The sequence below is a fragment of the Eutrigla gurnardus genome (assembly GCF_963514095.1).
Source record: "Eutrigla gurnardus genome assembly, chromosome: 13".
Classification (NCBI taxonomy): Eukaryota; Metazoa; Chordata; class Actinopteri; order Perciformes; family Triglidae; genus Eutrigla; species Eutrigla gurnardus.
The window spans coordinates 9,596,696-9,718,591 of NC_139936.1; the positions used below are offsets into that span (position 1 = coordinate 9,596,696).

The window sequence follows — 121,896 nt, forward strand, 5'->3', positions numbered from 1 at the left end:
AGTTGACTGAAGAGGGGAGTTTTGATACGAGGAGAGCAAACGTTAGACTCGCAGTAGGTGATCCTTCGAGATGTGATAATGAAGAAAGTAGTGTTAAGATATCAAAGTATGTAAAAAGTATTTTGTATCCACAATATGTACAGTTGTGTACTGTCAGCTATATTTGGCAAATTTGAGAATATAAAAAGAGAAGTACAGTTAGATACTAGTTTGTATGTTTCAAGTTTTTTTTATTTATGTTTCTTTCCTTTTTTGTAAAAGCAGTGTCCACTATGCAAACTTGGCATTGGTTATCATGATAGAAGTCTATAACTAGAGCTGTGCTTGTCGGTGCATTCTTATTTTACTATTGGGGGTGGTTTCATTTGGTTACTGTGGGATAGTGTCCATTTTTGCTAATTCTGGCACGCTTCATGAATCTTGCTCAATCTTGCTGAATGCTCGCCTCTCTATCTCCTCTAATTGTTTTCTGTACAAAGTGTAAGAAAGAATTTTTAAGACAATTAATAAATTATATTTATAAGCAACGCTGAAATTGTGCAGTGCCTATGGTGGCTGATTTCTACAGGACATTTCAGGAAGGGGGGGGGGGGGGGGGTCATGAAAATAAATCACAAACATATCGGTTGGCATGTATAGGGTTGTTAAAGTAATATTTCCAGCTTTAATATGAAATATTTTAATTCATTTATTTAAATGAATTCATCAACTAGAGCATAAAAGCTTCATACTATTGTAGGTCAGATAAGGGTCATGGAAACAAGGACCAGGCTATACAGCTTCATACCAGTGGGGATATGTGTTGATGAATTAGGATTAATGTAACTATCTGTGAATCGTCTGTTGAACGCAGCAGTACTGTTTGCATGCACTTTATGACTTCACACCTTTGATCACTTTGACTATGCCAATAAATAGGAAGGAAAACTGTCCAGGGTTTATAATGGTTTCATTCTAGGGTTTTCCTGTGACTCTGTGGATGGATCTACATAGTCCAGCTGTGTTTAATGTTTTCATATTTTAGACTACAAGGAGAAAAAGTTTGTGCCCTAATATTGAAACATTGATTGCAAAGCATTTACTGGTTAAAATGCCAAATTGAATTGGATCTGATGAAAGAAAGTTATGCTATTATATATACATTATAATGGAGAAAAAAAAGTTATATATATAGCATGGCAAAATTTCTAAAAAGTCAGTCAGAAATATTCATAAAATATTGTGAAAATATGATTAAAAGGTCATAGAAACCCATTTTATCGTACGTCAAGTCTAAGTGTAGTATGTCTAAAACAGGTGTAAAAAACAGTTAATTTTTTTTTAAAAGATCATACTATAACATGTAAAAATGTCACAAAAAAGTAAGTCGGAAATATTCATAAAATATTAGGAAAATATATTTAAAATGTCTTAAATGTCTGAGTGTAGTATGTCTAAAACAGGTTAAAAGCCATAGTTAAATAAAAAAAAGTCATACAATAGTGTCAATTTGTTACAAAAAAGTTATTCATAAAATATGATTAAAAAGTCATAGAAACACATTGTATTGTATGCCAAGCAAAGTCTGAGTGTAATATGTCTAAACAGTTTTTCAGAACAAAAAACAGCTTATTGTGCCCGTTTTTTAGCGTGATCCTGACAGACGGAATATAATCCTGACATATAGTACTGTCAATAAAAATAATAGTATAGTATGTCATAAGATGGTAATTCAAATACAGTCATAGAATGTCATTTAAAAATGGTGATAATAATAGATTAGTACTTCATAAAAGTCACAATTTGGTATTTCAAAATCATAGGAAAGTATAGTAAATCATAATAAAAGGCAGCTGTTGCTCGGTGGGTGGAGAGGGATGGGATAGGACGGGTTCAATAAATCAAGAAACATGTTGAGGATCAGCTATGGCATCAGGAGAGAGCCTCCCTGGTAAAGAAACACCTGATAGATGGGTAGAGCATCGCCGTGGCTGCTATGGCGAAGGCCGAGCAGCAGCTCATCGAGTTGCAGGAGGACAAGTCATCACTCCTTCAGGCCATCGAGAGCCTCAAACAGACTCTCCAGGAAAAGGAAGAGGAGATGGAGACCACTGAGAGCTCCAGCTGGATGACCTTCAGAGCCAGAGCCCTGTAAAGAAGGAAAAGAAGAACACACACACAAAATTGATTAAATCAAAATTGGATGTAATATATAAAATATATAAATATTACATATAAAATTGGTTAAATAGAATTGGAAAATAAATCAAAATTGGAAAATAACTGAAAATAAATGTAATATATAAAATATATAAATATTACATACAAATAGGAATAAATATTGTAATAAATATAACATATAAATAAAAACTCCTCGTGAATCGACACCTTAACGTGGTGGAGGAGTTTGTGTGCCCCTGTGATCCTGGGAGCTATGTCGCGAATTGGTGATCAGGGGAGGGGCCAGACAAAAATTGAATCAAAAACCCTGATAACGATGCAGCAACCTTTGGATTCCAGTACCTCGCCTAGGACTGTCGCAATAAGCAATAAATCAATTAATCGCATGATAACTTTGAATGAGCTCGACTTTGCCAGCCGCGATAATTTACATTTTTCCTTGCGTCTCTCCACCAGAGATTTTTCACTCCGGTGCATCACCGTCTAGCCCTCGTCACATGTTGTATCAGTTACCTGTCAGCGCACAGTCTCTGTGTGGGGAGACGGACCCCTGGTGTAGCATGTAGCATCGGAGCCCCGCTAGTAGCAAACACAATAGTTGAGATTTGGAGTTTTAAAAAGATGGAACTGGTTTCAAAGCCAAACACGACAGCTGGCCTATATTTAAAAAAAAGCATTTAGTTGCTTTTGTGTTGGTTTACATGTTTTTGTTTATGATTGCCATGGCTACGGTTGCTATGGTAACGGTTGCCATGGTTACGGTTGCTATGGTAACCATTACCATGACAATCGTAACCATAGCAGCCGTAAACAGAAACGCGTAAACCAACACAATAGCAATAAAATGCGTCTCAAAACGCCAATATTATCGCTTATCGCAATCATTTCTGGGACAATTAATCGCCCAGCAAAATTTGTAATCGTGGCGGGCCTAACCTCGCCCAGATCAGGGAAACCAGGGCCCCCCTCCTGAAGCCAGACTTGGAGGAGCAAGGGTGTGCGGATACACACAAGGCCCAGGCTGAGCGCCGCAGTGTTGGAGTTCAACAAGAGGGTCGGCCTCATGCGACCTTTAATGTTGCTGAAGGGAATCCTCTGACTGTTGTGTGCTTATGCACCTTACAGCAGTTCTGGGTATCCGGCCTTCTTGGAGTCTCTGGGTGGGATCCTGGAAAGGGTATATCAACATTTAAAGTAACAACATTTTAAGGGTATATAAACATATATCAGAGTTCTCTTTTGCACCCTAATAATAATAATATGAATGAAAATAAATATATAAAAATGATGTTGATTGTTTTTTTTTTTTAAATCCTTAGCTGTTTCAATCTGAAACACCTTCACAGAGTCCCTCCTCTCAGGAGAGTGTGGCTTCTCCTCCACCTCTGCAGGGTTTAGACCAGCAGGATAGTCCAGACTCACCTCTTTCTGAGGTCAGGGACACTGCTGAAAACCAGATGAAGGAACTTTAAGTCACATGTGAGGTGAAACCACTTATTTTCAGTCGTCTGGAGTAGGGACCTCTCTGCTTCCCTCTGTGGACTTGGTGCTCGCTGTTCCCCTCTCTCCCTGCAGGGAGCATCGGGGCTCCTTGGTCACGGCACGACTGTGGAGCATGGACTGTCCTCCGTCTGCAGAAGTGTCGTCAAACACCGACCCCCGTCTCCTTCATCATGCTTTGTGGATGTGACCTAATTGCAGCGTCATCACCTTTCACCGTGTGTTCTTCATTGTTCTTTATTTTGCTCTCAACTTTACAGAATGTTCTTACCCAATAATAGTTCTGCAGCTCATTCAGCCACCACAAACCGTGCATCAGCCATGTGGATGAGTGAAACACTTTATTGGGGGAATGTTCAACCTTTTTACTGAATTAAAAACACCACTTTCTCTCACAGACAACTACAGTAGGTACAGATTAAATAAGGCACAACACCCAAGAGGAAAGAAAGGGCAAGTATAACACAACAAATCAGCTACAACGTCTGACAGTTGATAGAGCATCCCATTTTTTTTTAAAGTTGGCAGAAAAAAAAAAACCCCACTATGACCTGAAGGAAAACGGATCAAGGATTTTACAAATGGACAAAAATAAAAAGCTGCTGGTCTGCTAACTGTGATGATGAAAGGTGTGCAGATTTACCTTGAGAACCATCTCATACTGAGGCAGTAGGGCCGTCTAAGCTTCCCAATAATTCACTGCTACCATGTGATAACTAGAAACAATGGAGAGACTCACCTGATGGAAGATAGATGACGGATTTCTAGTTACTCAATTTCCATTTGATTTAACAACAATAATAATAATACATTTTATTTGAGGTCGCCTTTCAGGACACCCAAGGTCGCCTTACAATGCAGAGATTTCAGTGTGACAGCTGTGTACTTTAATGTACATGCACGAGGAAGCCTGGCGGTCTGGAAAAAGTGACCTTGTGATGTCAACTTCGTTTTGGTGATAGTTTGGGGATGGCTGGGGGTGTTTTCTAGGGTCCAGTCAATCAATACTGTGTGTTTGACTGCTATATCTAAAGTGAAGGATTCTGGTTCAGCTGCCTAAAACCCGCACATCCATCATCAGCCTATGATATATCTATGGGAGCCACTCAGTATTACTGGGAGTCTGAATGATAGCAGTCCCCTGTCACAAACCACTTGTGATACCCCCTAAACTAACACAGGCACAATTCCACACATTTACAATAGATCACTACATCGTCAAGCATTAAGTCACCACTACAGTTAGTGTACAACAGTTTCCGATTGGCTTGGCCTTCCTGCTTCAGTCCCTCCGTTACTCTTAAGCCCCTTTCCTGCAAGGAAACGCAGAGGCGCGTACAGCCTCAATCCAGAATTCATTTGGACATATAAACTTTATTTTTCTTGAAGAGTTTGAGTTTTACATGGAAAATAAGCTTTTGCAACTTGTGCATCCCTTCAGGGCTTAAAAATACAGGTGTGCCTTTTCTTCAGTGTCTACAAACGTCACCAGCGTAAACAAAACTTGTAAAGCCTGAACACTTTTTGTTTCCTTTCTGCCACATAGTGTCAGTCATTGTCACCAAAAGCAGTCAATTTAAGAGTGACAAACGCGTGTTCAATCCAATTACCGTATAACACAAAGGCAGTAGTGGGTTGACAGTGTTTTTGAGAGGAGGTGTCTTGCGGCAATAACAGATTGCCTTAAAGCACGTCCTTTTATATCAATCAGACCTTCATCTACAAGGTAGGGGATGCTTTCACAGAAAGCACTGATAGTATTCCACTCACTGGTCAGTAGCTTGTTTGCATGTCTCTGCAGCTACAGTGCCAAGTTAAACTCAATCTCTTTTTCCGGGTCTTTTTGGAGCACATTAACAGGAACTTGGTTTCATGAATTCTCACACTAGTCTGAAACGAAAACTGTCTCATCTTCTCTGATGGACAGAACGGAGCCCACACAAGGCCAGAACGTTTTTGCATTTTAGTTTTAGTTAACCATCGTAGTCCTTTTTTTGTTGTTTTCAAGGGGGGTTGTAGAGTTCTGGGCATCTGGACTCAAAGTTTGTGATCCTGCATTCTCCAAGTGATGATCTTGCTTCCTGTCCCAGGAAAAAAAAAAGATTGCGTGGCCTGGACCAGAGCCACTGTGACTGTTAGTGCCCTCTTTATGTGTGTGAACACACACACACCTGGCGGTGCCCGCTCAAAGCTTGATGTCCTGCGATTCTGACATCTTGGCAAGTGTCTTTTTGACTCGTAGGGCTGTGAGACGGGAGGCCGGGTTGTGGGCCCAGCATTCTGTCATCAGCTTCCCCATCTGTCTCAAACACTGAGGAGATACAGGTTGGTGTTAGGAATGTCATTCGTTTGCTAATGCATGTGTGTTTATGTAGCGTATTTTGATATATTTCACCTCATCACTGGTCCACCGATTAGGAAAGGATGGTCGTAGTCTCTTGATGCAGACCACCTCTCTCATGTCTTCATATGAAGGGTCTGTAGGAACTAACTCGTGGTACGGCAACTGGTACTCTTCAAGGATCCCTACAAATACAATACAGAAGAACTTTCAAAATCCATACTGCACATAACAAAAATGTATTTTTATGGCAGTCTGGGTCTTTATGGGTTTGTGTCAAAAAAAGAAGTAAAAAAAAAAAAAGTATATTTCTTGCCTTTACCTCCTGAAACACAACGCCGAGCTATCTCCCAAAGAATGAGCCCAAAGCTGTACATGTCAGCCATGATGTACGATTGAAAATGACTTCTGTTCAGAGTCTCGTCCAGAACCTCTGGAGGCATGTAGCGCTTTGTACCGACTCTCGTGTTAGGAGGGATGTCTACCTCGTTGGTGTCACTGAAGAGATCAAAGGAACAATTTCACATTAAAAATGAATGAGCTCCAACATTACTGAATCCTCTAGTTCATAATACTTTGACATGTGAACATTTCCGACCCTCTACCACAGCTTAAACTCAGCAAAATACCAAAAGAAGTATTTAATCGAACCACGCTTAATAGCAACTGTTGTGATGGATTAACTCACCTGATAAACTTGACTGCCAGTCCGAGGTCAGCTATACAGCAAGTCCCATTCCTTTTCACCAGTATGTTCTTACTCTTCAGATCCCTGTGGGCAATGGCAGGTTTGCCCTGCGTGCCAAAGATCTCAGTGTGGAGGTGACAAAGGCCTGACACAGAGGAGTAGGCCAGTCGCAGCATGGCTTTATTGTCTAGTGTCGTTGATTTGAGGTAGTCATACAAAGAGCCATTTTCATGGTAGTCAGTGATTAGGTAGAGTTGGGTCCAGGAGCCAGTTCCTTTAATATCAGCAGCTATAAAACCTGCGAATGGAGGGAGCGTGAAGAAGAGTTAAAGGGGAATTTTATGTTTATTTTAATGACAAAAACTACTAATGACAAAAGCAAAACCACAAAATCATGCAAAGTCATTACAAATTGGCCATTTTCTGATTCGGTGGATTGATGAGGTCGACGTTACAGATCCTAGTGCTCTATTTAAACCAAAAGCTGAGTGTGGAAGACAACATTATGCACCGTCTGCCTATAGTCTCTCTGTACTGGCAGGTGATCTTTTGCCCCAGGACGTAATTGCGATGCAACTTGTGGTGTTTAATTATGCAAGCATTGGTTTGCAGTCTGTTGCTGTCTTCTTTATAATTTGTTGTGGTGTACAGTCTCTTGACTATAATTGATCTGTTTTGGCAGTGAGTGCAGTGTGGTGCTGCATAGTTAACAATGGAGTCAGTCCACCAACTATGGCGTGTTTTTATTGTCAGATCTTTTTCCGTTCACCTATCAATCTACCAATTCATCCATCCATTAGTCCATCATTTAGGATCGTTTAGGATTACCGATACTGCATTTAGAAAGACTTATCTGTCCCTTTAAATCCCTGTCTGTTGTATTGATTTTAAAGACAAGAGAAAATTGAAGAGACAGACAAATAGATTGGCATACAGACAAAGAAAATAGAGACAGAGAACTGAAAACTAGAAATCAGTAAGAAGGGGTGCAGTATTGGAAGATGTAACACATCCACAGATCTTACCCAGGATGTTCTCATGTCGCATTAGGATGGTCTGGTAAATCTCAGTCTCTCTGAACCAACTGGCCTCCTCGGTGGTGAAGAAAACCTTAACGGCAACTTTTTCCCCCCTCCATCTGCCCATCCACACCTCGCCATACCTCCCCTTGCCTATCTGCTTCACCATCTGGATCTGCTTGGCTATTGTTCGCTGCACCTGAAGAGGAGCACGAGAGGAAAAAAAGGGTTAGTTTCAGCACATTTAGCTCCTTTTATTTTAGAATGGACACCTTAAATGGAGAGTAGTGAGCCTTAGACCCATGCTTCAAGAATAGTACTTTCATTATGTCATGGCACGCTCAAATTTAGAATATAAAACGAACGCCTCCAATCCTATGATACGATTCAAATCCAACCTTATATCCTCCCATAAAATACATGAGACAAAAATCCATATGTGTGCATATAATGGATCCGTGGAGCATCATTTCATTCCAACAGGTGTTTAACTGCAATAGGAGTATCTCACCAATAGAGGGAGCCCTGAGCCTGAGCCGGAGCTTTGAGACTGCTCTATCAGATCCCTCAGAGATTCTCCAGGAGGAATGTAGGTCTCATCCTGCTCCAGACCAATACTGTACCGAGGACGAGAATCCTGACGCTTATACCTGTGACAAACAACAAAATATTCAGCACGCCTTCTAGCAAAACTAGCAATATGCACTGTAATAAACAATATGTGCATTACAATTTTAGGATCTTTAGGAAGTGTTGCTGCAAACAAGCATGAAGGACTTTAGATTTGTGTGCGTTTGATGGTCAAACATAATTACCTGAAGTAGCAGAAGACAATGATGACAGCCAGTATGATGCTGCACACAGTGACAGAGATCAACAGGGCCATGTGGTGGATCTTTCCATCTACATAGACTGGAAAGGTGACGAGAGAAGAAAAAGTAAGACTCAATAGAAGAGAGGAGACGGATAAAGTTATGAACTCACATGAAACAACATCAAAAATCACATTAGTCTTTTCCCTGTCAAAGTCTATGACATTCTTTAGAGAAATGGTTAGAATTAAGCTGAACCCCCCAAAAATTCTAATAAAAACCTGTACAGCCGTGTACAGTAAATCAAGAACAAATCATATTTCACTCATCAATTTTTCATTTTCTTCTGGCACACACACAGTTTTCCCTCAAGGCTCCAGTCAACAGCGAAAGGAAGCCCTCAGCCTAGTCGATGAATTCTCTTCCTGATCCCCTATGATAGGGTTTCAGATTGATGACTGCCCCCAGTGTCCGCTGGGGCTTGTGATTTCCCTGGGAATCTAGGCTTACTGTCCCTCAAACACACAAAAAGACTCTCACGTTTGCATGCGGAGTATAGTGTTGGTCGCGGTGGACCTCGTGTTCTCTCGACACCTGCCAGCTTTGGCGAGCTCCAGGACAGTTTGACGGGAACTCCCGTTGTCTAACCCACTTAAGCCGTCTTTGACTGCCTGACAATGTCACGGTATCTCTATCTCTGAACAGCGCGTGCTGTAACACAGCCCTGTCTGTATCATGGCCACACTTGTCGCTGTCACCTGCCAACTGGAGAAACGCTTTCAAAAATCTTCCTTGTGTTTCATGGATAAGAGAGGATTGTGCGGAGAGGAGAGAGATAGATAAACTCACGAGGTGGTTTGAGTGGTGGCAGCGTCGGATGCAGGTTTTTGTTACAGTAATCTTGATCTGTACAGCACTCCAGTGATCTCCTCTGACGTGAGTTCCCGGTTTCCTGGAAGACAGAAAACAGATTTTGTTTCCTTTCGATCATTTCTGTGTTCAGTTGTTGATAAATGCAGCGCTTAAAAAATACCCTGAATTGTCGATCGGCAGATATATGCAGATATATAACAACTTTGACAAATGATTAATCATTGAATTTGACTTTGTCTGCTTTGTATTATATGATATCTATATGTACACATATACACGTAAATAAACACATAATAACCAATGAAAAGAGTTGTTACATTTCCTCACAAATATGTCATATAAGGTGTCTGACAAATAGTGCATACTGTGTATAGTCCTGTCAGAATGGTCTGCTTTATGCACTTACCCTCATGTGATTTGTTCCATCTAAATTAAGTTGTTAAGATTAAGATCCGAGACAAGGCATGCTGAGTTAAATGGTTACAAATGGGAGCAGTTATGTGGACTGTAAGGTAACAGTCACCAACTCACCCTACACTGAAATTCTGACCCTCGGAGCCCGAGGCAGCCTGCGGTCTGGACCGGTACCCCTGCCTCCTCCTCCACCATGGTGAAACAGTAGCCATCCGTCCTGGAAAACAAGTAACGCTTAATAAAGCAACCTTTGTGGAAAATAATGAAATAATGAATATGCACGTGTGTTAACATTTGCTGCTCCACTCTTTCCAGTACCTGCATGTATTATTTGTGGAATCTTCAGGGCAGTGGTGATTACAGTGACACCACAGTAGTCTTTGGGAGGATGAAGCAGGAGCCGTGCTGCCACTCGTCTCCTTCCCACTCTCCACTGCCTCCTTGCTGGATGCTTTTAGCAGCATACTGTCCAATATATTGCCTATAAAAACAGGCAAAATGAGAAAATAGGAGAGATTTACTTGGGAGAGAGACAGGAAAAACAAGTTGAAATCACAGGCATGAATCATAGATTCAAAATACATTTTTACAGAGGAAAAAGCAGTAAAACTGCCAGGGTCAGGCATTGCGTTATTAATGCCACCAAATGTTTGGGCTCCGGCTACAAGACGGTGTTTAGACTAAGGAATACCTGCAAAATACAAACATATTTGCAGGTATTAGCACTTCAACACATTCAGCATTTCATGAGCAGGTTTAAACAAGTTTTTCTTTAAACTGTAAAAAATAATCGTGGTGTTTCCACCTCTGGCTTCTTATGTTCCTCTGTGGGAGAAGTTTCATATGTTTAATCTCCCAGTCTCAACGAGGTCAGAGCCAAGACAGCAAATATCAACTCTGTGCATACTTCACTGTATTCACATCATATATCCAAATTTCCACACGAGCCGGGAGACGGAACAGAAACATAACCTTGTGAATCCACCAAGAAAAGTAAATAAATAACACATAAAATCAATGAGAGAAACTTTCAGTATGAGCTGTGAGCTTGAACACCCGATACTGTGTCACAGCAGTTTTTTTCTTTCTGATGCAGCTCCTAAGAACTAGAGTAAAGCTGTTGTATTCCCTACTTATCCTATTTCAAAAGGGCACCTGTTTGTCACTTGAGGGGGGAAAAAGGATCACGGAAGTGTCTTTCCTTCGTGGCTTTTCAGATTTTCAGTCATTTCAGCGTGATCATTGAGACCAGATGCTTAACAGCTGCAAGCGTAGATAGTCCAAAATAAGCACGAGTCCTTCCTCTCTAAAATAAACTACTAGCAGATACTGAACCGAATCCGCCCCCTACTCATTGAACTACTCGTTCTCGGGTTTTCTTTTTTTTTTAAAGCAGATGCTTCAGACAAACAATGAGAATCAATGAACAGGCTCTATGTGTCGCAGTCACAATGTACTCTCTGCCAATGTTAACATACAGTACATTATTAGTGGTTGAAGTATCCTTCTTAAAAAATGTAAAGCACAAAAACTGACTCTAGATTCATACAGGTCAGAAACTGGAACATTGTTTAAGTTAAGAAAATAAAGAATACTTTTTTTGTACTCAAAATGACTGTGTTGAGGTTGTTCAGCTTACAGCCTAAAAACCCTTCAAGGACCCAGGACTGGTGTCCTTTCTTCTAAATCTTCTAAAACTAGAATTTCCTGGGCTTTTAATTGCCCATCTTTTTACACTCCATTCTCTATTTTTTATCACATGTGCTCAATCACTGCAACAGCTTTTGGTACGACAGCTTTAATGTCTGAACACTTGTCTAAAGCATAATAGTTCCATTATGAAACAAAGCTCAGAGGCAGGACATTTATATCGTGAATTTTTTTCTTTTTTATTACCTGAAATACCCAGAGTTTCAGTTTCGGCTCTATAGTAATAACTTTTATCTTTTTGAATTAGTGTTAATCCTGAGCAACTCCTCCTGGAAGCACACACTGAAGTGCAATTACTTCAAGATCTATAATTGTGTTGGAAAATGATAATGAAGGGGCTGTGCACTTAGAAATTAATGAATGGTTCTGTGTCGGTCTGATATCCTCCGTTTTAAATATAATGAATATATAAGTGCTGCCTCGTGAAGCTGTGGTGTTCATTAGCTAGCATAAGCCTTGTTTGATGGTATCTCCAGTGGGGTTTATATACAGAACGTAAAGCGATACGGGTGAAAAGCGTTCGATAGGAAGACAATCTACACAGAGCCTCGCCTCTGAAAAACAAGTTGGATTAGATGCAGACTTGGAAATGTGCTGTTCATGTTCAGGGTGGTCAGTCAAACGTCAGATAGTGGGCGTGGCATCGTCTCTTTCATCTGAGCTCAGCTGTCTTTCACAAAACATCAAACAACTTCCTCTCGGGATGAACGCTTAAAGCTCCCCAATGGACTGAAACGTACATCGTACAATGGATACGCACACACGCATTACGACACACAAGCCTTCAAACGTATGCACATGTGCTTCACAAATGTCTGTTTCTCTTTATACATGTCACTGTCACATAACTCCGTCTGTGCTTAGTTGTTTGTGTGCTGCACTGTTTGATATGCCTGAATCTGTATTCACGAAAAGGTAACACAACTTCACTTTGATTAAGTTTATATTCAACTTTATTCAAGACACAGGAGGGTCCATAAAAAAGAGTCACATCTAACGTTTGAAAGTTAAAATGCTGCTGATTTTCCTCCTTTGTGTTACGATCAAGGCGATCCATGTGATCAATGTGAGTATACACATCTAACCCACAGCTTTCATCGCTGGTACAAAGTTTTGTTTGCCTTTCTTCCACCACTGAGGACGCGTGTAGTGTTAAAATGACATCTCATGTAAAGCAGTCCTCGACAGAAACATAAAACACAGTAATTCACTACTGTGGCTTCACAGCGTGCTGTTTACTAGTTTCCACATTTGCACAAGGGAAACCTTCAAAACAAAAAAACAGCTTCAGCAGTTACTTTCAAAACGAGCATATTTGTCACCGGGCGCTGGAAAATGTACTCTCTTGTACACACCGATAATGCGCGGACAATACTGCAAGAGAGGGACGGTGGGGTTTAAAGGGGTCACACTAACAATTGACCGATTGGAGAGAAAGGGAGCGAGGAAGAGTAGGAGGGGGAGAAGAAAGGGGGATTAACAAACGAGAAGTGACAGAGCTGCGGGGAACTGGTGGGCAGTTTAGCAGCACACAGAGGGGACCGAGCAGAGGCCACTGGCCTTTTCTACCCTTTCTCTCACTCTGCCCCTCTCCCTCCCATCACTTACTCCATCCTGCTCCCCAGTACTCACTCACTCTGTGTCTCACCCCTTTCCTACTTTGTCCCGTATCTCTTTCTTTAGCCCTTCTTCTGCCTCTCCCTCTCCTGCATGTGCTCTTTTTCTTCCATGGGTTTAAGATACTCACATTGTTTTCACGTTTTATCCCCCCTCTCCTCCACTTTATTCTCAAATCTCCCACACGGCCTCCCTATCACTTTATACCCCACCTCTTTTTTTCCCCTCTTCTCATCTTCCACTTTCTTTGCCCTGTCCTCCCGTTGTGAGTTCACTGGACAGTCATGTGAGGTGCTGCTGTGCTGTTGACAAAACACAAAGCCTTTCACATCCATCCTGCACCTGGGATCCCTGGCTACTACTGCGTGTGTGTGTGTGCATGTGTGTGCGTGCATGCATGTGTGTGTGCACAAGGAAGACAGTGGCAGAGAGATAAAAAAGGAGAGAGACAAAAAGAAAAGCTCCAGTCGAGCTGAATGTTTCATTAATAAATGCTCCTTATAGGTGTACAATGATTATTTGATTTAAATCCAGCAAATAACACAGGAATCCACGTAACAAAATGTAGCTCAAATGATGAGCTAGTCTTTATGTGCATCTGTGATCACATTATTAATGTGGCTGAGTAGCAGAAGCTCCACAATCCATTCTAGTAATGTATGTTGGAATACTTCACCATTACCTATCTTCTTAGGAAATGTCAGGCATGTGAGTGAGTCAAGTGAGGTAATCTATCGTAATCCAGTATCATACTACAACATCTTAATGGGTTTTTGCTCTTGATTCCCTAATGTTTTGTTGTCTTTGTCTTCTACCTCGAACCGTGAATTCCTTTGGATCCAGAGACTCCTGATCCTGAGGTAATCATGGGGTTTCTATGAGTCTGTTCCATCTGTCTGTGGGAGGGTGAGTGACCAAGGTCAAATCTTTGGCTGTTTTAGAAGGCTCTGTCCTCAAATCTTATCTTCAAGAAGAAGAAAAAAGGCCTCCATGGAGGCGAAAATAAAAAATAAATCTTATGTCAAATTTCATAGATTATATCTGACCCAGCAGTATAGACACTGTTACGAACTGCTTTATGGAGAGATAAGGCAGCTTTTCATAATAGTATATTTTTCTTGGAAAACATTGCCCCTGTTTTCTGGTTCAACCCTTGTAAAAACCTGCACTGACCAATGGAGCTCCCGTCCAAACCTCTCTAAGTAGCACCGATGTCAAAACACGCTGCAAGTCAAACGACTTGCGCTCTGAAACTGGATGCATTTCCCATCACTTCACTTCACCATAATTGTTTCAAGCTCTTTCACTAAAATGGCCTTTCGGATGCCAGTGTGAGCTTTCAGGTCTCCCCTATAGGCTTTTTTTCAGGCTTGATGGCAGGATATAGGGGGCCACTGTAAACACACAATTAACAACCGTGGCCCCACAAACCAACCAAAAAGGCCCCTTTTCAGCAGATGCCGCTTTGTACAAAACACAAAAAGAAAAGAGGAAGACAGATATTTAGTGAGACGGAGGGGATGGAGGTGAGGGAGAGGGATATTGTGCATGAGATGGCAAGATGAAGATAGGACGTCTGAGAGGACGTAACGGACGAATAGAAACAGAACAGACAGAGCGAGAACATATTCATTAGTTATCCTGGCCATGTCAAACAAGGCCTTCCAGAAAAGCCCTTTCACCAAGCCCATGTAAACACTACCCTCCTCCCCCTTCCACTTAAGACACACTCATTTGACAACACTGCTCCCTTCCTGCCCCCCTTCTTCCCTCTCAGTAGTAGTTCATCTTGTTGGTGTTTGACAGTGCCGTCGGCACAGCGAAAGAAACATGGAAGGTGAAAGGTTTCTACTCCTGCACTCTCTGCCTCTCTCTCCCTCTAGACTTCCACGTACTTTTAGTGCCTGGTCTTATCTCCGCGTTCCTCTTCCTGTCAGTGTTGAGGTGAGTCGAGCCATCCCACATGTGCTGGAATGTCTTAATGAACCCCACTTTGTGGTCCGGCTGATGGGAAGATGAGGTCGTCTCTCTGGCTGGTTTGGCTAAACTAAATAAATATGATATTTGTCTCGTGACAAAGCTCCATCTTCGGTAATTACTGAAGTTTGATTAAGAGGCTGTGCTCATTGACACCAGTATCAAAGCAAGAAGTGTTATTTAACTTTTATAGCTCGCAGACAAATAATCTAGCATCTGTTCTATATTTTCAACCACCTGTCTTTCTTCTCCCACATTTTAACACCTCTTTATTCATCTATTCTCCTAAAACGCCGATAATCTTGGTGCTTACCCACTAAGCTCTGCATCCAGAATTGAGACCGACCACCGAGTAGCCAATCAAAAAAAAAGACAGAAGTGATGTCATGTGGCTCGAACATAATGCAGCTTTTTAAGACGTTTTCTTGTGCAAAAAACAGCCAGTGAGAGGAGGGAATGAGGGAAGCAGTTGGATTGCATTCAGCCCTTCTTTTTCTCCAACACAACAACATCATCAACAGCTCTTCAAACATTCCTTCATTATGTCACACTGATGAATGATGCAGTAATGAGCCAGTGCCAGTCTCTGGTTATACAGCTGTCATCTGCCAGTTTTAATGCCGCGACCAGTTGGGTGTGTGTGTGTGTGTGTGTGTGTGTGCGCGCCCCCTTTCATGGGGATGAGTGACAGGTACATAAGGATTCCGGAACTCTGAGTTCATTCCAGAAGGGCCTCAGCATTCCCGTTGGAATACAAGGAAATGATGAAACGGTCCTTGAAGGAGGTGTGAGAGCGGAGCAATGAAAAGGGGAGAAAGGATACCAGCTGGTCTCTTCATCAAAAGCTCCTTCTCATGGCCATCTGTGGGCTCCTCTTCATCACAAAACAGCTCGTCTCAATTCAAAGACTCCGGGGGCATCCGGCTGGATCTGTGGGCTACGGCTGTGTAATTCTGATACCATTGGTTCAGATCTGGTTTTGTTCTGATTTGACTACACGCTACCAGCAAAACTGATTTGTCATACGACAAAAAAAGAAAGCCACAGACACTAGATTTGGGCAAAGTGTAGAGATTTCACCCTGACTATTATTACTACTCAGTGAATATACGATGGCAGCAATAGTTTTATAGGATCCAGATATTTCCATCTGCTTATTTCATTTATAAAGCGTATTATTGAATTTCTTGTCGATGTTTTTGAAGTTTTTTTGGGGCGTTTTCACTTTATTTTGACAGATTACATGCAGGGCAACTAATCAAACACAGACACAGGACTTTGGTCCAAAAGACAGCTGTTCGTGTCCCGTGCAAAACTAAAAGTCGACATTTTGTCATGGGAGTCGTTAGTCGCCCACTAATCACATGAACCGTTAGTCAGTCACTTTTTTTTTGCTAAACCTCACCAAGTGGTTTTGAACTGAAACCATACTTCCTGTGTTTATTTTGAAATAACACAATGTAATAAGTTTATATTGAAATGGCGTCAATGAAACTGATGCTAGAGGGGTAAGTAGGGCCCCATAGTTTAAAACTTAGAAGAATTTACCATATCGTGGCTCATAAAAAATATTTACCTCAAAGATGAAATGTTTAAGTTAACCGCAGTTGATGCATCTCAAAATATGTGCAAAACGATCAGAAATGTCCTCCTACGTCTCTTTCCAAACAATTCCTATGGAAGACAAATTAAACTACGAGAAGCACTGGTGAGCTCCTACAGACCCCAGTTCTGGTCTAGCACCAGACAAATGTGTATGTCACAAAGGAATGCTTTACCATAAGCAACAACGTACAGATAAAAGCAGCACTTACAGCGCCTGACACAATATGAATGCATCAGCATAGTCTTTCTGCAACACAAAATGCTTCATTTATGGCCAACTTACGGAAATCTACTTTAACATAAGACTACATATAATCTATAAAGAAAAATAGATGAAGAAAAGTGTCCTTCAGAAACAGGTTGCTTTGATAGGAAGCATTCTTGTCTACAATACCAATGTAAAGCAGGTTTTAATAAACTTTAATAATTATTTCTTCGTTTCCCTCTGCATTCATTACAGTTAAATGACCAAAACTGGTGTCATGGATCTCTCCAATTTCCACGAACACAAATCACTCAACATCTGCGTGAACCGCAGTGACCACTTACTGATATCAAATGAACTGTGAATGAACTTTTACCAATTAAATCCACTGGTGGTTTCTTTGGGAGGTGGTTTCTCATCCTCCCTCTTACGGGGGACTGTCTGAAAACCTCTCGTAAATGCACAAACATGTTCTACTGCGATTTCCAAACAATTTTTATCCTAACCACAAATCAGATATCAGATCCAGAGAACTTCAATGTGTGGTTTCTAACGCAGGCGGGAATTGGCAGTTAACCCTGCACTCTTATTAAAATGGATACTAGTTGTATCATCATATTCTGTATAATCAAAATCTGGTTTTGTGACCGAATAAAGCATACTTTGACAATGATGCACACCCATTATACAGTAATAAGTAGCATTAGGTTACAATACACACACCCTCACAGTCCATTCAAACTTGGCAGCTATTTTTACCATATTGAATATGCTATTCCCATGATATCATCATGTGACTCATTGTTCCATCATCGGGGTATGCAAAAATCACGTCTATAAACTGATAAACAATAGCCACACACCCGCCAAGTCGATGGCCATGGCAAACATAACAGCCCAAGTTTAGAATTCCACACTGTGGATATAACGGAGCAATTAAAACATACAGACACACTCTCACGAGCTGGAGGTGGTTTTGGGAAATGGAGAATGACAGCATAGTAAGAGGTACTTTGCATTTTTGGGAGATGCAGTTCCTACTGCTAGAAACAGGGTACCACCCTGAAGTCTAGTCATGATGTCACTTTTTGGCGTGAGCACATGTGTCCATTTGAGACATTAGAAAAGAAAGGCAGAAACAAGACAAAGAAGAATGAATTACTAAATCTATCGACACTAAAACAACACGCAGGAGACACAAAATCACATGAGCGAGATTCTAAAAGTTAGAAACAAGAAGCAAATATAACATCGCTCAGTTCTAGGATTAGAAAACCACCATGAAGCTCTCATTTCATTAAACTTCCTCAATTAAATACCGATGATAAGCAGTTACTCATCTCATGGTCAACACAACATGAAGGAACACAAATACACACTTTTTCTTCCTGGCAGGCTGAGAAATTACCCCACTTGAAACAAACATCAACTGTATGGCTTTCTTAAATAAATACTCCAAGTGACACGAACTTTAACAGTACACCAACACTATGAGAAGGAAGTAATTCATGAATAGAGGGAGACATGAAGAGGGGGGTCTGTAGAGGTGCAGGAATAAGTCATGTAAAAACATGTAGACTACATTGAATTCAATGAAATGCTCATTCAAAGGTCAGATGGGCAAATTACAGGTTCCAAATATAAATTTTTTCAAATGGTTCCCCCACAAATTCTTTGATCACAGTGAACGCTCTGATCAAGATTCCAGTTTGATGAACCAAGCATCCACAGTAACCCAAGTCAAGCTGTTATTTCTGTAATGCAAACAGGCCGATATGGGACAGGAAGACACATGAAAGGATGTTGTGTTATCTGTTTCTGACCTTTACGGAGCATCTTGACAAAAGCTGTTTAAGATTTTAGTTGAAAGACTTTTCTCTGTTGGTCACAAATAGTTTATTTTCCAATTATCAGTTTAAATGAAGAAACATCTGTCAGGGCAAATAACAAGTACAGTTATACATTCTATGACGGATGGTTTTTTACTTTTTAAAAAACGAATGTGCATCTTTTTGCAAACAGAAGAGTCGCCCCGTGCTGTCTAATGCACGTCCGCATTGACTTCACTTTTCAGAACTGGATGTTGCCGCCTGGTTCGAGTCAAGTCTGAGTCAATATTTGTTCTGGAGCATCACCAGACGAGAGCAACAACGCCAAAGACAAACATGTATTATTGTTACTATGAATGGTTTAAACCTCAACGAGGCAATCCACTGGTGGTTCTGACACGCAATAGGCTTATCAAAAAGTGGTACAGGAGCTCCTCTGAACACACACACACACACACACACACACACACACACAAACAACTACACACCAGGAGTGTATATTACCAGACTAAATGATCATATCTCTTTCAGGACACATCTAGCCTGCCCTTGAGAGTGGCAACCAAAACACCCCTTGTTACTTAACACAACCTCTCTCACACACAAACACACACACACACACACATATAATCATTGTCATGCAGAACTCATAGCCACCAGCAATGATTGCTTGGGCTGACTGATAAATGAAGGAAAAATATGATTGCAAGAGGTCCGCCACTGAGAATGAGAACAAATCTGTGTGTAGGTGAGTGCCTGTGGGAGTTTAGAGAGTGTCTGTGTGTGCGTGGGCTTTTGTGTGTGTGTGTCTGTGTGTGTGTGTGTGTGTGTGTGTGTGAGCGAGTTTGTGTGTAGAGGCAGGGCTGATGGTGTTAACATTACAGCTGCCATGTGTTTATTTCCCAGAGTTCTGGTCTGTGGCGTCTCAGTCATCTCCACAGGCTTAAACAGTCACTTTCCATCCATTTCCAGCCTGTATGTGTGTGTGTGTGTGTGTGTGTGTGTGTGTGTGTGTGTGTGTGTGTGTATACAGTATGTGTGTATGTATATAGTGTTCGTGTGTGTGTCTGTGGGAGGATAATAACGCACCTCCTATTAATGTATGGATAATGTGTGGAATGTGAACATAAGCGTGTATTCGTTAAACATCCATGACGAGAGCACCTCTCTACATGTATCAGTGTGTTTGTGTGTGTGTGTGTGTGTGTGTGTTAGTCCCTGGTGTGTTTTTACAATGTGTTTACAGTTGTATGCGTCCCACTGTCTCCTCCATGTGATTAGCTTCCCATTAACTAAGACACATATCACCCATCAGTGGCTCCAGGCCTCCTCTGTACTATCTCACTGGACAAACATGCTGTCGGCTACTCACACACACACACACACACACACACACACACACACACACACACACACACACACTCAACATCCACTCCCGTCTGGACAGCCATTAAGCTACCTATCATAGCGTATGATGATTGTCTGTATTGCTAAGCCATTTGGTTAAAAATGGGCATCCTGACAGCCACAAATGACCCTAAATTACAGCTTGATTTATTTCTTTTTCACTGCCACGTTTAAAGCACCTAGTACCTTTGGAAAGCTCATGGGTTCCGAGGTGATGCATTTTAGGTTCACCCAAAACATGAAAGCAATTTTTTTCTAAATAAATAAAAATGCTGTTTAGCTCAGATTTGACAGAATCTCCAAAATTAAAAAGGGAAGAAGAATAATTTATACATTGACTGAATAACCCATGTCAAACTTTCACATGCAGTAAATGTGAAATATAAACTTCCTCCGATTCCTAACATGGATCCCTTCCATCCGTTCAAACCCCAACAACTTCACCTCTTTCATCTACATCACCTGTCTTACAGGCCAAAAGCAATGTGCAGTTACTCTCTCCCTCCCTCTCTCTGCCCCAATCACCCTTCACCATCCAAAAGAATTGTTCCAGGCGGCTGAGAGCGGGTGGAGGGGTGGGTATTATGGTGGGGGAGTGTGTGCATGGAAAACCCTAAGCCCTTATAGTCCCAGTGCACTGTGGCCGTGACAGCCAGCGCTGCTCTGCTCCGCCTCACCTGTTATCTGTCCATCACTGTATTGTGTTGTACTGTAGAGCTCTCGGCTCACACAGGAAGATCAGGACTGTACGTCACAACAATATCCACAGCGACTTCAAGAAGAGTGCGACTACGGCTCATAAACTTAATCTTAATGCCAAATATCCCAACAGCCACTGGACAACAGCTATGAATGAACACAGTAAAAGAACTGCAAACTGAAACAAACAGGAGAAGTGACAACAACTCTTTCATTGATTGATGGTCATTGATGTGAGCTGAATTTCTCTCATATCAAGTAAAGGTTTTCAACTTAGGTTAAGGGTTCAGATAATAAAACGAAATAATGTTAACTTTACTCTGATAACGTTTTAAAAACATGACAATCACAAATACAGACTTATTCATTGTATGAAGAAAAACTCTCTCTATATATATACTCTATATTCACCTCAACACACATCACATCGCAGTGGAAAAAGGGGCGAAAATTGGAACGTCCAACCTGGTGTCATGTTTCCATCACTGCCGATCCAAATTTGATATATAAATACCTGCGACTACTGCAAAGTCATTTGTCCTGGGAATGAATGCCGATTGTAACCTTTCCCACTGAAGACAAAACCCAGATGTTAGTGGGTGTTAGTGGGTTTTTTGTCCAGTGTGGAACGGGCACAGACTGACACACACACACACACACACACACACACACACACACACACACACACACACTTCCCCTGCTCCAGCTGTGTCTTAAGAAGTCAGGGCCAGACCGGTAATCTGACTGGGATAGAAGTTACTGGATCTGTATCCATTACAGGATGTAATACCCCTCAGTCCCAAACTCTCCTCACTTCCCCTTACCTTCAACCTTTTGGAGGTCATTTCGAGATCACATTTTTTTCTCAAACACAACATTAGAGTTGTGTCAAATATTTCATATCAGGGACTCATATTTATGCCATTGTTATTGCCATTTTCCTGCACTCCTGCCACCACATTATCCTTTTGGGTACCACCGTGTTAACCCTCACCCGTCCAGACGCTCCCAGCTGAGTTGGAGAAAATATTTCAGACATTACAAGGGGAAAATAAAAAAAAGGCAAAATCTAAGGTGGGAGTTTACTTCAGGACACCGATTTGTTTGCAACACCGGCAGCAACATCTTACCTCTGCGTTTCAGCTTTACAGCCAGCCGATCAGTAGTTTTAATGAGGTATCAGTTTGCAGCGAGGGATCTCAAGACATCCTGTCGGGAAGCTTTGAGGCAGAGGAGCATATAGTACCACTAGCAGTTTGGTACAGTGAGTCAGCTCTCGCATATTCTGATTCTCTTTTCTCAAAACTGCTTTTTCTTTTTCGGAAATGTCTGAATCAGCTTTCACCGAGGACGTTAGTTGTCTCAATGACTTCCTGAGAGTACCAGTGTGAATCCTCACCGCTTGTGTCTCTGAATCAACAGAACTCTTTTGAAGAGGACCAATTTCATTGTGGGTGACATTAATGCAAATAGAGCATGCATTCTGTCCATCTTCTCAGGGAAAAAGTATTTTTAAACTCTTCTTTACACCTTTGGGAACTAAGTTTTGAGTAAATCTGTCCTTTAGTGAAGAGAACAACAACTGAAAGCCTCAAGCAGGTGTTCACTGACACACACAGAGAGAGAGAAAAGGATGCAGCGCACAGATTGTGCCAGCAACTTTATGAAAACTAAAAACAGATCGCTGTGTGATGCAAGTTGAAGAGCGGCCCGGCACATTCTCGGTACTCGGAGAGCACAGTGTCAAACAACAACATGTGCGAAGCGATTATTTTGGCTCAAAACCAAGCGGGTGTTTTATATTTCGTTAAAACAAAAAAAAAACTGAAATTCTGCAGAGAGCAACGGAGTCTCATTAGCGGGCAGTGACAAAAGCAAAGCAACTGGCAGAGCTTTGACTGTGAAAACCGATACAGCGGTGCTTATTTCCACCAAGGACAATGAAATGTAAGCTATCACGCTCACTCCTCACTTCCCAGAACTCACATTGAAGGCTGCAGCCTGGCGTAGGTGGAAGGTCACAGAAGATCTGTGTGTGTGTGTGTGAGTGTGTGATTTATAAAGTGTGCACATTCCCTATGCTGTCATTTCTCCTTGAAGAATAAAGAACACACCGTCCTTTATTTGTTTGAGACAATGGCCTAGACATGCTGTAGGGCCAACTGTGACCTTCTTGCAGACACAACACCGTCTACTGCCTGTGTAAAACATGCATCGACTCCAGTTCACCTGTGGCTATAGGGCCAGAAAACACTCGCTGACCATTCACTCAACCAAGCATCCATAAGTTGCAGTTTTAGAGCAGGAAAGTGCACGAAGAAACAGTTAGACTACAGCAAGGACAAGGCATGCCGAGAAGGGGAAAGTGCGGTATAGATAGTCCCAATAAATAAAAAACTCTCCCTCTCCCTTTATCTTTTTTTTCCATACATGTTTTTCAGAAAACAAATATTTGCCCGTTGAGTCACAGTTGAATCTATTGCCAGGACAATCACTCATCCGTGTGTCAACCAATGAATGAGCATGTTGCCAGTCCAATCAATCAACTTTGTGTCAACTAATGAATGAGGCTGTTGCTAACAGGCCTTGGGCAAAATGCTATTTGAATACAGTTCCACCCATTTGGAAACTGCTTGAGCACACCTGATGCAACTTTAACGACCTGGGAGCATTTAGGGTGAGAAATAAAATGGTTCATTCACTCTGTTTGTTCAAATTCCACTTAGCATGGAAACAGAGAGCATCCGAGCGGAAAATGATCTGCTATATGCTCTTTTTGTAAATTCACTATCTGGGAGTTTTTGGGGAACGCTGTAGGCAAGTGCAAAATATAGCAATATTCTAACAGTTTAAAAACAATCTGGCTTTTTGAATTATTGATTAATACTAGACATCTAGAAGTAATTTGGATCAAATAGGTGTGAAGGCTGAAGAAATGTGTCCTCAGAAGAACAAATTCATGTTTTTCAGCATTCAACTCAGATCTGATGGATATCAGGAGGATTTTTCTCACTCCATAGTGGCGCATTAATCTTATAATGGTAATTACATTGAATTAATACATAACGCAAACCCGACCCAAACACGTCTCACACACACAAGATTTGAAGTGGTGCTTCTATGTGATTTATTGTGGAGAAACTCAGTTTTACACATTAAATAAAGTAATCGCTTAGTGGACTAAATTGTATGAGAATGTTTTTGGTGGAGGACAGCCCTAATATGAACTCAATATTAAATTTAGACATTCTTGATGTTAAAACGTTCTGGGAATATTTCACAAACAAGAAAAAACAAGGACTTGGTCGACGTCCAACTTGCTGTCAGATTTCACATACGTCTTCTTCTTTGGCAGCTGTTCCGCAGCTTCTTGGACAGAGCGGTCAGTGTTACCATGAGTCTGAAACACTCAGGCAACTTATATGTTTGTGTGTCCATGTGTACTTGTGTGCTCGAATGTTCACGGCATTCAAAAGACCCCGTTATTCCTCCCAGGGATAGGTTTCAATGATTAAACAGCCTCTGCGAGCAAAGAAAGTAATTGAAAAGAAAAGACTAACACAGCATGGCCTCCATAGAAAAGCCGACTCAGCCTGCGACAATGACAGGAAAGATGGACGAGAAAGAGGGGGTGACGTGCAGCCAGAGGTCGCAGGATGACCTCAGCACATAGCACACCAAGTATGAGGTATGAGCCTTTCCTGGCTTAACTTCAGGGTTCCCAACTGAATCGCCAACGACTTTAAATAGACCAACAATAAACATGCACTATTGCTCATAACAAACACAATACAAACTTGCATTCTGAACCAGCAACACACACACACACAATTATTTGTATTCCATCAATAATGACTTTATAATAATGATAAACAATACTGTGAATCAAGCTAACCTGCCGTGCGATGGTTACAATGACAGTATACGCTAGAAAAAAACAGCAGAGGCAGAATGTCAAACCTTAATGACACACATCATGGCACTAAACAAAACAGACTATTAAATCTGACATGTTCTCCCTCCAACACCTCGCCAATCACACTCCAGATACCAAACATGGTCACAGACAAAGCGGCTGATGCAGACGATGGTAACAATGTTGGTCCGTGACAATATATCTTTCCGTCTGTAGGAAACAGCTAACACCCTGCGAGTGAAGATATGCAAACGGCATGTCACAGCAACTACAGAACTTCTAACTGAGCATGGCATTGGAAGTGATAATCAATAAATTACCCCACTTGAACTCGTAATAACTCCATTTATTTTTTTGCATCGTCAGTGAGAGCTTGTTGATTTGCCATGTCGATCGTAGATGAAAGGAGATGTTTGTGCTATGATGTGTTTTTCAAACGATAATTTGACAATAAATGGAAAATAAAAGGAAAAATATTTGATCTCAGCTACTGGTCACGACTGCAAACGACTCCCTTAATCAACCAAATACCTGCCTTATGTTCAGGATCATGTCAACATCAGTGGCTACGTTTTGAAACCATTGTGAGTTGCTTACAGACTACAGACACTGCAGAGCACAGATTTACGCTGCAACTTTTTCTAAAGTAACGCACGTGTATCTGAAGAACTCACAACACAAGTTTACAACGTGCAAAAAGGAAATTTAACGCATTATTGACGCAGCAGAGCCAAGTGCAAACGGCAACACTGTTGAGGAGTTGAGAAAGTTTTTTTTGCAGTAACTCACCGTGCGCTTGAGCGTGAAGAGAGAACAGTCCGAGCAGCAGCAGAGGACTCTGGCTCCAGAGAGAGAGAGAGAGACAGCGCTTCAGCCTTTCTCCCTGCACTGGCATGGTAGAGTCTGTTGCTCCGCTCCTCTCTTCTCCTCTCTTCAATAGAGTCCACACGACAGGGTCCGCCACTTACACACTGCCTCTCCCTCAAGAGTGTGTGTGCCAGAGAGAGAGAGAGAGAGAGAGAGAGAGAGAGAGAGAGAGAGAGATGGGAGGGGGAGTACTGGGCATGCAAGCTCCTGTATGTGTGTGTATCCACCACAACGTGAGAAAGTCCACACCTCACAAAAACACACCAGCAGCGGCAACAGCAGTTGCAGTTGATTGTCCTCCAACCCCGTCTGACAGTAGCAGCCCAGCTGAGAGAGAGAGAGAGAGAGAGAGAGAGAGAGAGAGAGAGAGAGAGAGAGAGACAGAGAGAGGGGGAGCAAAAAAAGGGGGAGTTTACTTCACTTTGCTAGTAGGGAGGGCTGACCCGGCTCACACACACACGCACGCACACAGTGAGGGAGCACATGAGTGGAAAGAAAACGGGGGCAGGGAGCAGACAGGAGCATGATCGGGTTTAGTAAAGAAGGAGGAGGAGGAGGAGGAGGAGGAGGAGGGTGAGGAGGATATAGAAAACAAGCAGCAGGATCTGTGGGATTCAGCGCCTCTCAACAAATTACAGATAACCATTTCCACTTTTCATTTTCTGCGTGAAATTCTTTGAAAGCAGTGAAAGTGGCATGAATTGTTATTCTCAGACTAATATAGTGATTAGAGATGACTGACTGAAAAACTAATGGAGAAAATGTAAACAAAGAAAAATGCGCCAAAATATGACATGGAATAAAATCCACCACTCATCACGAAAAAAAACAAAAACAAATCGTCTTTCTTTACGTTATTACATTGGGTCCAGAAGTCTAATGTTCAGCAAAAGTATCCAGAGTTACAGCCGCCTACTACACTCTGCATGCCCTCACCAGCAAGTGGCAAAGTAATTACAGCAAGGACCTACTTTGAAGGTGCTAAAACAGAGTGGAGTTCAATTGTTTGTTTTGATACACGAGAAGGCTAAATTTCTCGCGTGCTCAATACGTGCTTATGTCTGAGAGCAGACTGGTACAAGCCCGTGCAAAATAGTAAACCCTACCATTGTTTGTCTGATTGAATTCTCCAGTCTGTGTTTTGTGTCTGTTTTTGTATTTTTTTTTATCCACTACCCAGATTTGTTTAAGACATGCGATAATGGTGTTTTCACAAAATAAAATGAATTAATTTCATAATAGGACACCTGGATTCCAGGAAAAAAACCCTCTGACAAAGCTCCTTTTCACTCAGTGGTGTGCTGTTAACAAATCAGGGGGCTGGAAAAGACACTTTAAAGGAGCTGTTAGAGATTGCATCACCCTTGCCTGGAGCTTTTATACTAATAAATAAATGGGCTGAGACACTCTAATAGACCATTTCCTTTTCAGAGCTATCCTCTTGCCTGTAAGGCATTTACTGAAGACAAAACTGTGTGTGTCTGTGTGTGTGTCTGCATGTGTGTGTATTTATGTGCTTGCAACACTTTGCTTTTAGCAACAACATAAAAAAGGATCATAGACCTGAAACAGCACTAAATGAGCTGCTATGTTTTTCTCCCCCTAAACTAAAATGCTGATTTCAAAGTATTGAGGTTAAATACACGGGGCAAACACTTTTTGTTTTCATGTTAATCTGTGCCGTTTGTAGCCGCCGCTGTTCTTTGCACTTCTTTTCTTTCTCACACTCATTTATGTTGTTCATTAGTGGCAAACAATAGGTGGCCTGGCTCCCTCGCTCCTCGATGAGAGGAGAAAATCACTTCAAAAATAAACAGTCCTACCATATTCTTCTTCTGTCTCCCCCTCGTCCGCTACTCTCTGAAGCCCCTTTTCCCACACCAACCCTCAACACAGTAACTGACGTTTCTGTCAGTCCCATGTCGGGTGGAAATGAAATCCAGATGCAGTTTTCAGAGCAATATGTCCTGGTCGTTTTTCAGCTAAGCAGCTAGTGACATATAGCACATTAGGTTTTTTTTATTACGATGGTTATAAGTAGCCACCAAAGCAATTTGATCCAGCCGTGTAGACAATGACAACAAATTTGTAAATATCAAGCACTGTTTATCCATTCTTGCAATTTAGCTTCTCTCGTGACTCTTTGATTCTGGCGGTGTCCATATTTTCCCAACTTACCACTTCCTCTGGCCGTATAACACCTAATGCTGTCACACTGTTGAATAAGAACAGACTGGACCACTAATGCCGTGTTTAGGGAGACCGGCTGTACACTGTGTCGCTCTGAACACGGCTATCTCCTTTATCAATCCTGCATCTGTTCATTTTGTTTTTGGAACTCACAAACTCAGCTGCCCTCCCCCTCCACCTCCGTCTTTCTCTCCTTTTCCTTCTCCCCCAACTCCAGTGAAAACATAATGTCATTTCAAGCATGTCTAACCGCGGGAAGCCTTTTAAAAACTGTGACAGCATTTGCCCCCAATCCCCACAAGCTGTGAAGCTGTGTGTGTGTGTGTGTGTGTGTGTGTGTGTGTGTGTGTGTGTGTGTGTGTGTGTGTGTGTGTGTGTGTGAGAGAGAGAGTGAGTAATGAATGTCTGCAGTGATTTGCTGAAGGACATGATATCATATGCAGATTGAGGAATGACCCCTTTAGGTTACTTTAAGAAACGGTAGGCTGGTGCCATAGAAACACACACATTTACCCCCCTCACACACACACACACACACACACACACACTATTCTACCATAGTGTCACCCTCATGCTGGGCCTATGATGAATGGCTGAGACCGTCACAAGCGAAGGATGAGCAGTAAAACTGAAAGAGAAAGAAGAGTAAAGAAAAGAGTGCTGACAGGAAAAACAAAAGAGAAGATCAGAGAAGGATGATGGTTGTCGGAGGGAAATATTTCTGTAGGACTGAGATAATAAATGGAGGATGGTGACCTTTTGGGGAGAAGCGAAGGAGAGGAGGGGAGAGGTGTATGGGGAGAGGAGGACAGGGTGATGGACAGTAGGCGGCGGTAAAAGGAGGAATAAAAATGCAACACATTTCTCGGTTAGGTCAAAATGAAAATTGCTCATACATTTGAATCTGATAACACTTGTTTGTCATATGCTAATGTTAGTCGGGCTTCCTTTACACATTTAGATGATGCGTCTCAGCTGGAGCCGGGGGTCAATATGCTCCTTATTGAGCAGTCACTGTCGCATCATTTTGACAGCCTGTCATAACACACCTCACTTCACATGTCAGTAGCTTTTAGTGTCAACACGTAAGGGAAAGTGGAGTTTGCTTTCAGAATGCTGAATGTTGCTGAGGCTGGAGAAAATCGACAGCAAATACTTTATGATCTCAGAAATGAGGATCAGACTGGTCATCATGAATCAGAGTGGCGTTTACTCCTGGTAGATATTTTGGATTCGCAGTTATTCCCCCATGTTAAAAATGTATCTTTCTTGTGAATTTTAAAGGAATGTGTAAATGAGTGTTTTGTTCTCCATGCTGGACATCACCATCACAGTGGAGAGCAGTAACACGCTGTATGCTAAAGAGACGCTTCTACAGTGTATCAGGGTATAATTCCACCACAGCTGAGCCCACTGGGAACAGTGCTATAATACTCCAAATGCCTGATGATAAGTTTTTCTCCTCTCGTGTTCACTAGGATCTGCTGCAGATCCCAGACCACAACATTTTCACAGAATTGTAAGTGAAAGCAGTGGCTGCGTGACTTTAACCATTTGTTAGGTTCCAGTCACATGCTTCTGACGCTGTCCAGTGAAAACCATGCATCTGCAAATGTTTCAAATAAATGGAATAAATTATAGCTATTTTATTGGTTAAGATAATGTTCATGAGAAAAATAACCCCTTCTAAAATGTTAGTCTTAGTCAAGATGTAAAATATTCAAGAAGTGAGTTTACCAGACCTTTGTACCAAAGTGTCGGATCAAGGTTACAGTTCTGCTACCAGCATAACACATGCAAATCTGCCTGAACTGTCGGGTTGCATTGTGGGTAATGTGAGCACCAGATTTTGGCAAGGAAAATATCCATTTCTGCCGCATCAATTTGGATAAATTTATTCTCAAACTGCCAGACACTGCTAAAGAAGGGTTATGTGATTGTTGGGTTACACTTTTAAATCAACATTTTGGGGATACATGGATTTCACAGGACAGCGACACTTTCATACAATATGAGACACAAAGGTCAGCAACTCAAAATGTAACAAATAACGAGCACACTTTTGCATTTGTTGGGAAAACCACACATCAGCTCTTTCTGGTTACATGGCCTCAGCATTGCCAAAAGTGTATACATGGACGTGGCATATTTGTGCCTTAACCCACAGCCATGTTTGTCATTCAAATATATTATCTCCACTTTGGGATTTACATCTGTGCCAGAGGATTTAAAGACAACCTTACCTTTTCCTGGTTCACTTTTAGACACATTTATCCCTTTATTTGATGTGTGAATTGGCTAACAGACAGGGGATTAAGTGCATTTTAGAGAAACACCTCTGTGGCACAGCAGCACATCTGCTAATCCCCAGTCATTCACTACACCATGTCTTTAAACTAACAAGCCGTTTTAACATAATCTGCTTTAAGCCTGTCCATTCACTCCTATTCACTGTTGCATTTACATAGCAATCCTTTCTGCCTGAATGGTCCGTGGAGAGAGACACACAATGAAGGAAATGTGTTGGTTGTAGATGTGTGTGAGAGTATACGGGTTCTCTTCCTATTACAGTCCATCCGTTTTGTTTTGGTTCAGCCACAGTTGAGCCCAAAAAAAATAAATAAATATGCATTGTCAAAATCAGCACGTGCAAAATCAGTTCTGTCAGCAAAAAAATTTAAAATGTTGGAAAGTTGTTTGGTTGGTAGCTGGAGGGGGTTGGGGTTAAAGATTTATTGATGGAGGCAAGTAGGGTTAGTGCGGTAGATTCAGGAGAGGCGTGATGTTGAAGCTGCAAAAGAGAAGAAGTCAGTCAGGTCCACCTCTGACCTCAACACTGATTTGTTCGTGATTGACCTTTCACCTTTGGAGAAGATCCCTCCACACCACTGACAGACAATCACAGACGAGTCAGGATGAATGTCAATGGCGAAAAACAGGACTCAAAAGATGAATCCTCAAAACATAAGAAGGAAGTTAGAAGCAGAAGACTCTCTTCTTCCTGTCAACTTATTAAACATGCTGCAAGCATAACAACTAAGGATGCATTTCATGCAATAACCACAAAATGAAGTTATACATCTGTGATGTGGTGGCTAAGACTGACAACACCTTAGATCAGTGAAGCAAAACAATAAGTTTCATTTAAAAAAAACTGTAGTTTGCACAAATAGAAAATGGTTCTGCTCAAATGAACTAATAATTCAAGTTATTCATTACTTCAACATTTGAAAAATCACACATGACTTTTGGGGACATTACGTTGACTTAGATAACGCTAACCTCTACCAGCCTAATCCTAACCCTTAGCCTAACCTTAACGTAACCCTAAAATGTAATGATTTATGTTATGGGGACATAGAATTTGGCCCCATTTTGGCCCCAAAAGGAAGGCTGGGTTCCCAAATTGTGATCAGATTTATGTCTCCTCATTTATATGTGTGGGTAAATCACATACAGAGAGAGAGAGAGAGAGAGCGAGAGAGAGAGGGAGAGGGAGAGAGAGAGAGAGAGAGAGAGAGAGAGAGAGAGAGAGAGAGAGAAAGAGAGAGAGAGAGAGAGAGAGAGAGAGGTGTCAAGCCATTTAAACTTAATGAAGGTCTAATTATAGACTAGGACTGGCTTTTACAGCTTGTTATTGTCATTGTGAAACCACTCACTATCATTTTACAACACCCATAAAATCATTAACAGGGTGTGGTAAGGGGGCGAGGTGCTACAAAACTCAGCATGAGTATCAGACATTCACCTTTGTAATCATGATATCATAAACCTTTCAAGGATTCATAATTGTTTTACTGTACATCTGAAAGGAATTGACTGAGTTTTCCCCAAAGCCATCTGGCAAATATATTTTTTTTCTAAAGGATTTCAATAGGTTTGCTATCCTGTTACTTTGTTCAGAGACAGTAAAGGAAGACCACAAATTAAAGTCTCAAATTCATTGTGTTTGTAGTGTCATTAATGAATTATGAGGTGGCGTGCATCAAATCAAACGCAGTCGTTTGAAGAGCTTTGTGGTTAAATGAGGGGAAATACTTTGTGTATCTTGGGAAAAACAGAAAGCGACTGCGGGTGATTTTCGAGTCCGGAAGAAGCCAAATCAACTTGGCCCCCCGGTGAAGAGCAGAGGGGTTACGGTCGTTAGAGGAGGACACGAATAGCCAAAAGGGTGGAATGTTAAAAATGTCCCGTTAAGGTAACAGAATAGTGCGCAGAAGACAAGAGTCGTGTGGCAGCGACTTCTCACGTGGGAGAGAGAGAGCAAGCTCTGTTCTGTGGGATCTTTGTCTGCCTACTTTTCTGATTCATGAATCTGCAATAGCTCACCAAATAACCGAGGATCACGATCTGCAGCCCCCCACTAGTGTTTCCATCTGTCGCAGAAAATATCCCAGACAGCTCTGGCTGGAATGGTGTTTATCTAGTTGTATGTCATGCACAACATCTTGAACAGTGATGAGGAGATTCTTAACATTACTGAAAAGCATCCCAGTGCTTCATTCAGGCATTTTAAAACAATGCATGGAATGGTGGAATAAAGTATACCTTGATAAATTGCTGGTGGTGACTTCAATACAAATATTTATCCAAAACGGGACTGATCTAACATCACTACATGTCCCAGACTGTGGCAATTATCTAAAACAGTTGAACAATGTATGACTGGCTTTGGTCTTGGTGGAAAATCCCTAACAAGCGACAACATACAACCTATCGCATCACATCTGTTTCACTTCCTCACAACAACCTGTTCATGTCAATGACACAACAATCATGTTCCCAAACAATAAAACTGCATTGTGAATTACATTTTAAGGGAAACATATTTTGTTGTGGAGTACGTTTGCTTTTGATAAAGTTTCATAAAACACAGGGCCTTTACCCAGGAGACTGCTGTTTTATGCCCCATGTGAACCAAGTACTTCTGCATAAACATAATCAAGTAGTTTTGTTGCATTTAGGGATGACACCATATAGGATTTTATCATGAACCGGGATTTAAAAAAACAACAACCTCACACGTAGATTGTGGTGAATTATTAGAATACTTCAGGATAATTAGTATTAGTATTTATTAAGATAAAGGAAAAGTGAAAAGTGGCTTGAAAAAGCTGTCTAGTTCGTTATGAAGGTAGAGAAGTGAAAAATGAGCTTTATTTAAAAAATATGTTATCTTGTATCAAGTATCGATTAAAGAAGTTTTTATTGATTTAATGATTTATGCAGAGACTTTATGATTTATTATTATCCTATTTAAGATGGTTTATTAGTTTTCACTAAAAAAAGGATGTTCACTAAAAAAAATAAGTTTCCTCTCTGTGATGCATTAACAAAAATGTGTGTTTCTTAACAAAATATAAGGTAAAGTGATTCCAGTATGTGGAAGTGCCAAGGGTTTTAAGCATATTTTGTAAAGTGGACGTTTTTATTTGCAACAATAGATTGACTCCATCAGTGCCAGTCTCCCTCCCTTAGCTGTAGTGATTTACTGCTGATACACAACCTAGCTTTCCCGCTGTTGCCGCTTCACATTGAATATTTTCAACTGGCGAACTGTCAGTATGCAAATGTTCAAAAGCAAGAGTTGAACGAGCGTTCAACTAACTATCAAACAGTTCGCTATCAAACAGTGGAAGCACGAAGTCAACGGCATCAAAAAGTTCAACAGGAGTTCAATCAGCTGCAGAGGAGGAGGAGGAGGAGGAGGCACATGCCTGTCATGAGGCAAAATAATTGCAGAATCCCGGAGTTGTTTTTGGTGAGCTGTCACTGCAACATTTCTGGGCAACAGCCTTTTACAAAGATCGTCAACTAGCAGCTACATATTAGCTATCAAATGGAGGAAAAGCTGTGTGTGAGAATGTGTATCAAATCTAAATCACTTTCCTATGTTTATCTCATTCTCTGTGATGCCATCAGACACATTTACAAGCATGGGGGGTCTGGTAGTCGTAATTAACCATTCAAAACTAACTTTGGTTTTGCCCCGAAAAGGTGACGAGGACCACCTAAAGTGGGAGGTTACGCTAATAAAAGAGCTACACATGTTCCCATGGCCAATGACAACTGTTCTCCCAGCCAAGAATAGCGAAGCCCAATAAAACCTTTCTGTCTCTATTGCAGGTCCTATTCACTGGTGCTTTCTCCCACTCTCCCTCTCACACACACACACACACACACACACACACACACACACACACACACACACACACACACACACACACACACACACACACACACACACACACACACACACACACACACACACACACACACACACCTGCCAAACACAATGCCTCTTTCAGTTGATTTATAATTCCTACGCATGCCTGCGGAGCCTTGTGTGTTTTGGAGATTTAGTAATATCATTTTAAATTTTTATGACTTTTAAAACAAAACGCAGCCGTTCCTAATGAAAGAAAAACAAGCGAGGTGTTAAATTAACTGACTGTGCTGAGTTTGACGGAATAACCAGCAAATGATCTGCAAACATGATTTTTCAGAAGGATAACTATTTGAGTTGAATGCAATAATTACTATTATTATTATCATCAGTGGATGGATAGAAGATGACAGAGGATTAGGGAAGAAAGACAAAAGAACGAGAGACTGAAAAGAAGAGAAGAGGCCCTGTTATGGTGGCTGTTTAGGGCCAAACAGAGCAAGGTGACACCGGGGGCAGGGGGCTGACCTACAAACCGCCGGTAAACCTCACACCTGCACGAACACATGGACACACATGGACACACACGGACACACACGGACACAAAGACACGTACGCCGACCCAGACACGCAAACACCAAGTCAGACACTAACTCATTCACACATCGTTGCCCACGACACCAGCTCCTCAAAACCTGCCAAAAGGCCACCAGTTGACCAACCGATAATACCATCTGTTAGGAAAAACACTAGTGCTTTGTAATTCCTCTTTCTCATAGACTTTACCAAACAATCGGATACGTAGTGCCAAGGCAGCGTTTTTACTGAAGACTTCAAAGGAGAGCTATGTGAGAGAGGTTAAAGGTGAGGGCCAGAATGGAGGGGAGAGGAAAAGTATTTCATTAAAACAGGCACTCCGGAGCAAAGACGGGAAGACAAAATAAGGCAGAGAGAGAGAGAGAAAGACCATGAGAGCAACATGTTTTTCTTATTGATGTGAGTATAATGAATCTAAATGAAGAATACTGAAAAAAAACATTATGAAAACCAGAATTCAGTTATGAAACTTCCACTTTTAACCCACATTCAATCATCTTTTGTGGTGATTTGTGATGAATATTATTAATTCAGCAAATTCATAATTAAATTCAGTAGCTGAAAACGAGCATGACCAATTTAAAATGGATTGGATTTAAATATAATTCCCGCTGGCACTGATCTCTTGGCATGTAATGGGCAGCAACAAATTAGCCTGCTTAGTAACATGTTTGAGTAATGTGATGACTTTTTATTTTATTTTTAGAATCGCTACTTATCCCAGGAAAACATTTGAGAGTGGAGATGTTTGCTGTCTCGGGACTTTATCAGAGCTGGGTTATGTTTGGTCTCACTCACACAGACTCATCCAGGATATGCTAGCTTGGTGCAGCAGCTTGAGGTGGAGTGGGGCAGTTAGTCATCACCAAAAATGGAGAAATGACCAGTCACTCCAAAGTTGTCCTACCCACACGTTGCATGTTCTCAGCTGGCCTGCTGACAGGTACACCTACACTAAGGAACCAAGGCTAAACTAGCTGCTGCTGGATGGTCAATAAATCCCTTCAAATTGCTCTCTGCTTGTTAATGACTTTTTTTTTCTCCGATGTGTGTTGCGGAATGTGTATCCAAGTAAAATAATGCCCTACATTAAAGTTAGGTGCATATTTGATGACCTCTTGCAGAATGTACAGCTTAAGTTCTGATGGTAACGCAGCGAGACAGGAAGGAGGGACAACGGGACGCAGGGAGGGGAGGACAGAGTTAGGCAGGAATTGAGTCGGATGGGGGAGGTGATGGGAGCAAAGTGGGGTGTCGGAAGGGTGGCGGGGGGGCATGAGGGTCTACTAGGGGTGAGTGGCGCAGTGGGATAAGAGCGTGGGGAGTTCATGCCCCCGCCAGGCCCTTTTCGCACTGCATAAACAAAGAGATTACAGTGAGAAGGGGCTCCGCACCGCTAACAAGCAGGGGCACCACACACACACACACACACAAACCGGCACACACACACAACACAGTCACGTGCATACCGAAATCATAAGCCGCACACACACGTAGGTTCACGCACTCGTGCACATTAGACATTAAAGGCACACACAAATACGGCAAAACTCATGAAAGCCAACGTGCACACGCAAACACAACATGAACACAATACACTGACACACACAACTAACAAGTAGCATCACAACATAGTGGCGCCACCTGTCTCCTCTTCACCAATTAATGAGCTCCCCGCTCCCGGGATGCTACAACGAGTTGGCAATTAGCGGGGAAAAAGAAAGGGGGAGGCATGAAACGAGGGAGAAAAACAGACGACAGGAGGGGGGAGAGGGGTAAGGGGAAGAGAGAGATGAACAAGAGGAGGAGAGAAGATAGAAAACAGAGAGTTGGGATAAATATAGAGAAGTAAAGGGAGGTTTAAATCTAATATTTGAACAGACAGAAAGAAAATACACAGAGAGCCTGACAGAGCCGCAAAGGATTTGCACCGGGCATTTGAAATCTCTGTACACTTTTACCACTGCCGTTGTCTTCTGTCTCTTATATAAGTTGCAGCCATTACTCCATTTGTACAAATACCGAAAAGCAAAACTTTTCTTTGCACAAAAGTTGAGGTGAGTACCCATTATTTATAGTCCATAGAACTACTGCGCTTACAGGCCAGCCATTTTCATTTTTAGACAAAACATTTGGGAGGGAGTGCTTATTTGTCCTCAAACAGAATATCACAAACCAGTTTTTATTCTTTTTTTTTAATTTAATCATTAAATGGGTTGTTAAACCAATCAATTTGTAGACAGCCTCTAGTGGATGTGGAGTGTGGAGGGAATATGAAGTAAGACCGGATGGTGAGGATTAAATGGATAAAGGATCCTGGTAGGAAAAAAAGTTTGAAAATAATAAACAGACAAGAGCTGTTGTGGTTGTTGCTGATGCAAGGTCAGCATATCGCCCCATTGTAGTGCAGCTCTTTGTTTTAAATTCTTTGGCCTGTATGTTTCTGTCTCCTGTTTGTGTTTATGTTTCCATCCATCACAATCCCTCTGACTGCATCTCTTTCCTCCCGTCATTCAGTCAGTCTTTGTTTCCTGTTTCTCGCTCTTAAATACATGCACGTGCACCCTCGCAAACACACACAGTCGTTTGTTTGCCACCTGATAACAGGCAGTCAATCGTATCACCTCTTGACCCCCCATGACCCCTGAACCCTGAGACCTAAATACGGAAACAGAGCGGCTGGTCGGAAGCACTACCTTTTCAAACTTTTAGTAAATCTAATACTTCACTGTTCTAAAATGAAAAGGCTTTATTGCAGACCCTTCAGGAAATGGAAGGAAAGGTCAATAAGGACATCTGCCATTCAAACGGCCTCGCATTGAAGTTTCAATAAAGTTGCAGGTTTGGACGTCTGAGGTTCCACTTGAGAGGGTGGTAACTGTTGCACAAGTACCACACTGTAAAAGTGGAGCATCATTATGTGAGTGGTTCATATTTACAGTAGGTAATGGAGTAAGTGACTAGTTATTTTGGCCTGAGACAATAAAGAAAGGCCACACACACACACACACACACACATATATCACACACACTCATTTGCGTGTGCCCTCTCTATCCAACCACTACCATGTCCACACACACACACAGACACAGGGCAGGTGTGGGGTCAGTGTTAGGGTCAGTGGCCTCGGTCCGGCTCCCAAATATAGAGCATCCACTATTCGCGGATCCTTAAGTTCACCACAGGTTCTCATATGACCACCATGGATCCTTTATGTACTGAGAGAAACAGACATACCTAACACACAAAACACGCATTCATTCATGCAAACACTCTCAGCGCTCCAGTACAAGTATTTACACTCGAGCACTGCACTCGTACATGTATGTAAATGGATGCACGTGGACAAAATACCAGAAACACATTCACAGACACACACGGCCTCGCACACTCTGTTACCCCAACACGCCATTAACATTTTTATCATGTTGCTATCTGGAAAACATGAATGCCTCACCCCCCCAAAGAAAGACTGTTCACCCACCCAAACCAACTTTTCTTCGGGTTTCTCATCGTCTGTTTCTCCTTTATTCCTGAATCACACCATACCCCCCCCCCCCCCTCTCTCTCTCTCTCTTGGAAGACACTATTCAGTGTCCATTCAGTGTGCAACAGAAGACCTCTTCTATAGCTGAAACATAAGACTGACACTCTGACCCCTCAGGATGACCTTTGCACTCCAAGCTAACGGCTCTGACACGCAGAAACATGCCTATATGCACGAGAGTGTCTGTGTGTGTGTGTGTGTGTGTGTGTGTGTGTATTTGTTTTGCTGGAAGCTGCAAACGGATCGTCTTTACATCTGCTAGATGTGCGGTCGACATTGTTAGTCTGCATTGCCATGGCAAAAAAAAAAAAAAGAATATTACTAACTTACTAATATTAATAACTAACTAACACAACTCAAAATTTAATTGCAATGCAATTAAAAAGGATGAAAGACGCACCAAATGGGAGCGAGGAATCCTACTGAGAAGAAAATGACTGCAGAAAACCATCTGATCTGAACATCAATCGCACGTCTGTTTAACAAATGGCAGAGAGAAAGAGAGTGCTCTAAGTCACGCATGTATGAATAACACTGTCTAAGCTTCCCGGATCTCGATTAGCACAGCATGCTCCATTGTTATACTGGAAATGGCATTGTGAAATCGAAGTTTCAGTCCGACTCCACTGAACATCGGTCGATCCCTCTTACTCACTTTCTGTGCACGCATGAAACACTAAAAACATTAGAAACCACAAATTTAGTTTGCACATGCATGTGCAAAATCATTGCAACACACAACCTAATATTGTGTGTACACTTTATTTAGGAGGGACACACTGAGATACACACAGATATACTCACATCTCTTTATATTATCGTAGCACCAGCGCTTTAATGGATAAAGCAGCAATATTTGCTTTGTTGTGGGCTTTGGCGGTGTGATATTTGTTTTAAAAAGGTGTTGACTGTTGCTGTCTGCGTCTCGGTGTTCACACGTCTGCTTTTCATCATCTCATTTCATGACACGGGTGGTCTATTATACATTCCTGCAGCTGCAGCCTTTTTCGCAGGAGCTGTTAAAGTATGGCGCATTCAGTCGCTATAGTAATAAAATCATGCATGTGGCATTGCCAGGCTTATGATAGAAGATGATATAACGTGTGACATCATTCAATCTACACAATTTACTGAAAACAGTCTAGCTTAACTAGTAATGTGGGTTTATGATGCAGCTTTCTGGGGTTGAAATTTTAAATTCCACATTAATGAATAAACTAAAAAGCAGTGGCTAGCTTTATTCCTTATGTGTCATGTTCAGCTTATTTTTCTAAATCATGTTCACGCTAAAGCTGTTTTTACATTTTTAAAAATAAATAATTGTGAAACCTGTTGAATAAACAAAACACTTCATGTTTCTTTCACAGCTGTTTCATTGCTCTTCTTGAAATGCTCCTCGAGTTAATCAAGGTCAGAGTATAGGTGAGGGGAACACGCAGTTCAATTAGTTAAGGTATCAACAACAGCTCAATTGTGTCAATGTAACTCAATCTTGTGATCATTCCCTGAAGAGCACAAAATGACCCTTGACGTGCTTGTGTGTGCTAAAGATAAATGAATGCATCTGTTCCGATTTGGATTGATGAAGTTTGTCCTTCAAGTACAGCTGCAAGACCGTTGGCCTTGCACCACTAATTTACAGAATGCTAATGCAGACAGCAGCATTATCGAAACCTTTTGCTCCAACCCATATGAAGGCTGGGAGCAAACTTAAAAAAAATACACAAATCAGATCAAGTATTTAATTAATAATACATAATGATCATTTATTTAATAATAATTTAATTGTGTTTGTATGCAAATATCCATTATAGATTTCAATAAGAAGGGTGGATTCAATTATTTTTCAGGATAGCTCCGGGAACAGTGGTGGAAAAGACTGAAGCCTTGAAACCCAGAATGTAATATGGCATTTAAATGGGTTTATTTAAAAAAAATAATATGATAATATTATATGAAAATTTAAGCAATAAAAATGTTGATTTTTCTAAAAGGGAAACCAATTAGTTGTTCTGTCTTATTTTTTTGTCAATTTATCTAAATATGTCGTCAATATAATTATATATTGTCATGTTGCTTCAGTAAACTATGTATAATTTCTTCCTGCTATAATTACATGCACTTCAGCGGTTCACGTATACAAAGTCTGCATGGCAATGTGTGTGTGTGTGTGAGTGTGTGTGTGTGTGTGTGTGTGTGAGAGAGTGAGTGTGTGTGTGTGTGTGTGTGTGTGTGTGTGTGTGTGTGTGTGTGTGTGTGTGTGTGTGTGTGTGTGTGTGTGTGTGTGTGTGTGTATAGAGGCAGAAGCAGTCGTTGGAACATTATTGGTTATTCTAGAAGATTGGCCTGTGACATTTAATAACAAGCTCATGTAAAATACCTGAAGCTCTCCAGGTACATTGGTCCAGCTCAGTATCAGGTGCACAGAATAGATGAAGCCCTGAACTAGTAAAGCACAGCTTCTCGCACACACATGTGCACAAACACACACACACGTGCACACACACACTCTCACACACACACACACACACACACACACACACACACACACACACACACACACACACACACACACAGAGGCGCTAGCTCAGCCTTTAACAATGCCACATTTGTTGAACAGCGGATCTCCACATGATAAGAGATAAAAGTATATTAGGCAGGACACCCACCCACACACCAACCCACCACACAATCATGTCTTCAGATGGTTATCGTATTTACATAATCATTAGTTGTGGGTGAGACTCTGTCACGATCTGTGTGGTGTTTCCGGTGGTATTAGAAGCAATTACTGTCTGAAAGATAGGCCTGCGTGGACACACACACACACACACACACACACACACACACACACACACACACACAACCCCACTACCCCTCCCCATGGCTTAGAGAAATTACTGCCACCTGAAGCGGAACCCTGTCCATCATGCAGAGGCCCCTCGAAAGCCCCACAGGTGTCCTTTAACATGTCCAAAGGTCCCTTCCTCCCTCCCTCGGCACTCCATGTGGCTATTCATCTGGCTGGAGTGGAGGACATCAAAACAAAACACATCCCCAGGGGGAAAACCTCACAGCTAACCATGCACAGGAATTACTTTGCGGTGAGGACACAGCTTGGTATCAAGACAATCAGGCTATTAAATGTAGATCTCACATTGTGGATTTTAAGAGTGCTTCTTTGGCAAGAACAGCGCTGTTCCTCACAGAACACAAACTTTATTATCCATGTTGCATTTCATCATCAATTTCTTTTCATCATATGCCGCCCAGATTTACTCCTGTAGCCCACATGCCCTATTGTTGTGCTTCTCATCTCCCCTTATTCTTTTTTTACAAGTTGGTCCGTAGCCAGGAAAAAAAGGACCCATCACTTCATCCTGACCAGACTTACAGTGTGAAGATGAAGACAAAAAGGGTTAAGAGACAGGTGGAAAACACTCCACCGTATTTCAGCTGGCTGATGTGTTTGCTAAATAAAACAGCATTTGTTTAAAATGGAGAGAAGCGGTGCAATCACCAATTTTCGCTAAATGGCATTCAAGTGAAAAGCACTCAAGAACCGGCCAAATCCAGTCACTCGACATTAACAGGCAGTGGGCTGAAAACGTCATTTGCGTGGCAACAAATAAATGCTCTTCCATTGTAGCCCAGATTCCCTCTTTCTCTATGGTAAAAGCACACAGAGTGATTTATTATTGCCAAGGCTGAACAAAATAAAACCAAAAAGTGTCCCGACGTAGTCCTATATGGAAATATAAAATGCAGTCACAAAAAGGACAGGTTGTGAAGATGTTGAACCAAGAGACAAACAAAGAGACGCAGGTAATCGGACAAGCAGGCATGACAGGAACAACTGTCACAGACAGACAGAAACACAGACGCGAGACAGCCAGACTTCTAGAATAAACACCAGAGCTCTCAGTGTCGCCCAGGAAGAAATTATTTTCTTTGATGTCAAGCCATGTGACCTCGCAGCATTCTGAGGAATTGAAGCACCGTCCAAACAAACGTCAGCACCGCTAACACCCTCAAGGTCGGTGTGTGTGTGTGTGTGTGTGTGTGTGTGTGTGTGTGTGTGTGTGTGTGTAGGGGAGTGTTTCAATTGAGTGTGCACATATGTCTGTGTACGCACTCTGAGAGGATATCGATGCCCAAATTTGAGAGCATTAAAATGTCAGTTACGTGTATTCACTATTATTTTAATCTAATTATAATATTTCTCTATACTCTTAATGTTGACAAGATTTAGTAGACTAGACACATAACTGGTTCTAGAGAAGCAAATATTTTTCTGCACTGACCTGACTGCAGAGAATTCAAAGTGTTGAGTGCTTGTTGACCACATAGACCTTGATGATCAAGCTGAATATATCCTTTTACCAGTAGCAGCTTATTAGCTTTCTTGCCATGAGTTGGATGAGAAGATTGACACCACTCTGTCCATTATGTAAGAAACTACAGCCAGCTGAGGTGACTTCCTCGGCAACCAGCAGATTATTGTAAGTCACTGCTTCCAGTCAAAACATGGTCTAGTGTATAACCACCATGCAAAAACCACAACTTATGTTTTTTTCAGAGAATAACAAGTCATAGCAAATAAGCGTTTTTTATAGGTACTAATAAGCCATCGTTTTTTCTCCTTTGGAGTGCCAGACTGACTGCTTCTCCAGACTGACAGTTAAATATCTCCTTATCCAACCCTCGACGAGAAAGCGAATAGTTGATTTTCTCAAATGTCAAACTATTCATGAGGTAACCCAAATCATCAACCAAACAGTCAGCGGTTGTGTTGCATTGTGGGTTATGTAGGTGCCATGAATAATGCTTGAGATGAAATAGAGTCTAGTTGCATCCATCTGTGTAAAATGTCATCACTTCAGAATTTTATCCTACTGAACATTTTGTGAGGTCACGGAGACCTTGACATTTGTCCATGGACCACCATAATCTAATCAGTTCATATCGCTATCATGAGAATAGAACGTACAGACGTAGAGGATGGACACTCCATCTGGATGTCGCCCCTGGAAAAGCATATAAAGACAATATTCCCAGTTTATTTGACTTTTACTCTCTGTCCTGAGTCCAATATAGGAGTGCTGCATCAGAGCAGCACTCTTTCAAGACACAAAAGCAAGTTTCACTAAGGTCTTTAAAAAGACAAATTATCTGAGAGGAGAGTCCAGGTATAAAGTGACTGAATGCAACTAATTAATACAGCAATTTCAACTTTCTATGATTTGCAACCAATGGAGTCCTGTTTCTCTCCTATAAAACAAATGAAGAAGAAATCACCAAATGTGAAAAATGAGTCATCCAGAGCTACACTTTGTACACAAGCCTACAGCTCTCCTCCGTACAGACATCTTGTGGCAGCGGAGGTTTGGAAGTAATTAGTTGTCTGGCCTCATTTTGGACGAGCTGTTGCACTAAAACCGTTTTCTAACGACAGCTCATCATCTTCAAAATGAGCAAGTTCAAAACAAGGACCGATATCTTCTTCACGCTTCTGTGAAAACTCTTGTGTGTCTCTCCCTTCACTTTCCTCACCGTGGTACACGTCGCCAGTGTTCTTTCTGTTTTGGCTCATCACAGCTGAATGACCACGGAGACAACACTGCTTCACTTTGAATGCAATCCCCTCTCTGCTGGTAAACAGTGGTGTCCCATTGCAGCAGTTTATTTAGAAGTCTGTTCTAACCCAAACAGGGATTATGACAAAGCCCACTGCTCCCTCTTTTAGACCACTAAGTACTTTCTGCTGCGGCTGAAGGCTAGTAGGCTGAAGCATAAGGGCAGCTGTATGTGTGTGTGTGTGTGTTAGAGGCTCTGAGACAGGAGACACAAAAAAAGAGATGGAGAGAGAACGAACCAGGGTGGCAGTGAGAACAACTGCACTTCCAGAAAAAGCGTCATAACAGCAGCTCGCACACATCGGTGACGAGTAAGCAGCACTTCAGATCCGTCTGATAAAACCTTGGCTTGAATGCATGCTTGAAACTCAGTAGAAGCGTGACTACCATGCATATTCACTGGTTTTAAAAGGTGTCAAGAAAAAACATTTCCGAAACACTAAACCTGGCATGCCAAAGTTGAACCTAATCGTTAAGGAGAGGAAAAACATTTGTTCGGCTTATTAACTTGAATTGTCTGTTGCTCATCCTCTGATTTCAACAGTTGGAAGAAAACTATAAGCATGGTGCCCCCTTGGGGACAAACAATGTCCCAAGTTACTTAGTCTTGTCCATGAGGTGTTCTACTGTTATACCCAGAGGAGAATACGGATATAACTCAAGAATATTAACTGCTATATATTTCTCTGCTGTCATCCTCTTCACTCATCTGGGATGAGGCTTCAGTGTTTAATGTCAGCTGCTGAAGTTAAAAAGTGTCATTCACCTCGACTTCTAACGGCCACTTAAATGCCAACACGCTTCATGCACAGGAAACTCCTACTACCATAACAAAGATAAAGCCAATGGAAATCTACCTCTCTTTTCTCAAGAGAAATCAAATGAACAACTGCTTTTATCCACTGAAAAGAATGTTCATGCACAATCTAGTTGGTCTCTACAACAAATGCACAACAGAAGTCCTTGGAGTGAAATGTAATGGAAAAGCACTAGGAAGCTTCTTCTTTTCATTTCCAAGTTCATGACCTCACTAATAGCCACTTCCCTCGCTTTATTCACACACACACACACACACACACACCTTCTCCACTCTACCTCAGGGTAGAGCTCCGTCATGTTGAAAGGTGCTGTTGCCAGCACACCTGTGTGTGTGTGCACGACAGTTCCTAGATGCATTTCCTAGTGTGTGTATGTGTGTGTGTGGACGTGAATACACCCTCTCATGTTTCAGCAGTAATGGCCCTGCTGAAACATGCGTCTTCCACTCAAAGGTTCCAGGCCTCTGTTCAATACAAACACCACACAGCAGCGTTTCATCAACAACTGTGGAGTCGCCTAAAGAGTATAGGAGAGAAACCTGCATAAGCTTTATTTATTTAAGCAGGTTTCTCTCATTGGTTGGATGAGTGCATCATGCCTCGGATTCTGCATTTTATATTATTGTATTGTAATTTGATTGTAACAATTTTTCTTTAGGCTTATATCATACTCAAGAAGAGGATCAAGAAGAGTAGACATTAGAGTGCTAGATAGCTCACTTGGTAGAACTGGCACCCCCAAGTACTGAGACTAACTCCTCACTGGACCTGTGTCCCTTTGCTGCACGTCGTCCCCTCAGTCTCAGCCCACAACCCTCTCACATATGATGATGGCCTCCAACTGAGGGGAGACTACCTCGGCCTGTTCGATTAATTAATTTTAAATCGTAATCGCGATTATGTAGTTAGGACGATGTTAAAAAACGTGAAACTCATAAAATCTATTTTTTAGTTAAGCTCAAGTTAATTGATTTTTGTTTAATGGACACACCTTAAGATACATGAGAAAGTGAGGTTTTTCTCTTAATCCCAAAGGGATTGTTTTTTTTTTTATTTGTTTACAAGAGGTCTACAAGAAGATAACATGGAGCAAAGCCAGATGGCAAAAGTTCATTAATTGTTCTTTATATTAATCCCTTGAGGGATTTTTTGTTTAATAAGAGCAAGGTTTGCACTCAAATCCTAATGGGGAAATTATTTGCAAAATGTTCAATAAAAAACTGCATATTTGAAAAAATGTCTTTGCCTTTTGTCATTTCACAAAATAATCGCAATCGTAATCGAAAATCGGATTTTGAGAGAAGAAAATCGGGATTTTATTTTTGGGCAAAATCAAACAGCCCTAAGAGTACCTAATACTTTGTGCACACAAGATGGGACACCCGGAGGTGGACATAATCAGTCAGGGCACCGGATGTTTGAGGCATTATCACGTTCAAAACAATTCCACTGAAAACCTCTCCTTCACTTCACTCTGTTAACCCAAAGTACCGTCTGCTCAATGCATTCCATAGTGATGGCTGCATTGTGGTCATTTAAAGCATCCATATGTAAATGTGCAGTTAACAGCACCTGTCTGTCCCTGACTGAATGGCCCAGTGTCCTCCAAGGAATAAATAAGCACTGGTGGAGATAATACTTGAAGCCAGATGTGTTGTGGCTTTTTCTGTTAAACATGCAAGGACCTCTTTAACCATCCATTAAATCCATGAATGCTATTGATGCATTTATACACATCTCTGTGCTTTGAGAGTCAGGCCTGGTCTCAGCAACTGACATTAGGTTGCTTGTAAAGCAACTGATGCCATGTGATGCAAATGTACTCAGTACTCAACTGCTTAATGCCTCTGCTTGAGTTGCTCTTTATAAGTTCCAAACCTCCTCGGTCGTTGTAGTATTCCGTGCAGCTGGCTATAAAATGCTCCCAGTTACTAATAAATGTTCTCTTGGCAACTGGGGCTAAATCACTCGTATTAGTGCAGGCTATAAGGTTTCATATACGAAACTCCTGTCCCAAAGGAAACATTTATATTTGCAAACAAGCCGGGCTCACAACTGTGATTTGGTTCTCTCCATATTCTCAACAGATGTAAAAAAAAAAAAAATTAAGTGCTTGAATAGTTTTTACAATCTTTAGTAATATATGTCTCTTTTAAGAGTCATTCTTATGTTTGCTGCTGAAAAGACTGAATTCTGTTCATAGACAATGTGCTTGCCTACAATTGAGCTTTTACAGCTGCATGTGTGTGTGTGTGTGTGTGTGTGTGTGTGTGTGTGTGTGTGTGTGTGTGTGTGTGTACATATATACATGGTCCTAATCAAGAAAAAAAGAAAAAAATATTTTAAAAAAATGATAATCTTACATAATATATTCCCAGTGTTGTATAGTAACGAAGTAAAAATACTTCGTTACTTTACTTAAGTAGTATTTTTTTATATTTGTACTTTACTTTACTACTTCTATTTCTGACGACTTTTACTTTTACTTCACTACATTTTCCGAAAAAAATCAGTACTTTTACTCCGTTACATTTACCTGAGCATCCTCGTTACTCGTTACAAAATAAGAAGGAACGTGACAGCCAATGGACAATCTTTGTTTTGTTGTAGTGGGACTAGTAGCCAATGATGTTGGGAGATACAGACCGCAAGACGTTATCATTGGTTTACCCCGTTGTGCGGCGGATGAAATCAGCGGCCAAATTTCAAATTAATGGTCGCATTGTCATGCTAGTAGTAGTCTCAGACAAGTCGGGTCTCTAATGTTAGCCTACTTGAAGAGAAGGAGGAAGACAGAGAAGCAAAATATCAGAGATGGAGGAGGTGACTGAATCGGTGACTGAACCTGCTGCTGAAACAACCAGCATAGACGACGACGAACACCCATGGCCATACCTGCGGGGAATGTTCCGCTACATCGGAGTGAAAGATTCCTCCTACCGGATGAAATGTCTGCTGTGCCTACCTAAAAACAGCGAGATATTGGCTTACAAAAACTCTCCATCCAATCTTAGGAACCATGTTGAGGTAAGTTATAAAAGACTAATCCTGTGAACTGCAACATTTATTTTTATTAGTTAACGTCAACTTACTGTATTTTTCATAGTGTTACTGTCAATAGACTTTAATGGTGAAGCAAAGAGTGTGTTGTTCCACGCAGTGAAACTATACAGTCGAGGATTACGTTTTTGTTTGTTTGTTTTTGTTTTTTACTGCCCCTCGGCCCCTGAGCGTCTCCGTGGTCTAACGTGAGTGGGCTTGGCCTCTGCTAGCCAAAAACTGAACTCCTGGGTTATTGAATGATCTGTCTGTCTTTTTCTGGTGTTATTGGAGACTGTACCTGTGTTTGGAGAGTCCGAGTTTTGATATAGCAAACCAGCTGATGATGACAGTCAGACTAATTTACATAGTGGTAGTGTTATTAATAAGTTAGCTTTTAAATCATGCAGCTGAAATCGCTATTTATTACCTGTGGCCACGAAGGAGTGTGTGAGTGGGCAAATTTCTGATTGCGTTTTATTAACAGTACTTTTTACTTTTGATACTTAAGTACAGTAAATACGAGCTACTTTTTTACTTTTACTCAAGTAATATTCTAGCAGGCAACTTTCACTTTTACTTGAGTAATTTTCCAGTAAGGTACTTTTACTTTTACTCAAGTATGGCTTTTGGGTACTTTATACAACACTGTATATTCCCCATAAAAATGAACAGTAGCATTAAGTGGCATCTAAAGATTAGTTAAAAGTATTTGACTGACTAGACTAGGTTGACTGAATGATTCATTATGCTCTTACCTGTATATGAGGTGTGATTGAGCTTCACTTTCACAGATGGGGCTGGTCACACAGTAATGCAATGCCTGCACACACAGACACACACAAGAAAATACAGTAAGAACATATCGAGGCTCCCTTTTAAAAAACAGATAATTAGGTGGTTAATATAAAAGACAGTGAATTAAAAATAATAAGTAATTTTGCTGGCTGTATACTACTTTAGTTACCATGTACACCTGTTATGTTTTTAACTAACAATAAGGACTTCCATTGTGGTATTCAATCATATCAAATGAACATGTTTCCATAAATTCACATAAAATCCGTAGCGTTCACTCATAGTCAGCTTTTCTTTATGCTGAGCAGCGTTTATGGCCCTCAGATGTTTGTCCTCATTTTATTTGACGGATCAAGTTAAATGAAACATATATTAAGTCATAGCAAAGAGGCACATATACAGGGACTTTAAAAACATTAAGTTTTCTGTAACACAGAAACATAGCTTGTATGCCAAGGATTGCATATTTTATTAGATCTTGTACGTGGAGGGTCAGGTCGTACAGATTCCCACCTGTAGAGTTGGAAAATTTAACTCAAATAAATATTCTTTATATAAACATGACAGTCTGGGCGGGTCTATTTCTTCATCTCTAAGAAAACACAGCCTCCAAAACACTGTAACTCACACTGGATTCATTTCACACAACGTTTCTTTTTATTGCCAGCCTATAAACCACTCCAGCTTTATGTGCGAGTGTGTGTGTGTGTGTGTGTGTGTGCGAGTTTGTGTGTGTGTGTGTGTGTGTGTGTGTGTGTGTGTCTGTCTCTCTGTTTTGTGTGTGTATGTCTGTGGTGTTTTCTGCATGTGTTATCCACCATAGTCAAAAACCACCGTAAGACAAAGAGGTCAATTCATATTAGGTGTTAAAAAGGCCAGATTGTCCATAAATCAAAAAAGGTCTACAAACTTTAATACATCTTGCAAAGCACAACCAGTGGAAAAATAAATTAAAGTTACTACATGCACTCAAATAAAAAGGTGGCATTCAGTTCCTGACAAAGAAATGACATGCCATTTGGTAACTGCCGTGAGTCCAAAAAGTCAAGAATAATAGTTCTTTTAGCACACGCGGCTCCAGTAAAACACATCCCACAGGACCAAAACTCTCCGTTTAAGAGTCATGATAGGGTAGCCTCATCCAGACTATTATGCTCAGATGTACCTTTAAAAATGTCTCCGTTTTCCAAAAATAAAACACACTTGAGTTTGTTTTCAAAGCTGCCGGAAGAAATACGTATGACAATATTCATTATATTGATATATGAGAATATAACCCAGGTCCAGGCTTGACTGTAAGAAGAATGAAAGAAAGATTTACAGTAAAGATATATATATATATATAAGATTAATTAAGTGCATCTTTATGGCAGAGAATGTAATAAAAGATAGAGAGCATTTGTTTTGAACAGGCTGAACCACCGCTGATTATCTACTTAAAGGAGTCATAACCTGGTTTTATACGTATCCAACCCCCCTTGGATCGCTTTGGATCAATTCGTAAAACTTATTAGAAAAAAAAAAAAAAAATTTAATCAAACATTGAGCTTGTTCTGACCCTTTTTCGTACCGCGATTTTATCACGCGAGATTACGCGCGAGGTTTTGACTGGTCCGGATGTGCATTGTATAATATGTAATGAGGCGCGCGTTGATTCGCCGCAGGAAGGACAGAGCCGGGGGGGCTTGCCTGCATGCAGACTCCAAAACATAATGGCGGCGCTTCGGCGATTTCAGGTAGCGGACGGGGCGGGGTTGGGTGGTGAAAGAGGGGTGGGCTTATGCAAGTAGCCGCCACGGTGACGTCACCGAAGGCGCAGAATCAAAATCTCGTGCTTTAGGAATGCACACCCTTGTGTGCTATTCCTGTTCGGAAAAAGAGCAGAAGCGAAAAAACGGCGCCACTTTCAAACTCCAGCCTTTCAGGCAAGTTTCAACTGAGGTCAAACACAGATATGCATGTTTTAACAAGAGAAATTGCGATTTCCTGGTGATGACTCCTTTAATAACAAATCTCAGCGCGAACATGACTAAAAATAGTGGATAGTGTTTGGATAAGCTAGACAGACATCAACACCTCCTCGGCTCCAGTCTGATGGAGAAGTTTACAAGTCACTCTTTGTTTATGCCATATGTTCTCAAACCAAATAATCTGTTTGACCTGACCTGAACAGTGAAGGGGCAAAACAATGTATACCATGACAACAATGAGCATTCTTGCACATATTAGTGCTAAACGATTAAAGAGGGGGGAAAAAACGCTGTCACAAATTCCAATATTATTTTTAAAAATAAAATTGTTACAGTGTGCATTAACTCCCAGGGTACAAATCCTCACCTGCAAGTCAACATTTAACCAGCACTTCAATCTACTCCACATCAGATCTGAGGTATGTGGGAGGCAGAAAATGCCACTGTAGGTGTCAGCTTACAGTCCGGCCTTCAGGTATCAAAAAGCAGGCGTGTCGTGGCGAGAGCCAGGCGGTGCGCCAGACAGTTGGTTGTTTCTGAAAGGATCAGTGAGGAGGATTATAGCCTAAATCCCTTCTTTCACAGATTTCCTACAAGCTGTCATTTCTTTCTCTGCTTCACAATAGCCAATGAAAACAAGAGCAGGTAGGGTGACTCGAGAAAAGAAGTGGCCTTCGGGAGATACACAGAGAAACAGTTTCTGGTGCGTGGTGCCCTTCACAAGGTTTCTCTCGATAAGCTCTGTGTGTTTTGTTGTAGCAGCGTCTCTGTGTGTAACCTCGCACACATGAGAGAACGGTTTTGTTTGGAGAACAGCTGTGAAGGTGATTGATTGTGCGTGTCAGCTAATTCACACAATATAGAGAAACAATGATATGCACGCCGTCGCCGAACATAAAACCATCCACATAAGCGCTTGCATATACAGCATAAGTTTACACTATAATAAGCAGCATGATGTTAAGTTCAGGATCAAATATAAAACAATCTCAATCTTGTATTTTTTTCACCAACTGAAGCTTAGATTTAAGGACTTCCCGCATCATAAATATCAATAGCACTGAAAAAATGCAACGCCTAAAAGTGTTTAAACATTGATGTTTGCATTTTCTTCAACATTTTAACATTCAGACACCAAATGTATTATAACCACTTCTCTAACCAAGAAAGACTTTTTTGACATACAACCAAATAACCATAAAATTATAGTAATTTTGATTAAACGTTTGCACAAAATAAACCCATTCCTACAAAATAGCATCTATTTGAAAATGTTGACTTTCTACAAGTTCAAGGCACGACTATTAAAAATACAGAGTAGTCCTCTCAGTCATCCGACTGTCACAAATCCAGCTTTTGTGGCAGGCGCTGCCAGAAGGGTGGGGGTGGCCACTGCCTTTATAACATTATGATAAATAACTCAATACTAAATTTGTCATGGACTCTGATCTCAGACCGTTCTACAATCCGACATGCCACCCACCCTCCGCCGTCTGCAGAGCTATGCGGTAAAACAGTACCGCCATAGAGGTTTTAGTAAATCCTTGAAAACCATTAAAAGAAAACACATGATCAAATTCATGTGAGTCTGTAAATAGCCAAATGTCTGAACAGAAGATTGATTCATACTTATGGGTAAAGTGGCAATCACTCAGCAAGCCTGGCCTTTTACCCTACACTCACACATCACTGCTCTGAGGTACTTCTGTTAGCTGGTCTCAGACACGCACACACACAGACACACACACACACACACGCACAGACACACACACACGCACGCACACACAAACACACGCACGCACACACAAACACATACACACACACACACACACACACACACACACACACACACACACGCACGCACACACAAACACATACACACACACACCCACACACACATACACACACACACACACACACATTATGTGCAGTCCAACCACACTGTAAAAATGCTCAGCCGCAATCACATTAAAACATGTATGTCTACCGGGCAGTGTGCCTGATCTCCATTGTCCAGGCTCTTCAAATCGACATCGATCCCAGCTTCAATAAAGTCAGACTCGAGGAGAGACTGCAGCGTAGCACACCATGTAAAATACGTTATTTGAAATTGGTACCGTACGTCTGCTTTTCCCTTTTCCCCTGTTTTTTCTTCTATTTTTACGTTTACCTTCTCTTTTAAACACACATCCATATGAAAGCTATAGTCCATTGCCAGCAGCAGCTCTACAATTGTATTTACAGTGACCTGGCAATGAAACCCGTCCAACTCATATACCGGCCATAGTCTCCCCCAGAAGATCACAGCGACGCTGGTCCAAATACAATTTAAGCGTTGGACAGAAAGGCAGAAAGGGGGAAAACTGGAAATCAAATGAATGTGTTCAAAGTTCGTACTGAAACAATTAGTTAATTAGTCAATTAATCAATCAACAGCAATTTAAATCAGAGGAGCAACATCGTTCTTTGATCAGATACATTAATCCACTGTATCTTTACATAGAAAAGTGTTGTTTGCTGCTTTATTAATGCTATAAACATGTTTACTGCACCTTTAAATAGACAAAAAAAAAAATCAATTAATAAAAAAAAACATAATCAGACACAATTGTGTAAATACATCATTATTTGTAACAGAGGAGGTGACATAACTTTTAAAAATGAGATAGTCTGGAATTAAATCCACTATGCCATTGCAGTGTTCTTCCTGTTTCGTACAGATATAACAGCAAACCTAGTAAATTCTTATTGAAAGCAGAATGTGCTGGGAAAAAAAGAGAGGAGAGATGGGGACTAAGGGCAGTGAGGCGGAGACCTGAACCAATACTTTAATCATTTGTAACAAGCAGCTCAGTATGTTTTATCAAGCCAGAAAACAGATCTCACACACGCTTCATTTAACTTGCACGTCAAATTAAACTTGTGCCACGTACATGTACACGTACACACTCTCAGTTTAACTCTGAATTCATGCGAACTGGAACACAGAGTCAAGGATGCTCGTCTTTTTTAATGAAAAACATTCCCAGGGTCTATTTATGAGACAATGGCAATATCGACGCCAGCAGCACAGAACACGGAGCTTTAATTCTCTTAGGAAAACTCCTGCCAACTCCAATAAAATCCAGACAACCATATTATAGTCTGACCTCACCTGAACTTTTTCCCCTCGCTCAAACCTTTTAATATAGATACCGTTCCAGTGCAGATTGTAGATGCAATCTTTGAAAAGCATTTTGTTTACCAGTGAATGTCCTTGCGTATATTTGGTCACGGGTTCAGTCCTGACAGTGGTCATACTCCCTGTCTGTACTGCACGTTGCTTTTAGTTCTCTGTAAAGATGTTGTGATTGAAATTATCCCTATTTATTTTTGCAACGCGTCCGCGAAAAAACTCCCCAGAAAAGGGCACCCAGTGGGTCAGCGTCTTCAGACCACCCCTGCTGGCTACACCTGCCAGAAAACGTCAACCGTGTTTGCAGAAGTTTGATTGACGCGCTGACATCGGTGACTGACGTGATGTGTTTCCCCCAGAAAACACCCCCCCACCCCCCTGAGGTGTGAAGTACAGTATGGAGTCATGAACAGGTTAGAGCCGAGTGCGTGCGTGTGTGTACACGTGTACGACGGCTGTTGCGGTGTGAATTTTAGGAGGTGTCCGAGATGGAGAACAGCAGTTGGAAGGATATGACTCATTACTGGCACTATGGACCCCTCAGTATGCACCTTTTTCTACCTGAGGACTCCAAACAAGGAACAAGTGTATTTACCTGTCTGGTTACCAAATCTTTTCCGCCTGTTTGCCCTGGAACCATTTTTTCACCTCAATGCTGAGAGGTTGAAATGTGTCGTGTGCAAACTCAACTTGTGTAGTTTAAATATGACGCCAGCAGTAATGTTTTTGTTTTGTTACTTTCCATGAGATGACTTTGGGTTTTTTTTTACATGGGTGCCCAGTTCAGTTAAATGAGCTGTGACAGGGCCTTGACCTGCAGAAGAACAGGCTGATGGATGGACTTCAGAAGAAGGAAGATCAAACAAGTTGAAACATGAAGCCCACCAACAACAATGATCTTACCAGTCCATGATTCTCGGCTCTCCTCTTCCTTTATTGCACAAAAACAACGCACAGGGACTCGACACCAGAGCAAAGCGGACCCAGCATGAAATCACATGCTCCTCCTGAGTAAATCAAGCTCTCGCGTCTCAAATCAGTGAGGAACTAAAATGTTTTTCCAACCAAAAATTGCATCTACTTTTGATCTTCAAACCTGGAAGTTCCAGTTGTCCTCTCTGAACCTGGGGCATGTTTTAAGTGGCCACATTACGTCAGTGAGTTGGACACAAAGAACGCGAAAAAATACCCATTTGGATGCAAGTGTGTTTTCAAAAGTGAACTAACGGTAAACATTTTGAGGATTGCTTCTTTGGTTTCCAAACATGGATGCACCATGCTGCTGCTACAGCAATTGCTCTTTTATAACATCCAATATGAGCCCAGTCTGACTGAAATCCCCAAGAATGTGGAGAAAGAGAGCAGAGAGAATTGAAATCTAAATATCTGACACTCCGGCATAAATCATAGCACAACAACGGAACTGAGGGAAATTAAATAAATACGTTTTGTTGGCGCGATCAGCGTTGTGATGATTTTGCTGCTCTTTCCAGAGACCACTTAGCAGTTGAACATTAGCTATGTTTACATGGACATAAATACTGCGATTATGGTCAATAATCAGAGATGAATTTGTTTACATGGGTTCGTGAAAGTATAAGACTGTTCCTTTCAGTTCATTAAATCAAAAATGTGCTTGTAGCCGTAAATAAATATCACATGCACATGTTGCCGTTATAAGAAGAGGTGTTTTGTCTGATTGGATGAATTAAGACAAATGCTTAGGCTGTTCTGTCACGTCACTGCACCCCCCCCCCCCCCCCTTTCACTCCAACACGTTCCTCTCCATCAATAAAGGGAAACCCCCCCTCCCCAAAAAAATATACATGCAAATGTGAGGCTTATGCCCAATAAAAAAAAGGCAGTAGATAAGCTGCAGCTGCGCTGATGTGACAAATAAGGAGTCCACATAAGATTATACTTAAAACCAAACATTATTTATGCATGGTTGGACCATTTATTGTGTCACATGCGTGCTGTGGAGGTGTTGAAGGTGCAAAACCAAACAACAATCATGCAAGGAGGATGTCTGCCGTAGCAAGGGAGAGTCAATGTGGACCATCTTTTATAGCCCGGAAGGCTCAGGTGACCTTAACCGAGCTGACCACCCTCCCTGGTCAGCCAACTGAGGTAGACCACGACGACAGTCTCCAAGACAGTGGGAGGTATGCTCTCTGACTCTGTCCACAGGCCGGTTAGTGATCCCACAGACTCTCCCTTCACGTTCACCAGCAGCTGGGAAGCAAACCATGAGAACGTCTTGGGTATTGAGAAGTGGTTTTGCAGCGTTTATTCATGTAACCGACAAATCTACCACCACTACACTTCGCTGCTAACATTTCACTCTGAAACGATCGCCAGTCTGTCCGCCCCAAGCACAGTCACTAACTCTCTCTCGCTCGCTCAACTGCACACACTCGCTACGCACACACACGCTAAGCACTGCCCTATTTAGCCACAATCATATGCATGTGTTGATGGGAAAATAGATTGGGAATACAACTGGACTGAGGTTTGCGGCTAACCGAGACATGCAAATCTGACTGAAACCGTTGTGGATCACTTGTGGCCCCTGCCGGCCAGTTTACCAGACCGAGGAGTCAGCAGACAGTGACAAGCAAAAACAAAATGTGTTTTTTTAAGTGTGAATCACAGCAGCCACAAGAGCCCCTGGGCATACCAACACAAATGAGCACAAACCTATTTGGCCAATGGGTCTAGTATTATGTGAGATTAGCCGTGGACAGACAGACTCACACACATGACCAAACTCATAATCATCTTCCAGGCTCACGCCTGGTGGTGGAGGTAAAAAAAAAAGAAAAAAGAAAAGAAGCAGACAGCAGACACACAAGCAGACAAGAAAACAACACAGAGTGGTAACAAGAAGGGCACAGTCAGGCCAGAAACACGCAAAACTAATTCATACAGGATGAAAATCAACCCTGAACTAGAGCCACTTCACCTTGAGAATGCCTTGTGGCAACAAATAGCGTCCACAGCCTCCAGATTATCCTTAATTTCCTGCAGTAGAAGGTCTGGCTATGCAGCTCAAACAAGTTTTCATTGCTTAATTACATGCATTTGCAGAGGGTCAGGAAAAGGTTTGGAATCTGCTTGAGATTCACATGGCAAAGTAGCCTCACTGCCATCCGAGCTTTGACGACAAAACTCACTGAAAGTTGTGCGTGGTGTTTTCTGAAAATGTATAAATATGTTGTGCAAAGTCAGCCATTTCCCTAATAAATAATATGCTTGTGGTAGAAATGGAGCAAAAGAAGAATGGCATAGCGTTAATGATGGTGTGATGCAGAAATCTACCCAACCAGTAAGTAAATCTTCACACTTCTTGGACGTACAATAAAGAGTATGGACATTTCTCAAAAACTTTCCGAACCATTGGTATATTAACGCAGGCTATTTTAGTCAGTCTTTAAAAGCATTCATTGTTTTACCAGCTGCATGTTGAATATTCCAAATACATTTTATTTGACACCTCTGTGGAGTTTAAGTTCACCCAACAGAGCCCCTTACATTTGTCTGTGCCAGTTTGAACTTATTAAATCTGAAAACAGAATAGGAATGTTTTGCCAAATGGATTGTTTTGCAATTTTTATAAGTGTGTGCCTCATTTCTAAGCAATTTGTTTGCCAGTTTGTGAAATGACAAGATGTCAAACAACATATGTAGCTGGGTCAAGTTCCTGGCAGCGTTTGCAATTTTAGAGCATTAAGATTACCGGCGAAGGAAAACCACTACAAGAGCCAAGTAGGAATGGGAGTTAGTGGTCGAGGAAACAGTGTAATCCTCCTTTTACACCAAAGGCTGCCTTTCAAACAATATTCATTTATACCAAACTTCATGAAAAATGATAGTCACGAGTCCAGCCACTGACATATGCAAGAGGATGTCACATAAGGAAGTAGTCACTATTCAACTTTGAACACCACATTTTGATTTTATATACACACACACACACACACACATATTCTAGTACAGTGGCCGTGTCGAACATGTGCCCATTCAGAACAAGTCGATTGCTTGTCACGGTACTTGTTCTACGTTCTCAGTACTCGGGGAAAGATAGTAAATGTGTTTAGGACGCAGTAAACTCACCAGCCAGTAAGCAGTGCAGTCCTGCATAGAGCTCACAGCTAAGGTTAACAGGAGATGCCCTTGATTTACACTATGATGTGTACAGGCTTTATTCAGTAAAAATAATTATTGGTCAAAGGTCAAATCTAACGTTATCATGATGTGTTCAAATGTTATCCTGTAGAATCTAATTGCTTTGGGTGAGAAACTTGATTAAATACAGTTGTAGGAGATGTACATAGAAACAGAAATAGTGAATACTGACTCTGGTCAGAAAATGAGTACATTGTTTTACCTTTTATTTTTTATCGTGGAGAATTCTAGCAGGTCTACCACCACACACAGAATGAAAACAGAAGAAAAACACTAACATGCACCTATTAGCTGGCACATGTTTTTTGAATTTCAACTTAAAACTTTAAATAGTGAAATTCTCTTTCCTTCTTGCGCACAAGGAAATTCATCACATCTATTGGACTTTTTTTTATAACTTAATAATACACCATGTTATTGATTAAACTGCAGTCTTTGCCGATAAAAAACTTTTACACCAAAATACAAACCACATCTGATGCAGCTCGATTGTTGGTGTAAAGAGCCATGTGTACAAAGTGCAATAACAAGTGCTTTTTCCCCTCCTCAACAATCAAAATATGAGCCGTTTCCAACTGAAATAATAAACACAAGCATTTCAACATTGCTAGAGGCTCAACAAAACATTATTTTGTCATATAAAACCTGCTAGCTGACCCCTAATTCTCCATCATTTGCTCCCTATTTTCCATCTCACAAGTTCTCAGACAACAAAGGACAGCCTCGTTGGATGGATTTCTCCCCCTCTCTCCCTCCAGGCGGCCGTAGGCCTCGTAAATGGCTCCAGACGCGAGGACTCTGTCCACCATCTGACAATGATTAGGACAGGGACTCGCCGAATACAAGTAGAGCCTGCACACTCAATTCCTGCAACACACCTTTACATGCGGCAAAACTAAACATGCCACCCACAAGTCTCGAGATCCGAGCCGGTGACGCCAATCAGCAGTGGAGTAATGAACAGCATTCAACTGTAACTTACCATCGTAAAGTGATCAGATGTACAGTACTTCGTTCATTATTGGGATGCGGCCGACAGAATGTGTCAAATTAAACTGGTAAAGATGTTAGAGAGTCGGACACACGCTCCCTTTATGTGCATCGGTTTGACGTACTTTTTTCAGCACTGACACTGCAAATCACATCATCAATCACTGAAATGCACTACTGTATTCGGTACGAGATCTACGACATCTACGAGAGTGGAGAGGTGCACCAACAGAAACACGTTTAAGTTGACAGTAGAGTCGGGTCGTTGTGAATGAGCGCATCCATTTTTTTGTTGGCAAGCACGTATTATATTAGGCTAGCATTCTTTCTCATGCACCTACAACAGCCATACCATTATTCTTTCTCTGTCTATCCGTCATTCTTCCATTCTTTCCTTCTTTGTTCATTCTCATTTATATACGCACGCACACACACACACTATGTCTCTTTCTCTTACCCCCGGTCCCTCTCCTCCACCCACACATCTGATAGTGATTATAGCACAGCCTCGGAAACACAACTCACTTAACGCTAGACTATTAAGCGACTTGGTACCACTGACATAATGTGGTCATCTACACATATAATTAATTGACACACACACACACACACACACACACACGCACACACACACGCACACAGGCCCCTAGAGATTGCCGCAGGCAAGACCGTTGCTGAGGCTAAAAATCACGCACCTCAATCGCACAACCACATGCACGTTCTCTCCCTCCTCCTACCCTTACGCCCCCATTTCAGGCAGGACCCTCATCCTGTCCACCCCCTCCCTCCGCCTCCAGTCCCCTGGAACAGAACAGTCACGGCTGTGTGCACCGTTGATTAGCTAGAACCTGAACCCGGTGGCAACTGGAAAGCTCACTGTTCTTTATTGTGTGTCCTTTTTTTTTTTAAGAGAGAGACGGGGAGTCTCTTTCCCTCATCCTGTTACCTTATCTTTTACTAATGTACACCCAACATGAGGCAACTTTCATTGTTACTGCGACACCTTGCCATGAGTTGAAGAATCTAGATGAAGCTGGTGTGGGGTTGTAAATATGGGGTGTAATGTGGCATTGTATGGTGTGTGGTTGTTTGTTGCACTCAATTCCTTAATCCCACAATGTGCCTGAAACCTGCAACAGATGCCTCTGTGGACAAATCTCTCACACACACACACACACACACACGCACACACACACACACACACACACACACACACACACACACACACACACACACACACACAGACACACACACAGTAAAAACACACTACGCAGCTATCATTATCATTACTATTAATCCCTGTTCACTGTGGTTGCTGCTGCCGCTCATGTTGGAACACGAGAGAACAAACCATGAAATATTCGCCCTAGTCGTTCAGTTAGCTTTCAAAAACAAACTGCCGTATGTTTTAGAATCCTGTCTTTTTGATCCAACTCATCGGATATCTTAAAAGAAGGCAGACTCACTCCACAGAATCCACGCAGTGAATTAACAAACAAACTTGCCGATGTCTGTCGACCTCCTGATCACTGTCTGCTTCCCTGTCTGCCGCTGATATAACTAAGCTACCTGGCAGCTTCACAGTGATTCATAGTAGCAGCAATAATGGATTTGTACTATACGTTTATCATAAGTAAGCGTACCACAAGACTACAACCACTGTGTTTTCCAATGTTGTGAAGTTGAAGAGAAAATCCAAAATTCAACACAAGACTGCACCTATTAAAACAACTGTTTGCCAATTAGCAGTGTTACATTAAAATGACGTTGGCTGAAGATACTTGAGACCCAATCGAATACAGTAAGTGGCACAACTAGACACACGGTAGGACTACTATTAGTGTATTAACTTTTTACAAGTTTTACAAGTGACTGCGGTTCTTTTTTGCAACACTTAGGAAACACCGTTTAATGAAATTCAGCTTGTAAAGAGTAAATAAAAGCAATTGGGATACGAATGCTGATCTGTCTGCCATGCTGGTACATCTACAGCCCTGGAGAAGGTGAGGGCTTCCCGGTGACTCATCTGGCAGAAGCATTAAATCTGGCTCGTGCTCTTGACCTTTGTGTCAGTCCTGTTCTTCTGAGTCTTGTGTCATCTGCTACTTTACGCTGAGTAGAAAAGACAGCTATAAGCCTCAGAACATAACGTCTAGCAGCTAGGTAGGAGTGCAGGGTAGATGCAGGGATTTTTTTTTTTTTCATACAGGAAGCTGAGTGGACACGGTTCAGGGGTTGCGACTTGTAAAATACCTACTCCCGGGCATTTCACATTGAATATAAAACGGCTGAGCATGTGGTGCAAATTTGTGCGTACGCACGCACACACACCTGTTTGGTTATGAATGTCAACCTAGAGATGCTGGTTGCACATGTGCACACATATGTGCATGTATGAGCAGAGTGAATGTCTTAAAAAAGATTAACAATTTAAAAGAGAGAGGGGGGAAAGTAGGTTTAAGTGTCCAGATAGTGAGGATATATTTATATTTTCCAGAAACTAGTTCTACTTCTTGATAGGTTATATTGAGGTTATAATGTGGCGGCAATGTTTTCATTTGCTGTGTGTGCTTGATGCTGAACCAATATGTAGTCATCTGCTGGACGCTGTTTGGCTGGGAACCTACAGGGACCTGTTTAGTGAGGGACATCTGGTCTGGTTGGACATTGTTATTCTAAATGCCGGACGTCACTGCACAACCGATCTGGCAGAGCTGATTTAGTGTTTGGGATCAGGTCATTTCTTGGGTTTTTTTGGGGAGATTTTTTTTATATCACCTAATTAAGTCTGCAAACAACAGTCCTCCTAGCATCTGGCATGATCTCTGAATTTTTTTTTTTAGAAGCCTCACATTTCCTCCATCTACTGTACTTCCTGCTACTGGTCTCCAATGGAACTCATCGTTAGTCTGAAGAGAAAGTATACATCACACTAGATCATCAATATCCTGTTCACGTTGATCTCAACAGCAGATACCAGTGATCAATGGAGCCCCCCCACACACTTCGTCCACATCTACCCATCAATGCACTCATTCATTAAGCATTACAGTGTGGCACAGGACACGACGCAAAGACTCCCCGAGGCCTGCTTCACGTTGTAATTTGCTTGTTAAATGGATACGTATAAATCCACCGGACATGTAAGTGAAGAAACAGGCCCCCTCGAGATTTGATTTCATGTGCATCAGATTCACTGTCTCTGGGAGAGGGGGGGGGATTTGATTTGGTTTCCAATCGGATTGGATTACTGCGGAATCATAACTTTGAAAAACACATCGACGAGCCATCGTAAATGTATGTCTCATGAGAAGGTGGTGTCTGCGGAGGCAATGTGGACGCAATTTTCAGCCATCAGGCTATCAATGATGTGACACAAAGCAATACATCCGCAGCAGCAGATGGGCTTTTAGTCAGACAGAGAGAGAGAGAGAGAGAGAGACAGGAAGAGAGAGAGAATAACTAGTGGCTTCTGAGTTTGATTATAAACATTACACCCCCATCCTCTGCCAAAGACACATCTGCACAAATAAAAGAAAGCCATTTATCATTTCAGACCTAAATGCATGCGTGTGGAGTGCTAGCCTATAGGACAATTCAGTCAAAGACTGCAAGGGATGTAGACCAAAAGACTACAAGGACGTACAGATAATACTTTGAACTCCTTGACTAGTCACAATTTATTTTCCACATAATAACATTCTTTACTGCCTCGGTCAATTTGACCGAGTGCCTGTGAGTCACTAACGTCTCCTCTCGTCTGTTTACCTCATCTACACCTTCACATTGGACGCCTGGATGCTTATTGAAAATAAAAGCCCCTCTGTGAGCACAAGTGGTCAGATATTCTATTTTCTGCTTGTGTGTTTTACACGGCCCATCTTTAAAAACAGGAAGTCAGGGTTTTCCATCACTCAGGTCTGACCTTTAACCTCCCAGACATTCTTAGAAAATTAATAACTGGCAAAGCCACAACTTGAAGTAATCTGAAAAAGAAACCTGAAACCTAATACATGCCGCTGTTTATCAAGGGTTGCCCGGTCTTTCCTCATTTTATTTGAACTCCCTGAAATGTTGATATCCAGGTTTTCCAATTCTGCAAGTGGTCGCCCTATTAAATAAGCAGTGAGGGGATGTCTAGACCAAGAGGTGAAGGAAGAATGACACTTGCTCGTAGGCAAATATTTCTCCCCCTCATTGATGGTATGGCACCTCAAAGGAGGCACTGTGAAAATTGGGGTCTCAGGTTTGGAGGGCAGGAGGGATGAAATTGTCCCAAAGTGGATCCAGATGTATATCTCGTCTCTCCCCCCACTCATCACTCCATCATCCCCCCCCCCCCCCCCCCCCCCTCTATTTTGAGTGGACTATAGGCCCTGTGATTACTTTAGTTAGGAATGAGCCAAACCAAACACACAAAGATTGAGTTGTGGCCTCACAGTTCAAGGCAAAAACATATTCAAGTTAACGCATCCTCAGGGCTTAACCTGTAAATGTTTGTGATAGGAGGTGTTCTTCAACAACAATACACAGTATAGAAGTAATGAGCAACCACCAATAGTTAGTGAGAGATTAGAGAAAATTGCTTTGCTCATGCTTAAAGGGTGCAGATGCCAGAAAAACAAAGAGGAAGGAACCTGAAGAGGAGTGGCTGAGCTGTGTGACCTGTGTGAATTAGAGAGCAGTGAGAAATAAATAGCCAAATCATGAGATCAGAAGCTGGCTGTTAGTATGTTTTAACATCCACCCTGTGGGACACAAGCCTAAACTGATTCCGTGGGCTATTAGTCAGGCTAATAAATCAGAATTTAAGCTTGTTTTATATCATCAACCCTACTTAAGCCACAACGTTCGTCACAGTAAATTTGTTGATTACTATGATTTCCCTTTGGGTCCTGGAGGTGTCCTCAATAAACAGAGGGCTGGAACATTTCAAGTATTGTTTTTAAAGGTGCCGATGCCAAATCTTTGTCACGTCAAAAAAGGGGAACACCGGGGGGAGGAGTGTCTGAACTGTGTGCCCTGTGTGAATTATAGAGCACTAGGACAGAATAACTCCATCATGAGATCAGGAGAGGTTGTGTGGTTGAATGTCCGCCCTGAGGGGGGGAACAGGGAGTAATGGAGATGAAGATTAGAATAATGAGACTGTGCATGATCTGGTTCAGAAAAGATAAGACCGATAAGCACAGACTCGACTATAAGCGCACCCCTATATGCATCATATGCCCGCATAACAAACACTGAAACCTCAACTCTGTTATCTTACAGGCCTGACACACACACACACACACACTCACACACAAAGAACAGTCACACACGCACACAGCTACAGCTACTGTGAGCACTCTTTTGTTCATTCCCCTTTGCATACTGGCTATATCAGTGTCTTCCTCATTATTCATCTACAATAGCTAAATCAACCCAGTAGGAACATTTCCTGTCAGATCCTATCTTGCCTCTACAGCAGTCCTGCACGAACAAGTCTCTTTTTAACCATAAAGGAGGATTTAATCACATGTACTATACTGCTCACTCAAATTGGCTGGCCCGACTCACATCTATTCAGAAATATGAATATCATAGAAAAACCTCATGGCTTTGGTATTGGCCACTGTGTATTCATGTAGACTGACAAACCAGTAGTCCAGTGTGAGAATGGCCATATGTATAAAACAAAAACATACTGCAAACCTACACAAAGCTGATACAGACAGTTGCAGAGATACATGAAAAACGTGTCCGTTACGATTGGGACACAGAACGCAGATGATGCTGCAGGAAAAGGCATGTTTGTATGCAAAAGGCTGTTTTCTATCATCGGAATTCTATTCTTTCTTTGAAGTCAATCCAAGTCCGATGAAACAAAGTATTAACGCAGAGTGCTGTGCGCGACACGAGGTGAAAAGTTGTGTGCGTGCACATGTGTCGTCACATACTTGTTTGAACGTGTCAAAAGCAGCACAGGCAATAGATCAGAGTTTCCATCTTAAAAAAGCGAAGGGTCAAATGTTTAACTCATCCCAGCTTCGGAGGACGAGACAGAAAGGCCGGATGGGATCCATGTGTGTGAAGACGAAGATGTCTCACACAAACAGACACACACACACACACACACACACACACACACATACACACACACACAGATTCTGACTACACAATGCAATAGACGCACACAAAAAGAGGCAATTTCACATTAAAATGTGAGGATAAAACTTTTAGAGCAGAACACAACATTATTAATGAGCGGACGGGTTTAAGGTGGAGGATGTACAAGTTAATTGAGCTTTAAACAGCTGAGTAAGCAATGTGTACCTCACAGCACTGAGGGATTAGAAGAAACGCCATCACTTAAGGGAAAATATTAATAATTCACCTGTCTCCATCTACAAGGACTTGTGCTGTTTGTGAGAGCCAGAAAGCCCGTCTGGCAGACAGCGACAGCCCTGCCTTCACCACACTGATGGTGACCTCAAGTGTTGCTTTAAAAGGCTGTTGTTTCTTTTCCATCCTGGGCTACATTTTCCTGTGATTAACATTGAGTCTCCATTAAGAAAAACACCCGACCACAGGCGTAATGGCATTAAAGCACTGCAGAGGAGAAAACGAGAGAGAACGTGTTGTTAGCGGTACTTCGGCTGCTTTTTACAGAAAACCTCTTCAAGCAGATGCAAGTTTTATTGTGATATAACAGCAGGAGGCCTTTAGGGAAAGTAATTGGCCACAGCACAGATCAGGTTTAGGTTTTAATCGAGGTAAGAAAGTGCTCTGAATCTACATTTTTAAGGCTTTAAATGGCATTTCCTGCGATTGATGCTCCACTTCTTCAGGCTGACAGAGATCTGAGGCCCACTGATAACTGAATACGACATCCAGTCCTCAACTTTTTATTGCTTACTCCATAAGCTTTGAATTATTTTTCAAAGCCTGTGGAAACCTTTTTCTAAACCTCCATGTGTTTCATAATTCAGGTGAAGATAAATGCTGAAATGTTTCGATAAATCACATTGACACTGTAATTAAGAGAGATAGATGTTTGAGAAGAGGGCCTCGGGCTCATGACCATTGATTGTTATCATCTCCATCTCCAAGTTGAGGAAATTGGATATTAGAGAGGTTCACGCTGGCAAAGTGTCCTTAGCTTCACGTCAACAATAGCGTTTGCTGTTTTTATTTTTTGGCCCCTGATGTCTTTCTTATTGCCGTGCAATTCACTTAGAAATAATGCTGTGAATGTAGGCAAACCCGAGCATTACGGCTTTTACGCCTTCCTAATTGAGGTTCCCTGAATAAATGTGTGAGAGGCATACACACACAATCAGACGGGAAACGTGACACGTTTCTGAAAATCTTCTGAACATATTTGGTCTTTGTTCTGAAAATTTGAGCTGCCACCACTGCTCACTCTGCTGCCTGATCCAATTAAATGACTTCTGTGACCACCCATAGCCACATATTTATATAGGCAGCTACGTCTCCAGATGTTGTGGGTACTTTTTTAAAATTAGAATTCAGATTTTGACCTCCATATACAGGGTATTGCTCCATAGGGCCACTGCACATGTATATGGACCCTCTGACTATATCTGCTGTCAGTTGTGTTCCACTCATCAGATCTGAAATGTAGTTTGTTTTGGGCGAATTGGATAATCGTGGCGTGTAGAATGAGCACCAGCAATGCGATCTGAGTTTTCAGCAGACAGAATCAGACACCTCGTCTCACATCACGAGATGTCTCAAACTCACAAGTGTCTCAACTGCTCTCTCTATCACGCTCCTTCACACACACACACACACACACACACACACACACACACACACACACACACACACACACACACACACACACACACACACACACACAGGGATTGAAAATGAGGAAAACGTTCTGTTTACAGCTGCTATGTGAAACTCAATTACACAGCCAATTGAGAATGTGGCTGTTTCTCAGATCTGCATGATGTGCTCCTGACCTAAATAGATTGCTGTTCGTTGCGAAGCCTCAACAACCGCATGCATTTACAAGATTGACAAACATTGAAAACAGTACAGACACACAGACACACATCTGGATGCCTGCTTCTCCCATTCATAGTTGCTGAGTGTTTTCCTGCGTGGTTCCCCGGTGTTTGCTGCCCCCGGACCCCCTCAGATGAGGTGAGGTAAGATTTGGAGCCATAGCTTTATGCCATCTGGATATACATTCACACGTGCTTGCTCATGTGCACCCATACACACACACACAGATATACTCATGTCATAACCCACACTGACAACCACCTGGACCTGGTTACTGGACTCGGAGGGAGAGTTGAATACTATATGCATGCCTGTGTGTGTGTGTGTGTGTGTGTGTGTGTGTGTGTGTGAGGTGTATGGGGAATACTGGGTTGGAGGTTATTCGGCGCTGGAGGCTGTGTTGAGGTTCATTTTCTTTTCTTTTTTTTTCTGCTTTCTGAGCCCTTGAAGAAGGGGGCTCACTTCACCAAGTCTCAAAAATTAAAAAGGCAGGTCTTGGTTTCTAGTACAATAATGGAAAGCCGTTCTGCCAAATCCAAAGAATCCCAACAGAGAGGGTTTCAACTTTTTCTTACAGTAGCTGAATATGTTTTAACAGAGTTCATAAAGAGGCACACAAAATAGTGGCATCAACTTGATTTGATCAGCTATCAAATCTGTGCTCTGACATCTATAATTGAGTAAAACATCCATCTGTTATTATGATGTAGTCACCCATTATGTGTAATATCTATAAAATGAATATCATCATCTTGACTAAATTCATTAAATCGGTCACTTTCTGACTATCAGTGAATATATTTAGCTTTATGCCTGCAGTTAGCCCAATTATCTTTATGAAATTAATATTCTCATTAACATTATGTAGCCTACTTTCATACAGACAAATTTGGACAATAATGTGTTCTTCCCTGGTAGCCTAAACACATGCATTCACTTTGACACACATACACACACACACACACACACACACACACACACACACACACACACACACACACACACACACACACACACACACAACCAGACATCTTTGAATATAACACAACTATAAGACAACTGATGTGATTTTTTTTTCTGGACTCTTCTTCTTCGGACACAACGCAGGTCACGAAGCCCAGAAGGGCAAAAGTGATGCTGCGCCGAGAAGAATGTAAACACAGATACGAAGCCACGAGCAAACGGTTAAAAAGTTAACGTCACTCATATAAACGTCTCCCTCTGACGTTACTCTCCGCTGCTGCTAGCTTACAACATCCACGGAGTGAGCCAAAACTCCCCCCTCCACCCCCCAAAAAACAACCCAACCGCACGAGCAGCAGACTGTCAACACCTCGCGAACAAAAAAAGAGCAAACGCCTGTCACTTCCCGCGGTGGTTCAAAACGACTCGAAAACGTCCCTTTTCACTCACCTTAACTTTCTTTGTCAGTCTGCTTCTGATGGAGAGGAGAAGTTTCTAGCACTCGCCGGCCTACTCTCTCCGGACGATGCGAGTCGCTCTGTTTCCACGCCAGAGTTGTAGCGCTACCTCCCTCTCTCTCTCTCAGTCACACGCACGCGCTCACACGTTGGGCCTCGCGCGCGAAACAAGCCCCCATGCCCCTCGCTCAGCTGTATGAGAGGTGATTAATGCCGCGGAGAGGCGCATTAGCAATGAGGAAAAAGCGACTGCCTTCCACAAGCACACTCTTCTGCTAATAAACGACAAAAAGGAAAGAAAAAAAACGAACTGCACTGTTTATTCAGTAATAATAATACAATCACTAGGTTATGACTGAAAAAAAAACTATGAAGTGGACTCTGCTGGAAGGAATACAGGGGTTTGTTTCTGGGTCAATAAATGGGAAATTGAAATTGACTACTACAATAGTAATTGTTTTAAAGAAAACCTCACCAAACTGTCTGAATCGAATGCTATGTCATACAGTTACGTAAAATGAACAAAAGTGAGTTCGTGTTGTACTTAAAATGACTACTCACTACCAGTGTGAGTGATTCAAACTAAACTTTAGTCCTTTAACTTCACCAAGCGTTAATGAATAATTGCAGGTCAGGAACATTGAGCAATGTATCAATCACACAAACATGACGATGAAGTGATATAAAGCTTTGTACATCACTGCCTTTTTGAGCAGGAGAACTGAAGGACAGTGAGCCGAGTCTCACCCAAAGTAGAGTCCACCTCAAAATCCAAGAGGACTCACTGGCAATTTCCCCAGATAAGCTCCAAGAAAAAACGTAGGATGACAATAGGAGCCATATGAAAGATTTGATGGGAGATACGTAGCCTTAAAGCGCAGCTCGATGAGGGTCTAAACATGGCCACTCTCCACCCAGGGATACAGAGAATCTGAAATCCCAGCTGAGAAAGATCAGCACAATGCTGCGGGAAGCTCAGAATGATCTCATGGGGCACCTCCAATACCAAGGACCTGCAGTTAAAATTGGAGCAGATGAAGGCAGAGAAAGAGGAGCATCAACATTAAGTACTAAAAAGCACTTTGGTGCAGCAGCTAAAGACAGCCTGGAGACGACCTTTTATTGCCATGGGGTACAGCTGTTAAACAAAGACTCCAGACTCCCTCACGGCACAGGTGGAAAAATCCTGGGGCACCTATTTTGTACCCTGAGGTCCCAGCTGGAAGATCTTGAGGGTCACATCTCCAAAAATAAAATGTCTTTGAATGCCCGGCTCCTGAATTCCACACTCAGGAAAAGAAAACGCACATTAAATGCATTTGTTCTTGTATACTTTTGAGGATTAATCGATTCTAAGCCCGAATCAACACTTTGAAAGGGGCTGTTTGAGGTTTAAGACTTAACTTTACACCTCGTAAGTGAGGCCTAAGTACTTTAAGTCTTTTCTTTGGTCGGTTGTTAAGTTGAAAATGTTAACTTGCGCTACAGTCATGTGTAATATCACATGCCTTGTTTGACCTGCAATAGAGGGCACAGGCACTGATGAGCGTTAATTTGTAACCTGAACATGTGAGTTCTCTAACACCAGAACTTCTCCTTCAGCAACATTTTGGAGGTTTAATATGAGTCAAGTGGCTTAAGCCTTAAGGGCTTAAGACAAAAATATTAATTAGAGTAAAACATAAGTGTCAAAATGATGACTTGATCCCTCGGGCCTTGTAGGTCTGTGGTAACAGACCAGATGACAAATTAAATTGTTTTGTGTGGCATATACCTGGTTCACAGTGTCAGCTATAGATGGTCCAGGCACTTATTTAAGTCCATAAAGAGGGTTGAACATGGCATGGTTTGTTTCTAAATTCTAAAGCTACATGGAGCCGACCAGAAAGTTTCATAAGATCTGGCTGTTTTTTCTGCTCCAGTTTTAAATGTCTACGGTGTGATGCTGGTCTATGAAGCGGGCGGGTCTAAGTGAAGATCCGGTTTGTTAATTTGGCTCGTGAAAACATGATGAAAATGTTTGAACAGCAAACACATTCACAAACTCTCTCACAGTATCGACTTCGCCTCTCCGTTTCTTTCCATCGCTGTCTTCTTTGACCTTTCTCAGCCTAGTGAAGACATGCGTTGAAATCTGCATTTCACACCGCTTATGTCAGACTCCTCTGTACCGCCATGTGGTTTCTCAAGCAATAATACAGGAAGTTTAGTGTGGTGAGATAGTGTTACACCGACTGGGAAGAAAGCAAACAGAAGGAAACACAGGATATTTCTCCTGGGGGTTAAAAAGCGCATCATTTATTTAACAACTCCCAATCCATTTTAATAGCTTCAACTGTAGACTTTCTTCAATGATGATTATGTGAAATTCATACAAGTGAGTTTTGCTGCCATTTGTTCTGGTTTGAAAACGGGAGAAAATAGACCAAGTGCACCCCCAAAGTAAATATCTCATGTCAACATGTTGGGACGGTTAGTGGACAGTCTTGTGAGATACTAAGAAGAGAGAATAAACGCCCCCCCGTCCACTCCCTGCACTGTTCCCTGAAAAGGAAGAACCCAGTTACCCAAACTGTTAAATACATATAGTCAGATAAGACATTTATCACCTCTATAAACAAAATAAAATATACAGTTTACACAAGGGTTATGTTTGACCCCATTTTCCTGCAGGCAAGGAGAGAAAGAGCTACCCACTTATATAGTAACACGAGGTGAAATAAAATAAAAACATGAATATGATTCATGAAACTGTATGGCACGCAATCAAGATATGTCAATCTACCACTCGACAAGAAAAAATACATACATACATAATAAGGGCTTTGTATTTTGTTACAGGTGTATCTATTTTGTATTTCTATTTAGTGCCAGTTTTGTCCTCCATAAAATCAAAACCACTTCTCTTTGTCTCTCTTTCTCAGTGCCACACTGTGATGTGACCTATTATTTTGAAATCTGTAACACTTTTTTGTCGATGTTCCAAGTTTTTACATGACAAACAGAAAAAACAATACATAAAATTACTTCTAAAAAATCCAGGAAAAGGAGAAACATCCAATTCACCTGGATTAAAACTAGGAAAAGCACAGTACGGACATTTCTCACACATATGATAAAATAAAGTCAAATTGGATGCTTAATATTCTCTTGAACTCTCCCTAATAGCTGCAGATCACATTGTTCAGTTTGATCACTGATACACAAACACTAACAAAAATAAACACCTGCTTAGAAAATTATGTTCCTCTCTCCTATAGTATAGGTATGAATATACATGTATTTTTCTCTTGTACGGTCTCATTTCAGTGATAGTGTGATTAAATGTGAGCTGAACCTCTTTGTACACTGACATACAACGTTAAACATGAAGATCTGACCACTGTCGTGCTTCTCAGAAACTCAAGATTAACAAATGAAGACTTGGAACACAAAACCATACATATTATTACTACATGTCTGAATGTGATGCTTGCTCCTGGTAGTGCATGTTCAATGCTCCGTTTGGCAGTAAAAACAGCTCTACTTAATAAAATCCAGTTGAAAATCAAGATTTTTGCTAAAAACGTATTGTAGATTATGTATAACACTGGGTCTGGGTCCATTTGCATTCATGACAGTGTTTCCGTTATTCTGACCTCTATGCTTGTACAAGTATTGCTTGAGTTTTATTGAACTATTACAAGGCCTTCCCACCTCATTGAGCAAGACTAGAAAAAATGTGAAGAAATTCCAAGATTCATATCATCAGTGAGTGAGCGTGTTTCTTGCAAAGAGGTTTGTCTTTCTTGGAGAAGAAGGTCTGACCTTCCAGAGAGGTGCAGCACACCTGAAGAAAAACACATAGAAAGGTTACATTAGTTGTCCAGTAAAAGTTAACCGTTCAAAGGCATGCACACCAGATGGAAGGAAGTCTGCGATGTGAATATCCTGAGCCTTTACTCACAGTGCAGACGAAGCAGGTGTCGTGCCAGGTGTAACCGAGGGCCTCCAGGAACTTGTCTCCAGCCTCAACGGGGAACTCACAGCCGTGGCAGCCGGTCCCAAACATACTGTAGAAGTCTTTTTTCACAGACAAAACACTTTCACTTTTCTTTTGTAACCCTTCATTTTAGGTTAAGCTAATTGTGTCGTCTTGACATCCTTCATCAGCCCTAACAGCGTCATCAATGTGTCCAAACGTCACTCACCTTGCTCACAGTACGGCTCTCCGTCCTCCAGGTGGAAGGTGTTGTTTCTAATTGGCTGCTGACAAGAAGCGCACAGGAAGCAGTGGACATGCCACGTCTGTTTGAGGGCATTCATCACCTCCTGGGTGCAAGAAAGCCAACAGCGTGGTTAGTTGGAGGCATCACGCTCTTCATCAGGAGCTCTGGTCTTTGTGTGTGTCAGTCACAGTAAGTGGAAAATTAGATCTAGGATGCAGAGACTCTACCATCCGTCCTGTTTTGATTATAACTATAATGTCTTTGTTTCACACATATCAGAAATGCTCTCTCTTTCCTACAGTCTGTCCTTTTTTTTCTCATGTCACATTTAAATATGTTTTATTCGTTTCTGGGGCCACATGACCCAGCTTAAAAAAAAAAGACAGTCGGCTTTCTTTCCCACCCTTTAACTGTGAGAACGAGACAGGATAGGGAATCAATGGAAAGTTGGTGGGCCAGAGTGAAATGAAGGATTAGAGGCGAGGGAGTGAGAAAACAGGTTAATAAGAAGCTGTAAGCTGGTTGAAGATGTGTGAGAAATGGAGGGTTGAAAGGGATAGAGGCTAAAGAGGTTAGAACACGTGAAGGATGAATGTCAGAGCTGTTATGAGAGCAAAGATCTCAGCTTCCTGACACTCTGGGTTCATGCTACACCTGCAGCCTCGAGGCCTCTAAGCCTAATTCTCCTAACACCCGAACATATAGCACATTCCTGAGTTTCAGTGGTGGTCACTATAGAAATTTCCTATACCTTTCCTACACTGGCCCTCGAACCATTTTTCCTGTATTTTTGGGTTTGGAGTGGCACTAAAAGTGACCCGTTGATGATGTTATGGCTGTATTTTTAATGCCCCTTTTTTATTTGGTCTTAAATTGATTTAAAAAAAATCTTGACCAACAATGTAGGGAGAACAAGACAGAAGAAGGTATGACGTTAACTGGATCCCAGAATAATTAAGCTTTGTACTCAAATACATATACGTTGCCCATAAAGTTGGAATATTTTGTTTTCAGACACTATCCTCTGTTTATTCCTATTTAAATGCACCAGTAACCCCTTTTGAGCAGGTGCAATGATTACATTATGTGTCACAATTACCCAGGTGAAATTAATTCATGCATAACTCTTGTTTGGTGCTATAAAAGACAAGACATTTCCAAATTATTCCAACTTTATGGGGCTGTATATCAGATGAAATGTTTGTAGCTAAAAAAAAAACATTAATCAGTGAAATGTCTCACATTTGCGAGAGGTTTCATGTGATCATGTTCTACCAAACTTTCTGCATTCAACCTCCCATTTTGGTATGAGCGACAGGTTTGCAGTAAATGCCGTGGAGGGGGATAAAACCGCCTTTGGTCCCCAAACAACAGGTGGTGGATTTCAAAAACAACAGCCACACACACACAATGTCAAGGTCAGCTGGACTGTAGATGAATGGTGCTAGCTTAAAGTCTTCAGACACGTGGTTCCATGTTTTCTCCCCTCGCACTGTGATGCAAGTGATGTGATTCGTTGTCTTTTGTGTTGCAGAAAATGATCAAAGTTGACGAATCTGAACTGTTAAGAAGAGCACGTTCTGTTGAAAAACACACACACACACACACACTCCTGCTCACCCCCAGTATCTTGGCCTGGCAGCGGCTGCATGTCGGAGCGAAGAAATCCTCATAGCAGTGTTCACAGTAGACAGATCCCTGTTCTTCCACGAAGCCTATATCTGACAGGGATGTACGGCAGTGGGCACAGTTAAACTCCTCCTTGTGCCATGATTTCCCCATTGCTACCAAAAATGGCCCTCTGGGAGATAAAAGAAGAAGTGGAGACAAAGGGATAAATCAACTTTAGATTTTACCTGAACTTATTGACAACAAGTACCGCATTTTTGTGCCGTATTGATGATAGGTCATGTAGTCAGTGTGCTTTGTTTTCATGCCATGTCTACTAACAGCCACTAGAGGGCAAATGGGCAAAACACAAATGAATGACAATGTGAGAAACTTCATTCTTGTCCACTTCTATGAGCAGTATTTGGTAACTCAGCATATTTCCTGCTTCTCCGTACTTGTGTCATTACATTGAATCTTGGGGTTAACATCTGACTTCTCTAGATCCTTCTAATATCATATTTTCAGAATGTGCAGTAATGATATGTTTCATAATGTTCATAATGTTTGGAATTTCCTTCTTTCAATTAAGTCTAATCATAAATCAACAGAAAAAAGAAGCCTAAAAGCTTAAAACAATAAAGACAGCCAGCAGATACAATCATGTATTTTGGAGGACTGCAAGTGATTAGCTTTATTATTGTTTAATCTAGATTTTTATAAACGATATTAATAATTGCTTATTCTATCGTTTATGACTGAAACAGTCCAAAACTTCCAAAGGTTTAAATCTACAATTATATTAAATACAAATTTCCATAATAAAGAGGTTGGAAGCAGTCAATATTAGTGCTATTGTGCTTTAAGAACATAAAACAATTTGTTTATCACAGCAGTTTGAGCAACTATTCAATTCATTGTCTGAGCCTTCCAATCAGATCAACCGACTTCAGAAACGAGGAACACAGTTTAGAAAGCCAATGTGTTTTTGTAACAAAAGGTCCACTGTGACCATCACCCTCTGCGTCCTGTCAGACAGCACCTTGGCACTCGCTCCACATTGATGATTAGGTAAAGTGGGAAAAACAACAGAGACTAATTTACTCCACACAATAGCTGTGCTTATCGGAGCGTTCTCCGATAGTGGCCCGAGCTCGGCACTCATTAGCATGTGAGCTACCCTATATCCTCAGTGATGTGTCATGTAAGGTGACACAAGTCAGATAACGCTCGGGCTCGGCCAGTCGGGACAAGATGAGAGGTGGCTGGGCAGGAAGGAGGAAGAGGAAGAGAGTCCACGGTGATGTGACCCTGCAACTCTGGGTAGATTTACACAAGAAGGAAACACAAGACAAACCCTGTATTTAAATAGAAAAAAACTGAACAGGATAACCAAGAGCTGGTATCAGCCCATCTTGTGTGTGTGTGTAATTACATTCAGTGTGTCCTCTATGTGTACAACATCACAGTGGTTTGATCTACTGCAGGTGCAACTTAATTCCCCTTCTTATCTACACTAGTCACATCTTGGTAGTCCTCTGGTTTCATACACAGATTATTTACTCGAGATGCTTTCCAGTTCATTATTTTAAGTGCCTAACTGGGACACTGAACAATTCTGAATAATTGAAAAGCGGACACATTTTCCTTACAAATGGATGCCTGCGCAGCCAAGTTGAAGAAATGGCCTCTTTACAATAGTAACCACTGTATATATGTGCCTCACCTGATGACCATGTTGCAGTGGGCGCACATGGGCGTCCGAGTCCCAGCGGGGATGTGCTCCGCCATCTGGACCAGGGTGTCCTCATCTTTGGGGTGGGGTTGAGGTAAAGGCCGGGCCGGGACGGGACGTCTCGGAACACTGGCACTCCCGTTCCCCTTCATTCCAAAAGATGGGGTGATCAAACTCATCTGGCGATTGTGGCCTGAAAGAGGTGGAAGAGAGACGCGAGGTTGTGCCGTGAGTCTGTGTTTTCCTCCCAGGTGTGTAAGTTATTTGACCTCTGCCCTCTTTGTCTATACACCCAGCAGGTGTCATGGCGGCGCATGCAGCTGGCCGACTACTGTTGTCACAACCGTGAATCCACCACATCAATCTTCCCAGAATCTTTTTACTCCACCTTCAACACATTCCTATGGCATATTATGTGCATGCATACACATGACCAAACACACACACACACACACACACACACACACACACACACACACACACACACACACACACACACACACACACACACACACACACACACACACACACACACACACACACACACACACACACAGACCACCAAGACATTCCCTCAGCTAAAAGCCAGACCCACACCTGGCTAAACATGTAGCTTGGCCTTTGATCTCCACACTGAGGATGGAGATTTGTTTTTGTATGCGTGTGCACGTGGAGGCAAGGACTACCTTTGGACCTTGGCTTTACCATTACATGCCATGTGTAAGTGGGCCTGCTTGGGATGGGCGTGGAGCTGGGTTTCCATTATATGTCAAGGCTAGTAAGGAATTCATTTAAACAGTCATTATAGAAAATAGAGGTTAGACCTGCAGTAAGTGATTTTTCAATGTGCACCAGGGTGAGAGAAGTCACACAGCAGCTCTTCAGCTATTTACAGGCGGCCAAGTTGACTTCATTTAGCAAAAGTTAGCTCGCCAAAAAGCTTTCTGCCAAAAAGTCCAGTTTGGCAGAAAGATTTGTAGTCATTATAGTAGTATTATTATGATAATATAGAGAGTAAAAATACATATAGAGTAGGTTCTGGTAGATAAATGTGTCAAACTCAGGACTTTCACATGGAAGACTGGGGATCGAGTCCTGTGAAAAGCCTATTTTTACATTTAGTTGACTTGTTGGTAAGGTTAAGGAAAAATATACATAGCCTGCAGTAGCTACATACACACATACACTATCTAATGTGCTCCTGGGTCAGGTCCATAAAGCACTGTTAGCCACGGACACCTACTGTAGGCGCAAATAGCATCTTGTTTGGCCTCTTGGGGACAGCAGAAACAATATATATACACAGCATATCATCATCACCTTTTAAGTTAAATAACCAGCAGTTATGGAGCAACATTATTATTGATTTGAAGTTGTGTTTGTGGCAACCTGATGAAGTGAAGTCTAATATTCACTCTTATTTAAGCTCTTATTTTGGTCTTAACAAAGAGCTAATTCAGGCGATGATTCTGATGGTTCTCAAGCGACCTCTTTGTCATTGTGGCATTTTTTCACATTTGATACATTTCATAATAACATATTGATCAGCTGGGATTGACTCCAGCCCCCCCGCGTCCCTGAATACAAGATAAGTGGTAGGCGATGGATGGATGGATGGATGGATATTGATTATAGGTGCTTTAAGTTGAAGCTTGTGTTCAGTCCTTGATGAAGGCTAAAGATGAAGGGGATCAGGAACTGAAGGATGTGGGTGATGACTGACTGGTGACAGGTGTTTTCATATTAAAACGTGGTTGACGGTTCGTTAATTACAGCTCAGACTTCAAAATGGGTCGCTGGCTTACTGCTTCTAGGGCTCTGTACTGCCAGTCCGATATTGTCATGAGTCTGGGTCCAGGAGTAAGTGACGACTTTTATGATTTTTGTTGAGTGGCAGTTACATCAGGGAGAGAACAGGGGGACAGCAGAGGACCTCTCACAGACAGCATGGGGTAAAAGCTGAAGCATTTAGGCTACTTTGATTGATAAATATTTAACAAAAATAGGAATATATATATTATTATTTTGGTATACGTGCATGATGAGAAGGATAACGCCCAAGAAAGACATTCAAGATTCAGATGGAGGCATTATACTGCAGCTCTGTGGCTCGCCTTTAAAACTGTATTCATAACTCCTGACAGGTCCCTTCAGTAAATATTATCTTTCTAACGAAGTAGAAACTGCTGCACGTGTGACTGAGCAAGGCGCCACAGGCAGAGCGGGGCCTTCTAGCCTCCTTAATGGGCTTCCACAGAGGAAAAAAGACGAGAAAAGAAAAAGAAAGCCTGCAATGACCTATTTCACAACACATGTCACGCTTCAAGCACGGAAAATAAGCCTCTTTCCTCTCGCTAACTGGCTGCAACAACATTAAATCCAACGGCAGTAAATCAGTTTTACACCATGCCAGGATTTGGAAGCACACAGTATTTGTATGAGAAACATTTTTTTTTTTTAAACTCTAGGGGGGACTACATCAATCAATCAAAATACGTACTTAAAAGGAAATTTTGTTCAATTCCTAAATGGGAAATTTATTTTTAGGAATCTATTTTGGGCGACGCTACATTTTAGCTTTGCATGCATTCACCGTGACTTATGCTAAGAAAACAGTTCAGGCACCTAAGTCGGAATATACTCCACTTGTTCACTTAGCGAGTGAAAGAGCACCACAGCATGCCGACAGCAGAAGCAGCTCACACACAGGCACACAGATATACTTTTGTTGGATTTGGCAAACGCATTTCGGCGGTAATGTTCTATTCCATAGTTTTCAAAAATGTATTTTAGTCAATGAAACCCATGTATTATGTATACATTCTGTGTTCTCTAATGCGGAAATGTTATTTCAGAGTGAGGAGGACTCGTGCCAATTGTGGCTCGCTTCCCGGTCCATGAATCATATTTTATACAGTAGAGTGGAAAAATCACAGCTATAACCAGTGCTCATTGTAAACGTGTGAAAACAGTAAATGAGAAACCACTTCAGATGTGACGCTGTCACAAGTGGAACGTGTACACACACACACAAACACACACACACACACACACAAACACAAACACACACACACACACACACACACACACACACACACACACACACACACACACACACACACACACACACACACACACAAACTTGAACTCTCATCCTTCTTTCGTGCTTTTCTGATGTAAGAACTTTGCTGCATGTGCGTCCGGCCAGAAAGCCTGACAGTCGTGCCCTGAACTCAGAGACCTCACCCTTCCACCTACCGAAGGACCTTCCAATATCCAGAGTCTTGTCCCTCATCGTCTCTTCACTAAAATGTCTAACATCCGTTCAGTCTAGTCACATTCCGCCACGCTGGGAATTGAAATAATAGCAAGTATATAGGTTGTCATGAGCTTTTATGCCCATGACAGGGATAATAAAAGAAAATGGTAGTAGATAAAAAATAATAGCAGCGTCGTATATAATTGACGTTGCTTAAAAACGACGGCCCCGAGGCCGGGATGTCTCATCTTTTAAATGCCTGTTTTCTCGACTCCATGAGTAGATACAGCCTCATTCTCACAGTCCCACAGGACAGAATCACAGGAAACAACTTTCATTACCGGATCCTTTAGCATCCTTTAGTCTATTCTTTGCTTTGTATCCTGTTAAGTCTGTTTCTCTTTCTGCTGGGAGACATTTGAGCATCACTTTACCTCTATCTGCTTTGTTCCCTGCTGGACCCAGCCACCTCATTCTAGTGGAACTATATCGACAGGATATATTAATGTTGGAACTTTACCCAATTCTGAACCCTCCGTGTAGCACCAAGAGAGCAATTTCTGAACTCGACCTGAGCCCTGAGTTGTACACGACAGAACACTGGTGTGGACAGAAAAAATAGATCCATTAATGAAATAGCATAAATATTGTGTTTACAATGATGTGGAGATTATAATATTTCTCTAGATTGACGATAAATGTAACTTTAGGGTATAAAATGCCATGATATTCTGATTACTGCCACATCAGCGTGACATAAAAACATCACAAAAATGTAAAATGCCTGCATGCATATATTTTGTATCAAAGCTTCTCATACCGGCAGTGCTATGAGGTAAATTGTCTCTTAGCCTCAGCAACTGTAAGCTATTTTTTAGGTTTCTTGAAGCAAAACGCTCTCAGTTCCCCTCGGACGGCAGTGTGAATGTCTCTGGGCTTTTATTGTGAAAGGTAAGAATAGAGGCCGTGGCTCTGCTCTGCCTTTGTCAAGGTTCAAAGTAATAAATAATGCATTTTTTTCAAATGCATAAAAAAACCACAGTGCCTTCAATGAGGGAACTAAGGACCAACACATCCAGCACATATTGTTCATTTTAAATATGTCCACACACACACAACACACACACACACACACACACACACACACACACACACACACACACACACACACACACACACACACACACACACACACACACACACACACTGGGTTACCCTGGAGTGTAACAGGTCCTTTGATCATGGTCTTAACGACTGCAGATTCGTGGCTGTTGAGTTGGGGCTCCTCTCCCTCCTCACTGTGCAGAGAGGGACAAAAATGAAAATGATATGGAAATCAATGAATAGATTTTGGAAATTGAATGATTTTCATTAAAACACAGAACAACCCGTTGCCCCTGCACATGAAACTCAATTTCCATTGTAACATATTCGCTGATAGCCGACCGTACTCATAGCCATTTGAAAAAAGAAACGCCACGTCAGCAGAGGCTCATTTTTTTTTTTAAAGTTCCTGTCAAACGGCAGTAAGACGGATTCCAGACCACCTACCTGCTGACAGAGTGGAGACAAATATGGTACCAATGAAAACACAGCATGCAGCTACAGCCTAAACATTACAGTACTCCACTTCCCAGTGCACTTCCTATTTGTGAGCACAAACATGTCGCCCATGTGCCACTTTCACCGTCCCGTTGATGGACGAGAGACGAGTCGGTTTGACAGCACCGATGGTGCAGCACACCCAATGAAGAGGTGCCAGTGTATCAATGCAAATGACCTCACAGAGTAATGGACTGCGGTGGAGTTAAATATAGCACGGCACGATGAACAAAAGCACCCATTCCAGATGTGCTGTAGATTGATGGAGAGTGCTTATGGTACAGTACCATAGAGTTCACCTTATTCAGTGGATTATTTCTGTATTTTTTACTTTTAACCACCGTATATACAGCTAAACATTATATTTCAAGTCTCTCCTCTGAATGCACGGAGAACAGGGTTGGACGCTTTACTGAAGTCATGAACAGACAAACTGAATGAATCCCAGCAGCAACATTGGCACGTTTGTCTCTAAAGAAATGTAAACCTGAAATATCCATGTTGTTGTTTTCAGTACTATGGCAACTTTCTCTCCTGGGCTAAAATGTTCTCTTGCAAGACAAAACCAAGAGCAAAATACTCCCTCGTGATGCAAACTTTCTCTACTTTTATTAAAGTTCTTCATTGTGCAATGCTTTTATTAGGAAAGCCATTGTGTGTCTACTTGTAGGGCCAACTATAATGACATAACACCTGAAAATCAGGAATATTCTCTCATATGAAACGCCATTATTAACAAATAAGGCATTATGTATTTTCAGAAAAAGTTTTCTTATGTCATGATTTCTTTTGGGGGGGGGTTTCAAGGATGCCAAGGCAGGCTTTGAAAGTCATTTTCTGTTTCCCTTTCTGTCCGACAGAAATGCCAGAGCTCGTCAAGCTATTGTGGTGGAACGGAACGAAAATCTCTCTGCTCTTCAATCAAATGTCGCCCCAAAACTCTCCACTGCCCTTTAATACGAAGCAAAAAATATGAATCACTTCTCTGTGCGTAACATCAAGCGTGTTTAAGTATGTGTGTGTTCATCAGTGCCAGTTGAGGAGCTTGGGTGGGCCAGTGATCTCTCCCCAGACGTATTCCACCCATAATGCACGTTTGTATCCGATGCCAACAGTTGGATCACTGCTGTCTTCCCCTTGTGCTTGGCTGTCCGGGGGACTCGTGGGACACAAGTGTTATGGCAACTGCAGTCATAGTTACGCCGAGTTGTGCCTGTATGTTTCTGGGTGAGTGAGACAGGGTGAAAGTGAGAGAGTGATAGAACCTCATGAGAGGTGAATCGCCTGGCAGGAGAGAAAGATAGAGCAAGAATGTGGCACTTGTGTGTTTGCTGGGTCCACCTCAGTAGATGCTCTGTTCTTTTAGCTGCCTCCGCCGTGCCGTGTGCACACACTTCATTCGAGCACTTACGGCATCCAGAACATCAAATGCTCCCGACAGAGCGAGGAGTTCACTTGGTTTTACCACCCAGGACTACCTCCAGAATCACTGATTCAATGAGAACTGTGGTGAAAGGAGACTTTGACTTTACCTAAAGACATAAACGGCGTTGACGGGAGAAGAGAAGAGAGGGTCTCCTTCTTCTGTGGCAGACTGATGCCAAGACACCCTTTGGGGTGAGGAGAAAAATATCACACAAATAAGGGATAAAAAAACACACAAAGTAATCGTGATAGTTGGTTATATAGCGGTCACAAACGGCATTCCCACCCTTAGTAGTTGTTATTGTCAAATACCAAAGATAACAAAATACAATAATACAACGATGAGCACGGGATTGTGATAAATGCGACCAGCGACTGTTGTGTTTGCATTGATTCCAGCTAATTAGCCTTCAGCCGATACACTGCAGGACATTTCTCTTCATTTTCACCATCTGCTTATCATTGTGTGTGCCATGTGTCTGACAGGAGGAGCTTCAGTGCACACTAACTTCTTATGTCCAGAGAGCATGACCAACAGCAATTTTAGCCTGCAGTTGTGTTCTTTATTTATTATGCATTTTGTAAAAATCATGAAAGAAATTAATATCTAAAAATCCGATGCCTTCTTACAATTAATCTAATAATCAAAGTTGGGGAACCCATGTTAAAAGTCACTTTGAAGGCAGAAAAGTAGCCAAATTAAGAGAGTAAGTCAGTATAAGCTTTCTGGCTAATTAATCAAACAAAATGAGCTGTTTTCTCAATATGGAAACCAGACCAACTTAATATGGAGAATGGTCCTGTAAAAAAACAGGAAAGGCTTCATCTTCATCATGCAATACTGCTCTGTGAGATGAGAGGCTATAGTGTCATCTATTCAAATCATCTGGGCAAACAAGCTAACAACATTCATTTGCATTAGCCGTGGTAATTGGCTAACAGCAGGTGACAAGTAGAGCAGGAAATAAGATGCTCCCCAGTCCTTCATTCATTCAAGCCAATTACAGCCAAGCTCGTTAATATTCTCCACCAATCAGCCCAATTATATGGAAACATAATTGTATCCTGCAAGACTGTGATTGGATGATTAATGGAGGCCCCGCTGTTTTGATTCAATAGCAGCCGGTTGGAGTGCTGACCATCTGGACGTACTGGGCCACACAAGAACCTTGTTAACTGTAGGGATAATTAAAGAGGGAGAGAGGAATACATTTATTCTCTCTTTATCTGGCTCTCTCTTTCCTGCCTCAGTATTCTACATTTCTTTTTCATTTTGACATATACAGTATGAATCATTCACCCTGTCAGTGGCCTTGCTCTGCATCTCTGTTATTATCTCCAGCAGGATCATGCCGTGTGTGTGCATCCGTGAGTCTGTCCAGGGCTACTCTCTCATCCTGCAGCAAACTACAGATTATTCTGAGTTATGGCTGCATGCTCAGGGACCACTCATGGCTCAGACTTTCTAAAAACACCTTTCATGCCTTTTTTTTTTTTTATTACTGCCACTGACTTCCTGCTGACTCATCACTCACCACTCATAACTGGCCCACAGCTGGTAGGCTGTGCTAGTGATAAGCGGCTGAGTGCATGCCCGATCGTCCACGTGCTACACAGCGCCCCCCAGTGGGGAGATGACAGTTTGCGGTGTGTTCGGAAAGGAGGGTGTGCATGGCTAACAGATTACAGAAGAAGCAGCACACACACTGCTGCAGCTTTCCACCAATCAGCCACAAAGCTGGGTCGGTCTAATTGGGTTTATTTGGAAAGTTTGTATGACGATAACTTCAAGTCAACTCTACTGAGTTTGGATGAAATGTGTGTTTTACGTCGCCTTACAAGCCCTCAGTGTCGAGGCAGGTGGAGGGTTGTATTCCTTTAATCACACAATACACCAGCAGCCGTTGAAGACACACCTGGCAGAGACCTGCACTCTACTGAGTCCTGTCTGATTGTTCTAGTTCTGAATGCCACCTAGTAATCAGACTTTTGTTTGCTGATATTAAGCGATACCGATTTAAAAAAAAAGGATACATTTAAGTCCTCCAGCTGTTTGTATATGTAACCCTTCGTCTACTCTACCTCGAACAAGAACTTGTGCCGCTCATAAACGTGATGGTTTGGTTTGAGCATTGAACAAATGGCCCATTAACATAGCTGACTGCTGTCCAGCAGCTCTCTCCACCACGCGACAGATGGTCTATAATTCAGCACTGTTATATTCTTTGGAGCAAATTCGATCCTCACACACACACACTATACCACCCATGCGACGAAGACGTCCACCCACTCGGACTCTCTCACACACACTTTCATATTTTCACGGGTTAAATTGGTACACTTGTGTCCGCTAGTCAGTGACTGATCTCTGTGTGATGCTGCCAAGTTGTTTCACAGCGACTGCAGAATGTCACGAGTTGTCTCCACGGAGACATATGGACCGTGTCTTTCAGTGCTGGCATGCTCTCACCAAAGTCAGCCTTTTCACTTCAATGAATGGCATGTTCACCGGACTCAAGGTCTGTTTACACTGTGTGTTAAAATTAGGGTGTATATCATTAAAAAACAAAATAAAGTCATCATCCTTATGAAATTAGTTTATGAGTGGTATTATTGTGAATGCATCACATCATAATACTTTGTATCAATGAGTGAATGAGTCTCCACACATTAGAGATGTGTATAATCGTGCCACTCTTTCCTGCACTGGACAGGCCTGGACAAAACTCTATTTTAAAGGTGCCAAACCCCAATTGACAACAATAGGAAGAGTGCTGATTAATATCGACTGTTCTCAATCCTTTTAAATGTCAAATTCTCAATCAGTAAAACCATTTCCAGTTCTACAGTTAAAGCTACGTTTGTCCAGGTCCGCCCCGTCTACCTCTTGTTCTTGGGCAGGTGCAGCTCACTGACGCTACGCCGCTTCTTCTTCGTCCTTCTCAAGCGTAGTGGCGGCGCTTCACTGATTGGAGTGATGAGCAGGGCGTCCAATAAGCGCTGAGACACCGCCCCCGTGGGAGGCGAAGGACCGCTCTGATAAGTTGTTCTGACAAGGTGATGACACATTGAGGAGGCAGAGGATGAAAGGAAAATGGTGATGGAACCAAGATGTTGTATGAAAAAAAAGGAACAGAAAGAGAAACACTGACACGCCACGTTTACCTCGCCTGGACTCGACTACGCTGCTCAGGTTGTGTGCTTTGTGGGGGCTGTTTGGGGGCGCTGGGGGTGAGAGGAGGGGGGCAGGGGGCTGCTCTGGGCAGGAAGTCCAGAGGACTTGACAGGAGCTCTCTCCTGTTTACGAATACACAACCGGGGTGATATGAACTGTCTCCACAGAAAATACAGTTTCAGTAAGTAATAATGCTAGTAACACAGTACCTGACTGGTTTGGTGGAAAGAACACAATGACGTGCTGATATATGAGATAGAGGAGTATTGACTTGGACTTGGAAACTGAAGGGACAGACATCACAGATCGGACAGTTGATACAACAAAATGACCCGACACTGAAAGTACTTCAAGTATTAGAACGGTTGTTGAACACCTGTGTTGAGGAGAAAGGTCAGACTTTGTAGCTTTGACGTTTTGTGAGTCTGTGCTGCCCTCTTGTGGTGTCACAGGGGAATCGCTAGACCAAGGTAGCAAAAGTACAGCAAATGATTATTGTATATATAATTTTTTTCCCCAATGTATGCATTTTTGAGTACAGTTAGCTTCCATAAAACATCACAAGCTCAATTTACCTCTCCTCTGTGGGCGGTTGGAAGCTTGGCGGCTCTGCAACTGTGCTAATGGAAGCAGCGGGGCCTCGGACAGGACCAGGCTCAGAAGAAGCCTCTGGCATTTGGTTTTGAACAAATGAGGAGTCACTACCATGTGACAAATATAGTGCTTGGGCAGGTAATACACTAGATAGAGGTAGACAGGATGCTGGAGAGTGGCTACAAGGAGGCCGTGGTGGGATCTCTGCATCAAGAGGAGCATCATTTGGCCTCTGGGCATGACAGGATTGCATTTTTCTTGGGGTTAAATCGGCGTGCGTTAAAGGTACTAACGATGGAGCTAACGGATAGTTCATGTTAGATAAATAGGTTGAATTGGAAACTAAGTGAAGAGGAGTTGTTGGTGACACACTGTTCTCTTGAGTTTTTAAGAGGCTGCCAGGTTGGGAAATGAGGACATGGCTGGGAATCGAAGCGCTCTCCTCTCGTTGCCGATTGGCTGACGCCTGTGGTTGGTCAATGTGATGGGATGCTCCTGCATCATTCAGTGGGCTGAAGGCTGAGAGTGAAACCCCGGCATGGTCAGGGGATTGATGCGTAGGAAGTCTGTCACTGGCAGATAACAGACAGCAGAGCACAATAGCACTTAGTTGTTGGTGCCTTTCAAATAAATTGTTTAAATTGAAGATGGATTTTGTTACAGTGGAAGTGTAAAAAAGCAGTGTTACAACTTGCAAAACTCCAGTGTATTAATCTTCAGTTTTTAAAACATCAAACCACACCAGACGTGGTTAGTTAGCTCCTGTGATTCAATTAAAAGCCTCCGCGTGATTCATTTTAAAGCGACTGCCGTGTTGTTGTGGGATTTAACGCGACAGGCGATAAAAGAAAGTGAGATGATGTTTTATACCTGACCTCCCCATTGTTTGTCTCGGATTCAGTGAGAGTAGAAGAGGAAAGAAGGAAGGAACTAAGGGAGAAAGGAGGGAAGGAAAGGGACACCCCAGAGAGAAAGAAAAAGGAAACAGGAAAAACATGTAATCATTTTATTACCTACAATATAGATATCTTTTTCCAAACTCAAAAAAGCAGAAGATACATTCCAGCCTCTAGACATCCAGCTGTTTAGAAATCGCAACACAAACTACAAAGAAGTAACTATTAATAAATCGGCAGTAAGTAAACAAAGGGTTGAAATGTAAAGGCACTGGAGAAATATTTTACATAGCAAGGGCCTCAAAATACCATTGCATTGGAAGCATTTATAGCTATAATACAGTCACTTTGCACACCATGAACGCTGAGCAACCCGTCCACTGAGAAGAGCCTTCCTGACTTGCATAAACCTTAAATAAACCCAGCAGCATAGCATATAAGCTACGGCTTCATATATACTGTACATACACACACGTCAAGTTGAAACCTCTTCCCACTTTTCAGATGCCACCATATTTCAAGACAGTTTTTTTTTTATAAAAGAGTTCCAATGCTGGCAAATAAAACAGATGTAAACAAGCTGTTAAAGCTTTTGAATAGTTTGAGATATCTCCATCTCAATAATGATATGTTAGTTAAACAACAGTCTAAATAACATGAAGGAACACACATGTTTAATGCACCATGGTCCTCTACACAGCCAGCACATACAACATACTGTATGTCAAGCCATTACATGTGCTGTTTATGCTGGAGGGAAGACTATATACTGCATGTTTAAATGTTTCAACTTATTTGATTAGATTACTTTTAATAAAAGATTAGTTGTCTTCAATATTTATACAAAAAACACACACAGTTTTTTATTTTTTTTGCTCAATACTAACCATCCAAATAAACATTTTAGTGTTTGTTGGTATGCACACGCCTCTGTGTTCATGAAGTCACTACCGCGTACACAGAAGGTAGCATAGAAATGCTTTAAACTAACTCAAGTAATGAGGCAAACACACTAATAAAGGAGAGTATTTATGCAGCAGTATCGCTTCAGGGCTGGAGTCAGTGAGGTGGCAGAGCACACGAGCAACACGTAATTAAAAGGTCTGAATGAGGCCGGTGAAGGACTAGCACACACACACACACACACACACACACACACACACACACACACACACTCACACACAGACACTCACACACACACACACACTCACACTCACACTCACACTCACACTCACACTCACACTCACACTCACACTCACACTCACACTCCAGTATTCTTTGCTTTATTTCCACCACTCCAGAAGCCTTTATCCAATAACAGTCCAATTCATTGTGGATTTCTTCAATCGTGGGATCAATACATTTTATTTGATCTTAATTAACGACCAACTACAGAAACTCAAACTTATATAGTGCACACATACACAAGTAGACAACCACACACACACACACACACACACACACACACACACACACACACACAGTCTACTGGACATTGAGGGTGCGAGCAGACACTCCGTGGTGCCAGTCTCTCAGCTCGGTGTACTTAGGACCGATCACCATCCGAGTGGTGGTCTTGTTCACTCTGCCGTCACAGAAAAGAAGAGAAGAAAACACCAAAAGGAGAGAGAAAATAAGAATTCAGGAAAAGTAGAGCGGTCACCCCCCCAATAGAGATGCACCGTAAGCCATGCCACAAGGAAAGCCTGACGATACAGAGACAAGAAGCTGGTGATGGATGGGCAATGCTTCGATGGGGTGGATATGTGTGAGTGTGTACTGTTGTGTACTGTGTACTGTTAAGCTCTGAGGTCTTCAGCGTCTTTCAAGCCAAGGACTCCTGGGATACAAATCCTATAAAATTGTGTTGCTTATTAAACCGAGGCCAATAATAATGTGCAGTGTGGCCTATAGTGCCATGTATAACAGTACTTTGTATTGATGTATGTATACAATGACGATGTATGTATACAATGATGATGTATACAATTCTAAGACATTAAAATATATTTTTTGACAGATTAATATATTTATAGAAGATATATTCTATATTGGGATTTCTACATTACAATTTCACCTCATAACATTTAACAAATATATTATTATTATATTATTTTGTTATTATTATTTTTGTTAATGTGTATTTTTGGACATGTTTTAATTTTTGGAAGAAAAAAAAGTTTGGGATCAGATCATTTCAGTGACCCCCTAGGGGTCACGGACCCCCTGATGAAGATCTCTGGTTTAGCTGTAAAAGTCAGTAAAATATTTCTGAAGAAATGTGAGAAAATCGCCATACAGTAAAGGGATCTAGATTCACGTACTTCTGTCAGGATTCAGTGACAGTTTAAGGAAATATGAAAAAAGTGATTTGTCTAAACGTTACCAACTGCGGCTTTAACTCCTGCGTCCTGAGGTCTAAACGCAGCAGGTGGAGTTCATTCAACCATGAGGCACCGACACCCACAGACAGTGGGACGTTCTGCACGTTACCAGAAACCCCGTGATCACGTGGATCCCCACAGATCGCCCAGAGCAATGGACAGCCAATGGATGACTAACGTCACACTGAGAACAACACAAAACGGTCCAGCCATGATTGTCAACAACGCAATCATAGATTATCACATGCAGCACTGCAAGGCTGTCACAACCACACGACCCAAACGACCAGTAGGAGCACACAAAACCATCACATGAAGGCGGAAACACATTCAGCAAACCGACATGACACCGCTTGAAATCAGCATTCAGGAATCTCAGAGGGGAATTTAATCACAACCGCTTTGTGAAACTTTTGGAGCAACTCAAAACGGACATGTCGTACGGAGCACAGAGATCTGGCTTTTGACTTAAAGGCTCAAATGTGATCCTTTCTTCCCTGTCTAGACAGGAAGAGCATCAAGTACAATTGCCAGAACTGTGCCAAAGAGATCTGAGGTCAGATTGTCTGTCGCTCCGTGTCTAAATGAAGCCTTTATCAGTTAGAGGCACCCGAGTCAGTGGGTTAAATAAAATTAAGAGTATGACATGTACTCTTAGTCCATATATTATGCACTTATTCACACAAACGACAGCAACAACACTGATGATAGGGAGTCTGGGGCTGCTACATGCACAGTCAGCAGTCTCATTGTACTTACTTTGTCTTCTTGGCTGCCTCGGCTTCCTCATCTGGAGCTACGAGGGAAAGAACAGAAAGTCCATTCAAGAAAAATAATACGCTTTTGAGTTAAATGATACACGGTGTGTTTAGTCATTAGTTCAGGCCAACTAACAGGCTGTGTAATGCCCATGGGGATATTGTCAGTGTGTGCCCTCGGGTCAGTAACGTACCACGCTCTGTGCCCGTGATCTGAGCCAGAATCCTGAACGATCTGGACTGGGTGGTGCCGCCGCGTGGGCGCCAGTCCTCGGTGTCCTCCGTGATGCGCTTCCTGCTGGCATCAGCGTGAGTCGGCACGTGGTAAAAATGGATGTCTGTGTCCACAATGTGTCTCCTGGGAACTCTGGAAGGACAAGTTGGATGAAGTCAGCAAGTTAACTTGTAAATTTTACATCCTGCCTCTCATGTAATACGTCGACGTTATAGAGATAGAGACTGACGTAATTTCCTCGGCGGTATTACAGCACGTTCAAGTGAAACGTACTACTTTTAATACTGCAGGATCCAATAAAACATGTTATGCCCAAAGTGAGCCGCTTCATCCGTCAGAGTGAGCCGAGTTTAGTCGTTTTAGGGAAGTCCATTACAACCGAGGGTTGAAGCTGATATAAAGTACGTGTATTTGCATCATAAAACACATAGTTAGAGTAATGGCAATAAACTGTTTAGACTGCGGGTTACATAAGGTGGCGATTTGGCACACTGTTAAAATAATGAGTTCATTTGACAATAATGGTGGGAATAAAATGGAGGGAAAACAAAAATCACACTGAACCACTCTAATACCTTGGTGGCGGTGGTTTTCTTGAAAACGATTAACAGAGAAAAGCAGAAAAAACAGAAATAAGATGCAAGTAGACGAAAATAAAACTGCCATCAGTCATCAAGAGGCAATCTGAGTAGACTTACTTCAAAATACTTTGAGGTCCACTAAATGGGGAGTAAAGTAGAAGGAGGGATACAAGTATGAAGAATTCATTACTTAATAATTAAAAGAAATAAAAGAACAAGCAGGCAGTAGAATATAAATCACTACTAATGCATGCAAAACGTAGAGCCAAAACATCCAGTAAATAACAGTTTCTAAATACAAGTCAGCTCTATTTCCAACCACACGGTGGCGCTAATGGATTGTCTGGATTCCTATAAAGGTAGAGTCATTCATAATTTGGACTGTTTGGACAGTAATAAAATAACTGAATTCCAATATTAATTGTGCATCATTATGATGATTGAATATTTGTGGGTTGTATTTTTAGTGATTGCATGAACTGAATGTGTGAATCCATCGTCTTCCTTGGCAACAGGGTGCTGACAGACATTATTCCTAATTGGCTGTCAATAAATCAACTCTTCGGACAGACACACACACATTCACACACACATTCACACACAGAGGGGCATTGAAGGCTCGTCGGGCCCGACTGTCAATAAATCACCTATAAATACACACGCTCACCTCGCACATTGATTTACGAGTGTTATCTCAACACATTCTCGTCACAGCAGCAGTGTGGGTGTGGGAGTGTTGACGGCTCTATGTGAGCCGTCACACACTTACAGTTACACTGGGAGTGTCTGGAAGTGTAGTAGGTGTGTGTGTGTGTGTGTGTGTGTGTGTGTGTGTCACTGTCAAAATCATGTATTTTTACTTTGTCATTTTAATTAGCTGAATGCATATGTGGTGTTCTTTCTTTTCTTGTATAATTCAAACATGAACGTATGCCAAGTCCCTGCAGTGAGATCAGAAACAAATGCATGCAGGTGCCATGATGAGGTAGACACACAGCTAACACTGATAACCCGACATGCTTCAGAGACTAACTTTTTGACTTGAGAAGGAGCCCCAGTCTGCAAAGCAGAAGAATAAAGGTTGAAAGGGAGAGAGAAAATCAGAAAACATCGACATTCTTGCCATTTGACAGTCAAAACGTGTCGGCTGTCAATCAAAGGTCCCCTCTGAAACGAACCACACGGCTCTTTTACAGCGTGCAAACAGGCGAGCATGCAAGGACGGACACACATGCATGACTCACACCGTCACCTCAGCAACAGATTTAAACAATAAAGAATGTGACGACTACTACTGGAAGACCCTGAACCTGTATGGACCAGAACTGTGGATGATTACATGACCTGGTGCCGGTTTTAAACAGTCCATCACTGGAAATATAAGCAAAGAGGACTTAATAAGGTGAAAAGAAACTTGTTTCCATGACGAAAGCAAGTTAAAGTCATTAAATACTACAGACGGATCCAGATCTTGGTTTAATAAAGCATCTCATGCTATTAAATGACATCTTGGGAAACACCATGTACCCAACTAATAGGCTGTGTGTGTGAGTGTGCAGATCGATGGTGTCTCTGCCCACAGTAGAGATGTCGGAGAGAGTGTAAACATGAAGATAGACGTAGAGTCAGAAAAGTTAGATATTAGATATTTGGTATCTAGAGTGCAATAAATCCCAAACACACACAGATGAGCCTGGTTTTGTTTTGTAGTCACTCAGGAGGGGAATAAATGAGCAAGTGAATGAAAATGCGGCGGGATGAAAGTGTGTTAGTCTGTGCATGTGTAAATCTACATGGATCGGAGGCTGGAGCCTTTGTTGATGGACTGATTTGCTACAGGAGCAACGAGAACAGCACACGGCTCCAGTTCCCAACGCAGGCTATATATACTGCAGCATGGTCATTGCATCACAGCATAGTTATACCCACTATGCCTCTGGAGAGAGGAGGGTTGGGGTTTATAAAAAGGGAGGCGATGAGTGAGTAGAAAGTAGTTATTAGCAGCATTATTATTATATTATAAGTGCTAGCAACCTTATTTTATTTTTTTTTAATGTGCTGCATTTATAGACCTGGCCTAGATATTAAAAAAACAGTTGCACTAAGAGAAGCAAAGATGTGTTTTTATAGAATATCATGAATGATTCATGAAAAAATGACATAAAAGCCATTAAAATGCACTCGGAAACCAAAGTAAGTGGGCGAGCCAGCACTTTTTGATTTGATTCACAGATTGATGTGTGTTAATGTGAGTACAAAGATCCATACAGCCGTCATGCCAGGGATATTTCACTCTGTCCATAAACATCTAAAGTGACATCGGTTCTCTGTACAACCATATGCTAAAATCATAAATCAACTGTGGAAAACTTAGTTATGTTTTATTGTGTTCCCTAATTTTAACAGGAATTTAGAGTTCTTCAATTTTCCATAACACGAACCGAGCTGTTACAGATTTTTCAGTTCATAATTTCCCTTCTCAAGTTAAGAAATGGTGCATTCACCCACTTTAGTTTGCTTCCATGTGTGTTTCCAGACTGAGAGTTTGGGTCTAACACAGAGATGACAGTTTTGGTGACACTTGTTCGGTAAATGGCAACGAAACCAGCAGCGTTGCCAGGTTGCAACCGTCACTTTTCAACACCATCATAAACACTCACAAACGGAGACGTGACAAATGCGATTGTTGCCCAGTTGCTGCAGTGTGCGGTATGGTAGTCCTGATCTGTTTTTCTCCTCTAAACAAAACACCAGACATGTGAGTCTGAGTTAATGATGTGGAAAAACTTTTGAAAAGACTTCAGGATTCCGAGCTGCAGTCTGGCGAGACTGATCAGCAAGCCGCGTGGGATAAACAATTTTCTGTCAGGAACATAAACTTTGACAAATGCTTGGAAAGCCTCCAAAAGCTGCAGAGATGTAGATTCAGACAGGTCAGGGAGCAACTCATCTCCTGTCTGAGAGCTTGAACAGAACCAAGTCGGAGGAAGCCGGAGGTAGATAAAAAAACAAAACAGAACTGATTGGTTTGTTTGGCGGAAGAGAACGCCACTCACCCATTAAGCTGCAAAGGCAAGGCTCCACCCTGACTCTCCAACAGGCCCCTCCTCTGCCCCATGGCCACCTCGCATGCGTTCTCGTTGGAGTAGAGGTGGATGGGTGTGTTATACACTGATGGCTGGGGCGCGACAGGGGAGGAGGAGGAGGAGGAAGAGGATGGGTAAGAGACAGGAGGTGGAGGAGGAGGAAGGGGACTGGTGTGGGAGGAGGCAGGAGTGAAGGCAGAGGATGGGGACGGGATGAAGGGAGGGAAGGGGGACTGTGAAGGAGGGTATTCGTAAGGTCTGGCGGCCTTGTTGTAGTGGATGGTGGAGGGGCTGGAGGACGGAGGGCGGGGATGGGGCTGTGAAGGGGGATGGGTGAGGGCCACTGGCTTTATGATGTCTGATCTGTCATCCTACCGGCACCAGAGAAGAGCATGCATGTACAAATCACAACACAGCACACAATACACTGATGCCTCCTTGGTTATATGTGTTGTGTTCATCCTGTTATTATGCTGTAGAAAGCTGATGCCCATTTAAAAAAGTTTGATTCAATTATGAAGTAGCTGGACCAAATATCCAATTAGTATAGTCTCTGTAAATGTGTTGTGAATGTTCTGGCAATAGGGAGGCATCAGTGTACTTCATTTACAATGAATAAAAAAGACATATATAGCACCATTAGAAAAGACATAATTACATAACGGTTGCATGCCACCAAAAACAATAGTGTGTGGCATCGTTTCAGAAGGGTGTAGTAACTTAATAAACATATTCAAAGCACTTGGTACACCAGGTGAATTACATTAAAACATTTTAGATGAGCAAAACTTACATAGCAAAACAAATTCTGCATTCGAGCCCCAATAAAACTTAAATGAATGAATCTTACAATAATGAAAGCGTTTGTCATACTATCACTTAATGTTTTCACAACCTGTCACAGCATTTTATAAATAAATATAATATTGAAAAATTTACCTATAGAGCCATAATGAAATGTTCACCTAGTGTACCTTGTGTTAATTAAACATTTCATGATTTTTTGGGGGGGATCTACAAATGAAACATGCTTTTTCCTTTATTCCAGCGACATGCTTGTGTGACAGTACCTTCGGTGCCACAAGAGGAGGTTTAGGAACACTGGAGGCCCTGGAGAGAGGGAGGAGGAAGGGAAAGAAAAAGGTGAATTAGTTATGATTGGTTTTCATTTCAATATTTCCTTTGAAAAATGTCTGGTTTTATGTTAAATGTATTCACATAATAGGGTTAAGAGTCTAACACCACATGGATGAAACAGCACACGCTTCAAACGCGTACTTGCCGTTATTTATAGAGCCACTCAAAGCCTCTAACGCCACACTGTAAAATATTCAGCTCCTACCGAGTTGAAAAAAAAAAAACTGTGGTTATGATGAATTATGACTAAACCCGAGATCTCTGCATAGAAACCAACATGGAGAGGTTTCTGTCATCGGCTGTGACAGAACCCACAAGCGTCTCGCTGATTCTTTGTGTCGGACTGAAACTTAAGCTGTAGGGCTGAGAAATAGTGGCCTCTTTCAACGTACGTGTGCTTTTGAAGGCAGCTGTTTTTAGTCTAGGAAGGCCTGTATCAATCTGATACCGTTGCTCTTTGATGCTTTTGATGGCACGAAATGCCACGAAGTCAGCTGAGGAACATGCCTGTAATACACCGTTAAACCCACGCAGACGTGATCTCAGCCTCGCACTTCATAAAACAGATCATATGTCATTTCATTGTTTTTAGTTGACGGAATAGGTAGTACTTCATTAATGCAAAATTAACTGAAACAATAAAATATGGATCAATATTCACTCGTATGATCACTTTATATAAGTTGTATTCATTTTCAGTGAATTGCCTCGCTGACAACAACTTCACTGAGAACGACATTCATTAGCGTACATTAAGTAAGCCGCGCAGTAACCGAAGACCTGTGAATTTCAGCCACTCGGCATGCCTAGCAGAGCAGCCCTTCTGGAAACTTTCCAGAGGGAGGTTCATGTCCTTCACCTCCGTACAATATGAACAGACGGACTTGAAGTAGCTGGAAACGCATCGGTCTAGAGACGCAGCTACTCATAGCGTTCTCCTCCCTTCCTCCTCTTCCTCAGCAAATTAGTCTACAACAGTCCGGATCCTGAGCTGAGCAGTCAAACCTGTGGATCTCAAGATACACAAGAAAGGTTGAGCCTCCAAGGCTGTTTATTGAGATTCGATGTTTAAAGAAACCCGTTTCTGGTTATGTTTTGTCATATTAAAGGAGAGATGTGAGAGATCATTATTAAAGAATATGATGCTGAAAACACAGCTCATTTAGAAATGGCTGAAAATCAGGCTGTAACTTTCAGACTGTGGTAAGCAGCATGAGAGATGGAGCATTCGGAGATGTCACACCTACATCATAGGAGATTCATAACATAAAATTAGCCTTAAACTACTCAGTCCAGCAGGGGGCAGACGTGATGGAAAGTGAAGTGAGGGATGTCTTGCACTCCTCGGCCTCTGACTGGCTCGTACTCATCTTCGTCGGTTGGATTGGTTAGGTTTAGGCTTGAGGAGTGACATCAGTTCGGGTTGGGATAAGAATAATATAATATGGTCAGCCAGCCATTTGCATATGTTTCACCAGTGTGTTACAAGCCCTGCTGCCCACTGACTCCCAGCCAGTCCACATCATACTGTTTGTACTCCCTCATGTCGGCATCGGCCCCAAGAATCCAGTAAGGGTCAGAACACCAGGGTATTAAGTGGGTATTTACTTTACCGTCATCCCTGTGACCTCCATTACACTGCAGCTATAACCAGAAACACAAACATGGAAATGCGGTGGGATCAGATGGTGCCCGACAGAGTGAATGAGAAGTTTAAATTAACGGGGGGAGGCTTTCAAAACCATTACTCTGAGAATTTGGATATTCAAAGGTCATTTTAGGCTTTTAAACAAGCAACCTATTGTTTTATTGAAATGCCTTTAGTGTTTCTGGGACTTGGGGAAGAGGGTCGTTACTGTCTTCCTACTGTCTTCCTGAAAACAAAGTCATTGTCTGCGTTTATGATTTCTTTTTTTCTAAATCAATAAATAAAAACATGTCAACTGTATATGAGGCTTCTGTGAGGCGCTGATATGGCTGAGAGCAGGGAAACACAGGAATGTTTCTCCCTAGTTGTGTGGGATGTGTGAGGGTCAGGGAGCAAGTGGCTGCAATAAAGATGCCACCGGTGTGACAAACATTTCATGTGGAAACATTGGCTGGGCTGTACATTTACACCATATATGTGTGTGTTCTTCCCACCAACGTTTAAGGGGCAGCTGGTTTAAAACAAGTTTGGGTTTGCCTGCGTTACCCTGCATGGTCCGTGTTAGCTGTCAGGCTCTACGGGTCTGTGTTTCCTTCCTCCCGTTTCATGTTCATGGAAGTTTTTACATCATACAAGTAACTAAGCAATTTGGTCTGTTCGTGTCACCGTGAGCCTGCGTTTCCTCAGCAAGTCTTTAAGGTAACAGACATATTTTTGGTTTTGCTTTGATACCCGACCACATCCAACTGCACGCTGCGGCCGCACTGGTGGAGCTTAAACATGTTTCCGTATTTTGTACTGGGACTGAAATTCAAATGTGTGTTTTGTAAGTAATTTTAACACTGAATGCGTTTCCTTCTAATGCTGAAGACCTTCAAGACACTTCAGGATGTCTTGATGACACCTGCCTCCTCAATTTCTAGAAGCACGTGAGCGAGAACACCAGTCTCGGTGTTTCGCTCTGTGCTGCTTGTGAGCATACGGTAACTACTGATGTCAGAAACAAACAACACAAACCTCTATGATCCTTCGGCCGCTCGGGACTCTTCCAAACCTCCCGCTGGCTCGTCCTCGCCTGAATACAAGTCATTTACTGGATTTATTCTACTTCTTTATGTTTAGTTAGTTTTCTGAATATTGATTTTTTCCCCCCTAATTGAGTATTTTTGGGAAAACACAAAAGCGTTTCCATAACGCTGACAGCATGCTATCGTGGGTTGTACCAATAGAAACAGCAGGACATCTTCCAGAAATAATGCCATGCAGGCCTGCAGGAAATACTGTTAACTGTATGACGTCAAACTGTTGAGGAGCTGGATCTTAATATTTGAGAGGATTTTGTGTGGTATTGAACAGCACTTTATTGTTGTATGGCTATTGAGAGACTTTCAAAAGAGAGTTATTTTTTATATTTTATTGTACGCATGGTATCAGTGAAGACAACTTGTAAAACGTGTCATGCCATACTCTTTGATGTGCTCCCATATATTACCTTTATGCTGCTCTGTATGAGTCACTTTACAACATTTCTGATGCATTCAGTAAATTAATCAAGTCATAAAACGTCCTCATCATCTCCTCTCAAATCCCTCGCGGCTGTTCTCCGTTGTGAATTTGTCTTTAATCTCTGGGGTCTATTCTTACCGGAGTGAGATCACTGACCGATGTTTCCAGGGCCGAGCCCGGACATGCCATCAGCCTCACCGGCCGGCAACCGACCATACTGAATCAATAAGAGATTGCTGCACGTGTGTGTGTGTGTGTGTGTGGGGGGGGTTAGGTGGAGGTGACACTGACTGGGATCTGTTAGTAACACCAGTAGAAGCTGAACACACACATTCGAGCAATATACAGCACACCTGTGGGAACGTGTTTTACATTTCCCACCAGGCAGCTTTTGTTTACTCGAACACAGAAACTCCTCACATGGGTGTACCCTGGAAAGCCACACACACACACACACACACACACACTTAAATGCGGCTCTGTAATGAAGCGTGCCGCCATTCGGGTGACAGAATCGTTGAAAGCAGCGAATGGACACAGTCCCGGTTGAGATACACCCACACAAGTAAACATCACACAATGATGTATTATGCAGGGTGTGGTGACAGTGATTTCATGCATGAAGGCTCGGCCCAGGAAATGTTGCCGTCGCAGTGAAATAACACAGACTACAAGGACCAGTTCATACACTCGGCAGCATCTGCACCTGCAAATAGGCCTCAACCCAACGCACACACACGCAGACACGCAGCATGTGTGTCCAGGTCTATTTTTAGATTCATTGCCCCATGGACATTTCCAAATATTACATGTGTGAAAAACTATATCAGCTATAAATGGCTTTTGGTTTAATTACCAGAGCCGGGTCCCGTTTGCCTTCAAATCCCGTCTGGTTCTTTATGAGCCGTGATCTTATCTTCGATTTGCACCCAATTTATCTTGCCTAGACATTTTCTGGCAGCTCTCGCATGTCTTTGCGGCAACGCTTGCATTCCTTCCAAGGACAGAAGGGAACGATTTTGTTCAGCCCGTAGTCCAACAAACACTTTAAGTCAATATTGAATAAATCAACCCAATATTAAAAAATAAATAAAATCACGTGTTTCGCGGGTCTGTGCATCCACGTGTGCAACGAGATCAAACTTGTCTCGGGTTTCCCGAAGGGAGAGTACGAAACACATGATTCAGAGGGGGCGAGACAGGAGAGAGACTTCCTCCCTCGCTGTGTAAATGAGGGACTTCAGTTGGTAATTCATGTGCAGGCACAACTGTGCTGCAGGGTCATTAATGTGAAATATGGCTTTATTTGAGTTTTTTCAGTCTTAACTAAATAAAAATCGTTCCCGTTTCTTCTTCTGTTCTCACCTCTCGTTTTCTTTAACATCCATCTCCCCACCGTTCCGTCCTCCTCTGTTGTGTTTAAATTATCTCCTCTCCTTCGTTACTTCTTCCCTGAGAGTGAGATCACATGTTCTTTAAGCGAAAGCGATGATGATAATTATAGCGACGAAGCCCTCTAAAATATATGCAGTCGTCATTCCTGAGTACGGGACACGCTCTCTGATCTCTTGTCTTATTTATTTCCTATTCTGTGCCTTATTAGGAAGAAGGGGAAAGAGAGGGCTGGTTTAGTTTCAGTGTTTTTTTGTTTTTTTTTCTTTTTTAATTTTACCTTAAACTGAAGCAGACAGACCAACGTGACTGGGAGAAAAAGCCAGGGCAACAATAAGAGCGGAGTGACTGGCAGAATCATTGCCACGTGTGGTTCAGCGTTTTGAGTGTCAACAGTGTGTATGTGTGGAGTGGTGTGTGTGGGGGAACGGAGGGAGTCAGTGAACGGTAGGTATGGTGCTATGAGAACTTACTGGAGAAGAAAGATGACGATGATGGAATAAAAGGCTGCTTTCACTAGCTGCTGTACAAGCCTTCGCTGGTGTGATTCAATCTAAAAACAACTGTGTTATTTCTCTGCTATTTCAAGACCAGCGTGTGAGTTTATCTAGAACTGGTCTTGGAATAGATCTGGCAACGTTATCAGTCCTCAACACTGGGCGACACCACAGGAGACAGGGGTCAGCCATACATCACAAGTACTGTAGCTGGTTTTGCGCTCCGTGCCCATGATCCTCCCCGTTCCTTATCCGCTACCTCCCACCACTATCTACACAGATGTCCCGACAGGCCTTTCAGCTGAGCATGACATCACACAAGATCCTAAAAGGAGCTTTGACGCCGACCAGGCCGAAGGAACTAGATATGTTAACAGTAGCGTGGGTTTCGCTGCAAAAACATTCATCAAGTCAAATCCGCTATGAGAACATTTGAGGTATGTTTTTCCTCGTTTCAAAACTTGTGTTCCCATCAGTTTTTCCCTCGGTCAAGTCATCGTGTTGCCTCTGTTTGGGCAACACGGGCTGTTTGTGTCTCATATATTTGCTGTAACATTCTTACTCCTTCATCCTCTGCCATAGATCAATGTGGCGAGACAAAAAGCCTGAGGGTGCGGGTCAACTATTGTTTTCATGAGAGCCTCTCGCTCCAGCTGCTTGTTGTCTGTGTATCCGATGGGAGACATTTTACTCAATACAGACCAGACCTGACGTCACGTTCAAGTCAGTATCTCTTAGGTTTTAACATGCTGGTACTCCAAAGGCACACTTTATATCCGTCTCATTTGGCTTAATCTGTGAAAAATCGACCGATATAGGAGGAGATGTGATGATAATTACACAGAATGTCACATTTTATAACAGGAGATTACCACTGAAGAAAACACAGCCACTGTGTTTCCTGTGGTAACACAGCAACAAACAAGCACTTTTTATAGTAGTTCACGTTCTAAAAACACACACACACAGACACACACACACACACACACACACACACAGTGGTGCACTGTACCCTAAGGAGTCTTAAAAGCAGACCATGAGAGGAAACAGGCACATTAAGTAAAACCCCACCAGGGCAGGAGAAAGGAGGCAATGTCTCCCCAACAGCCTGAAGGTCAGCAGCGCTGCATCGAAACCCCAACAGATGCTCAACACAAGTATGTATTCTCACGCTTCAAAATAAACAGAAATATGGAGGTAAAGAAAGAGGAAAATCCAGCTTACTGGGTTTTGACATGGCATCCATTAAACAGTAAATAGCCGTGGGTGGAGAAGACATATATGAGACAAAAACCTGTAAATTATTATTGGATTTTTACGACAGCAAAGAAGAAGAGTTAGTGCTGTAGAGCATATGCAGTCTAACCACACCTTATGTAAGGTACTAAAACAGATGAACAGTGAGAGTTATGTGCTGTAGAAGGACAGCACATAACTCTCCTCAGATGTTTCCCAAAAATCATAAAAACTAATTTTATGTAACATCACATTCATGCACGTATCTATTTTAAAAGGCAGAGGACGTGTTTTTCTTTTCATGAGAAACGGTGAAGTTTGGTTTAAGTGCCTATCGGAGTGAGTGAGTCTGACTGGCTGCAGCGTCTTTGGAGTCACTGGGCAGTAAAAGTAGTAGATGGGAGGACTGGAGTCCTGTGTTGACTTTTGAAATCTAATTTAAAACTTTTACAGCTTTGTTTCACAGCAGACTGACCAATAAGTAAAAACTGTACACGTAAACAGAGGAATTCACGTGGAACACATGGAGCACTGAGAAAGACGCACAGGCACAAGGAAAGGGACCCAAATAACAAAAAACACTATGATTTTCTTCCAACACAAGCTGGCGTGCTAAAAGCATTTTTTCCCTCTCAGTTTTAATGACTCCTGACTTGATAATGGCCCGCCGCACCTCTGCGAACACTTCACGGCAACTCCCACGCTGAACTCCCATCATCATCACCATCCTTTCAAAGATTCAAAGTGTAATTGAATCAACATTTACTCCACGGGCCGTGAGTCCAAGGTGGCCAGCCAAAACTTGAGCTTTCCCTTCGCAATGCAGCTGAATGACAAACGCACTGGGACAATCTTGACCAGGACCGTCCAGCAAGTATATCCAAACCCAACACAACCCAACTAAAAGCCCTGGTGGGATTTCATAAGACACAAATGAAGATTGCATTGTTTCAAGTGTGGCTCCTGGACTGACGGAGTTGAGGAATCTCAGCCTTGGAGGCAAACTCGGTGCATGCTGGGGCTCCGTAAGGGAAACCAGTGATGCAGGAGGGCGGGGGTGGGGGGGCAAACTGGATAAAGACATCCACGTGGGATGCACTAAAGTAGAGATTCAGGATTTATTACTCACTGCTGCGGTTCCATCTGAACTGTGGTCTCAAATGATGTGCTCATGTACTTCAACAATGTGTTTATCATGCAGAAGACTAAACAGGGAAATGATGAAAGATGCCCCTATAATGTGCATTTAATGTGAGGGACGAAGTGAGTCTCCTATTTTCTGCCGTCTACTCTGCAGTTTATAGTTTTCTCTCTGGCGGCCGGGTTATTTTTGAAGGCAGCAGGAACAGAAACAACACGGCACATCAGAGAGAACTACAGACTTAAAGAGACGGCCCCCTCCAGCTGGGTCCGACGGCCTGTCCATCAGAGTGATCCGCAGCTGGACACCGCGGCGTTTTCCATATTCAACATCTGGCCCCGGGTCTGTCGGGAGGGTTTACGGATATCAATGTGCGTCAGGATCACTCAGAGGATTCACTCAAAGAGATGCGGGATTTACTGGCTTGTTGGTGATTCTCGGTCTGGCGTCCAACTTTCTGTTTCTGTTTACCTGGCGCATTTCTGACCGTCTTTAACACACACACACACACACAGACTTACTCAAATGTTTCTCTAACTGAGGCCGAGAGTGTCGTAAACTCAGGCGACAGCGCTGTGACAGTGATCATAAAATGGTCCTGGCTCTTTTTTCCCCCCCCTTCTACTATAAAATCATGATATTATTTTAACAGATGAGCCTGAAGACGATGATGATGGAAAAAAAGGTCAGGGAGGGGTGAGAGTGCGCCAAGTGGTCTACACACTTGACTAAAACACAAAAAGACACACTGAAAGCTGTTGAGGATTACACTCTGATTATGTGAATCAAACAAGGTAAAACCAGGCAATGAGTCCGTTGGCTGAATCTGAGTCCATCAGCCGATCTGACCCGATGACACAGCTTCAAACTCAGCAAGTGAAATGAGCAATGTAAGCGTTTGGAAACATCTTGATTAGAATTTATTATAAACGTCATTTGTAATTCTGCCGAGTGGATTCATTTATAGTTAATTACTCGGCTCTTATGAAATGTAGCTCCTTGTTGTTTCTCTTCTAATTAGTCCTGATGACTCCTCACACTATTCCTGCAGCCCATTTGGGTATCATTCAACAATGCTGGCTGGCCCTGAAGATGAGGGCTTGGCTAACACTGTTTGGCAAATAGTGGAGGGGAATAAAATATACACATATAAAAAAAAAAAGCAGAGACAGATGAGCTTAACACAGTGTTCTTGGCCTCAGGATGTCTAGGGGCTACCTTCACAGACCCCTGATGTTCTTGGGAGTTGTATTTTCTTTGGCAAAAAGAACAGACGGGAAGAGACAGGTGTGTCCAGAGCCGCATTCTCTCGGTATTAGGATATTACTGGTGAATACTGAAAGCCAAGGCGATGATGACGGCCATCGGTTTTAGATGATCTTTGGCAAATCTACTGCAGGCCAGTGAGAGACGGAAACAGGTGAGACCAGTTTAGCCCCTTTTGGCTTTGGAACATCTTTGGCAAACGTACGAGCCGAGTAAGTGACAATGGCAGCTGCGTAGGGCGTCTATGAGTACAGAGGCTTTGCAGAGGCCTGTGAATGTGCAAGTCTCACAAGTTCTAACTGATCAAGCAAATACTATAAATGTTATATTGGTATACCACAGATTAGTGCTCAGGTTTAAGATGCATTCTTCTTAACCTCTTGATATTATCGGCAGTACTGTGGGATCTATAAAAACAGTGAGGAAGCCGAACACAAACTTACACCTCTACAGTTTGGGTTTAACATCGAGGTCCATCAGCCTCCAAACAAATCACAATCACCTAGTGAAGCACATGTTCTGCAGTAATAGGAGTCGGTAAAAGGCAGCTTCCATCAACGCCTGACTTGAAGGTAGTACGTGCTCTCATGGACCGACTGTACCGGTTTAATGCCATCAGGGCGATCATGTTGGAGCACGGGTTCTTAATGTTGTAATATCACACTCTTTTCTCTGCAGTCAGATACTTTTTTTCTGCCTCACACCTCTTTGTGCCCCACTGAAACACTTCAGCAGGCCAAATGTTTTCCAGTTTAGTCGCATTAACCCAGGTATTTTTTGGTTTGTTGTAAAAAAAGTGAGGTCTCTACAGTCTTTTGCAAATGGGGAATCCAATTATCACTCTCCTTCAAAGCCAAGTTTGTTCAAACACGCTGTTCTTGTTACACGAAGGTCAGTTCCAAGTAAACATGCCGTCCATTCTGGGTTTTATTTCAGAGCGTAAGCTAAAAACGGGCAATAGATCATTTGATTCAAGTATCAGTCTTGGCTACAAACATTTAACTGACACATACATCAGATTAACAATTTTGTAACGGATACTTTCGCATAATTCTGTTACGATGAGTCGGCACATCCATAATCCAGCAGTAAAGAGAGTCAAGGAAGTAGAGGTTCTAAACTGGAAACAAAACAAGTGACCATCTGATTCTTCTACGAGAGAAAGATCTTCAGGAATGTATTTCAATTGGTTTTAATTGTTCTTCCATGTTAGCTGGTATAAGTCATGAATCATGTTGTCCAGAAGAGAGGAAAACACATTCGTGAGTTCTGGGAATATGTCCGCTATGTCAGAATTTATTCCATCACAATCAAGCGTAAAAACATTTCTTTTTTTTTTTTTACTAAATATTGCCATTTCCACCTAGCTTTGCTAATGCAACACCTCAAAATGCATACAAGTATATGAACGGGACTACAGCTAGTGTTGTTTGAGCATGTTGCTGTGCACAAGCAGCCACCAACCAGTACAACCCGGGGATCTCGCTGTCTCCGTTCAGAGGACGCCATGTAAACAAAATGAAAACGTATACCCCGGCCTTACACAAACTTCCCTCACTCCAGTGCTCAGAGCCAACTTCCAGACTCAAAATAAGTCCAGCAGCTGCACTGGGATCTGTGTGTGTGTGTGTGTATGTGTTTGTGTCTGAGGGTTCAGATTCAGTTCCTCAGTGTCATTTTATACGTAACATGAGAATGCAGAATAATGCACGTGTAAGTGTGGAGATGAGCTAAACCTCCTTAGTGAGTGATGTGTGTGTGTTTACATGTTGTGGTGGGGGGGGGGGGGGGGTTCAGTGCCACCGCAGCACAAACAACAAAACCAGTGTTGTAGGCCAGCTTTACCCCAAATGCCCACATGATAGTGTTCATCCATGACTTATTATGGCTTGTCCTTGTGGCTTTCTGCATGAGTGCATAAGACTCCACTATAGTGACTCTCAGTCACAAAGAAGCCTGTCAAACACCGCCATTACCTCGCTTGAGGTCCATTCAACAGGGTGAGATCTCGGCTCGGATAGAAAAACAGAAGTGGAACCAATTAAGTGAGCACAACAAAAGCCGCCTCAAAGACCTTTGTTTGTTGCGTGATCAGTAGTTCATTCAAACCTGCCCCTCAGTTGCGGTGCTCCGTGTACTGTACTGTACTGTACATGTGGGTGCATGAGGTTGACTGCGCTTCAATTTGTACCTTCTAGCTTCCACTAACACATCCAGATCTTGAAACTCGGCCATCACTGGTGAAAAATGCTCAAAACCCACACAGGCCTATAAATAGCTTCCAAAAATACATAACTGTTGGGAATAAAGCATTTAAGCAGACACTGGCAGCTGAAGTGCTGCTGGAATACAAAGGGGGGTTTGTTGGAATGAACGACTTGGGTGTACCTCTAACGAGAATAATGACATTGCTGGAGAGGCTAATTTCAGTGTTGAAACTTCGGGATTGTTTGATGACAAAGCCGTCAGCATGGAGAAAACGTCCTTCTGCGTTTGTAATTGGGATCGTAGACCCCCACTCGGTTCTCATAGCGATCCCTTCCTTAAACTTTCCTTCAGTTAATCTCCCACATCATCTCGAATGTCAGCTTCTCACTCCCGCCTTCCTGCCTCGTCTCTCTACTTCCTTCTTCCTTGTAAACATTGCCTCTGCCAACCTTTCATCAACTTCTCAACTGCACCCGCCTCCGCTCGAACAGCAAACGGACAGTTCAGCCCCCGAATCAAAAATACACATTTTTCCTCTTTACTGTATTGCTATGTGTCAATCTAGATGGAGTTGCCTCATGTTGGAGGTATTGGTCATTGAGATATCTGCCTCTCAAATATAATGGGATGATATGGCACTGGGTTTATGCAAGAAAAGCATGTCGGCTAACATCAGGAAATGATGGTTAGTACAAAATAAGAAGGCTAAGAATAAACATTAAAAAATCATTATGATTTTGGGCACATATGGGCCGAAAATCTGTTTGGAATCAACATTTTGCAACACTGCAGATATTTTCATTAATATTGTTTTTTATTTTGTTCATGAAAACATCCTTGCTGTTGGGATTTGGCAGAAAATTGACATTGTCATCCAATTTTGCTTGCTTTAAAGCCTGGAGAGGTTCAATCAAATGTCCTAAAACCTTAATAAACAGTCTGTTTGGGTACGTTCATTGTGCATGTTTTATGAACACACGTGTTCCACATGTGTCGATATCTCCATTAACAGTCAGTCTAGCTAACAAGATATTAGTTCCTTTTATAGATCTCATGAAATGGAAATCAGTTTGAAGCTGAAGATAAAACACAAAATAAAAGATGATTAATTGACAAAAGAAATTCCCAGAAACGTGACGACATTTTTTCCACAGCTGTGCACAAAGCAACCACGATAAAAGTTCATGCATATGCATGAATCTTAACATGGAGGGGTGATGTTGTCACCTGTTGCCATCGAGCAGGATGATCTATGGTTCACAGAAACCGTCAGCCTTAATATCCATCTCCATCACTGTTTATGTGTCTCTCTTCATCTCTTTGCCATGCTGTGTTTCTTCCATTTGACTCCATTGACTTCTTTAAGCTTTATCCAACTTCCTCGTTGCTGCTTCTTTTCAAATTTAAATCCCACTTGGCGTGCACTGCAGACACACACACACGCACACACACACTTACACTGTTTGACAGAAAGCGCTGAAGGGTCCAAAAGGTCAGGAAGCAAAGCTTTGTGTTTTCATAGCTATTATTACCATAACAATACAGAGTGCATTCCTAGACGGAAGAAAAACTCCAAATGTCAAGTCAAACAACCAACACTTCAGGTCAGCAGCAGTCATGTCGTCACTGTTTATTCCCCTACTGCTATTCCCCTTATGCAATGTATCCAATCTAATGTCTATCAGCTTCTTTTTAAACAATTAACTGAATAGTTAATATGCGACACCGATGACGCTGATTTTTGAAAATGTACAGAGTCCCTCACTCAGTCACAGCCATGAAATTTAATTTGCACACTGCATTGCCAGACACTTGCTGCTGGAGCCAAATACAGTTGAATAAAGAATAGCTGCTGAGTGACTTTTCTCAACCAGGTGCAAACAGACCCTCAGTTTAAATAATTCACAGAGCTGTGCCAGCCCTGACACTGGTTGGATCAGTTAAAACTGGCAGATCTGGACACTGGGACAACAACAAACTTACACTGATGTCAGCTTGGCACCTGTTACCTGCAATTTCAACACTGCATGCCTTACTGTGAAATACGTCCCAGAGACAGCTAAATTAATGACGGTTAGTGATCATTACACTAGTAACCATGGAAATGGCATTCATCTGGCCTTGTTTTTCAGATAATACATCCCGGTTCTGTTCCAGTCAGTGCCAGGATCATTTGGAGCTCTTACATCTGCCACGTCATCCTTAAAAACTCATTATAACCTGGACAAATTCAGCTTTGCATCAGTTTACGTGCTTCCTGTGGACCACTTTTTACAGCTTTCTCTTGTCTTGTCCCAGTCCATACATCTGCTGTCCATCTCTTCTCCCCCATCACTCGTTTATTTGGAAAAGGAATAACAACCTGTCTCCTTTTAAAATACACACACGCAGACTCCACGTGAATTGTTAACACTCCTCTGTATCTTCCTCGCTGTTATCATTCCTGTTGCTATCTGACCCAGAGAAGAGAGTGGAGACCCAATCACGATGTGCAGGCAGAAGTGAAAAATGGAAAAGAGAAGCGAGCGACGCCTATAAAAACTAACAGAAACGAGAGACGAGATTGGTTCTTTCCATTACGCATGTAAACCTATTAAAAGTCCAGATGTTGACCTAGGCATGACACTTGTCTAACTCCCAGTGCCAATGAGTGCCAAGAAACAAACACAAAGAAAAACTCAAAACTCAGATTTGATTTCTTATTGTAAACGGAGTCTGGTGACGGTTTGGGGCTTACTGTCAATCTTCTGGCTCCGAAAGTATCCGTGTGAAGCAGAAGGTGGAGCCAGCTGTCCCCAAAGTGGCTGCCTGGTCACACAGACTTAACAACGTAATACTGCCACTCAATGATAAAAGTGCCTCCATGTGTTTCCAATCATGCATAAAACCAAGTCTCGAAGGGCTGATGTCTGCCACAGATCAGATAATCCTTTAACAAGCGCACCCTTACATGAGATTTGTTCAGTACTAGTATTACTTTACTACTAGTACTGTTAGTTTGTTAGTTGGTATTAGGTTACTTTATCGAGTACCAATACCCAGCCTTACTAGCTTCATGCTAAGCTAACCATCCTGGCAGGAGTTTCATATTCAACAGACAAACGATTAGGTTCAATCCTCTGATCTACTCCTTGCCAGGAAATTAAATAAGCATACTGTCGTACTGCCCCTTTAAGACCATAGATAGATATATGGTCTGTCAGTCATAATAACAGATCATGTGTTTGGCAGGTTGGAGTTATGCGAGGAGTCTTGCAAAGCACCATCAGCCTCTTTCACTAGATTCCAAACGTTAGATGAAGCACTGAAATGTTGAATTTATTAGTGGTCTCATCCCCATATTTAATGCAGCTTCAGGGAGAAAGGCGATAAAAAGCAGATGCGTGTGTGGTAGAATTGTTCCACTTTATAAACCAGGAGCCACACACCATCATCTGTTTAGGTGTAATGTGCAACATTACAACACAATGTAAGGACTGATATTTAAATAATCCCTCTCAATCATCACGTATGACAGTGTAGAGGTTTGTGGTGGTGTATCTGCATGGACCCTGACGTGACAAGATGTCAACGTTACTTTGAGTTTTTTTAAGTTGTGAAAGAGAGATGAAAGTCATTCGAGGGAGGACGGAATGTGAAATCCAGACACGGATCAAAACCTACGGAAAGGAAACCGAAACGGAGCATTTTATTGCTTCAATTAACTTAATCGATTCATTTCCCTCTGCATGTAAATCCGCTCCCACTTTCAAGATCTCAAATCCAAAAAAGGGACAAGTGGAAGAGCCTTGAACATTTGTGTTTAAGTGAAAACACACGCATGCCTACAGGTGCTGCCAAGGAACCGGACAATTCAAACCACATGAGAATCAAGACACACACACACACACACACACACCCCAATTGCTTGTGATAAATCAGCTCCACTGTACAACAAGATTCCACCAAACAGTGAGGAGTAGGCCTTGGGGAAGAGGGGGTGGTCCACATGTGTGATGCTCTAGCTGTGATTTCAGTTATTCCTCTTGCCTTCAGGGAATGGGGGAGATCAGCCACAACTAATGGTGTTGCTGTGTTAGAGCTAAGATTAACTACTACAACAACAGTGAACATCTGCCTGTATGCGGGATGTCTGGTGTTCAAAGGGGAGGCGCGGACTTTCAATCCGATGCAGGGACGGGTTGTTTGGGAGCGTTTGAAAGGGAATGTATGGACCCTGTGTTGTCATGGAGACGGATGGCTTCCTTCTCACATTCTCACGTACAGTCATTCTGAAGTGAAGTGGCTTCCACACACACACACACACACACACACACACACTGAGCTCATGACTTACTTCTGCAGGGTGAGGCTGAGGTTGCCCGTGCAGCTCTTGATCTTGTTCTGGGCCTCCAGGTGGTTCATGCCCTCCGTGGCGATGCCGTCAATAGACAGAACCATGTCTCCAATTCCAATTCCACCTTTAGCCGCCTTCCCACCATCTGTCAGCTGTGGAGACACAAAAAACCCACAAACAGCTTCAATTATCGACATGACCAACAGCATCGAAGTCGGGATAATTAAGCAGGAGGGTGAGGGAGGACATGGATTTATGGATCTGTTCCATTACAGATTTGAGCAAAGCTAATGAAAGCCCTGGTCCTCCTCGACCACATGATTGTGGTTCTACTGTACATTGGCTGATGTGTGTCTGACAGCAGGAACCTTCATCTTTGAGTTACCTTTGTTTCTTCTTTATGACCGGCTGTCAAAATGGGCTTACAGCTTGTTAAAGAAGAGAGAAAAAGGTTAAAATATCTCTTAACCACGGCATGTGTGAGAAGAAAGGTCACGGCCATAATCCAATCCGTGTGTCCCAATTCTCCTCTACTGTACGCAGCCATTTCTTATTGGTGGGTTGTTTATGGGAAATTTAGACAAAAGGAACATATTTCTTTCCTTTATCAGCACACATAATCAGCTAAATGCTAAAATTAAATGATATCACAAAGAAAGCAGCAATAAAAAGTGAAGGCATTGTATTCAACATATTGCCTTCTGTGTGTCAAAAGCCAGGCACATGCAAATTGACACATAGCAGACTGATATTGCAGGCCCTTATTCAGAGTTTGGGGCCACATTTCAACAGTAGCAGTGCAACTTGTGAATGTCATGCCAATAATATGCAAGTATGGAATTATACTCAAAATGCAGTTAAAAAGGTGACAAATTGCTAATGGGACAATGCTACACAGTGCAGACACATACCCGTTTTATTGGCTTTGAGGTAATAGCAATTACAAACCAGACATCTTAGTTTGCACACATCATAAAATATGCATACCCTCCACTTGTATATGGTTTTCAGTGTATCCCGGGGGGTTTTGGGGGGGTGTGCTGCAAAAGAACTGCATCTAAACAAAGTTTAATTGCTGCACTTCTAATCTGTTAATTTGACCCAGATCCAAGGCACACAGAAGAACTCCTGTTAGTTTTTTTTTCTTTTCTTTTCTTTTATTACGGTCTTCAACTCAAAGTCAACGTCGCCAACAAACAGGGGAATATATTGTGGCAGCATGTGTGTATAAACCAGAGCCATTCTTATCAGTAGGCTGAAGGAGCAACACACTTAGAAATGTGCGTAGGATGTTGCACACACGGAACCTCTAGTCTTTTTCCCATGATGCCAAAGGACTGAGACCAATGTGAAGGGAATCATTACCACCCTTTCATGACAATGACTGATATCATATTGATATTTAGTGCATTGTTCATAAAATGAGACTCTGGTATTGTTAAAGTCTGAAGAGAGAACAAAAACGCAGCTGCATCTGTTACTCTGACCGCTCTCAGTCGCACAGAAGGTCCAAGTGTGTCCAAAGGGGAGTGAGGTCATTTGTTTCTTTTGACACAGGAAGAAAAAGGACCACACAGACCACTTCACTGGACGCATGTACACACAGACTACTTCTGTGGTTGATCTAACCATGAAGTGGCTCCCTTATCCACCAGATATCCACTTAAAAGTGCAGCTATTTCACTGAGAGCTTCTACAAGAAAATCTCTCTCTGCCGAATGAAAAACGACAGTCAAGGATGAAAAAGTGTAAAACACAAATGCACACAAAGACAGACAGACAGACAGACAGACAGACAGACACAGGCAGGGCTAAAAAAAGAGGCTCTGCACCCGGATTAGTAGAAAGGCTCTGCAGCCCCAACCTTTTATAGTCATATTAGCCCGACACACGCAGCGTCACTCACCACCACTCACAACCACAGAGGGCAGGAAGAAGCGAGTAATGAGGGATCACCCTGACACTGATTAGAATCCCGTGGATAGGGGGCGCCGGATAGCTCACGTCCCGGGAAAGTCCTCAGTGCAGCGGCCCCAGGGGTTCGAATCCGACTGCATGTCGTCCCCCTCCCTCCTCCTTTCACCCTATCACTGTCCTATAAATACCTTAACTTAACTTAATAAAAAGAGTTGTGTGGATGGAAAGAAAGGGAGGAATGGAGGGGAAGGAGAAAGAAAAACCCCTCCGTGAAGTTTCTTCTGTATTCATTTTGACCCATTCCAAGGGGTGTGTTCATGTTAACCACTCTGGCACTGTCATGGTCCAAACGCTCGCCACAAAATGTTCAATTATATGTTTTCACCCCAATTAGTGCTCTGTTCCTGCCCCCCCCCCCCCCCCCCCACCCACACACACACACACACTACCCCTCTTTCCACATACGTCCCACCCTAACTCTGCATCAAAGTAACCTGCATCAAAACCACAGATGAGGGTTTTTTTCCCCCCATACAACAGACAGAGACCAAAGAAGGTGTTTGATTTGTGTTCTATTTAATCTGTACGTCCTCCAAATAAGTCTCAAGAAATGTTCCTGTTGGCAGGAAAATCTGCCTCCAAAAAGCAAACATTTGTTTCCAATCACTATGATTAAAAAGGTTTTCAGAGCTCAATTTTCATATCAAAGAGAGTGCAACAAATCATTGAGAAAATCAGAAACAGAAAACTAAATAATCCGTCTATGCAGCAAGCCAAGGACTTCAAGTTTCCCAAAGAATGTGATTTATGGTTGCGTTGCTTTGGTCATGACAGAAAACAGCAGCTTTAACACTACGCACATACCCACCGGAGACGGTAATACAGTACATGTATGCACATTCATGCGCTCCGACAGCCGCTGAGCTCCGAAATGTGAAGGGACATCCGTTAACACTTGACCACGACTTCTATCAGCAACCCCCCGACGGGCCACCAACACAAACATCTCAGCGTTACCTCAGTCCTGTCAGACCAGGACTTGTTGATCTCAGTGTGAATATTCACCGCTGAGAATCGTAGCCATCGAAGAAAATAAAAAAATACTGCTGTTTAGTTCTAATAAAGATTTTTTTTACATAAAAACATGGATGAAATGCCAACAAGTCCTTGAAATGAAATGACAACGTTGTTTGTAACTGCCCTTTAATATTTAGGAAGTATGAACTAATAAAGTATTCTCTTCTGGTATGTGCTTTTACATGCTTTCTTTAATTCCATACCTAACATACAATGCTGTTATGTAAAAGTCCCCTGCCTGATTATATATTCCTGCAGGTGTGAAAAAGGTAAATTTTCACACTCAAACGAATGAGAAAAACACACATGCGGTGTGTTAAAACCCTCACAGATGAACTTACCATTACCCTTCCAGCAATGTCACTTTTCAACACGTACGCTGTCAGATTTAAGTGCTGTGAAAAAAGTCAACTAGTTCCAACACATAGCATTAAGGGCTAGCTGGAGTGCTGAAACGTTGTCTGGTTTGAACGTACACTGAGCGGCGTGAGTGCTTTGAACAATGCCTGCTTTCAGCACAAGGAGCGACAGAGATGACAGGCAGATGGTTAACATCACGCTATGATTGAAACGCTGAGAGCGGGAGACACAAACACCCAGATTGTTCCTCGTCATTCACGCAAAAACGGCCACAAAAGGCTTCCACATGCCAGCCTTCAGACATCCAGTAGGTTATCTTCTACATCTATATCTTTATTGTATATTTACAGCTCATGTGTGACAATGTAGGAAAATAACATGCCTGATTCCCTGCTAAAAAACATTATTAAAACGTTACATTAAAAAGTCAACGTTCTGAGACGGAGCTAAAGAAATATAGAGGAGAGAGAAATTCACGAAGAAGATTCAGAGGCAGAAAGAAAGTTAGAAGAGAGAAAGGGAAAGACTAAAAAAGGGTTTGGGAGACAGAAGCCGGGCCAGACATCACCTCAACCTAGTTGGATCCGTCACTAACACGTATTAAACTGTGTCAGGCAACGTTTCACTCACAATTTACGCTCCTGAATGAGGTAAATCATGCAGTTATGTCAGCTGAGTCATGGAAATACCTGAAACAGGATCTAGTGTTTATCAGAGAAAAACCCACAGCTCCTTTTCAGCTTTTATAAAGAGTCTGATGCAGACACACGCTTCCAGGGTCAAAAGCCAAGTTTGAGGAAAGCAGTTGAAAGAATCTAAAAATGTCATCATTGATGTATAGACATGTAGGCCACACATTGCTGGCAGACAGGCAGACGAACACAAAACCCTCAAGAATGAGCATGCAATACACGATACACAATATTAAGTTGAGACTGGAGAACAGAGTGGAGTGTCTGGATAACTTTTATAGCAGAGCTCTCCAACTGAGAGTTAGAATCAATAGAATGTGATGCAACAAGTGTGAAAAGGGCCTCATCCCACATCTCTCTAAATGATTGGACATTCCCGTAAAAAGTGTGTTTTCCCTAAAGCTGTGTGTGCACCGGAGTCTAATCATCACTGGCTGACTTGTATGTTAATGCTCGACCTTAATAAGAAAAGGCTACATGGCATTGAGTTTCCATAGATAGATATCAGTGCAGCAGCAGCTGCCAAACGCATGAAAACACCTTGCATACATTGAGAGAGAGAGAGAGAGAGAGAGAGAGAGAGAGAGAGAGAGAGAGAGAGAGAGAGAGAGAGAGAGACAGAGAGAGAGAGAGAGAGAGAGAGAGAGAGAGAGAGAGATCCATCATACTTACAAGAAGCCCCCCATTCAATCGTAATCCCCCTTCAAGCTGATAAGCATTTTCAAGATCATGCCGCTTTCTCTTGACGTTATTATATCCACATAAAGTAGAAACCAAATGCTTCCTCTGGTTTGGGTTTTCAAAATAAATGTCTCACTTAAAGTGATAAAGATAACGTCCATTCTCAATCCCAAAACAATACAGTAGGCATTAACCTGAAGCTGTGTAAACGCTCCACGTCGCCCTGTGAAGTATTCTCGTGAACATTAAGTGTTATTCACCAAAACGTGTTGTGAACGTTTATAGTAACATATGTAAAAAAAGGGGCCATATCGTAAAACTACACAGAAGAACAGCAACAACAAATCCACACGACATTATTTTACGTTGTAAAAGCTAACAGCACTCGGGTAAACTAGGAGCGAAACAAGCCAGCATTCTCAGCCAGACTCAATGATGTGATTGTCATGGCGCTGTGGGACTTACATTGGCAGGACGGTGAACACACAGTCAGGGATACAGCCCAAATAACACAAAGCTGGATTGTCCTCCATCCATAGGAAAGCAAGGGGTGCGTCATCAGCAGCACCCGTTTACAGTACGGAGGCTGTAATTAATCCAAAATGGTGGTTTTAAATGACGCGTTATGTCATGTTTAACGTGTTTATAATATCGTCTAAGTGTAATGCTATTAGGCAACATCTGGAACCTGGCCAAATAAATGAGTAACAATTGTTTACCTGTATGAAGAATTAATGGGAGTGTTATTACCCAGAGTGCTTTTAATCAGAAGGGTCTCCCCTCTAGAGAATCTGGGAATGGCTGCTTGAATGTTTAGTGAGCCATGAGAATATAAAAAAAAAAGACTTCTGGTCATAGCAGCAGTTAAAATGTGTGTAAAAAGAAGCCATCCAGTATTAAAGCAAATCACTGGGAAGTTCCAGTCATCATCGCTAGTTTTTGTCTCCGAGTCTTCCAGCAGGCGTGAGACTTCAGGGTCTGGACTGAACAACGTCCAAACAAAGCATCAAGAGGAAAGAGGAAAGAGGAGAGCTCCAGCTGCTTCCCCTGCTAGTGAACTCCTCACCCGCAGCCTTCACTCCTTATAGAGGAGCATTATTATTATGAGTAAATATGATACCAGCTATGAGACCGGTATGCTGAGAGGAAGGCAGAGGAGTCATGGCCGGATTAGCAGCGACGGTGGAAAATACATTATAGCCGCATTAAACAATAGGGTATCCAAGTCTGTGAATTCACCTGGGTGCACGTTATGACCCGGCTGCTCTTTTCTGGCCTCAAATCATTCCGTTCATTCCAGTTACACTAAAGCAGCATCTTTTCTTTCAGTGCCTTTTCCATTTTTATTATCACGTCCTTCGACTATAGATACTGTAAGAATTTTCACTTTGGCTTGGTTCCTGTATTGGCATGCGTGACACCGATAGGGCTTTTTTTTTTACGATGGATTAGTCCGTCCATTACCGGTGAAGACAGACTTGCCTTAGCGAGGTCACCAGTCGGCCCAGATAACTGTCAACATACAATAGGAAGGTATGAGCGTGTTTTCAAAAAAAATAATCCTCCACTTTTCTCCCAAATCATCACTGCTGTGACGATGCAAACCTGCCTTACAATGCTTAGAAATAATTTATTATGATAAGAGATTAGTGGCCTCACAAAAATAGAGACAATAACCCAAAGGCAAATCTTAAAATGCCACGTCAGATCTAATAAATGTGAAGGAGCGTAAGATTAATTATAATGCTGTGAGCGCAGAAAAGTCCAATCTGCTAGATTGTCCAAATACAACAAGTCACACACACACACACACACACACACACACACACACACACACACACACACACACACACACACACACACACACACACACACACACACACACACACACACACACACACACACACACACACACACACACACACACTGACAGATTGATTTGTGGGACAGGAAATGATAAGCTGTTGATTCTGGCTCCGCGACTGTTTCACTAAGATAGATACTCAGAGGGAAGAATGGGACTTGTTTGATTAAGACAGATTTAGCTATAATAAGTCATACGGAGGAGCTGTCAACTGGCTCTGGTGTTCTGGTACGAAAGGTTAAGGCTGAGTTTGCAGCGTCGCAGGTGTGAGACCTGGACATTGATGCACTGCGACTGTAAGTTCAAGCACTGCGAGAGGAGGAAATAGAGGCCCGGGAGGCAGAAATGCAGACACTATGTATAGAAACGGTCTTTGAAATCCACCCGTAACTGTGGTCAGTTGTTATCATCGCCTGTTGCGGCGTCTCTGGGGTGGCAGCAGTGCAGCCACCGCTGATGCAGTTCCAGGAACTGCATTCTTCCATGAAAAGGTGTTAATATAGATTAGCCGTCCACTCATCCTGCGTGAGTCAAAGCACAAACTTTATCACGTGTGATTAACAATCCTTCAAAACCAGCTTGTAATCTCTTTATTTATGACATTTTGACATAAAAGCTCTAGAGGAATGATTCATCCAGTGCTGACATGCAGATGCATCATTATGGAAAATATGGTAAATATTTAATTGAATCATTAAAGACCCAGGATGCACTTTGGTCAATATTCAGCTTAGACCCAGGAGCTCTTAAAAGAAGGGTACAGATAAAAGCCCAGTTTGCCTGATGAGTGGGATGTGGTGACGAGGAGCTGACCTGTGAAATGATGAAGCTATTTTCAGAAGCTTAATGCGTATGTTCCCCTGGGCTGCCTTCCTTCAAATTATTTTAGCAGTGGATTCTGTAAGTGGGCTGCCCCAAGAAAGGATTTTAATATTGATTCTCCGGTGGTAAATTTAACTGGGAAAAGAGGGCAGCTATTTTCTGTCTATACACATGGGGGACCTTGTTCTTGAAAGCACTTTGATCCGTAATACGAGTAAATTCTTTTCACAATAAATGGTTTTAGTGAAGATCAACTGGACTGCTCCTGCAAGCTGATTAAAAAAAAAAAAAAAAATGGTTGCTTCACTAAAAGGCATCAAGGTAGCACCAGTATGTCCAGCTGTGTTACTGAACAGTGTGCATTTGTAATGTAAAGTATGACGATTGTAAAAGCCTGCTAAACTAATGCAGGTTATCATCAGGGTGCTACAGGCTATCTAAATATATTATAAATATTAAATATACTTAGCAACCCCACGTTCTCACACTGCCTGCTTTTGCTTAAATCTTTCCCTTACTCCTCAAAATATCTCCTTTTAAGGACTACGTCAAACTGGGTTGCCATGGTTTCACTGGCACTTTGAGAAGCAGCATCGTGGCTCGTCATAAAAGTGTTTTTCTACACCGTAAAAGTAAAAAAAAAGAGAGGTGGTGAGAAAAAAAACAGCAGTTACTGGCCAGATAGCTCAGACGTCCAGTTAGGGTTCCACCTATACTCGCCGCTATGATGCAGTACCGGCACAATGTGATAATACCTTGGCTACGACTCGTGCCGTAAACTAAACACACACTATATCCACATATGTATGGAGCTTAGCAACAGCAGCTGTCAGGCTAAGTGTGGTCTGGCAGGAGCGCCGCGTTCCCTAATAACCCCTTCTGAGAACCAACTGTACGGCTGGACTGGCAGAGAGCGATGTGTCTGAAACACACAGCAGAAACACAGTGTATATGGGCGATGGGCGGTCAGAAGCACTGCCCTTCATCACCATGAAATGGCTTTAATGGGTCGGAGGAGGGGGGGGTTCGGGTTGATTCTCGTACGTGGACTGAAAACGTGTTTGTGAGGATGCAGAGATGAACAAAAACGCAGAGAAACAATAGGAAGGTACGACGGGAAGAAGGTCTAATGAGAATAAGGGGCCCAGAGAGGCAAATCTAGATCCATCACCTGTTGGGTGACATCATACGTTTGTGTCACAGAGACCGAATCCAAGGCTATATTGATAACGGACTGGAGAAGTGATGACAGCCGGTTGCATGCGCTCCCTGTCCTCTGCTTTTCTACATTTCTCTCCCCCTAAAAACCAAAAAGTTAAATAATGGCCACGCTTCACCCAACTCAAGTCTCTCCAAACCAGATGCACTTCTGTTCTGTTTTATAATGTTCTTTTTCCTTGGGAAAAAAATCTTGAGCTTCACATAATACATTGCTTTTGACACAACTGATCTTTATTTCATTAAAGACCCAATCAAATGGCATTTTGAGAAAACAACATGGTCAGCTGGGATTTAAATAAGGTGTGAACCAATGAGGGAGGGCAGAATGTTTGTGTCGGTTTCATTGGCTGCAGCTTTTGTTTACAGCTTTTGATGCGCGGTGGATAAAACGAGAAACAGAGATTGCTCTTTGATCACTTTTGACCGATTTATCGGAGAGGAACTTGAATTCCCATCTCGTGGTTGAATGCCTCTGCCAACCAGTCAAGCTACGGTTCACATTCATATCTGTCCAAAATGTAATCACTTCATCATTTTATCACATTCAACATCTGTGTCAAACTGTCATAATTAGAAGCTTCTTGAGTTATGACCAATAAACATTTTTGCTGAGATCAGGGTGACCACCGATGAGCAAATCAGTTCATCCTTTAGTGCAACAGGACGTTGCACATTTCTAGAGTTTCACACAAGATGTCACATTTGGGAAAATAAAAGATCAAGTATAAAAGCATACTCATAAATCATACTATCCACACACAGTACACTTTACAGTCTTAAGACCTAACATCCACTTGAACAGTGAGCAAAACTGCATCAACACTTATTCACACTGCGAAGGTCTTGAAACCTCAAACCACATAACGGTCATTGTGATACTGCAGTAAAGGTCAGAGTGGCTGTTGAGACAATTTTAGTTCAGTTACTGCTAACCTCTCTGGGAATAAGTAAACCTTCACTGACCGACGTCAAAACCGTCATCTATTTCCATTAAATCCAGTTATATCAGCTTGATTTCTTGAGAATAAATGTTTTTGCTGAATATTTTGCTAGATTTGCTATTTCAGATGAGACGGGATCCACGTGTTAAAATTCACGGTAGCATATAAAGAGTTGCTTTTGTAGGATTTCGTCGTTTTGTTTTTCTATGTTCTGTCTGACATGTTTTTTTCTCAGACACCGTCTTCCGTAACTCTGAGGTCCATGACTCCCAAAAACAAACACAGACTCACAAAACACACAACCCGTGTGGTAAGAATCCACATGGCTGCGGTTAGTGGGAAAAGTATCACATCCAAAGTAATAACACAAACATGGCAACCCAAAGCGGCCCCAAGGGGGGATTGGCACAGGACCTGGCGAGCCATTCATCATCAGTCTCATGTTGCTGTAAGTCTGTACACTGCCAGTTTGAATGTATGTGTGTGATGCATGCGGGTGCAGTGCATGGACAGTATACGCTTCACTGTATTTTGTTTGTGCCAGTAAAGCCGCCTGTCCAAGAAGAACAGAACAGAAGCTTGAGCAGGATTATCAGGTTCAGGATCTAACTTTAGTTAAAGTGATGAGGGAAGCATACTTGTGGGAACTTCAAAGTGTGAATGAACAGCAGACTGGGAGGCAGACGAGCCACTGAGAGGCAAAGAAACCAAGGAACCATCAACTTACTGGTTCAAGCAGAGGAACAGAAGCCAAGATGTGTGTGCAAGACCTGGGATGTGATCGCTACAGACACTCCATAGTGAGGTGGAATGCATAGAGAGAAAAGGTTTTCCTGCGGGGTCCATACGTGACAGATGGCATAAGATTCAGCTGAGCTATCACAAGTGTGGTGGTGTAAAGGTGGAGAGAGAGAGAGGCACTTACAGGCCATGTGCCATTGCTGGGGAGCCATTCTGCAGCTGCACTCTAATGAATGAGTGCAGATAAAACAGGGACGTGTGCTTTTATCGCCTAGCAGATAGCGTGTCCGGCATACGCGTGATCACGTGCGTGTGTCGCGGTGTGCACGTTTTAGTCTTACCCTGGAGATGGTGAGGGGCATGTTGAAGTCCTTCCCTCCCTGCAGCCTGAAGCCCCAGGGGGCCGGCCCTGAGAGGGTGACACTGTGGTTCCTGCTCATGGTCTCCGAGGATGATGTCGGGCGCGTTCAGAGTTGATGAGACGGACAAGGAAAATACGTGGCAGATCAAGCGTTAAGAGCGATGTCACCGGGTGCTGATGATGGGTAAGGATTTGGCCGTGACACCCTTTACGTTGATGCCAGATCTGAGGGGGAGATATGAAGGAAACGCATACGTTAGATTTCTCATCGCACGGTTATGTAAGACACGGGAGGCGAGAAGAAAATTATTCAGTGATGGGTGACAAGAGAGGTCAAGCGGATAATGCAAATACGAGAAGCCCCGAGAGGAAAGTCAATTTGAAAAAACGTATCACCAAAAGGAACGCTAGTTACAGCCGCTTTCAGTAAACACACAAGTCAACATTTGTAACATCACTCGTCATCAATCGTAAGGTAAAACCATGGACACATACACGTGCAAACAATACTGGATTACGCTGCAGCACTTCACCACCATAAAGGCTTAAATCACCCCTCACCAGGGGACAATTACACAGCTGTTGCTGAGCATTTCCTCCTATTTAGTGCTTTTATTTTGTTAATGGAAAGGCCGTACCTTTTAAATGGAAATTCCAGCGAGGAAAATAGTTCCGTTACAGGCAGGTAGACAATGTAATCTCTAGTTTCCCCTCGACTGTCCCCGTCCCAGAAAACACACTGTATGTGTGTGAGAGAGGTAGAGTGGGATGCAATGCTCTTATATACCAGCTAATGACAGAGAGGAGGGGAAAGGTGGAGGAGGGGAGAGGAGAAAGAGGGAGGAGAAAGAGGAGGGGAATTCACCCAGGGGTGGAGTGAGTGGGACACAGAAGAGGAGGAGAAATGAGTGAGATGATATGAAGGGGGTGATTAGGGGAGGAGACAACACAAAAATGGGGGGGGGGGGATTAAGGATGAGAGTGTGGGAGCACTGCACGGAGAGAGAGAGAGGGGGGTCAAAGGAGAGGGGACAGTTTATCTTTCATCCAGATATTTTGGGAACATTGACTCAGTGCTTCATTTAAGGTGGAACCGGCCGTAACCACATCAT

General features: G+C 42.2%; 3 protein-coding genes across 5 annotated transcripts in view; 1 reads left to right on the forward strand and 2 right to left on the reverse strand.

Annotated features, from left to right (window-relative positions):
* unc5ca (unc-5 netrin receptor Ca) overlaps positions 1 to 527 on the forward strand; it is a 167,504-nt gene extending 166,977 nt beyond the window's left edge. For both annotated transcript variants that reach the window (XM_084024046.1, XM_084024045.1), the window contains one exon: positions 1 to 527. This exon is cut by the window's left edge and continues 2,892 nt beyond it. The gene's annotated coding sequence lies outside the window, so the exon portion shown is untranslated.
* A 3,457-nt stretch (positions 528 to 3,984) lies between these two features.
* Positions 3,985 to 25,951, reverse strand: bmpr1ba (bone morphogenetic protein receptor, type IBa). Its single transcript, XM_084025006.1, has 11 exons — positions 25,562 to 25,951; positions 10,126 to 10,288; positions 9,925 to 10,024; positions 9,370 to 9,472; positions 8,524 to 8,620; positions 8,220 to 8,358; positions 7,715 to 7,907; positions 6,690 to 6,987; positions 6,324 to 6,499; positions 6,056 to 6,186; positions 3,985 to 5,971 (listed from the first exon to the last, which is right to left on the reverse strand). The coding sequence occupies exons 1-11, from the start codon at positions 25,665 to 25,667 to the stop codon at positions 5,846 to 5,848; spliced, it is 1,632 nt and encodes a 543-aa protein (XP_083881132.1). The 5' UTR covers positions 25,668 to 25,951; the 3' UTR covers positions 3,985 to 5,845.
* A 44,180-nt stretch (positions 25,952 to 70,131) lies between these two features.
* Positions 70,132 to 121,563, reverse strand: pdlim5a (PDZ and LIM domain 5a). 2 transcript variants are annotated; one of them, XM_084025608.1, is made up of 22 exons: positions 121,423 to 121,563; positions 120,765 to 121,009; positions 110,108 to 110,259; positions 94,811 to 94,850; positions 91,688 to 91,713; positions 90,772 to 90,792; positions 90,649 to 90,666; positions 90,033 to 90,205; positions 89,840 to 89,876; positions 86,671 to 86,730; positions 85,782 to 86,372; positions 85,583 to 85,666; positions 85,416 to 85,490; positions 85,197 to 85,328; positions 84,916 to 85,080; positions 82,139 to 82,216; positions 80,220 to 80,302; positions 75,737 to 75,938; positions 74,023 to 74,203; positions 72,385 to 72,505; positions 72,141 to 72,256; positions 70,136 to 72,023 (listed from the first exon to the last, which is right to left on the reverse strand). In XM_084025608.1, exons 2-22 carry the CDS (start codon positions 120,861 to 120,863, stop codon positions 71,934 to 71,936), a joined length of 2,544 nt encoding a protein of 847 aa, XP_083881734.1. In that variant the 5' UTR covers positions 120,864 to 121,009; positions 121,423 to 121,563; the 3' UTR covers positions 70,136 to 71,933. The 2 variants fall into 2 exon arrangements, with proteins under 2 accessions (XP_083881733.1, XP_083881734.1); XM_084025607.1 differs by lacking the exons at positions 90,649 to 90,666; positions 90,772 to 90,792; positions 91,688 to 91,713 and adding an exon at positions 93,711 to 94,111 and having other exon boundaries at positions 70,132 to 72,023.
* Between the last annotated feature and the right edge of the window lie 333 nt (positions 121,564 to 121,896).

Bases quoted from the DNA above. Each gene is read 5' to 3' on its own strand.
- pdlim5a (XM_084025607.1), bottom strand. From the start codon at position 120,863: ATGAGCAGGAACCACAGTGTCACCCTCTCAGGGCCGGCCCCCTGGGGC. The intron at 85,667-85,781 runs GTAAATTGAGCT...ACCTTGGTCTAG, and splicing joins CAACCGCCCACAGAGGAGAG to CGATTCCCCTGTGACACCAC. The intron at 72,257-72,384 runs GTGAGTGACGTT...CTGTGAAAAAAG, and splicing joins AGAGCCGTACTGTGAGCAAG to ACTTCTACAGTATGTTTGGG.
- bmpr1ba (XM_084025006.1), bottom strand. From the start codon at position 25,667: ATGCCAGTGCAGGGAGAAAGGCTGAAGCGCTGTCTCTCTCTCTCTCTC. The intron at 7,908-8,219 runs GTGAGATACTCC...GCTCCTCTTCAG, and splicing joins GCTCAGGGCTCCCTCTATTG to GTGCAGCGAACAATAGCCAA. The intron at 6,187-6,323 runs GTAAAGGCAAGA...TTGTATTTGTAG, and splicing joins TCGGCGTTGTGTTTCAGGAG to GGATCCTTGAAGAGTACCAG.